The sequence below is a fragment of the Rhinatrema bivittatum genome, chromosome 3 (genome assembly GCF_901001135.1).
Source record: "Rhinatrema bivittatum chromosome 3, aRhiBiv1.1, whole genome shotgun sequence".
Taxonomy (NCBI): Eukaryota; Metazoa; Chordata; class Amphibia; order Gymnophiona; family Rhinatrematidae; genus Rhinatrema; species Rhinatrema bivittatum.
Genome location: NC_042617.1, coordinates 128,128,671 through 128,272,849, shown reverse-complemented (window position 1 = coordinate 128,272,849; position 144,179 = coordinate 128,128,671).

Here is a 144,179-nt window from a genome sequence, read left to right as displayed (position 1 = left end):
TCAAGGTACTCACTCTGCTGGTGAATAAACAGTAGAATGTCATACCTTGGATTCTAAGCTTGATTGGGGTGAAGAAAACCAAACTGCCTGTTGTGATATGGCCTCTTGGGCCAAGGCAGGATTGGCGCTATATACAGGGGGTAAACCCCACTGTTGACAGGCAGCCCGGGGTGGTGTGGAGACCCTACTGGACCTTCACCCCTACCAGTCCTCGTTCCCCACAGGTTGAGCTCTTGGGTGCTGGGGCCAGCTGGACTTAGGAGTGGGTCTCCATGCGAAGGTACCAGGCGGATGTTAGATGAAGGCAGAGTAAGATGGGCCAGAGTTGGGGCAGGCAGCAAACAGAGGAATCCAGGAGACAAGATGAAATCATGGCAGGCAGTGTATAGAGGAATCCAGGAGACAAGCCGAAGGTGGGGCAGGCATCGACTAGAGGAATCCAGGAGACAAGCCGAGATCAGGGAAAGCAGCGAGCAGAGGAATCCAAGGGACAAACCAGGGTCAAGCCAGAAGAGCAGTCCGGGGAACAGAAGGGGAACTGGAGCAGGAGCTGGATCAGGAACTGGAGTGGCATATTCCCAGATTCTCTTAAAAAAACATCCATTTTACCAATACCCAAAGTAAAAAATAAAGACCCTTTGGAAATTTCAAATTACCGTCCAATAGCCACACTTCCAAATATAGCTAAAATCACTGAATCTATAGTTTTGCACCAACTATCAGAATATATCGAAGATAATCATATTCTACATGCCAACCAACATGGATTTAGAAAGGGTCAAAGTACAGAAACTCTTCTTTTGTCAACATTTGACACAATCATTAGAGGCTTTGATACAAACAAAGATTATCTAATGATTTTTCTTGACATTTCAGCGGCATTTGATACGCTAAATCATGAGATTTTAATATCAACTCTCAAACAAATAGAAATCAATAATACAGCATTAAATTGGTTTGTTACATTCATATATAATAGACCGCAAAGAATAATTATTGGTAACCATAACTCTGATTGGTTCTGCACTAAGTCTGGAGTCCCACAAGGATCCGCGCTCTCGGCACTTCTGTTCAATATCTACCTTCTTCCTCTTTGTCATCTATTAGCAGGTCTAAATATATCTTTTAAAATCTATGCAGATGACATACAAATTCATTGTACCATACACTAATTCCTGGTCACAAACTTTCTCACTTCTACAATTGTATCTATCAACAATAAAGAAATGGATGTCACATCAATTCCAGATTCTACATTTCAACCCCCAAATAATTTCATTTTCGAAGATACATCAATACAGATAAAAACACATGCAAAAAACTTAGGTAATATAATTGATTCAAAACTTTCAATGACAAATAACATATCAGCTACTGTTAAAAAATCATATTTCAAATTTCACATGCTAAAGAACCTGAAACCTATTTTATTTCCATCAGACTTTCAATCTGTAGTTCAAGCTCTGATATTATCAAGCTTAGACTACTGTAATGCACTATATCTAGGACTTCCTCATTCCTCCATTCGACTGCTTCAATTGATCCAAAACTCTACTGCACGTCTATTATACAATCTGACACGAAGAGATCACATATCACCATCTTTACAACAACTTCACTGGCTTCCAATACTAGAGATGTGAATCGTGTGCCCGATCGTCTTAACCATTTTTACGATGGCGACGGCCATCTTTAAAGATGGCACCGGCCAGCCAATGCTCCTACCATGTGACAGGGGCCAGCCAATGGCACGAATACCCTGTCACATGGTAAGGGCAAAGTGCCATCGGCGCCATCTTTATGAGTGGCAGCCGACGGCCTGAGAACGGGAGATCGCTCCCGGGACCACCACTAGAGCATCAGGTAATTTAAAAATGTTTTGGGGGGATCGGGAGGGTGGGAGAAGTTAAGGGGTCATCTTTAATGGGTCGGGTGGGGTTTTTTTTAATCGGGCCATCGGCGCTATTTTTGAGTGGCAGTCAAAATGGCGCCGATGGCCCAAGAGCGAGAGATCGGTCCCCGCGCCCCCACTGGACCACCAGGTACTCGTAAAACGTTTTTGGGGCGTTGGGGGGGGTGGAGGAATGTAAGAGGTCAATTTTAAAGGGTTGGGCCTCACTAAAAAAAAATTAACGATGTGAATCGGAACCGATTCCAATTCACATCTCCAGCAATCTTTTTTTCTCCCTCCAACTGAACCCGATCGTTAAGACGATCGGGCACACGATTCACATCTCTACTATACACCATCTTCTCTATACTAATACATTATAAGTCCTGTGGTCCATAATCAAAAAACATTTAGAAGGGAAACTGTAAAGTGATCTCTCTAAACAACTAATGTGTCATATTCAGCCACTTATCTGACTACATTATAGCAACCTACATAAATATCTGGCTATAATTTATAGAGATGTGAATCGGAACTGGAATCGGTTCGGATTCCAGTTCCGATTCACATGTGGTTTTTTTTTCATGGGGCCTGATCGCGGTTTTGTTTATCAGCTGCGCCTGAGCCAATAAACAAAAAACCCACCCCCGACCCTTTAAAACTAATCCCTTTGCTTCCCCCACCCTCCCAACCCCCCAAAAACATTTTACAGGTACCTGGTGGTCCAGTGGGAGTCCCGGGAGCGATCTCCCGCTCTCGGGCTGTCAGCTGCCACTAATAAAAATGGCACCAATGGCCTTTGCCCTTACCATGTGACAGGGTATCCATTCCATTGGCCGGCCCCTGTCACATGGAGGGAGCACTAGATGGCCGGTGCCAAATTTAAAAATGGCGCGGGCCATCCAGTGCTCCTACCATGTGACAGGGGCCGGCCAATGGCACGGATACCCTGTCACATGGTAAGGTCAAAGGGCCATCAGCGCCATTTGGCTTAGTGGCAGCCGACGGCCCAGGAGCGGGAGATTGCTCCCGGGACCCCCACTGGACCACCAGGTACCTGTAAAATGTTTTTGGGGGGGTCAGGAGGGTGGGGGAAGCAAAAGGATTAGTTTTAAAGGATCGGGGTGGGTTTAGGGGTTATTTTTGTGTGCCGTTTTTCCTGCCCTCCCCCAAAACGATAAGAGAACCTCCACGATCAATATGGTGGGGTTTTCCTATCGTTTCGGGTAGCCCCCGATTTCTGATGATTTTGAAAATATCGACAATATTTTCAATCGTCTGAAGCCCGATTCACATCCCTAATAATTTACACTTCTCCCCCAAGCACTTGATGCTTTCCACACAGTTCCTTTTGTGGGCTTTTTGGTTAAAGTATTGGGTGAGTGGGTGGGTAGATGGGAGAGTGTCAGGTGCCAGGGAGCAAGTGGTAGTTTAGGGGTCATTAGAAGATGTCTACTTTTTTGGGGGAGAGGCAGGGATGGAGGGAAGAGTGAGGGCAAATACCGGCATGGGCCATCTACTTTCTGGTTCACATGATAAAGGGGTTGGGGGAGGGATCAGGTCAAGTGGGATGATGAAACCTGGGGTAGGGGTGTGACAGAAGGTCTTCCAGGACCCCATTTGATGTTATGTTATGATTACAGCAAAGAACCTAGGAAGTGGAAGTGGCAACCCAATTTCTACAGTACAGCTCTAATATTAGAGCTGATGCCATCACAACAATGTGATAGTAAGAAAAAGCCCCAACAGTCCATGTTGAAAGAGTGCTCTCAAAGGGACAGCAAAGGGCCACAACAACAAAGTTGACATAGCAGACAGCAAGATCAGGACTGGAGAGTGCAGCAGGCCCAGGAGATTAGGTATCCAAATCACTGTGAGAGGAGTAAAAATGCAGCAAAAGTGGGAAGAACACCCCAGGCCCAGCAGTAGCCTATAGAGACATGAACAATTGATTTCATCTTCAGTGGCAACCAGACAACAAAAGATGGCATCAGCATCCTAAGGCACCATGAAGGATGAACGTAGCAGAAAAGGTGGCAAGAAAAACCTCAAGATAGGCATTTATAAAAGGGACAAAGAGAGACTTCAAAGCAACATGAGATGTGCAAAGCAGTCCTCCAGACTAGCAAGAACAACTCAAGGTGTAAGGTCTGGTGTACAACAGAAAGGCACAGGAGGAAATAGAACTCGAAGGTGTAAGGTCTGTGCATAGATGCAAGACTGAGTGGCACAAAAACAACCCCCCCCCCCTCCAATGATGAAGCATTGAGGGTTATAGTAGCAAGGCAGACTAGCAATGGAGATGCCAGTCATTCTGTTGAGCACCATTATTATAAGCTTGCTATAGGAACATAAAAGAATTAATCTTGTTGTAAAGTGATCATCATATAGCACTGCCGGCTGCTAATAGCTTTTTTGGAATAAGCCCTGAAAAACGCTAGGGCTTTATAATCATTTTCCATTGTGTTAGGATTTAAAGATTTGTCAATGCGAAGCTATTGTGCACTTATCTGAATGGCTGGTTTAAGTCCACACTATGGTCGAACTTCTTATTAATCCATGATGGCGACTATCTGGATGAAGTCCACAATAAGGTCGGGCCGGGCTTTTTGATAAAATTTGTTGTTCTGTCATTCTGTTGAAGCATATTTCCAATTGACAGATTCAGTACAAGAAAATGACCTCATTTTTTGAAATAAGCTTTTATTTACTTCCACTACTTAAACATGACCTAGCTACTGGGTGAAATTTTTATTTTCTTATGAAATTGGCTTTTTGAAGTAGATATTATCACATACAGGATATCTCAATGGTTTCTCTAATGAATGTGATGTGGTTTTACTGGAAAGTGGTGAGGGTTGCTTTATTTAGAAACCTATCCAAATAATCTTTAGCTGACCTCAAGCTATTTCATTTCCTATTTTCTGGTTTTGCATGAAATCTCTCTCACTCTAACTGATAAAACATTTAGAATATCAAAATGGTTTATCTTGAACAAGTTTTCTGTTATGCCTATATACCTTTCTTCTGAATGAGGGATATTTTGGACAAATCACCCCAGTAAAATCAACCATCAAATAAGGTGGGAGAATCAAGCTAACATTGTGGAGAAGATGGAAAAAGGGAAGAACTGTAGAACAGATGCCGTACCCAGGTAATAAAACCTGCATATTTTTTAAAATTCTTTCAGATTTTTCTTCTTGGTCAAAACACATCAGTATAACAAAACAAGAAAAAAGCAAGTGTGGGAAGAACACCCAAAGGTTCCAAAATAGGCCACTAGCAACAGAGACATGAACCCTTGATGGCAACTCTAGTAGCAACTTGGCACCAAAAGTAACATCAACATCCTAAGGCACCATGAAGGGGGAACAAAGTAGAAAAGGTTGCAGAAAAACCCAAGGCAGACACTAATAAAGGGGCCAAGCAGCACAACAAGTGTCTTCAAGACTCCAAACAACATGAGAGGTGCAAAGCAGCCTCCAAGACTGGCAAGAAAAACACAAGGTGTAAGGTCTGATCTATGACAGCAAAGCACTGCGGCAAATTGTAATGTCTGGGCATGGAAGCAAAGCTGAGTGACACAAAGACAATCAAGATGATGGTCTGAATTTTTATTTTCATATAAAATGGGCTTGCCAAATGAAAATGATATCATTTCATTTCATTTCATTTATAAAATTTATTAATCGCTTAACACTGTATAGATAGGCTTGTGTTTTTTAGAAAATGTTTTCTATATTCTATAGCTTAACTCTCAGTGTTCCATTACCTGATTTTCTGGTTTTGAATGAGCTCTCTTTGCCTGACTTATCATTTTAACATACTCAAAATTTGCAAAAGATTGCTCTAATGAGTATGGATAGTTTTATAGTAAGTTGTGAGGGTTTTCTTTTTTTGGAAAAAAAATGTCCATATTCTGTATCTAAACTCAGGCTTTTCCATTCAATGATTTTCTGGTTTTGCATGAGTTCTTACTGCTTGACTGACTCTTTTAACACACTCAGTAATCTATATTTTATGTTCTTTCTGTATTTCTTCCTTAAGACAGGGCTTTTATGGACAAACCTCCCCAGTATAATCAACAAACAAACAAGGTGGAAGAATCAGGCTTGAATCATTGCAGAGGGGTTAGAACAAAAGAAAGAACTATAAAATAGGTTGAAGGAAAATATATTTTGTTTCAAAATGTTTCACTTTTTTTCTGAGGAAAAGTAAATGCCCTAGTAGAAAAAAGGAGAAAAAACAGCAGACAATATGGAGGCTTCAAAACTCCCATGCTCATACATATTAGGCAGGCCACAGCACATATGCAGAACAATAGACCAAGACCTTTGTGGTGGTAGAAGGGGCATGGTAGCCAGGTAGATTGGTAAAGTCAGACCTCTGTGGTGGTATAAGGGACATGGCAAGTAGGCATGTTGCAGCAACTTATGAGTCCCCTGTGGTGACATAAGAGGTATGGCATATAGGTATGTGCTAGCATGTCCCCTATAGTAGATTTAGGGGCATGGCAGCTAGACACCAGGCAGCAAGCCCCTATGCTGGTACTAGGAGTATGGCAGGTATATGTCAGGCAGCAAGTCCTCTATGGTGGTACTAGAGTATGACAGTTAGGCTCAAACAGCAAGTCAACTATTCTAGTAATAGATGTATGGCAGCTGCATATCAACCAATTCTCCTATGATGGTACTAGGGGTATAGAAGCTAGGCATATGCAAATAAATCCCCTATGTGGAAATTAGGAGCATGGCAGGTAGGCAGCTGCCAGCAAGTTCCGTTTGGTGGAATTAGGCACATAGCAGGTAGGCATATGCCAACAAATTCTCCATGGTAGTATTCAGGGTATGGCAGCTAGATATGAGACAGAAAGTCCCCTATGCTGCTACTAGGGTTATGGCAGGTAGGTATCAACAACACATCTCCGGCAGTGGTAATAGGGGCATGGCAGCTGGGCATCAAGCAACAGACAGACATGACAAAGGACTAAAGGAATTCACATATTGCACAGCATATCTCAGACATACTTAGTCTTAATGATTAGTGTCCCTGGATCCATAGAGTAGTGATAGGTTGGTTTAGAAAAATACTTCACTGTGATACACTGTCTCCTTGAAAATGTATCCTGCCAAGGTCTAACAAGGCACACATGAATCACTGGGCTGGTGACTGTATTGCACCTGTTCTTCTCCATAGCCCATAATAGCCATTGAAATGAATGGGGGGAAACAAATTAAATGAATACATTTAATTCATGGGGTCCCTCTCAATTAATTTCAGGGACCTCCTAAAGAAACAAATGAGGTCCAATTCATTTTGAAATGCCCATTTGTTTTAAACAAATGCACATCCATTTTGAAAATAATGCATCCTATTTTCAAATAGAGCACATTGGGCCTCATTTTCTAAAGTATCGCAGGCCTGCGATACTTTAGGAAATTAGGGGCGGGGGGCCGAAATGGGGGGCGGGCCTGCACTAGCCGTCAGCGATCGCACCGTCGCGGTGCGATCGCTGCTGGTTTTGCACCCAATAGCGCCACCATAGGAGGTGTAGCTATTGGGAGCGAAACAGGACGTGAAAAGGGCCTTACCTTTTTGTCGTCCACGGCGGCTTTGCAGAGTCAGCCCCGGTGATGCCCCGACTTCTCCTCTTCCAGGGCCAACTCCGCCCCCATTTTGGTATCGCACGCGAAAAGGGACATTTTGCATGCGAAACGTCCCTTACCGCATGCAATATGTTTGGAAAATAAGGCCCATTATTTGCTAATAGTGCACCCTATTTGCTAATAGGGTATTCTATTTCTTGAAAATAAAAATTTGACAATTTAAATTTTTTATGAATTTCTTGGTTTATTTAAAATGAAACAAAAATGGGCTCATTCATTATATTTTACACTTTCATTTTGAACAAATGCACATCTCAATTCTGTTCCGCAGGTCAACTGTACCTGGGGATGTCAAGGAGAGAGAGTTCATATTTCCTGGCTAAATTCATAAGAATCAGTCAAGAGCAACACCTGCTGGTTGTCTCAATAGCAACATTGTGCAGCATGAAAAAGAAGGCTAAGAAAAGTGGTAGCACAGGAATGAGAAAATGGGGGAGGGAGAACTTATGTTTAATTGTAAATAAAATTTCATGTTAAACAGATAATTGAACTGGAAGCTGAAAAGGGGAAGGAGGATAATTTCTAAGAAAAATAAAGCTGAAAGGCTTAAAGAACTGAAATAATTCTCTTTTGCACATACTTAGAGCCCAAATCTCTTGCAAACTGAACTACCTATATAAAATTTTGACAGCTATTATAATTTTAAATTGCTCAGCTCTGAGTATGCCCAGAACCTTCCAAATTCAAGACCATATAAAAATTTGAAGCACTTGAATAATTCTAAATTGCAATGCACAGTGTAGAGTGAATTAAAATTATTGGACAGCTTCAATTTTTTAAAAGGTCTTCAGTTTGGAAATGAGTCAAGCATTATTCTAATGACAAAGTTTAACACACTATATTTCTTTAAAATTTAACATTTAAAAATGACAATTACTCCTAATTTCCTTTCTTCCTAAATTGGATCCATAGCAAATATGGGGTGGCTGGTTCTTATGTTATGCCTTTTCTTATATGTAGCTATTTGATGTATCTCCTCTGAATTTCCTGCCCCCTTCCTATTGGGGGTCTTCTTGAGAAGGGAAGTTTTCTTGTATAGCTGTAATGCTTAAGATTTATATTTTCATGTTAGTGCTTCTCTAGGTTTCTGTGAAAAGTGTATTCTTGGTAATTAATTGAAAATTTCATTAAATAGAAAGATAAAAAAAAGAAAATTACATCATATAAACTATAAAAAAATAAAATAAAAGGATGGCTATCAAAGCCTAAACTGTATCAGAATAACAAACCATAAATCTGACATTCTTTTATACTGCATGTTTTCAGGGACAGTGTCAATTTTTCCACAGTTTCTTGGATTTTAAATATTGTGATAAGTTACAGTAATGTTATAAATTCTGCCTGAAGGCACATGTCTATATTAGGGTGGCATTTTTGATTGTGACAATTGATCAATATTTTCCTGCTTCTCCAATTGAAATAAATCTATAGTTGTGATGAAGAAGGTACAGAGAAGGGCAACCAAAATGATAAAGGGGGATGGAACAGCTCCCCTATGAGGATAGGCTGAAGAGGTTAGGGCTGATCAGCTTGGAGAAGAGACGGTTGAGGGGGGATATGATAGAGGTCTTTAAGATCATGAGAGGTCTTAAACGAGTAGATGTGAATCAGTTATTTATTCTTTTGAATAATAGAAGGACTAGAGGGCATTCCATGATGTTAACAAGTAGCACATTTAAGACTAATTGGAGAAAATGTGTTTTCACTCAATGCACAATAAAGCTCTGGAATTTGTTGCCAGAGGATGTGGTTAGTGTAGTTAGTGTAGCTGGGTTCAAAAAAGGTTTGGATAAGTTCTTGGAGGAGAAGTCCATTAACTGCTATTAATCAAGTTTACTTAGGGAATAGCCACTGCTATTAATTGCATCAGTAGCATGGGATCTTCTTAGTGTTTGGGTAATTGCCAGGTTCTTGTGGCCTGGTTTTGGCCTCTGTTGGAAACAGGATGCTGGGCTTGATGGACCCTTGGTCTGACCCAGCATGGCAATTTCTTATGTTCTTATGTTCTTAAGTGATGTAGTTTTAGAAATGTAGTCATCTAGTTAGGAAAGAAGTAAAATATGTGAAACGCAGTGATCAGCTTAGAGATTTGTATTTCAATGATTGTCCAAAAATGAGGCCGTTTAGTGGACGAGTTATCTGGCTAAAGTTAGCTGAATAACTTATCCTGGATAATCAGTGGAATAAACATCCCACTGAATATCCCCGATTAAAGTTATATAACTAATCTTAGCCAGGTAACTGTTGTGCCCATCGGTCCCAGGCGGCTGAGACCTCTCATGCTCACCTCTTTTTCCCTGCACAATCAATCATTGGGAGAATGATGGCCTCTGTGAACCAACATCGACCTCCCCAGTGACCCCGGAATGGTGTGGGCACTGCTGACCACCATCATACTTCCAGAATCATCCAGGCACGCGCAGGGCCTCTTTTGTATACATCATGGCGGGAACCTCGGGGGCATCCCCTCCCGATGACATCAACCTGCTTGTGTACTTAAACTGACCGGTATTTATATCTTTCTTAAAAAATGGCACGGGCCATCCATTGCTCCTACCATGTGACAGGGGCCGACCAATGGCACCGATAGCCCACATGGTAAGGGCAAAGGGCCATCAGCACCATTTTGATTAGTGGCAGCCAACAGCATCAGAGAAGGGGAGATCACTCCCGGGACCCCGCTGGACCACCAGGGACTTTTGGTAAGTCTTGAGGGGGGTGGGGGGTCGGGCAACTCTTGGGGGGGTCAGGAGGTTTGGTGGTTGCAATTAATTAAATTTGAAGGGTTGGGGTGGGTTTAGTTTTTTTTTTTAATGTGCCCTTTCTTCCCCTCCCCCCTGAAATATGATAAGAAAACCATATGAAATTTCATGGGTTTTCTTATCGTTTTGTCACCCTCCCGAAACGCGACAAAATAGGAGATATCGTCTCTATTTCCTATTTCGTCGCAAACGAATGCACATCCCTACTTTCTTGTGCTGTCAGGAATGTGACTGCGTGTGCATTAGGAAAATGGGCACTCAATACAAGCACCCATTTTCAGCTTGCTTCTTATTGCATCGGCCCTCTGAAAGAATGGACTCCATCTTAACAAGGGTGGAATTCAGCTGTTGGTGCTAACATTTTTAAAAGGAGATAGACCAGCTTTCAAACCAGAATGTGGGGGAAAGCCAACAATCATTCAACAACAAATTCATGCTCAAACATGCATACATGTAAAAAATATGTGCCGTACAAGTACGTAATTATCAATAAGTAGTGGCAATTATTCGGATAAGTTCCAATTTATCCAGCTAAGTAGCTGCTAAATTGCTACTTATTCAAATTAGTCAGAAAAGCACTACTTGTCCCTGTAATTAGTGCTTTTCAGACATATCATGATAAGAAAGATAGCTGGATAAGTCTGAAAAGTGATACTTAGCTGGATAATTGTTAAAACACTATTTATTTTTATATTCCACTTTTTGGCACTTCACATTCAGGTACTGTAGGTATTTCCCTAACCCCAGAAGGCTTACAAACCTAAGGGCTAGATTCATAACTATGGCATGCGATAGGAAGAGGGGTATGTTTTATGGTAATAGCCTATTTATTGCAATGTAAGTTATCTTAGCGCTTCACGTAAGTATTACCACAGAGTGTACTTTGTGGTAATACCACAATTATTGCAGTTCCTACTTACAAACACTGAGTGAGAGAGAGAGAGAGAGAGAGAGAGAGAGAGAGAGAGAGAGAGAAAGACTAGCCATAGCCCCCTTCTAGTATTTAGGTATTTATATCTGTATAGGAGGCCCACCTAGTAACTTGAGGTGAGGTTTAGGTAGTAGTGTAGGGTTTAGGGGCCACTTTGACATGCAGAGTGAGCCGTACGAACAGAACAGTGCACTATTATGAAGATTTGACATCCTTCGGAATGAGGAAACTCACACAAAGATGAACTCTCTACCGGGGTAACATCAAGCTAGGATCTTTGTGTGAGGAAACTCACTCTGAAGGAGGTAAGAGGAGGGATGATGTATGTGTATATTTTATATTTGAAGTGTTTTGTGTAATCTGTATTTGTGTTTTGTTTCTTGTCTTTGTCTTCTTATATTTTATGTGGGTAGAATATTTGGTATCTGTGGGATGTTAGATAAATATATTTATATTTTATATTTCAATGAAAATTAAACTTAGTAGAAAAATAAGTTACTTTATAATTTTTTGAGGAATTAAAATAGCATATACTCACATATATACTGTAACTTTTTAAAATTCACTGTTACATGTAGAAAGTTAAATTCTGCTACTTGATGCCCAGCTGCATTTAGAAAAGCATTTAAAATATAATGCTAGATTATTGAGCACTCTAGGCCAGAAGGAGCTAGAGGACTTTAAGCACATTCCTTAATGAGACTCTAAGAAAATAAGAACATAAGAACATAAGCTAAGCCATACTGGATCAGACCAAGGGTCCATCAAGCCCAGTATCCTATTTCCAACAGTGGCCAATTCAAGTCACAAGAATCTGGCAAGTACCCAAACATTAGATAAATCACAAGCTACTACAGTATTGCTTATTAATTACCATTATAGCATTTTATGGATTTTTCCTCTAGGAACATATCCAAACCTTTTTTAAACCCAGTTATACTAACTGATGTACCCACATCCTCTGGCAATGAATTCCAGAGCTTAACTATGCACTGAGTGAAAAAGAATTTTCTTCGATTTGTTTTAAATCTCTGCATCAATGAATTACCATAGCTTTGCAGTCACTTAAACATATATTTTATTTATATGGGAACAAACCGAATAACCTACTGGAAAAAGTAGTGAAATGTCAAACTTCATCCCACTTTATTTTTATCTGACCTGGATTCCATGGGGGTGATTAGGGCTTATCCTAAAGACATATGTCAAATTTTTTTAGTTTATTACCAGAAACTGTATATGGTGGAGGAAGTAGATATTGATAAGATGAGTCATTTTATATTTTGTATTTATTTTATTTATTTATTTATGTAGATGTTTTATATACTGTTGTTCCAAGTGAGAATCACTAGATCACAATGGTTTACAGGTTAAACATTCATAATTATACTATGTGTTACAAAGGTAGACATACAAGAATGAATATATCTAATGTAAATCTTCCAGTGGTGGGTAAAGTGGATTGGATAGGTTAAATTCACCCATCTCAGTTCAGAAGTTTTAATGCTATTAAGTTTTTACCTGCTTTCAAATCCCCAGGCCCAGATGGCTTGGATGCTCTATTCTACAAATCACTGGCAGAAAAAATACCTGATACTCTTTGTAATAGAGATGGGCATTCAGGAGAAACCAAATAGGAAATGAGAAGAAATTTCCAATTTCATTTTGGGTCATTTTCAAAATGAAAAGATTTAAATAATGACAACATTTTATAGGAATCTCATTAAGTTTTGAAAATTTAAAAAAAAATGTAAAAGCATCCATCGGGCCAAGGCCTAGTGCCAAGTCCGGGGCCTCACCGAGGGAATAGGCTGATACCCAAAGCAGGCCTGCCGCCAAATCCAAGCATAACATTGGCACCTTGGCCTAGGTCTAGGCTCGAGGCCAGGGCCTCACCCAGACATAGGATGCAGTCCGATGCAGGTGGGATTTGTATATGGCAGGAGACCATTGGTAAACATTTGTAAACTGCATACAAACTTGGAGGTTTGTCTTTGGGGTGATTTGAAGTATCCATTCCTGGTTGGATATAATGCTAAAAATGTCTTTGGTAGGGTTTCCTAGCCCTTTTTAAAGGAAATGTTATAGATATTTGGATTTGGATTATATTCCACCCCTGTGCTAGGGCATATCTTAATGGTTATCTGAGAGGTTTGTCCTTTACAGGGGTAGTATACTATTCCCTTGTTATTGATTCTAACAGTGAAGCCCCTGTCTCAAAATTAAATAATTCAGATTTGGTACCTGGAATTCCTGTAGAGAATATGTGTTTAAAGTTCCTTCATTTTTCAGATGATATCCTGTTATTAATTTCAAATGCTCGAGATGCTTTTCCTGTGACTTTATAGTTTTTCTCAGATTACTATAGTTTTTCAGGTTTTAAATTGAATGTTGATAAGACTGAAGCTCTGGATATTCAAAATATTTTGCACACTAATTGACTCAATTTTCCTGTGACATGGACTGTGGATAACATTAAGTATTTAGGTGTACAGATCCACAGGAATCTACTCTTTTGGCATGGTAGGAGCAATGGACAACCGGTGCCATCTTGTGCTCCTGGTGTAAGGAACAAAGTTTTGGATTTATTGGGGGCTGGGGCCATGTAGGAAACAGTAAAAAGCTCTTTCTCAAAGATGGCTTACATCTGTCTGTGACAAATCTAAATATATCAATGCCACATACACAGTGTAAAATAATCAAAAAAATCAAAAAGGGGGGGGGGGCGCTATTGTGCAGCGTCTAAGATGGCTGCCTAAACCCTTAGCTCCTCCGGACCACGATTAATGATCTGAATATACTCACTCATTGACGCCCTGGCTTCGCTCCGGATCGGCGGAACACATTTCTAAAGATGTCTGCTACAAAATCCAATAAGATAGAGGTGGCCTTTGCTGCGGCTGCTGGGTCTAAACAAGCGAAACAAGATCCACCGACCCCGGAAAAGGCTGCGGCTGCAAAAAACATGGCGTCGGCAGACCTGGTTCTGGTAGAATTAAAGCAACTTAAAGATTTAATTCAGCATAACATAGAAGCCACAACGGCGATCTGCTCAGAACTTCAATCAATCGCTCAACAGACGGCCGGTTTCCAGCGGCGGCTAGAAGATGTTGAATCCCAGACTTCTTCCCTTTTACTCACTACTGCGGCCCTCCCTAAACAAGCTGAAGTAATGGCACAACTACAAAAAGACATCGAGGACCTTTCGAATCGCAATCGAAGGAATAGCATACGCATTTTAGGCATACCAGAAGGGGCCGAGGGCTCTGACACGATCTCCTTCTTGACACAGATGATTCCCAACTGCCTGCAGGTAAAATTTGCTTCTTCTTTTGAAATTGAAAGGGCTCACCGCATACCTTCTCGGCCTCAGCGGAACTCTAAATATCCTAGGCCTCTTATCCTAAAAATACTACGATACCCTCAGGTTGTGGAGATCCTTACAGTGGCGAAATCTCGTGCCCCGATACAATATCAAGGGAATAATATCATGTTCGTCCCGGATTTTGCCAAGGCCACAGCAGAAAAATGTAAAGCCTTTTTAGCGCTTCGCCCTAAATTGCGATCGATAGGTGCGCAGTTTGGTCTGATGTACCCAGCCCAGATGAAAGTTACGCACAGAAACCATACACAAATATTCCAGCAACTGGAGCGATTGGTTGAATTTCTTCACACTTTAGAGGATTCAGAGGGTATGACTACGTGATTGTTTTATCTCCACTCCATTCTTCTCATTGACTTGCGACCTTTTTTTGGAAACCAGATGGAGTGGACTCAGACATCCTCCCCTTGTTCCTCTTATTCAGAAGAGGGGTATTTTCACAGTGCTATGGACTCCATAGCCTTCCTTCGTGTCTGGAGTGACTTATGGTGATGGCACCTTAGTCCTGACAGGAGGCTCATTTTGAAATCTCATTGCCTTGGATGGCACTCTCTGCTGTTCTCGCCCGACCCATCTCACTGGGAAATGGGTCCTTTTTCTTTTTCTCTTTTTTCATGGCTATTTTTGCTAACAGGCTTATCCGCTATTTTGCCTATTGGTCTTATCCAGTGGAGGCACAATCATATTGGTATTGTTTAGTTGATCTCCATAACCATTCATTCGACCTTTTTAGTCAATTATCATGGCGTCTACTGACAGGTTTCTTCAATTTACCTCCCTGAATGTTGGAAGGTTTTCACATCCTATCAAAAGGAAAAAGATCCTAACGTACTTACAGTCCTTACATACGGACATTGCTTATATACAAGAAACCCACCTTGATACGCATGAATCTGCTAAGTTAAAACAACAGTGGGTGGGTCATGTAGTTTTTGCCCCGGCTTCTCAGAATAAATGTGGGGTTGCCATACTACTGCATAAGAAACTGAATGCTCAGATCCTATATCAAGCCTTTGATCCTGATGGACGGTGAATTTTACTTCAGGTGAAAATTGCACAATCTACGTTCACTCTACTTAATTTATATGCTCCGAATTCTGATGATCCTCTTTTTTTTCAGTCAATTTTTTCCACTTTATTAGCCCTTAATCCTACTTCGTGTGTGATTGGAGATTTTAATCAACCTCTGGACCCTTTTTTGGATAAAAAAACAATGGCTCGTCCCACAATTTCTAAATCAAGTATACAGTTAAGACATTTGATGGACTCTTTCGGACTTGTTGATCCATGGAGGCTACTTCATCCCACAACTAAGGACTACACATTTTTTTCCTTTCCACACTCCTCATATTCCAGGATTGATTTTTTTTTAGTTTCCAAATCTCTTCTTCCTCAAACTCATTCTGCTATTATCTGCCCAATACTCGTTTCGGATCATGCAGCGGTACAGCTTCAAATTGAATTGACTACAACTCAGGTGACTGACCGTCAATGGCGCTTCAATTCTACATTACTAGCAGATACTTCTTTTCAAGACACTGTTACACGGAAAATCACGGAATTTTTCCAACTTAATGAACCCTCTGGAGTCTCATAACTGACTCTGTGGGAGGCTTTCAGGGCTACCATTAGAGGAGAGATTATCAGTTACTCCATCCATGCAAAAAAGGTTAATGCTGCCACTCTTCAGAACTTACAAGAAACTGTCGCCACTCTGGAACGGGCACATATTTCCTCTCCCTCACCTTCCTCGCTTACAGATTTATTGAAAGCGAGGTACCAATACAATTTGCAACTGAGCTCACAAGTAAAGTTGGGAATGTTCCGTTCCAAAGCCAACTATTATGCTGACAACAATAAATGTGGTAAACTCCTGGCCAGCTATCTAAAAAAGAGGGAAGAAAAGAAACGTATTGCAACTATCCTGTCACCTGCTAAGCAAACTCTAACTCAGGAGGAAGATATCCTGCGTACATTCAGTGACTTCTATGGTCAGTTATATCAATCGGAAACAACAGCTTCTTTGTCGGACATTGATCATTTTCTGTCTACTATTCCACATCCGTCTCTAACCCCGGAACAAGCGTCTACTTTGGATGCGCCTCTCACTGTGTCTGAAATTGAGTCGGCTATTGGTTCTCTGCAATGCGGTAAGGCACCTGGACCGGATGGGTTCACCACGGATTTCTATCAAGCCTTTAAGAAAGACATTTTGCCTCATCTTCATAAATATTTCTCGTCACTTTTAGATCTCACTGGTACATCCCATAACTTCTCGGACGCTTGCATAGTGGTGCTTCCAAAGCCAGGTAGGGATGAACGAGAGGTCACGAACTACAGGCCAATTTCATTGTTAAATACTGATTACAAGATTTTTACTAAAATCTTAGCCACCAGAGTTTCCCATATCCTTAATTGTCTTATCAATCCGGTCCAAACTGGCTTCATTAAAAACCATTTAATTGCTAATAACACCAGGCTTTTTTTACATATACAGTCCCAGGCATCTACCTTGACGACGCCTGTGGTAGCCATATCATTGGATGCCGAGAAGGCATTCGATCGAGTTGAATGGCCCTTTCTTTTTTCCTCCCTTCAGTGGTTTGGTTTTGGTTCGGTTTTCATCTCTTGGATCAAGTTCTTATGTCATATTTTTAGCTCCGTGCAACCCTAGTGAAAACTGCAACACATTTTCTGTCCCATTATTCCTTAAAGACAATTTGTTTTACATGTAGAATTCAAATATCATTTAATTGAGCATAGCTTTCAGAGTCCCGACTTATCTGATGATGTTAAATCCACCCGACGTAGCTACGTCGGGTGGATTTAACACGTCGGGTGGATAAGTTGGGTGGATTTAACACGTCGGGTGGATAAGTCGGGTGGATTTAACACGTCGGGTGGATAAGTCGGGACTCTGAAAGCTATGCTCAATTAAATGATATTTGAATTCTACATGTAAAACAAATTGTCTTTAAGGAATAATGGGACAGAAAATGTGTTGCAGTTTTCACTAGGGTTGCACGGAGCTAAAAATAATATAACAGGTGGAGGAGGATTGGTTGATGATTATACATGGAAATTCATCAGACCATGTGTTGGGCTGAAACATTTATATATGAAACCCTTCCTCTACTTGTCTAAAAATTTTGCGGTTTTAGCAAATTAGGCAGCTTGCAGGTGTTTCACCACACATTGCAGCTGACCTTTCTAAAAATATTTTTTTCAGTTGTCATTTAACACAAAGACTTGGTTGTGAGCAGAGAACTGTTATTAATAATTTAATAATTTGCAAAATTTTAAAATTCACTGGGGTGTTACTCATTTATATATTAAAATTACCCAATGACATCCAGTGCAAAATGAACTCAACTGGATACAGATTTTTCTTTGTTGTTTTCAAATACCACGGCATCACCGTTGATATTCTGTCAACTATGATCTCTGATCCTTCGCTTGTTGAGAACTAACTCTATTTTTATAACTGTGTATCAGATCTCACAAGTTGTCCATGTCCCAACATGTACATGTTTCGGACGCGAGTGCGTCCTTCCTCAGGGGATATTCCGGCGAGTGATGTTTGGACCCGCTGTTGAAAACAAAATCAAAATTTTAAATATATAAATATTACTTTCCTTGAGTTGCTTTCCTTAAATGTCTGAAGAGGCTTCTCAGTTGCTTTAGTCGCTTGCCTTCTTGACGCGGTGCCCCGCTCCGATTTCCTGGTATGTCTACTGCATGGTTGGGAGACTTTGCTGATAGCAGTCCTCACTGATGGCAGTCAGGATGTCAACTGAACATGGGCTGTGCAGGCTCTTGTTTTATGCACATTAGGATACAATTCACTGGGGTTTGTGGATCTGGAGCCAGGGCAGCCCCAGGATGACTGGATGTGTGGAATGTTTTAACACATAGAAGGACATCTCCTCTTCGTGGAGAGTGCCCACAGTAAGATGGATAGCCACTGTTCGATTGGTGATGAGCCCTGGAAGATGTTCTCCTTGAATGGAGGCAATGCAAAGGCTCAAATCTAATGGCTGGAGAGGAATGTTCAGAAGTTTGACAATGTCATCCATGATGAAGCTGCCACTTGCTCCTATATCGACAAGAGCAGTGGTGGCGAAGGAGTGGGCCTCAATGCCCAGAGAGACTGGAAGCAGGAGTTGGGGGCCAGTTACAGTAGCACCTAAGCTCGGGACCCCCGCTGGGCTCAGGCGTTGAAGTTTTCCGGACGGACCGTACAGGACTGCCGAAGATGTCTGGAAGCACAACAGTAAAGGCAAAGACCCTCCTTCCTCTGAAGAATATGTTCAGTCGGAGACAATCGCCCACAGTTCACCTCCATGGGTTCCACCACGGGAGGAGGTGGTGGTGATGGAGTCTTGACTGGAGGACTCTGGACATCTGGACATGTGTGGGACGTGGTGTAGGAGAGCGGGAAGCCTTTACTTCTAGGCGCCATTGCCGGAGTCGATGGTAGATCTTCCTGATGAGGGAATTCAGGTCCTCTAGAGATGTGGGAGTCTCACGGACGGAGAGTTCATCTTTGAGAGCAATGGAGAGTCCATCTAGGAAGATGGCTTGCAGACAATCTTCTTGCCACCCTAGCTCAGTAGCCAGGGTCCTGAATTCCACCTTATACTCAGAGACAGCCCATGGCCCTTGACAGAGGTGGAGTAGATTATGGCTGGCTACAGCTTTGTGGCCTGGTTCTCTGAAGGTCTGCTTGAAGAGAGCAACAAACTCAGAAAACTTGGAATGCATTGGATCAGAGCGTTCCCACAATGGAGAGGCCCATGCAATAGCCTTCCCTTCTAGGCGGGAAAAGATGAAGATCACTTTAGTGGTTTCCTTCAGGAACAAGGAAGGTTGCAGTGCAAATTGCATGAAGCACTGGTTGAGGATGTCACGACAGGAGCGTGGGTCCCTGTTGCATCAAGGAGGTGCAGGGAGCGCCAACGATGCTTTGGTTAGGATAGAGGCCGCTAGGTCCACGAGATTGTATCTTGCAGCTGGGAATGAAGCTCTTCCACGAAAGAGACTAGCGATTCCAAAGCCCAGCGATGTTCTTGGACTGAGGCGGCCAAACCTGGTAGGGCTCTGAAGGCGGGAGACTCCGCTGAGTCCATGGCCTTGGCAACCTGTTGCACTTGAGGTGGACCCTTGTGCTGGAGCAGTATAGAATGGCTCCCTGGTAGGGACCAGGAAGCACCTGCCCCCAGGGGGTGGAGAACAGGAGGAGACAGAAGCTAGGATGAGCTTCACCACTGGGTGGAGCCCGTAGGAACCCGTGTCACTTGGACTTAGGTACGCCTCGCAGGGTCTCCCGGAGAGGTAGTAGAGAGGTGTGCCCACGAGCAGCAAGGGAGCATGGTCGGTCACTAGGCTGTAGGTCTGGAGAACCAAGGAAGGCCAGTACAGCATAGGCAATGACAAGGCAAGGGACAAAGCCAGAATCAGTAGACGTGGTCAATGTCAGCCGGGGTCAGGTTTCAGAGATCAGACGAGGTCACAAGGCAGGCAAAGGTCAAGATCCAGGCAGTGAGCAGAATGGTCAAGGAGCAGGCCGAGGTCAGTACCAGAGAGACAGTCGAAGGGTAATACCTGGGGAGACAGGACAGACAGACGCTGGAACAAAAGGACGCTGAAACAGTAGGACACTGGAACAAGGCTGGAACAGTAGGATGCTGGAACAAGACTGGAACAAGACTGTGAACACAGAGGCAAACATGTACACTTACAGTGCCAACCCGATTGCCAAGGCAAGGAAGTACAGGCAGGAACTTCCTTATATTGTACGTTCAATGAGGGTGTGCTGCGGAGCTAGGACCCGCCCCTGGCCCTACAAGAGGCTGGGCGTTCCGTGCACTCGCTCGTAGGGGTATGGCCATCGTCACTGAGGACGCCGAACTCTGGCGTGAGGCCTAGTGTGCAGTGGAAGGCCCAGTGATCGCCACCGCAGGACGCTGAGGCCTGGAGGAGCTTGCGGCTGCCACTGGGGAAGCCGTCCCATTACTTGCAGAGGAGCTAGTGAGGTGAGCAGGCCCGTGCATGGGCTGGGCGCGGACAGGGCACGCAACAAGAGAAGCTGGGAAAGTAATCAGCAATGCAAAATTTCAAATTGAAGAAAAAATAGTAAATACAGTAAAATGGGGGGACAAGACCTTTTTTTAGATATGTTAGTGATAGAAGGAAATGCAGAAATGGTTTTGTGAGACACAGTGATGAAGGGGAGGAATATGTAAAGGCTGATGAATAGAAATTGCTTAACAAATATTTCTGTTCGATGTTAAGAACATAAGAACATAAGAAATTGCCATGCTGGGTCAGACCAAGGGACCATCCAGCCCAGCATTCTGTTTCCAACAGAGGCCAAAACCAGGCCACAAGAACCTGGCAATTACCCAAACACTAAGAAGATCTCATGCTACTGATGCAATTAATAGCAGTGGCTATTCCCTAAGTAAAATTGATTAATAGCCATTAATGGACTTCTCCTCCAAGAACGTATCCAAACCTTTTTTGAAACCAGCTACACTAACTGCACTAACCACATCCTCTGGCAACAAATTCCAGAGCTTTATTGTGCGTTGAGTGAAAAAGAATTTTCTCCGATTAGTCTTAAATGTGCTACTTGCTAACTTCATGGAATGCCCCCTAGTCCTTCTATTATTCGAAAGTGAAAATAACCGAGTCACATCTACTCGTTCAAGACCTTTCATGATCTTAAAGACCTCTATCATATCCCCCCTCAGCCGTCTCTTCTCCAAGCTGTACAGCCCTAACCTCTTCAGCCTTTCCTCATAGGGAAGCTGTTCCATCCCCTTTATCATTTTGGTTGCCCTTCTCTGTACCTTCTCCATCGCAACTATATCTTTTTTGAGATGCTGCGACCAGAATTGTACACAGTATTCAAGGTGTGGTCTCACCATGGAGCGATATAGAGGCATTATGACATTTTCCGTTCTATTAACCATTCCCTTCCTAATAATTCCTAACATTCTATTTGCTTTTTTGACTGCTGCAGCACATTGAGCTGACGATTTTAAAGTATTATCCACTATGATGCCTAGATCTTTTTCCTGGGTGGTAGCTCCTAATATGGAACCTAACATCGTATAACTACAGCAACGGTTATTTTTCCCTATATGCAACACTTTGCACTTGTCCACATTAAATTTCATCTGCCATTTGGATGCCCAATCTTCAAGTCTTGCAAGGTCCTCCTGCAATGTATCACAGTCTGCTTGTGATTTAACTACTCTGAATAATTTTGTATCATCTGCAAATTTGATAACCTCACTCGTCGTATTCCTTTCCAGATCATTTATATATATATTGAAAAGCACCGGTCCAAGTACAGATCCCTGAGGTACTCCACTGTTTACCCTTTTCCACTGAGAAAATTGACCATTTAATCCTACTCTCTGTTTCCTGTCTTTTAACCAGCTTGTAATCCACGAAAGGACATCGCCTCCTATCCCATGACTTTTTAGTTTTCGTAGAAGCCTCTCATGAGGGATTTGTCAAACACCTTCTGAAAATCCAAATACACTACATCTACCGGTTCCCCTTTATCCACATGTTTATTAACCCCTTCAAAAAAATGAAGCAGATTTGTTAGGCAAGACTTCCCTTGGGTAAATCCATGTTGACTATGTTCCATTAAATCATGTCTTTCTATATGCTTTACAATTTTGTTCTTGAGAATAGTTTCCACTATTTTTCCGGCATTGAAGTCAGGCTCACTGGTCTATAGTTACCCGAATCGCCCCTTGAGCCTTTTTTAAATATTGGGGTTACATTGGCCACCCTCCAGTCTTCAGGTACAATGGATGATTTTAATGATAGGTTACAAATTTTAACTAATAGATCAGAAATTTCATTTTTGAGTTCCTTCAGAACCCTAGGATGCATACCATCCGGTCCAGGTGACTTGCTACTCTTTAGTTTGTCAATATGGCCTACTACATCTTCCAGGTTCACAGTGATTTGGTTCAGTTCGTCTGACTCATCACCCCTGAAAACCATCTCTGGAACTGGTATCTCCCCAACATCCTCATTAGTAAACACGGAGGCAAAGAATTCATTTAGTCTTTCTGCAATGGCCTTATCTTCCCTAAGAACCCCTTTAACCCCTCTGTCATCTAATGGTCCAACCAACTCCCTCACAGTTTTCTTGCTTTGGATATATTTTAAAAAGTTTTTATTATGAGTTTTTGCCTCTATGGCCAATTTCATTTCAAATTCTCTCTTCGCCTGTCTTACTGTTTACTGTGGAAGGGCCAGAATCACGACCATATAAAATAAACACCAATAAGATTGGAATTGAGATAAACCTCAATAGATTTTCAGAAAAGTGTGCTTGTAAGGAGCTATCTAAACTTAAAGGGGTAGACTTTAAAAGGAGCGCGCATGGCCTATATGTGCGTGCGCTACCTGGCGCGTGCACATGTATGCCCAATTTTATAACTTGCGCGCAAGGGGGTGCACAATTGTGCACCTTGCACATGCCAAGCTGCGCTATCTTCCCCTGTTCCCTCCCAGGCCACTCCAAAATCAGAGTGGCCTGGAAGGGAACTTCCCTTCCACCTAACCTTTCCCCCCCTAGCCCTACTTTAACCCCTCCCCCCCAAAAAAATGTTTATCTTACCTTTTGCATCTGCCTCCGGGCAGGCACAAGTTGCACGTGTCGGCGGCCTCTGACCCCGCCCCCCCGGACTGCCCCACTCCACCCACGCCCCGCCCATACCTGCCCCTTTCTGCAAGCCCCAGGACTTACACCCATCCCGGGGCTTTACGCGCGTTGTTGGGCCTTTTTAAAATAGGTCTGGTGCGAGTAGACCCGGTTACATGCGTAACCCTTTTAAAATCTGGCCCAAAGTATATCAGGCGTTGGGACCAGATAGGATACATTTGAGGGTACTAAGGGAACTTAGAGAAGTTCTGATAGCTCCAGTGAAAGACCTTTTAAGTGCTTTTTTAGTATTGGGAGTAGTTCGAGAGGACTGGAGATGGGTGGATGTGATTCTTAGTCATAAAAATTAAAGTAAGAATGAAGCTGAGAACTACAGACTAGTTTGTCTTAGCTCTGTGGTGAGCAAAATGGATTGAATGCTAAAATAGAGGATAGTGACGTTTCTATAATCTAATGTTTTGCAAGATCTGAGGTAGCATGATTTTACTAGAGGTCAGACAAATGTGACCTATTATTTTTGATCTGTTTTGAGCTTGACTTGAGGGCTCCTCTTCCTCATCTTATGCTTCCCTCATCCTCACCACTGCTACCTTTATCTGAACCAGGTCTCTCTGAAGAAAGAATAAGCCTTCCCTCTTCCTCTCCCATTGTTATATTTGCCTCTTGATGCTAAGGCCATGATGGAATTTACCGAAGCATATCACTTGTGGGTGAGAGCTTTTAGTATGAGGATCTTCACCCTAGTGTGGGCATGCACACCTAGAAGACAAGTCAATCACTTTTGTCACAAACAGGATACAGTGAATGGACTGATAATACTTGTTGTGTGATAAGGCACCTTAAGAAAATAAGTCATCATACTTAGTGCAAGGGTCACACACACACACTGCAACACTGATTCCTATACAGGTACATCAGGAAGCAGCCTCTGAATCAACTGCAGTGCAGAAACACTCCAGACACTGCATGAGACAGACAATTTCTCTGTCTATATCTTTCCTGAAGCCACTGGCACAGAGATAGCTGCAGGCCTAATCTTGCCCTGATTATAACACACTGTAACCCTCTCGCAGAGATCACAGCCCTGCTACTGGTTGGAAAAGTCTAGAAAGAGAAAATTTCAGAAAATCTGGGAACCTGTAGCTCATTATAACATGGTGGTGTAATTGTAACTTTGTGTGTTATGTCATTAGATAAAAAATGCTGTCAATAAGGTAACAATAACCTCTAGGAGTGTATATATTCATTTTCTAATGAAATGAAAAAATGCAATGAAAAACTTAGTTTTGGTTTGTTAGAAAATGAAACAAATGCCAAGGCCAATACTGACACCGACGCTACCAACTCCCTCCCCCTCTCCAAGCATGCTGAAATAAAAAAAAAATAAATTGCCCCCCTCCCAAATGTAGCTTACCCCATCCATGCAGTTTCAGTAGTCAAAATGAGCCAGGAGTGATTCCCATTTTCAAAATTGTACCACCCGATCCTGTGCCGACATCATTTTATTATATAGCTCTTTATGCTATATAGCCATACAACAAAACGGCTTCCGGGCTGGTTTGCGCCATTTTCAAATTGGGACCTGGAGGGTCGGGAGTGATTGGGGATTGTTTCTATTCCATGTGGATTACCAGAATCTCACAGATGAGGTCAAATACATCTGGGGTGGGGGAGATTGAGGCTGAAGTCTTTTTTTTTTTAATTTAAGCACACAGGGCCTCATTTTCCAAGCAGTTTACCGCGTGCAAATTAGTATTCAGGGGGTGGATCAAATTTGTGTTATGGACTGCGCTACGGGCCAGTAAAGGGTTATTGCGAGAGAGAGAGAGAGAGAGAGAGAGAGAGAGAGAGAGAGAGAGAGAGAGAGAGAACCTTACTATAGTGCCTATGCCCTAGACAGGTATTTTAATCCCTATGGGAGGGCCACCTACTAACTCGGGGTGGGGATTAGGTATGAGCGTCGGGGGTTGGGGGCCACTTTCGCATTCCATATGAGACCTACGGAAAGAACAGTGGTCTCTAGTGAAGATTTGCTGGCCGTCGGAGTGAGGAAACTCACTCCAAGAGGAGATTTGGGCTATGTTCTCTCCACCTAGCTTGTTGTTGCCCAGGTTGAGTATCCAGCAAGCTAGGTGGAGAGAACGTTGCCCAAATCTCCTCTTGGAGTGAGTTTCCTCACTCCGAAGGCCAGCAAATCTTCACTAGAGACCACTGTTCTTTCCGTAGGTCTCATATGGAATGCGAAAGTGGCCCCCAACCCCCGACGCTCATACCTAATCCCCACCCCGAGTTAGTAGGTGGCCCTCCCATAGGGATTAAAATACCTGTCTAGGGCATAGGCACTATAGTAAGGTTCTCTCTCTCTCTCTCTCTCTCTCTCTCTCTCTCTCTCTCTCTCTCTCTCTCTCTCTCTCTCTCTCTCTCTCTCTCTCTCTCTCTCTCTCTCTCATGTGATGTTTCCCCACTGCACAAAAGAAGCCTCATTTGCATTGGTAATGCAATATTGGAAAATGAGGCCCTATGTGGAGGGGGTTGGTGGTGGCAGCAATATTGGGGGGTGGAGTTTAGTTTCTTCACTGGGGAAAGGGGACCCCAGCGTTTTTTTTAAATTTTATTTGTTCTGTTTCTTTGATGTTTATTTCATTTGAAAAAAAATGAAACAAAACAAAATAAACATCAAACAAAATGCAACCAAAATAAAACAAAAATGATTTTTGTCCATACACATCCTTAGTATCCTCTCAGAAAAAATATTATATTCATTAAATTAGAAATTGTATTTAAAAATACTTGTGAATTGAATACAATAATATAAATACAAAATGAATATTTTGCTAAGGAAAAAAAAAAGGGGTTGCCACATGCATCCTAAGATGTCGCCATTTAATAATATAACAAAAATATCACATGTACATGAATACAGAACAATATAGAGAGGTTAATAGAAATTGATGGCATTCAAGGTTTCATTTACACTGAACCAGAATATTTTGGTGATTGAAATAGACAAAGATATATAGGGTTATCTTGTTGAAGGAGCTTTGCTAATTACTGGCACTTTTCATTTCTCCATAGCTTTATCTAAGTCAAGAAGGCTAACTAGCTCCTTTTCCCTAGTGAGCATTGTTTGTTCAGTGTAGTTTGTGCTGAGAGAGCTTTTTCCATAACTACCCCTCATCATTAATGAGTTTATAAATAAATGACTCCTAATATTTTCCTCAGCATTTCAAATAAGGGCCTTTGGACTACATAGGATTGTGCTTAGTTTTAATACAAATAGATACATTTCATCTCAACATACTTAAAAGGAGCAGGTGAAAGAGGAAAAAAAAAAAAGGCATAAGAGCCAGGGTTTCAAACACTGAACATATCATAAAGTAAAATTGCTCTTTCAAGGCATGTGTAGTATTTAGCAAGCTCATTTCTACCAGGTGACCATAATTATTATTTTGGCAAGTTTTAATACCTGCTATTAGACAGATTAATTTAATATTACAGTGGTTTTGATGCCCTTTCTTGAATCCCATTGATTTAGGCCACCAGTATGTGAAAAGTGGGCCAATACAGAATGATAAAGGGGCAAATTCAGCTGCTATTTGATACGCTTACAAGGCTGCACTGTCAGGATGCAGAGGAAATGGAGAATTGTTCACAGGATTGGAATGCAAAGGTGGTGTTGTGTACCTTTTAATTACCCCAAAATCAACAAAATCAAAGCTTTCTACATGTAACAGTTGCTGTGTACTGGAAATGTGCCTTGCTCAAGGACAGCCTACACCAGAAAGCCCAAAACATTGGTGAATCTGAGCTTCAAAATGAATTGCAAATGGCAACCTGAAAAACCTGGAGCCTACAATAGAGATGTGAATCGTGTCCTCGATCGTCTTAACGATCGATTTCGGCTGGGAGGGGGAGGGAATCGTATTGTTGCCGTTTGGGGGGGTAAAATATCGTGAAAAATCGTGAAAAATCGTAAAAAAATCGAAAAAAAACGTAAAATCGCAAAACCGGCACATTAAAACCCCCTAAAACCCACCCCGACCCTTTAAATTAAATCCCCCACCCTCCCGAACCCCCCCCCCAAATGACTTAAATAACCTGCGGGTCCAGCGGCGGTCCGGAACGGCAGCGGTCCGGAACGGGCTCCTGCTACTGAATCTTGTTGTCTTCGGCCGGCGCCATTTTCCAAAATGGCGCCGAAAAATGGCGGCGGCCATAGACGAACACGATTGGACGGCAGGAGGTCCTTCCGGACCCCCGCTGGACTTTTGGCAAGTCTTGTGGGGGTCAGGAGGCCCCCCCAAGCTGGCCAAAAGTTCCTGGAGGTCCAGCGGGGATCAGGGAGCGATTTCCCGCCGCGAATCGTTTTCGTACGGAAAATGGCGCCGGCAGGAGATCGACTGCAGGAGGTCGTTCAGCGAGGCGCCGGAACCCTCGCTGAACGACCTCCTGCAGTCGATCTCCTGCCGGCGCCATTTTCCGTACGAAAACGATTCGCGGCGGGAAAATCGCTCCCTGACCCCCGCTGGACCTCCAGGAACTTTTGGCCAGCTTGGGGGGGGCCTCCTGACCCCCACAAGACTTGCCAAAAGTCCAGCGGGGGTCCGGAAGGACCTCCTGCCGTCCAATCGTGTTCGTCTATGGCCGCCGCCATTTTTCGGCGCCATTTTGGAAAATGGCGCCGGCCGAAGACAACAAGATTCAGTAGCAGGAGCCCGTTCCGGACCGCTGCCGTTCTGGACCGCCGCTGGACCCGCAGGTTATTTAAGTCATTTTGGGGGGGGGGTTCGGGAGGGTGGGGGATTTAATTTAAAGGGTCGGGGGTGGGTTTTAGGGGGTTTTAGTGTGCCGGCTCACGATTCTAACGATTTATAACGATAAATCATTAGAATCTCTATTGTATTGTGTTCCATAACGGTTTAAGACGATATTAAAATTATCGGACGATAATTTTAATCGTCCTAAAACGATTCACATCCCTAGCCTACAACAGAATGCAATCAACGGTATCCACTGCGGGGCCATTGAAGAAGCGTGTGCCCGCATGCTCACTGTCCCAACAGCAGTCCTGCTAATTTAGCACTGACATTTATTTTATTTATTTTTATTTATTTAATTTTATATACCGGCAACCGTTTGCACATCGTGCCGGTTTACAGATAACTTAAAACAAGGATATATATAGGCAAAGCCTTTACAAGGAACATTGTGTAACCTAGAACATAGTAACAGATCAATAACTAAATAAATAGGGGAGGGAGGGGGAGGGGGTGGTCGAGACAAAGGGGGGGGGCAGGGGGGTGAAGACGGAAACGTGAGGAGAAAATATGTACAGGGAAACAATGAACAAGTGGTATGTACATAGGTTGTGTGCAATATTTGAAAATGCGCAAGGGCAACAGTGAAAGGGGTAAGAAGATATGTACGGTGCTAATAAGAGATAGATTATTGTGTGCATGATAAGTGAGGGGTTTGTGGTTGTCTTGAGGGGATGGGTGTAGGTCCTGTGGTAGGGGTGTTAGTACTAGTACTAGATGGAGGTTGGGTTAAGGTGTTTATAGGTGGTGAAGGTGATTGGGGGTATGCTTGGAGGAAGAGCCAGGTTTTGAGTTTCTTTTTAAAGGTGGGTGTGGAGGTTTCGGTGCGAAGGTCAAGTGGCATGGAGTTCCACAGGGAAGGGCCTGCGAGGGAAAGGGCCCTATTGGTGGTGGAGATGAGTCTTGTGGATTTTATAGATGGGGGGATAAGAGTTCCACGAAGGGAGGAGCGTGTAGGTCTTGTGGAGGTACGAGGGAGGAAGGGTGGGCTTAACCAGTTGTAGTGTTCATTAGTAATACTTTTGTGGATGAGGGTAAGGGTCGTATAGGATGCGTGAATGGATGGGCAGCCAATGGAGATTGATGAGGGTGGGGGTAATGTGGTCTTTCTTCTTGACATTAGAGAGGATGCGTGCAGTAGCGTTTTGAAGGAGTTGGAGAGGTCTGAGGTGGGTGGCAGGGAGTCCAAGTAGGAGTGCGTTACAGTAATCGATTTTTGAAAAAATTAGTGATTGGAGTACTGTGCGGAAGTCATGGAAGTAGAGGAGGGGTTTGAGTTTTTTGAGGGTTTGGAGTTTGAAATAGCAACTGCTAACGATAGATTTGATATATGGTTTGAAGGTTAGTTGGTTGTCAAGTATAACACCCAAGTTTCTTGTGTCGGAGATAAAGTTAGGAGTCTGAAGCGTGGAGGGACAGGGTATGGGTGCATGTTTGGAGGAGATGAGGAGGAGTTCAGTTTTCTGAGGGTTGAGGGCTAAGTGCATGTCGGTGAGAAGTTGGTTAATGGAAGTGAGAATGGTGTCCCATCTATGTAGAGCAGTGAGTACAGTATCTGTGAAAGGAATGAGTATTTGCACATCATCTGCATAGATGAAGTGTGTAATACCAAGGTTAGAAAGGAGGTTTGTGAGGGGAAGCATGTAAATGTTGAATAGCGTGGAAGAGAGGGAGGATCCTTGGGGGACGCCACAGTCGAGATTAACAGGGGGGGATGTGAAATTATCAATGAGGACTGTGTAGGTGCGGTTTTGGAGGAAGGACTTTATCCAGGAGAGGGCAGTACCTGAGATTCCTATACTGGTGAGAGTGTTGATAAGGATGTTATGATTTACAGTATCGAAGGCGGCGGAAATATCTAGCATGGCAATGACATCTGAAAAAAAAGAGCAGACACTGTGTGTAGAGCAGGTAGTGGCAGGACCGCTGCAGGGATGGTAAGCACATACATACAAGCTTCTTTAGGGTCGTTGTAGAGGGTACTATATGCCACAATCTTCCGCAAGTAGCTGGAGGGAAATGACTGAGGCTGAAAGCATCTAAGTGGGATGATTGATGCTGAGGGGAAATCAATAGGGGGATGCTTGAGTATGGGGGAAGCACCGAGAGTGGATGATTGAACCAGGAATGGTACTGAGCAGGGATGATTGAGGTTGAGGTTATCAATGAAGTGGAATTGTCAAGGCTGAGTTAGGTACTGAAGAGGAATGAGTGAGGCTGAGGGAAGATATTGAGTGATAGTGATTTAGACTGGGGGAGCACTGAAAGTGGTTGAGGCTAGAGGGGCACTGAGGGAGTCAGGTGAACATGAGAGATTGAGTAGGAGAAGCAGAATGAGGGACAGAGTAGGAGAAGCAGAGATAGGGAAAAGTAGATAAGAACTGGAAAGGGAAGCTGTAAATCTGAAAATTATAGATAGGAAGGTAGTGGACTTAGATGTAATTGAAAGTCAGAGAGTAGTAGAGATGGAGAATATTGGGAAGGATAAGCCAAAATTAACTCAGACAGATGTAGTCCTTCTTCCCTTGTTATTACCTCTACAGATTCAGGCTAACATTTTTAAAATGGAGCTCATAATCTATAATTCAGTTCCTATATTCCTAACAATTGTCATCTAATTAAAACAATTTTTAAAAAGGTATTTTTTTGGTCAAAGTACCATTAATCTGGGTAATTTCTTATTGTAGGATATGATCAAGGCTAGTAATATAGTTCATTTTAATACAAATGATTTGACAAGTTTCTGGAGGACATATCTATTAACAACTATTGGCCAGTAGGGATGTGCAGAGGAAAACCTTTTGTTTTAGTTCATTCATTTGTTTCATAGGACACATCCATTTGTTTCAAATGAAAAAAAAAAAAGTTCATTTGTTTATCATTATAGTCAAAGCAATGCAGTCTATTTTGGGCTCCAAAGTTGGAATTTTTTAATCATATCTAAAGAAACTGATGGATAGACATCATCAGAAGGATGAAGGCAAGCTAACGCATCAAGACTATGTCAATGTAGCACCAAAAGTGGCATGAAGAGCCCAAGGATCTGCAAAGGGACAAAACAGTACCGGCAGTGGCAGGAGGTCTGCAAGGCATCATCAGAATCCCCAATCTCAGAATTAGAATTCTTCTTCACAATAAAACTAAAAGTACACATCCTATGGAAGATAGCATATGCTTTTAGACAGGCTGAGGAGAAACATTTTGTAGCAGAGAAATCTGGTTGCCATAATCTATTTTAACACAACTAGATTGCTTTGAAAATATGACTCTTTTAGCTTTCACCACTTACTTTGGAAGGGCATGCCACAATGTCTCACCCTTTCCATGAAAAAAATATTTCCTAATGTTGTTCCTAACTCTGTCCCCTCAGAGCATCATATCATGACCCCCTTATTCTAGAACTTTCCTTTCTTTGAAAAAGGCTTACTTCCTTATATCATTAATACCTTTTCAAAAAACAAAAGCACTCGTCCACACAAATTGAAATATTCAGAGGCACAAAACTGAATACAGCATGGGAATTTTAATTTGTTGGAGGACCATCATAACACCGGAGTGGTTACTTAGTTGGACACTTTTCTCCGCAGAATGGTCATGTGTAATCATAGGTCCAAGGGCATTTTTTCAAAATTGCTTATTGACATTTGTGCATTATCAACAAGAAACACGATTCTCAAAATCATCACATACACCTTAATGGCATTGTAAAAGGTCACAGTTTATTGAATTTCCTGACCCCAGACAACATACAACAAATATTAACTTTAACATTCCAAACAATCCCCACCCCTATTATTCATTTTCTTTAAACCCCCCCACCGTGTCCTCTACCACCCAGCAAGGGCAAGCGTTGGCCTTGAGCATCAGCCCCCCCCCCCCCCAAGCTCTTTGGCCCTCTCGAGCAGCAGCCCCCCCCAACTGCCCGAGTAACCCCTCCCCCCACTCCAATTAACCTTACATCTTCCCCCATTACAGCATGGGTTAGAGTTTCTGCCAACACTGTGACAACCAAATGCCCCTCAATTAACCACAATAGGGATGTGAATCATTTTTTGACGATTTAAAACAATCGTCAGATATATTTTAAATTGTCAAAAATCGTTAGAGCCGCGATACAATAACAATTCCCCCGATTTATCGTCAAAAAATCGTAAATCAGGGGAGGGGGAGGGCGGGAAAAGCGGTACCCTAAAACCTACCCTGACCCTTTAAAATAAATCCCCCACCCTCCCGAAGCCCCCCAAAATGTTTTAAATTACCTGGGGTCCAGTGGGGGGTTCCCGGCGCAATCTCCTACTCTCGGGCCACGGCTGCATTAAAAGAAATGGCGCCGGTGGCCCTTTGCCCTTACCATATGACAGGGCAAAGGTAGCGCCGGTGCCATTTTGGTTCCTGTCACCCGACGTCACGAGTGCATGAGATCGCTCCCGGACCCCCGCTGGACCCCCAGGGACTTTTGGCCAGCTTGGGGGGGCCTCCTGACCCCCACAAGACTTGCCAAAGGTCCAGTGGGGGTCCGGGAGCAACCTCCTGCACGCGGGCCATATTGCCAATATTCGAAATGGCGCCGGCGCTACTTTTGCCCTCACTATGTCGACATAGTGAGGGCAAAATGGCGCCATACTTTAGGCAGAGGTGTAACAGCTGAGCTCTACCTCCGTGGCAGAGAAGTACAGCAAAACACTGTAAAATTGAAAGAGCAATCTTTAGGAACACATATGTGAGTGACTGCGTGTATGAAAGTGAGATTTCAAATTGTATGACATAGTGAGGGCAAAGGTAGCGCCGGCGCCATTTTGAATATTGGCAATACGGCCCGAGTGCAGGAGGTCGCTCCCGGACCCCCGCTGGACTTTTGGCAAGTCTTGTGGGGGTCAGGAGGCCCCCCCCCAAGCTGGCCAAAAGTCCCTGGGGGTCCAGCGGGGGTCCGGGAGCGATCTCCTGCACTCGTGACGTCGGGTGACAGGAACCAAAATGGCTCCGGCGCTACCTTTGCCCTGTCATATGGTAAGGGCAAAGGGCCACCGGCACCATTTCTATTAACGCAGCCGTGGTACGAGAGCGGGAGATCGCGCCGGGACCCCCCCTCTGGACCCCAGGTAATTTAAAACATTTTGGGGGGGTTCGGGAGGGTGGGGGATTTGTTTTAAAGGGATGGGGTGGGTTTTAGGGTTGTTTTGGTGTGCCGGTTTTCCCGCCGATTTACGATTTGACGATTTTTTAACAAAAAAAACCATGACGATCAGATTTCCCTCCCCCCCAGCCAAAATCGATCGTTAAGACGATCGATCACACGATTCACATCCCTAGTAGATACCATGTTGCAAAGGACAGTTGTAGAGAAGCCTCCTTTTCTGTTAGAACCTATGGGCCAGATTTTAAAAGCTCTATGCACGTAAATCCAAAGGATTTACGCGTGTAGGGGGGGTTAAGCACGCAGGGCCTATTTTAAAAAGGCCCGGCGACACACATAAAGCCTGGGGATGCATAAAGGGGTGTGGCGGGGGTGTGGCGGGGCATGGTGGGGCATGGCAGGGTGGTCCATGGGCGGGGAGGGGGTGAGCCAGAGGCCTCCGACACAGCATCCATTGCCGCTGTGTCGAAGGATCACGTGCCGGCAGGCATGCAACTTGCACCTGCCCATAGGCAAGCGCAAAAGGTTAGATAATTTTGGGGGGCGGGGGGGGGGGAATTAGAGTAGGGTTAGGGGAGGGAAAGGTTAGGGGAAGGGGTGGGAAGGTTAGGTTAGGGGGGAGTGAACGGGGGAAGGCAGCACGGCTCGGCACACATAAGATGCACAATTGTGCATCCCCTTGCGCGCCGACCCCTGATTTTAAAACTTTTGCGCGCCTGCACACGCAAGTTATAAAAGCAGACATACATGTGTGCATGCCGGGTAGCACACGCACATGTACGCCGCGCGTGCTCCTTTTAAAATCTACCCCTATATTGTAACATTGTAAATGATGGCAGAAAAAGAACCAATGCTCCATCCAATCTACCAAGCAAATCTGTCTTTTATTTTAGGATAACGACTGCCACTCCATACATGTTATGCCCATTTCTGTTAAGAGTAGCAACTGCCACTCTGTAAATATTACCTCTGTACCTTCTGTTAAGGGTGGTAACTGCTGCTCCGTGCAGGTTACTTCCTACGCCTTCTGTTAAGCTGCCATTCTATAAAGGTTACCCTAGTTATTATCACAGGTTACCCCTTTTCTTCATTTCCCTCCTTTAACCACTAGGGATCTATTGTCTTTATCCCTTGACCTTTTGAATTCCATGACCATTTTTGTCTTCACTATCTCTTCCAGGAAGGTATTCTATGCATCCACTCTCTTTCAATTAAGAGATATTTCCTGATCTTGTTCTTATGCTTACCCTCTTGGGGCTTCATATTATGTCCCTTAGTTATCAGCAAAAGGCTGGATTCTCATGCATCATTAATATCCTTCAGGTATGAAAATGTTTGCATCATATCTCCACTGACATTCCTCTCCTCAACGGTACACATATTTAGGTCCTTCACTCTCACAAGTCTTATGATATAGACCCCCACATCATTTTGGTGACCTTTCTCTTGATCACTTTCATCCTTTTAATCAGACCTTGCTGTCTCATAGTGGGTAATAGTGCAGACCAGAAGCACATTCAAGATGAACAATAGATATTTGGAAACCGCTTAGAAATGTTGTCAAGCGACTAACAATTTTTCTAAATAAATAGATCAAAATACCTCACACTTGAGGACCAAGCAGGAGTAAAATGCTGAAATTAAAATGAGATTTAGCATAAAATACTGTATGGTGGTAGAAGAAGGAATGAAGCCCTTTTTCTTGCAGTCTCTTGCCTCGGCCACTGACACGAACCTTTCAGACAGGCTGACTCGCAGGCAGTGCAAAGAAGGAAGGGAAGGGGGAAAGCCCAGTACAGCCCAGTTCTAATCACTGGTACCCAGACTGATGCCCACAGTACATACAACTGAAGAATAAGGTGGCCTTGCTACCTGCAATACCAAATAGCATAACACTGCCTCCATCTCTCCTGTAAATAGAATGCACTCTTATACTTTATGCAATACTGCACATCACACCCATGTGCAGATGCAGTTTTTGTCTTTTCACAAACACCATGCCCTTGGATGAGCTGCAGATGACCAGGCCCCTCCTGCTGATGCAGCTGCAATGCCAGCTGCAGGTGGTTATCACCTACCACCAACACCAACACCACCTGCAACGGCATACCAGCTATTTTCCCCCCCCCCCCCCCCCCCCCCCCATCAATCTCCTCCAACTGGTGGCCTTGGGTCTCAGGGACATCAGCTTCCCCTTCCTTTCCCCACCCCTGTAAGGCCTCCTTCCCACTTTCCATTAGGAACTCAGGATGCAAGTTGTGAGGGTGCTTGGCCATTGCCGAACATCTCACAGGGCAGCTTTCACTGGCTGTAAAGCCAGGATCTGAACCTGGAGTCCAGAGGCCCAATCTCATGGCTATCAGTGCCACAGAATAAACAATGGGATAAGAGTTTGGTGAGGTGCGAGCTGACTTCTGGAGGCTGGGAGCAGCGGTGGAACATCTAGTTCCACATAGCCACTCTTGAGATGGTGGGCATGTGAAGACCACCATTGCCCCCAGACCCCTAAGCCTATCAGGACCTTTTATGTTTTGTAAATAGTGACGTGCCTTGTTTGCCCTTTCGCTGCCACCTTTTTAAATAATTTGTTACATTTGATGTGTGTCTTCTTTTGCATGCTATGTGCAATGCCACCACAGAATCAAGCTCCTTTCAGGGAAGATTCTTGTACTCACATACCCAAACACTGGCTTGCCTTTAGCTAGGCTTGTAGCTCTTTCCTTTAACCTTTATTCTGTATTCAACAACTCTTATAGATGCCTGAGTTAAAATCCAGTATATTTGAGTCAATGTTCTATACCTAGCTCCCCTGAATGTCTTTTCTGTAATGGCAATAAAAGCAATACACCAGATATCAATCGATCAATTCCAGCAATTGTGCTCCTAAAAATTTTGTAAAGAGATACGGTGACTTCATATAGCATACAGGTAGATTTTAAAAACTCTACATGTGGCCAAGCCAGGAGATATGCACATAAATCAGATGCACGCAGGCCACATGGATGTTAAAAGGCCCATGGCCTATGGCCTTGCGCATATGTCCCAGTATGAGCATTAAAAATGTTTTGGGAAAAAGGGGTGGGGTATGGGCATGGTCTGGGTGGAGCATGGGTGGGCTGGGACTGCACCATCCAATCCACACAAGCGCATGCCGGGATCCCACAACTGCATAACTTACATGCAATAAAAAAAATAGGGTAGTCAGCGGGGTTTTAGGGGTCAAGGCTAATAGGGTAAAATTGAAGCCAGTTAGGTAGGGGGTTTAGGAAGCCCACTCCTTTACTGGGGCAGACTGGGAGGGAACTGGGAAATAGCTCTAATGCATCACTACACGAACCTACTAAAATTACCTCCCTTACATGCTCCACACGGTACTCATGCACTCATGCGCATGTCAGTATATAAAATTATGCACCGATTTATGTGTGGGTAGCTGATTTTATAATGTGCACTTAAACATGCATAAATTATAAAATTGGCGCATCTGTGTGCATGTGTGCATCAGTTTGAAAGTTTCCATGATAAGGCACATAGGCACTTATAATGCTACCAATGCTCTTCATTGGTCACTGGTTCTTGTTTTTGGTTCTATAAAGTGTCCTATGCTCTGTGCAATATCACTGTGTTTAAACCATCCTCTATATAAATTCTCATCATTTCCAAACAGTTTTATAAAAACATCAGGTTCAAATTTATCTTAAAGGAGCTAGATGTTTTAAAACCCAACATGATCATGATTCACCATTTGGCTTCATCAGAGAAAGCTCCATATTGAAACGGAAACCAAATGAAAAATTCAGCAGACCACTAGTCGCTCTGAAAAGTTTGCATTAGTGATCCCTCTTCTTCATTGGTTCCTATAAGAAGTTTTGTGTCCCTTGGAACGAGGCTGGCCTTGGATTTTGGCCAGGTTATGAAGAATGCAGCAAGCTAAAAAGATGTCACAGATCTTTCTTGGTTTGTAGATAAGGCATCCCCCTAATCTGTCCAGGCAGCAGAAATGTAATTTGAGTAGACCGAAAGTTCTCCCAATGAATACCCTGGTCTGACTGCTACCATTTGTGGGTGTTCCAAGGGAATTTTTGGGTGTTCCAAGGGAATCTTGAGCCAAGATTTGATTGGATATCCTCTATCACCAGTTGGGGGAAGGCAAAGAAGAGGAATTTGAGATATTCCAAGTTGGTTGAGAATGGGGCTATTCCATGGTAGAGGATGAAGCAGGTCTCTTGTGACAAAGTGGTTAGGCCACTTAGAGATGGAGGGAGATAAATGGAAGAAGTTAGTTGCAGTGTAATTGTAGTGAGAGCAGCATATATACCTAGATGCCAACCCCTTAGCGATGTGATCATCCTGGAAGTGGTCATGAATTTCTAATTGTCAGGCATCATGACAGACACAGAAACCTGGCCACTATAGCCATGATGATTTCCTTGGCATTGCAGACTGCCTGCATGTTGAAGAAGCCCTTATGGTTGTAGAAGGTGGCTTTGTTGCCTGCAGATGTCCTTATAGGCATGGAAATGCAATGATAGCCCTCAAAACAGAGGAGAAACATTCTATATGGCAGAAATCAGTTATTATTTGCTATTGTTGCTATCTCAGGTAAAGATATATTTACTGATGTGTTTTTTTTCTGAGAAATGCAGTAAGAATCTGATATATACATATGGAGCTGGCTGATTGACTTATTCCAACCATGAACCCTAGAGGTATCTGGAAGGAGCCAGTGGCAAAAAAAGGCCACGGTTATAGTGACAGTGTACTAGAAATATGTGACCTTTCTGAGTGGAAGGATGCAGGTCCTATTCCAGCTGCTGGCATAAGTATAGTATGGTTCAGGTCTTTGCTGAACCTGAACCTGCACAAGACTTGTTCCTCGGTCAAATCCAAAAACTATGATCTTGTCCCTCTGTTCTTGATCCCTTCTCCATAAGTTTATAATACTCATTTTTAACTTCACTTCACCATCACTCTCCCACCCCCTAGTCATCCTGTCAGCCCTTTCCCACCCCTCCAGTCATCCCCAGTTACACTCAGTTTCTCCCATCAGCCCCATTCAACTTCAGTGACACTTTCCCACCAGCCAGTCAGCCCCAAACTCACCAGAGATACAAACACACAAACAGAAATGCAGTGACATCCATTGTATGGTTCTCTCAAGAATGGAAGCAAAGCTTGGATCAAACCAAAGGATATACCTGCAAAAAAACAAACAAACCTCACATTGCATGCCAAACAAACTTATGGGCAAGGATAATGATTTCCCAGTTAGCCCCTCACACACACACACACACACACTTTCCCTCTACTCCTAACAAGCTATCTTTCCCACTCACCACAAGAAGTCAGTACATCAAACGCCAGATCGAAAAAGGTAATGAAAGTTTGAATTTGGCAAGTTAAATAGCAAGTGTAAAAGTGCTCATGCATTCTTGATGACATACACACTGAAGGTTAATTTTAAGAGGCATGTGAACATGGACACAAAGATTCTATAACATGGCATGCATGCGTCAGCGCATGTATGTTATAAAATACGTATCTCGCATGTGCGCCAGATTTTAATATCTGGCTTCTTTCCAGTTCCCTCCTTGTCTGCTCCAATAAAGGAGCAGATTGGGAGGGAACTTCCTTACCCCCCTACCTAACCTTCCTCTCTTGTCCCCTCTCCATCCCTACCCCTAAATCTAGCTTACCTAGCCCCAATTGTTTTGTTCTTGTACATACTGCTCCTCCGGAGAAGTATGTTCCACGCTCCTGCCGGCTGCCGGCGCGCACTTTCCCAGACGGAAACTAATGGCCATTGTCCCAGCTGTCCCCTGCCCTTCTCTACTCTGCCCCTGGCCGCCCCTTTAAGTTGTCCCAGTACTTCAGCGTGTATCGACGGTTATTCGTGTGGCCGGGCCTTTTACAAAATGTGTGCGGCAGGACCCGGGCACGCGCGTAACCTCTGGTATTTACACGCGCTGGCCTTTTAAAATCAGGGCTTCAGGCTCTTTACAAAATAGTAAAGTGTGAGTGAACATCCAATTCACACCCAAATATGCCCACTTTGTATGCACATAATTTTCCACTTAAACACGCGAGTTGACGCATACTCTGCTTGTTTTTAAAATTGCTTGTGTGAGTGCATGCTAAATATATACACTTACAAGGCATTTTTTCAGTGAAAGTCCTTTGAAAATTTACTCAACAATACATAACTGCAATTTTTAGTATTAAAAATTAATTCTCAAGAAATCAACTACTCTTTAAACCTTCTTTAGATTGCTAACTCATTCTGTCTTAGGCAAATCCGCTTTGTTACAGAACTTAATGTCATCCGTAAAAAGGCAAACTTTTCCTCCTAACCCCTCTATAAAATCATTTACACAGATATTGGACAAATCCTTGAGGCACTTCACTTATCATTTTCCTTTGTACAGAGTGAATACCATTTACCAGCATATTCTTTCTAGTGCAACTAGTTTCTAATCCATTTCACCACATTAGGTCCTATCCCTAGACCACTAAGTTTATTGGTGAGTCTCCTGTCTTTGCTAAAATCCAAGTATACCATATCCAGTATTCATGTTGATCTAATTTTATGGTCAACAAAGAAATTGATCAATTTCATCTGACATTATCTCTCTGCTGCCACCCACTGGATTAAGGATGCTCCAGTAACCCATTGGATTAAGGATGCTTTCTTTCAGAAGTCTCCATTAATTTTCAAACTTCAAGGAGAACTTTCTCTAGTGTTTGCATAAAGGGAAAGATGAATAAAGTATTTTTTAATTGTATTGTGATAAAGTCAAAGTAGATCATTTGTTGATGTTATAAATTTTGAGTGATAGCTGGTAAGAGAGGTCATAGATCTGAAGAAAGAGGACTCTTACCGATTACAGAGAGTAAGGGATGCTCTTAGACCTATTGTAGAGTTTATTGTAGTTTGTATTCATTTTTGTACTTTTCTAGCCTGTTATCCATATTAGGGCTCTAGTGATAGAGCAGAATATAGTGCATGCATAAATAAATAAATAAACAAATAAATAAATAGATAAATTTATGTTAGCATTCCTGTATTTTGTCAAGTATAGAAACATTTTTCATAGTACAAAAAAAGCTCCCACAAGAAGTTACATAAACCTTGTCATGTCTGTGGGCTTCTTGAAATGAATAAAAAAGAAATAGGCATATACATATTTAGGTAGTTTTATTGGCGTGCCTGTGTGAGGAAAGGAGGGTATTAATAGAACACCTATGGTGAATATTTTTTTCAAGCTATGAAGAACATATATTTTGGTGTTAACTATCTGGTGACTTCTCTTTTAGGGAAATCTGCTCTTCAGCAAAACCTGAGTATTTGCCATTTGAAAGGTCAAACTTAAGCCCATTGTACTGTGTTTTTCATCTATGCATGATAAGAATTGTTCCTTCTCTGTTGTATGAAATTAGGAGATATGCGACAAAATTAAGCATGGAGGTATTTGGACAGTGCAATCTCACATCAAAACTGGTAGGACAAACTAATAACATAAGAACATAAGAACATAAGAAAATGCCATACTGGACAGACCAAGGGTCCATCAAGCCCAGCATCCTGTTTCCAACAGTGGCCAATCCAGGACATAAGAACCTGGCAAGTACCCAAAAACTAAGTCTATTCCATGTTACCATTGCTAATGGCAGTGGCTATTCTCTAAGGGGCGGATTTTAAAACCCCCGCTCGCCGGCGCGCCTATTTTGCATAGGCCGCCGGCGCGCGTAAAGCCCCGGGACGCGCATAAGTCCCGGGGCTTTCGAAACGGGGAGGGAGGGGGCGTGCCCGGGGCGTTCCCGAAACGTCGCGGCGTGCCCGGGGGCGTGCCCGGGGGCGTGGCACCGGCCCGGGGGCATGGTCGAGGCCTGCAGACCACGCCCCCGGGACCGGAGGACGGAGCGGGGCTGCCGGCGACGCACGCAAAGTTAAGGGGGGGTTTAGATAGGGCCGGGGGGGGGTTAGGTAGGGGAAGGGAGGGGAAGGTGGGGGGAGGCGAAGAAAAGTTCTCTCCGAGGCCACCTCCTTGCGCGCGCCGACCCCGGATTTTATAAGATACGCGCGGCTACGCACGTATCTTATAAAATCTGGTGTACTTTTGTTCACGCCGGTGGCGCGAACAAAAGTACCCACGCGCGTTGTGTTTGAAAATCCGCCCCTAAGTGAACTTAATAGCAGGTAATGGACTTCTCCTCCAAGAACTTATCCAATCCTTTTTTAAACACCGCTATACTAACTGCACTAACCACATCCTCTGGCAACAAATTCCAGAGTTTAATTGTGCGTTGAGTAAAAAAGAACTTTCTCCGATTAGTTTTAAATGTGCCCCATGCTAACTTCATGAAGTCCTGCTTTTACCGTATTGCACCTATACAGTTGCAGTCCATGCTTTTATATTGTTTAAATAGCGTGCAAGCCTTGCTCTGTTTTCAGATGTGGAATACCGGTAACTCATTGAACTTTCTCTCTCCCTTGTCATCATTTTGAGGAAATTCATTCCATTAATGATGGTAAGCACATATGGAAAGGGGCAGAGGGATGCTATTTATCAGGCCCTAATTGATGATGTCACCACGAAATACAGTTATAAAGCAAAAAAAAAAAAAATTGCTTTATTTAATTCAGAAAAAAATGTGAATTTTCTAGTGACCTGCCTTAAACACATTTTTATAAATTTGAGAAGTGTTAAACTCAAGACTTTAACTAAACAAACACACAAAGCAATTGCTCTAAAAGGAAAATACCCTTGGATCCCTGCAATTCTACAATTGCAGAAAAGTATTGCTAAAAGAAAGAGTTGAATCAGCACACATTTTAATCTTGTGAGCAGTAATGCCAATTGTTAACATGTCAAGAATAGCTACTGTCCATCCATATGCATTAATAATACAATAATCTTTAAAACATACAAAAACATCTGTGTGGAAGTACATCATATATTCACTCACCTTAAGCTTGGATTAGAAAAGGCTGAACATTCTGAGTTTCAAATACAGAAATATGAACTGGAAAACATTTTTTTAAAGCTAGACCCAATGAGGTTGATTAGCAGTCATCTCCCCTCCTCTCACAATGCCTATAGCTGCTGAGCTTAGTTGGCAATCTTAGGAAGCACAGTTTGACTGCCTATTAGGCCTTCCTATTGGGCACTGGCAGTAGATGACTAAACATAGCCACCTAGCAGTGAAAATCAGCACTAGGTGGCTAAGTTTTACACTCCTCAGGAACATCTCTGGGGCCATCAACTTTTAGGAAGATAGGTGACTAAATTTAGCTACTGAGAAGGGAAAGAATTCCCACCCACTACCTCATGGGATCTAGTCGCCTGATTGCCTAGTTAGCTAGATCGCGCTGAATATTGGTTCCCAAGGTATTTTCCTTAGAGCAACTACAGAAATATGAAGACTTAAGTGGATGAGTACAAACCTGTACTTTATATTAGTTTCATTAAACTTAGCAAACTACTTACTCTGTCACTCCTACTTGACAGGACAGGAACATCATTGTTTTATTGTTTTCAATATTTATGGGCAACCACTCTCATTTACTGACATCTTAAAAGTTATCTAGAATATTTTACTGGCAAGCAAAATTGCTGAACTATATTTTACCACAAATAACACCACTTAGGGTCTGATTTACTAAGCTTTTTCCCCATGGACACGGAATAGGAGAAAAGCCTTAGTAAATCAGTCCCTTCGTTTTTAAATCAGATGGAAATACATGTAACCCGTTTAATCTCAAGTACCACTTTCTTTAGGAGGTTGGAAAAAATCAAAATTGCTTTCAATATTTGCTGGATATCAAAAATGTGCTAATGCTGAATTCTAAGCAGCAGAAAATACATTAGTGCGGTGCATAGTAAGTACATGATCCTTAATGCACTAATCTCTGCAATATGTGTAATGAGAACTTTCAGTAACACTTTATTTTAAGTGTCCTTTGAGAAATGCTAATTTACAGTGAGACACCTATGGAAGCACATGTAACATTCACATGAATACCAAATGGAATTCATTTTGATCAATGCTATTACAATGAATATGAAATTAATTCATAACAGTAGGCCATTTAAAGTATTACCAAATTTGCTTTTAATGTTGCATATAGCACAGAGATTACAGTACATTAATATCAACTGGATATATTTGGCACAGGTTCTTTATTCATACTGAGTTATGCAAGCACAGGATCATTATTCAAAAGCATGGTATAGGCAGAATATCCTTAGTTGGACAGACGTCTAGGTAAATCTGAAGTTCAAGTAGAGTCTTTAGTATAACAGGTAGGGGAAGTAGGTGGACTAGATGGGTCTTGATATTTTAATCTGCCATCATAATTTTTCTAGGATTCTATGCTACTTTCATATTCAAATAAATCCACATTGAAAAACTATGTATAGACAAAATTAAATATTTAATACTGCCTGCTAATGTTTATATTGCATATGTTGCTCTACTACTTATGTTCAAAATAACTTTTATTTGTAATCATTTGAGCAATTTACCATGTACAAGAGCTTGAAATAATGAAAAGACCTACCGTATCCTCAAATAAACTGAACAAAATGACTTATTACAGAAGCAGTTCCTTTTAATCTCTTTTCCTTTCTATAGGTTTCTTCACATTACACTAAATAATAGATTCTGGCCATATGGATATAAATAGAAAGAAAGATGAATTAGCACAAATTTAAAACTTGTGAATTGTAATTCCATCATCAACTTTTCGATTCATTAAAGTCTTTTCATTCAGCTATCATAGGCAACTGCCTTTAAGTCAGAGAAATAACTTCCAGGTAAGATCTAAGGACTATTTTAAAGGCAGATTTTATTCTAAGGTGGACAATATGTTACATATAGTCATCTTTTAATATGTTGCGTACATTTGCTGTGAATGTATTAGCTATGACTGTACAATCTAAAAGCCCCAGCAGAGATAGACAAGTTTTACAATTTACATTAAGAAGAAAATGGTAATAATGGCAGAATACCTGGAAATTTATACATCTTCCTAAACATCAGGATTGATTCTGAAAGGGTGAGAAGTATTATTTAAGAAAAAGGGATTCAAAGCTAGAGAAGACTGTACAGGACACCAAACAGCTACTACAATAGTCGAACTAGATGTGAGCAGCACTGCACACAAGCACTTAAGACACCGTCCCTTCTCTGTGGAATTTACTATCTCTAGTCAGGCAAGAAGAATATGAGGTTTCAGGAAATGAATTTCTTACAGTAACATCATTAAAATTTGCTCGACGACATAATAGTCCCTGCCTTGGGTCGACCACCAGGCCATTTTGAAAACCCGGACAAGTGGGACAGAAGAATGTGGGAATGTCTCCTGCCCATGGAAAACTCACAGATGGGATAAGATGTGGTGTGAGGGATTTGGGAAGAAAGGGCCTTGAGGGTCCACCTTTTGTTTTTCATTTTGCTTTTTTGTTTCTTTTTTAAATTTATATTTTATTTATTCCATTTTGGATAAACAGAACATAATGAAATGAACAAGAAAAAAGAAAAAACCCTGAAAAACAAAACAAAATAAAAAAAATATTTGTTGCACATCCTTAGTATTTCCATGCTTTTATTTATTTATGTTTATTTCATTACATTTTTTACATGCTTTACCAAAAGCATCCCAGAGTGAGTTACAACTAACCCGTCTCAACCAACTATATGAAAAGGGCAGCATACAAAAATGTAACATCAGTGCAACTATTACAAGCTAAATTGAAAATACTTCCCATCTAATAGGTCCCTACAATTCATAGAACATAACAAAAATCCTCAAATCTGATGCTGGCAGACCTAAATATGGTATATCTTTCACCTAGTGATCATATCTTCAAAAACTGCCCCCTCCAAACATTCCGTATAACCCAATCGAAAAATTAATAGGTAAATATACTTGAGAAAAATCATATCCTTAGTTTTGTTTTCAGAACGTCAAGTAATATAACTCAAGGCACAATGAATTCAATGGACATAGCATTTTAGAGAAATGCCCCAAAGTAACTGAAAACTTTCTGCCAGGTGGAAACCAACTTAACCTCAATAAGGCCAGGTGTGGATAACAATGTATGAGGTAATGAACAAAGAATCCTGGAAAGTCTGCAATTAATCAATTGTTCAGCCAAGTACTCAGGTTCCCCTGGTGTAAAGCCTTAAACAGAATGCATAAGGTTTTAAAAACATTCTTGCTTTCAACAGGTAACTTAATACAGCCTAAAAAGTATTGGGTAATATGGTCACTTATTATTTTGCCTTGCTCAGTCTGAATGCAATATTTTGTATTAACTGCAGTTGCTTATTGTTCTTATTAAGTAATCCCCAATATTAAACATTACAATAGTCTATTCTGTTGGTCACTGTTGAATGAAAATCTCGGCAAGATTTTTTTTCCTGCAGAAATGGTCATATATATCAGATAATGTTCAAACTAGCAAATGTTCCACGCACCACTGAATCAATTTGCTTCTGCACAGTCAGAGAGTCTCAAGGGATAAATGTTTCATTGTCCATCATGGGGGCCTTGTCTGTGTGTCTGCAAATTTCTTTTCATGTGGCATCTATCTCTATCTGGCATAGTAGTATGACATTTGCTTTTCTCTTGTCTTGTTTATGTGAGTCATTTTAACTATTTTAACACAGTGTATGCTCTCTTCTGTTCCTTCTGTTGTACCAGCGAGTGTGTGTTGTGGTTTTATTTCCTTTCTGTGTTTTGAGCAGAGATGATGCACAGAAGACTTTCCCCCCCAATAAAGAAAAAACATATCTGCTACTATTTTGTCTTCTGACTTACAGCTTCATATTCAGGACCTGTTCCAAACACATCCATCTTGAGTAAATACCGCTTGAGGAGCATCCTGTTTGTCACATCATGGTTCAGGGACCAAACGAGAATGGGGGTGATTCCAGGTAACAACTTAGGCCTAGATTTATCAAAATGCACTAAATATCACATGTGATAGGAAAAGGGGAGTGTTTTATGATAATAGGCAGTTTATTGCAATCAGGGTGAGAAAGAGAGAGAAAGAGCCACAATACCTGCACACTAGATAGGTATTTATATATCTCTAGGGGAGGCCCACCTAGTAACGCGAGGTGAGGTTTAGGTATTAGTGTAGCGGTTAGGGGCGACTTTGACATGCAAAATGAGACCTATGAACAGAACAGTGTTCCCTTGTGAAGATTTGATGACCTTCAGAAGGAGGAAACTCACCCAAAGATGAGATTTGTGCAATGTTCTCTCAACCTAGCTTGATGTTACCCAGGTAGAGAGTCCATCAAGCTAGGTTGAGAGAACATTGCACAAATCTCATCTTTGGGTGAGTTTCCTCACTCCGTAGGTCATCAAATCTTCACAAGAGAGCACTGTTCTGTTTGTACGTCTCACTTTGAATGTCAAAGTGGCCCTTAACCCCTACACTAATACCTAAACCTCACCTTGAGTTATTAGGTGGGCCTCCCATAGAGATATAAATACCTATCTATGACTATCTAGTCATAGCTAGTCTCTCGCCCTCCCTCCCCCCCACCCCACCCATGATGGTAGGAGGGCCTTGAGAGCTAGGCTGGCTCTTCAGGAACTTAAAACAGCATGTGCAACAAAGCCCTAATACACAAATGAAAAAGGTATAGTTAAAATTCACATTAAAGCCATGCAATACAGCTTCACAAAACTGTGAGCCCAGCCCACTTGGCCAAAAGTCCTCCCTTTTTTCTGATTTGCATTGCACCATGCGTTAAGGCATTTTCATATGCAAAAATGCCATATAGCACTTTGATAAATGACCTCCTTAGTCTGTTTGCCAAGGCATTGTCCTTTCTTGCCAGGTATATGGTTCTTAAGGTTACTCCAGCAAGGGAGAAACAATCCTGTTACTCCTTGCTTTCTCCCATCTACCCCTTTCCAGGGTCTTGTGAGATCAAGGACAAGAGTGAGTGGGTTCTTTTATAATGGTCTATCCACCTGGAGGATGGCATCAACATAATGTCTCTTTGGTGCCTTCCTCCAGTGCAGCAGGCACCATTATGGTGTATGGCTGTACAAACAGAAGGCTGTACACAAAAAGTGCTCTGGCTTCACCAGAGGAATGTTCCAAAGTGACATCACTGTCCTCCAGGCAGATGGCACCATTTTTAAAGAACTGAGACCAAGGTGGGAGCAAGTGGGAATCACTCCTGCCTGTTATCATGCAGCATCCAGGAACAGAGTAAGTGGGGCTGGGATGGAAGCTTCCAGGCCCCAGATCATTTAAATGGGGAAGGGGCCTGGGTAGGTCCCAGCTGGGCTGAATTAGATTTATGGGCTGGGAGTGAGGTCAGAGGGGCCTGGAGAGGCTCTGGATGGGTCCATGGAGGTCTAGCCAGGTAGATCCTGGTCCTGGGCTCACATTTTTCATGGTGGGAAGAGGTTTCCAAGGCCATGGGAGGCTTTTATTTTAAAATGCTATGAATGCAAAAATACCTGAAAATTTGAAGGTATTTTCATAGGAGACCATTTTTGGTTTGTTTCATTTGGAAATAAAAATTGCTTCATTTATTTCATTTTTTTGTATTTATTTCAAACAAATGCACATCTCTACTATTTATCCCACTGTCCTGTCACCAGCCATGGCAAGCAGCAGGTATATAGAGGAAGAGGTAAAGTGAACTCATTCCACTTTTCTCAAAAAGGATTTTTGTATACCTATTATATCTAAAAAGGAAAACTGAACAGAGAGAACTGGTGCATCAGAGTTGCCAGCCTTCATAATGAAGACGGCAGTTACGGTAACAATTATGATGATCTTGTATTTAACTGTATTCTATCCACAGCTACTAATATTCATCTTCCCTCATGCCTTTTCCAATATTCAGATGCTAGACTAGGACTAGACAATGTGAAAATCAAGTAAAACTTGGTGACGCATATAAGCATGCAAATGTAGACTAGTGCTATACTCCTTAGATAAGTTTGCTCCTATTACCAGTCATGCTTCTTTCAGGTCTCCAGAAACACAGAAAATTATTGTAACTCTAATTTAACGAGGATTATAGGGTTATAATTATATGGAATGCAGGGCATACTATGAATTGCAATGCAGCCTGCAGAAAAGTGCAACATGATTGAAGCACAAGTGCTGGAACAGTGCATTGACTTATTCAAACAAAAAAATTATAACAAGAGCTTCCATGTTTACTATCTATTTGTCCATTAATACTTCTGTGTGCTTATGCTTATACTTCAAGATATTGAACAGTAATGCATCTCTCTTTCCTACTTGAATTCCTGTTTACTTTAAAAGGAAAAGGCAGAATGTGGCCAAATGATTGTCCAGAAACACTACTTGAATTAAAGGTGTTTTATATGTATGTAAAGTCTTTTCTCCCAATTGTTTATTTACTAATTGCCAGAAACAGAGTACTGCATGGTCCAGATAGGGTTTTGCAGCATTATGTGTTCATTTTCTCCATAATACTGCAGAGATACCTCTGCTCCTTGAGCCTTTTGGTGGTTAATAAACTGACAGTAGGAAATAGGGGAACCATACACATTTATGACTCCTTTATTTTTCCTGAAGAGTTTATGATCTGCAATTAAAAAAAATTTTCTAGAGAATAAAATAGAGGGGAAAAACCTTTCTAAGTCAAATCCAATAGTAATAGAAAACAATGCTTCTCGTAAGATATTATTGCAGCCATTTTGCAAATCAGTAGCTTTTTATAGTATCGTATTTGAAATTGATAAAACCCAAGACTGCAGCATAAAATGTCATTTCCATGATTTGCTCTGTACTATCAACAGCTGTCCAAGGTTGCTTCTTTAATATGTACCATGATCACTCAGTATGCCTAACATAAATGGTAATTTAATTTTATTTTAACCTTTTTTAAGTCTCTTATTACATGTTAAATTATAAAATGGAAGTATGGAAAAACAATAGAACACAATAAATAAGAGTCTGATTAAACATAATTCCTATATATCAAACTATATCAAATTTCCTTTTATTCTCATTTACTCTGACTTTTGAAGTGAGTGTGACTGCTTGCTGTATGCATCCAGAGTGGATGGGTGAAAGGGCATGAGTACCGTACTTTGTTTAATACATAGTCTGCGAAAGAGACCTTCGTTTCTGTGCAGCCTTTCCCCTAGACTGACCACATAAGAAACTTGCACATGATGGAGAAGAGTAATAAAATTACAGAATCAAGCAGCAGTTGGTTAAACATCAAAGGTCATGGAGTACCAGAAAAGAGAAAATTCTATTTATTTACTGTATCTATTATATTTATCTATTTAGAGTATTTATTTCTACGTTATTTATTTATTTATTTATTTTTAATTTTTATATACCGACTTTCTTACATCAAATGCAAATCATACCGGTTTACATAAAACAGAAAAAGCAGGAAATATATTTCCATATCACTATAGCTTTCTCTTTTTATATATTGTATGTTAAGACTTTTTCCTTTGGAGTTAAGTTATTGCAATGCCTGCTTTTCTTAGAGATATACAGTACAATTGTCTTTATTAGGGATGTGCAAACAATAAAACCTTCATGTCTGGTTGTTCCATATGCTTCAAAGTACAAAAAATTGTTCATTGTGGCTTTGTTTCCAGTGTATTTTTCAGTTGGTTTGATACATTTCTGCAGTTTATGCATGCAAATTCCATTTTTACATGCATCAAATTCAATCTTAAACATGTAAAAAATTTACATGCATAAACTACCAAAACAAATCAACATGAATGCATAACTCTGGTTTCTATAGAAGAAGAAAAAAGCATATGGCAACCTTATATTTAAGCAAAATTGTATGGCCAAGCTTTCTTATTAGGGAACCTGGTATATACCAACAATTTATTAATTTTCAAGCAGGAAAAAAATGTTATTCTACACGATTTAGTTATATGCACTTGTGTACTATGCATATTTCAAAGTACAATAAAGCATTAGCAATGATTAGAAAGACAAGATGAATTTTTCTCATAAGACAGGTAACCCCAAAAGCGTGCTATCGTGAAATACTAAATAAAATGCTACTCATCTATAATAAATCTTATTATACATTTTAGCAATTTTACTACTAACAGTGTGAAGGTTTCAAGCAATGTTGGAAAATAGAAATCTTAAATTGAATCATTGTTGCATGAATATATGCAAAATATTCATTTCTTGCACTGTGAGGGTTGAGTGCTTTTAAATTGGAGAAATCACTCATGACTTCACCTTTTCATGCAAGATAAAGTTGTATGCGGTAACATCATTACAATGTCATGAAAGGAGTGGAAATCACACAAACAGTCCTGCCTAAAGCTAATATATGAAAAGTGCTTCAATATTTTTCAATATTGTTCAATATTTAAAGGTGCAGTATTTAGCACTAGGTATAACTGGGTAGATTTTCAAAATATTCTAGCTAACTTTGGAAGTTAATTGGTTAGTCTCAACTGTTAGAAAATTTACCTCATATAGCAGCTAAAAAGTACAAATGTACTTCAATACACATGTGCTTCCTACTGCATAAATACTAGTAGGCATCCCCAGGGCTGGATTTGCCAGTAAATGCACATATTTTTCCTATGTAAGTTGTTGCATAGAAATAGTAAGTGCAATCATACCTGTATAGTTTGATTGAAAATCAGCCTAAAGTTACACAGATATAAACTGCCCACATGTGTCAACAATAAGTGGCTTACTCAAAATGTATCAGAAAATATCATGTCTTCAAATGGCAATGAAGCTTTTCTTGAGCACTTAAACTAAAAAAAATCAATGATGAAATCTCGTTAATATTTAGAAGGAATCAGGCTTTAGGGGCTAGCTTATTTTAATCACCAATTCCTGCAGATAGCACTTAATATAGAAATAAAAGGGCTAAAGTTTTATGAAATATGAGAGGGTTTTTTAACAATTGCGCTAAAAAGAAATTTAGTTGATATAATTATCAGAATAACTGGGCAAATGTTACAGCATGCCACAGTAGGAATAGAAGAAGAGCCTAAAGGTTAGAACAGTAGGCTACAAGCCAGGGTTCAAATCCCTCTGCCACACTTATGACATTGGGAAAGTCACTTTATCCTCCATTGCCACAGGGACAAATATACCCCTAGGTTCATCAAGCTGTGATGTTTTCTCACAGGAGGGGTCCCACTATCACAGGGGTGTGTCAGTGTGATAGTGGGGGCCCCTCCCCCAAAAACAAAGCATGGCTCAATGTCATGTTCTTTTGTGTCACGACCAAACACCATAACACAAAAGAATGCAGCGAGCATCCATTTAACACAATGGTGGCTCCAATCTCACAGGACTGCCATCTTCTTAAAGAGACACTGGCCCTCAAAAAAATAAATCGTGGGCAAACAGGGAAGTTGAGCGGGGGTCATTGCTGACCCTGTTTCAAACTGGGGCTGCTGGTGAGGCAGCCTAACTCTACAAAATTTAAAAAAAGTTTAAAGTTTGCGCAAGGTGGTGGTCCCTCCCAGATGTCAAAGCCCCCCCTCTACCCTCTGCCTGCCACATAGTCAAAGGCCCCCCTCCCTCTACCTGGCTCCCCAACTCCCCCAATAGAGCAGTTCCACCTCCCCCACCCCTTGGCCACCCAACAGTCAAATACCCTGTCACGTGACCTAAGTCTGATTCCTGGACCTTACCCCAGTCACATGCCTGAGGCAAGGTGAGGTTGGCATTTTGGAAAATGGCATTGACCAGGACAGGTATGAGGATGTACTTGTCCCCGATGTGGGATCAATAAGGTAAGGGGGTCTCTGGAGGGGGTGCATGGGTGGGGTCTTGTCCATCTGGAGCAGATAGTGGGGAGACTGCTTCATCAGCAGGGCAAAGGGCTGATGGAGGCTTTGAATATGTGGCAGGCGGAGTGCTTTAACATCGGTGGTGCTGCTGCTGCTGTCGTGCGCATACTTTAAATTTTTTTTTATTTTTGGGGAGTCGGGGCCACCACGACCGGTGGCCCCAGGTTGAAATGTTTGGCTGCAAGTTTTCTTCTTTTTTTTCCCTGCCGCTTTAAATGTGTGGCTGGATCCTCGGGACTCACATTAGGGACCCAAGCTTCCCACCATACATCTAATTCTGACCAGGGAAGAGTTGTTATTTAATCACAGCTGACCACATTCCTGGTCAGCCATGATAAAATATTTATATCGAATTTATTTATTTATTTAAAATCTTTTCTATACCGTCGTTAAGTTAGTTGCCGTCACAACGGTTCACAATAAGGCACATAATTTAAAACTTAAATGAGTTGAGTTATATTAAACAGGTGCCATCAAATACTATAACATAGTTTCATATTAAATAGTATTCAGTGGCTGTGATAAGTCATGTCTACTTTAAGTATATCAGCTGTAAGATAAATTAACACTTAAGTCTGGCCCTCTGTTGTTGCAATCTAATAGAGGTAAAGTAAAATAAAAATATACACACACACACACCATTCGAGTAAGCTGATGTGTGTGTGTGTGGGAGTTCTTCGGACTGCATCATACAATTCCCTGGATTCTACTCTTCATTCCCTTTGTGGTATGCTTGCTTAAATAGCCATGTTTTTAAACTTTTTTTGAATGCTTTGAAGTCTCTTTGTGTTCTGATTTCTAAAGGCATTCGGGCGGATTTTAAATGCCCTGCTCACGTAAATCCGGCTTCCAATAAGGACAAAACACCCTTGATTTGTTTTTTCCCATATAATTTTATATTTAGGACAGGCTTGCGACCGGGGCCACCACAGTACCCCCCTCTTGCGCCCCCTCTTGGAAGGACCAGGATTACCGGGACGACTGAGATGGAATTGATGAAGCAGGGATTTGTCCAAAATGTGATGAGCAGGCTCCCAGGTGTTGTCCTCAGGGCCACAGCCCTCCCAGGCCAGCAGGTACTCCCATCTTCACTGGTGGAAACGGACATTGAGAACCTCACCAATTTGATAGATGGGATCGGAGTGCATGGCCATGTCTGCAGGCTCTGGAACCTTAGGGTGATATCTTGAGAGAATGAAAGGTTTTAACAGAGAGGCGTGGAACACATTATGAATGTGCATGGAAGAAGGAAGGCGTAATCGATAGGATACCAATCCCACTCTCTCTGCCACACGGAAAGGTCCACAAAACCATGGAGCCAATCTTTGGAATGGGACTCGAAGATGTATGTTTTTGGTGCTGAGCCAAACCCGGTCACCAGGAAGGAAGACCGGTGCAGGTTGGCGGTGATGGTCCGCCCATTTCTTGGCTGTAATTGCTGCTTTAGTGAGCTTGTCCTGGATGGAGAGCCAAAGATCGTGCATTTGTTGAGCTGACAGTTGAACCGCTGGTAAGATACTGGGTGTTGGCAGAGGCAGTGGTGGTTTGAGTTGTTTACCAAACACTGTCAGAAACGGGGATTTGCCCGTCACCGAATGGGTGTGATTGTTGTAAGAGAACTCAGCAAAAGGTAGTAGACTCACCCAGTTGTTCTGCCTTTCATTGGCAAATGTGCGGAGAAAAGTCTTTAAAGAGCGATTAGTGCACTCTGTCTGTCCATTACTTTGTGGATAGAAGGCTGAAGACAGACTAAGCTGCACATCAAATTGTTTACACAACGTTCTCCAGTAGCGGGCCGTAAACTGGGGCCCTTGATCAGACACTATATCCTGTGGGAGACCGTGGATACGGAAGATATGTAAGGTGAAGAGCTGAGCGAGTTCTGGTGCAGATGGCAGCTTGGGAAGTGGAACAAAATGAGCCATCTTGGAGAAGCGATCCACAGTTACCCAGATGACGGTGTTCCCTTCAGACGCAGGCAAATCTACCACAAAATCTGTGGCGATGTGTGTCCAGGGCTCAGTAGGTATGGGTAATGGTTGTAGCAGCCCCCATGGTTTCCCAACCCGCGGTTTTTGTCTTGGGCATATGGGACATGAGCTAACATAGGTGCGAATGTCCTGTCTTATAGTGGGCCACCAGTAAAAATGGTTGAGCAAGTCAAGTGTTCTTTCGCGGCCAGCATGGCTGCCTGTAAAGGATTCGTGAGCCCAAAATAGAGCTCTCCTTCATGTGCAGCGTGGCACCATTGTTCTTCCTATAGAGCTTACTGAAGTACTGGACAAGATTACCCTTGCAGGATCTAGGATGTACTGGGGACGCTCCCCCTCCTCTTCCTGATCTGTAGTACGAGATAACGCATCAGCTCGCACATTCTTGAATACGGGTTTGTAGCGAAGCACGAAGTTGAACCGGTTGAAAAACAATGACCAGCGTGCTTGCCTGGGGTTTAAGCATTGCGCTTAGCAGAGGAACTCCAAGTTCTTATGGTCCGTGAAGACTGTAATGGGATGCGCAGCCCCCTCCAACCATTGTCTCCACTCTTCAAATGCTAGCTTGATCACTAAAAGTTCTTTATCCCCTATGCTGTAATTGCTCTCAGCGGGAGAGAACTTTTTAGAGAAGTACGAGCACGGTAGTAGTTTCCCTGAAGTAGTGCTCTGGCTCAGCACAGGTCCCACAGCTATGTTGGATGCATCCACCTCCACTATGAACGGGCGGAGGGGGGTCTGGATGACATAGACAAATGTCTTGCACAAAGTCTTCCATGAGGTTCTCGAACGCCTGGCAGGCCGTCTCCAGCCATTCCACAGCGTCAGCTCCCTTTCTAGTAAGAGCAGTGAGGGGCACCACTTTGGAAGAGTAGTGTGGAATGAAATGTCTATAGAAGTTTGCAAAACCCAAAAAACGCTGCAAAGCCTTCAACCCTCTTGGACACGGCCAGTCCTTAATAGCTGCTACTTTCCCGGGATTCATCTGGAACCCTGTTGCAGAAACTATGTACCCCAGAAAAAGAAGAGACTCCTGCTTGAACATACATTTCTCTAACTTGGCATTCAAATGATTGTCTCTGAGGATTTGAAGAACTTGCCTTACATGTCGTGAATCCAAGACCTGAGAATAGATTAGCACATCATCCAAGTACACAATAACAGAAGAGTGAAAGAGATCACGAAGTACTTCGTTCATTAAGTGCTGGAAAACTGCTGGGGCGTTGCACAAGCTGAATGGCATAATGAGATACTCATAGTGCTCGTCCCTTGTGTTAAAGGCAGTCTTCCACTCATCACCAGGATGAATCCGAACCAAGTTGTAGGCACCCCGCAAATCTAGCTTAGTGAATATCTTGGCCCCATGTAACCGGTCCAGGAGTTTAGGGATCAATGGAAGGGGATAGCGATCACATTTGGTAATGGTGTTAAGACCTCTATAGTTGATGCAGGGTCTTAGGGAGTCATCCTTTTTCCCTACAAAGAAAAAGCCTGCCCCTGCCGGTGACCTTGAGGGTAGAATGAATCCTTTAGCAAGGTTTTCAGCTATGAACTCCGACATAGCTCGGGTCTCAGGCAGGGATAAAGGATATACCGTCCCACGAGGTGGCGTGGCTCCTGGTACCAGTTCTATAGCTCAATCAAAGGGACGATGTTGCAGCAGCATCTCCGCCTTCTTTTTAGAAAAGACGTCTGCAAAGTCCGCATAGACCGCCGGGGGTGCAATGGAAGCGTGCAGAAGAGGAATGCTGGGTGCACGAGGAATGTTGAAGCAGTTGTTGAAGCAAAAGGGGCTCCACTCCGCAATCTGCAGAGTGTCCCAACGCATAACTGGGGAATGTTGCTGCAACCATGGTAGCCCAAGTACCATTGGGTGGATGGCTTTCTCTAGTATCAAGAAGGAAATCCTTTCGGAATGCAGAATCCCGGTGTGGAGAGTGAGGGGCACTGTAGAGGCGGAAATACTCCCTGGAAGGAGTGTTCCTTGGATGGAGGTAATTCGTAGAGGAGTCTTACGAGGAAAAACGGGGATCCGTAATTGTTGTACGAAGTCACTCAAAATAAAATTCCCACCTGCTCCGGAGTCAATAAAGGCGAGGGTCTAAAAGACTCTGCCAGGATACTCCAGAGTGATAGGCATAGTACATTGAGGAGCAGAAGTAACACAACCTAGGAGTAGCTCCTCGGGACCTCCTAGGCTCTGGTGTTTTCCGGACACTCATTACACTGGGCCAGGAAGTGACCCTTCACCCCGCAGTAGAGACAAAGACCCAAAGAACGACGGCATCGTCGCTCTTCTGCCGACAATGGAGTACACCCCAACTGCATGGGCTCTTCAGAGGACACTTCAGAGTGCGACGGTCCTTGACTGGGTGCCGGAGTCATAGGTCTAGAGAATGCGGGTGCAAGAGGCACTGTGCGTCGAAATGGGCGGTTCTCCTTAGCCTGCTGTTGCAAGCGACGATCAATTCTTCCAGCTAAATTGATTAATTCGTTGAGGTCATCAGGAGTATCACGGGCCGCCAGCCCTTCCAGGAAGAGACCACGAAGGCTGTCCTCTTGCCACCCAACTTCGAGAGCAAGTGTACGGAATTTGATGGTGTAGTCCACCAAGGATCGAGACCCCTGTCTCAATTGTAGCAGCTCTGAAGTGGCGGTAGCTAGTCGTGCAGGTTCATCAAAGGCCTGCTTAAAGCTGGTCACGAACTGTGGCAAACTCTTTAGCAGAGGATCATTCTGCTCCCACATGGGAGAGGCCCAGGACAACGCCTTCCCATCAAGCAAAGACAAGATGTAGGTCACCTTCATGGAATCAGTTGGGAACTGATTAGGCAATAACGATAACCTGATGTAACATTGGTTCAGGAAACCACGACAGGCCTTGGCCTCCCCGGAATAGCGAGAAGGTGCAGGCAGCTGAGTCGGCCTATTGATGCTTACCACCGGCGTGGGTAACGGAACCTGAGGAACTTCCAGAGGCACTGCGTCCAACCGATTGGCCAATCGTTCCACGGTAGCCGCCAGTACGTCTAGGCAATATTGCTGTTGTTGTAACCGTTGGGCCATACCGGGAATGGCCTGGAGGCCTGAGGGGTCCGCCGGGTCCATGGCCTTGCAAACTGTTACTGACGTAGCAGTAGATCCTTGGGCCAGCATAGCGGAGTGAGATGATAGAAGAGAATAGCACTCCGCGGTGACGAAGTAGGCTGGGAGGCGGTGCCAAGCCAAATGTAGAGCTGAAGTCTTCACCCTGGAAGCCTGAGGACCCCCCGAGATGAGCTCGTGAGGTTCCAGACCACTAGGACTTAGGAGATCACAGGAGCCAAGCGATGACTTCACCCTGGAAGCCTGAGGACCCCCGGAGAGGAGCTCGTGAGGTCCTAGACCACTGGGACTTAGGAGGTGCAGAAGAAGATGGAACTGTCTGAGGTCGAGGCAGGCGGCAAGAACGGGATCCAGAAGCAAGCCGTGGTCAAGAGCCAGTGAAGTCAAACAAGGGTTATCAGGAACAGTGGAAGCTGGAAGCAGGGAAAGGCGGAACAGGACCAGGATACCAGGAGCTGGAGCTGGAGTAGGAATGCCAGGAGCTGGAGCAGGAACGCCAGGAGCTGGAGCAGGAACGCAACTAGTATTCACATGGAGGAACCTCGTTGCAAGGCGATAAGTGGAAGCAGATGCCGACTTTAAATACTAGCCAGCGTCTGACGTCATTCTGTGGGCTTCCTCGCGTGCGTGCCCAGAGGGGGAGGAGCCAGGTTCTGGGGCTCGATGGCGTCTCCCTCATGGAGACATCGCCGCGAGAAGGCCCGAGAAGGCCCAACGAGCCGCGCGCCCCGCAGCCAACTACCCGGGAGGCCAGGGCAGGCCCGGATGCCCTGAGAGCCCCGACGTTGCCGCCACAGAGCCAGAGGTAAGGACCCGGTCGCAACAGGAGGGTTGTAGCAAACAGAGCCGGGCAGTTTGAAAGCCAGCAGGCGCTTGTGATGGGGAGGGCTACCCACCAGTGCTGATCACCTTGTAACAGCTAACATCTAAGGTAAAAAGACAAAAAAATTGAAAAAAACTGCCTTTGAAACTGAGAAGAGATTTCTGTGGGGAAAGCCATGATTCTGAGACCCGCCCCCTCCCCTGACATCATCACAAACAGAGCCGGGCAGTTTGAAAGGCGCCAAGCCAGCAGACGCTTGTGATGGGGAGGGCTACCCACCAGTGCTGATCATCTTGTAACAGCTAACATCCAAGGTAAAAAGACAAAAAAATTGAAAAAACTGTCTTTGAAACTGAGAAGAGATTTCTGTGGGGAAAACCATGATTCTGAGACCCGCCCCCTCCCCTGACATCATCGCAAACAGAGCCGGGCAGTTTGAAAGGCACCAAGCAAGCACCCCTTCGTGCAACCCTTTGTGTTATTTCTTTAATATGCTCCTTGTTATACCTTTTGCTTAATTGTTAAGAACTTTGATTTTGATGGTTTTATTTTTGTAATCTCTTAGCCTCAGGTACAAAAATTTTAGATTGTAAGCCCTTTTAGGGGATAGTGAATTACCTATTGTACCTTATTGTAAACCGATGTGATATCTCTTTTTGAAATGAACATCGGTATATAAAAATCGTAAATAAATAAATAAAATAAATGTGAGAGGTGAGAAAGCAATTAAATTGATTTAAAATTTTAAATTATTTTCTTTGGGGTTTTTATTTTCCATTGACGTTAATAGGGCAAACTAGGTCTGTTATTAGAAGAAAAATGGTCCAAGTCAACATTCTAAAGCCTTTTCCATAACAACTCCATGGTTACTCAAGCTTCACCTGTTACACTAGAAGGTAGATTTAAAAAAAAAAAACTACGCGCTCACATGGACAAGCAATTTTATAACAGGAGTGCGTATGTTATAAAATCCAGGCCAGAGCATGCAGGGGAGCGGAGATTTACCCTGTTTATGTGCGGCAACAAGATCGGGCCTCCCCCAGTTCCCTTCCAGTCTGCTCCAATTAAGGATCGGACTGGAAGGGAACTTTACTACCCCCCAACCCCGTGTTCCAGAAGTCCCTCGTCCAGGCTTCCTGATGTCTCGCATCCTTATTTCTCGCTTCCTGTTGTTCCACTCTTCCTGATGTCTCCGAGTTTCCGCCCTTCTTCATCACTCCAAGTTCTCCTGGGTCCGCCAGACCCTGTGGCCCTCCAGATGACACTTGCTCCGTCATTGTAGTCTCCTCACAGTTGGATCCGTCTTTGGCGTTCCCGAGTCTTCTTGACCTTCCAGCTCCTATGGCTCTTTGGATGACACTCGCTCCATGATCAGAGTCTCCTCGCAGCTGGATCTGTTTCTTGGGTTCCCGAGTCTTCTTGACCTGCCAGTCCCTGTGGTTCTCCAGATGACACCGGCTCTGTCATTGGAGTCTCACCTTGGCTGGATTCCCTTCCTGTGCTCGTCCCGCTATCCACGTGGTCCGTGACCAGCCTCCTCAGGTTGTGTAGGGTGCGCAGTGGGACAGGGTGGTCCGCAACCAGCCCCACGGGCGGGCTATGTAGGGCGCCCTGAGAGACAGTGCCAATGTCTACCTTCCCAGCTTCTCACCTCGTCTGTAATGTCTTCACATCAGCCCTCGTCTGTGATGTCTTCGCCTCAGTCCTAGTCCAAAGTCTTCTGTGTTCCAAGGACTCCATCTGCCCTCGTCCTCTGTCTGACCTGCTACCCATTGCTGTTCCCAGCGTCAGGTCCAAAAAGGCTGGAACGGTCGGAGGACTGTTGGAAACTGGATGCCAGGCTTGATGGACCCTTGGTCTGACCCAGTATGGCATGTTCTTATGTTCTTATGTTCTCTAACATTGCGTTGTTGGTTGTCCGGGGTGTGCAGGTCCGGTTGAGGGTTGGACCTTGTTCTCTAGTCCTTGCTTCAGCCTTGTCCTGCTCTCGTTACCCATGCTCGCACCAGCTCACCTCCCACAGTGTGGCTTGGGGCTCCTCCCAGGGTCATGCCATGGCCCAAGGGCTCACTTCACCAGCTTCAGAAATTACCATGCCCCTATGCCTATAACCATAGCCGAAGGCCTCCCAGACCTCGGTCCTTAACAATTGCCGGATGGCGCGCTCGTGACAGAATCCGAAGGCTATGAGCTCTGTGAGCTATCCCCGATGGGCTCCAGTTTTCTTTGGACTTTTGCCTGGAATTTTTTCTTCAGCCTCTGGATCTTCTTCAGCTTGCTTCCACCCAGAGAAACTTTTGCTCCAAACTTTTTGGACAATTAATGCCCGCCTTAGTCAAGATTTTGTGATTGATAATTCTCTGTTACACTCATCTGGTCCACACAACCCGCAGTAGAAGCCTGTATCCAGACCATCTCAGCGTTCACTCATCCTGGAACTCCTTCGTTTGCCAGGAGATGCCTGCCATAGTTCCAGTGTTCATCTCCATTCTTCTCACTCCATTGTGGTTCAGCTCCCCGGGTTTCTTACGACCTGCAAGAGGCGCCTGTGCCCAGGTTCCACATTCAACAACCAGCATCCTCAGCTTCTAGAATCTTCAAGCTTCAGGGAATACGTGCCTTCGAAGTGTACACTACATCGCTCCAGATCCGGGCCTACTCGACCAGCAGGAGGCACCTGCACCCGAGACCTGTCTTCACTTCTTCTCTGTCCATTCTTTCCGTGTTTGCTCTAGCCTGGTGCTGGCTTGGAGTCATCTCAGCCTGATGCTTCTCCCTACAGTTACGCCTAGGCTCGTTACGACCCACAGGAGGCACCTGCACCCTAGACGCATCTTCGTCTCTTTGCAGAGGTCACATTCCTGTGGACCTCCTTGAATCCATGGTTGGATCCAACTTCCGTTCATACAGATGAAGTCTACTCAGGATCACCATCGCGAGCTATCTTGCATCTATGAGCTCGCCACCATGAGTTCTTCAAACATGCAACATTTCAAGTCTTCAATCAGGATAGGAATTCCTGATTTCATGTCATCTATTCTGCCACCAGTGTCTCACTTCTGCAATTCTGCTCACCAGTGCCTACATTTGACCATCTGTCTGTGAGGGTTCCTCACACCCATTGGAATCCACTGCTATCTTCAGGTCTAGACTCATGAAGCTCCTTCCATCTCAACATGGCTTCTTGACTCCGTCCTAAAGGAGTATTTTCCTTTGACTAATAGTTTCTTGCATAGTTCCACAGTGACTCCTATCGTCTGGTATGCTCCTTGTTCCAGCTTAAGGGGACTACACCCTCACATCATCGGAGCAATTATCATCAGCAAACAGTCCCTTGCTTAAGTACTATAGTGACACCTACTGACCATCACCCTAAGCCTCTTAGTTTCCGCTTCCTACTCAGCTCCAGACTTCCGCCTTCCGCAGACCCCCACCTAAGCCCAAGTGGCTCGGATCCTCAACGGCTCCTCCCGGGGGGTTCTTGGGTCTCCAAAGGTGAAGATTGTGGGTCTCTCCGGTTCCAACTTCCTGCTCGACTAATGTCCTTTGAAACCTCCATTGCACTCTAGTTCCCGGATGTCTACTCCTATGCCCAAGCGGCTCGGTTCCTCAAGGGCTCCTCCCGGGGGGATCTCGAGCTTCCGATGGTGAAGATCTTGTGAATATCCCAGTTACAACCTTTGCTGAGAGTCTTCTTTCAGTATTGAATTCACCATCTTCTTTAGACAAGTTGCCTCTAGAATTACCCTCCAGCATCTGAACTCTGTGCCTCAGACTTCCTTTCGAGCCCTCCTGACACCACGGCTCTTCAAGCCAATTAGTAAGTTGTCTACAGATTCTCCTGAGTTCCATTGTTACAGCTACAGAATCCAGTTCAAACTTCACTTCATGTTACCACGGTGAACCAAGAACTAGCCTTCACTACAAGTTAATTCTCGGCAATGCCTTCTGTTCTTCTTGGATGTCTTGCCTTGAACTCTGCCTCTTTGGTCACTAGAACGTGAGATGCAAGCCTGCTGTCCTGCAATCTCGTGCCTTGCTGTTTTATGTTTTCAGAGTCTTGTCTATGTCTTGCCTGGATCTTCAATATTCTTGTCTCCAGTTGCAGTATTGCCATCGCTACAGATCCTTGCCAAGAATCTTTCAATGTCTGTTCTTGGACCCTTGCTCTCCCCCTGTCAGTTTGGACTGATACTTTGTCTCCTCCAGCTGTTGATACGAGGCTTGAGGAGGGGGTCTTTAAGGAGGGGGTACTGTTATGATTCCTGCCCGTGGAGCTACTCTCTGCAAGCAGGCCTCTCCACCCACCTGGTTTGCCGGCATGGTCGGGCACCGCCGACCCCGTTTCCTGTGGCCCAGAGGCCACAGCGGTTCCTGCCCTGCTCGGCAGGACCGGTCCCGCCAAGTAGGGATGTGCAGAGCAAAATTTTATGTTCATATTTTTTATGTCCGAAAGGGGGTCCCACTTGCGGCCAATATGGACATAAAAAAAATCCAATGAGTTGGGTATATGTACATATGTGCAAAAAAAAAATTTAAACCCCCTCACCCTCCTTAATCCCCCCCCCAGCTTACCACAACTCCCTGGTGATCGAGCGAGGAGTGAGGATGTCATTTCTGCAATCCTTGGCGAGAAGCATGTGACGTCGGTGGCACGTCGAGTGACGCGGCGTCACGTGATTCCCGGCTCGTTCGCGCCGGACGGCTCGTTCGGCCCAAAAAGAACTTTTGGCCAGCTTGGGGGGGGCCTCCTGACCCCCTCAAGCTGGCCAAAAGTTCTTTTTGGGCCGAACGAGCCGTCCGGCGCGAACTTGCCGGGAATCACGTGACGTTGCGTCTGAGTGACGCGGCGCCACGTGATTCCCGGCTCGTTCGCGCCGGACGGCTCGTTCGGCCCAAAAAGAACTTTTGGCCAGCTTGGGGGGGCCTCCTGACCCCCTCAAGCTGGCCAAAAGTTCTTTTTGGGCCGAACGAGCCGTCCGGCGCGAACGAGCCGGGAATCACGTGACGCCGGCGTCACTCGACGTGCCGCCGATGTCACATGCTTCTCGCCAAGGATTGCAGAAATGGCGTCCTCACTCCTCGCTCCATCACCAGGGAGTTGTGGTAAGTCGGGGGGGGGATTAAGGAGGGTGAGGGGGTTTATATTTTTATTTTGGCTCAACAATCGCGATTTCCAACATATCGAACATATCTATGTTCGATATGTGGGAAATCCGATCGTTTATGTCGAATCAATTTTTTAAGTAAAAAAAAAATATGAGTTGCGTTTTACTAATGCGGTCAATCCGAATGCACACCCCTACCGCCAAGCAGCCGCCTCTGCCGATGCCCACGCGGCAGGGTCGCCACAAGCGCCATCTTGCTGCGGCCCTGAGCCGCTGCCAAGACCCGCGACCAGGAGGCCATACTTGTCTGCCTCCTCTTCACGGCCTGGAGCCACCCCGGGTCGGCCTCCGTGGCAGGGAGCCAGGACGTCATCTTCGAGGACCTCATCGTGCGGCCTGGAGGCCGCCCCGAAGCCCTCCTGCCTGATTCTGCATCTCCGCGCTGAGGTGCAGGAGAGCACCACTGTCCATGGTGCTGCCTCTCTCTTCAGCTCCAGCCTTCTTAGGTGCCGGCGCACGCCTCTTCAAACCATTTAAAGGGCCAGCAACAGGAAGTGCTGCTGGCTCCTCCTGATAATGACTTCCTGCTTCAGCCCTATAAAAGGGATTCCTCTTCAGTCTCTCATTGCCTTCGGATTGAGTCTCACAGTCGTCTGTGCTCCTTCATCGATCCAGGTCATCCGTGGTCTTCTCTGCTTTGACGGCTTGTCTCCATGTCCCAGATGTTCTTCATCCAGATGTCTTCGTGTTCCCGGTGCCTGATGTTTTGGCTTCATGTTGTCTTGTTCCTGATCCTGATGTCTCCGTGTTGTCTTGTTCCTGATCCAGATGTCTCCGTGTTCCAGAGATCCCTCGTCCAGGCTTCCCAATGTCTCGCTTCCTAATGTCTCACTTCCTGTTGTTCCACTCTTCCTGATGTCTCCGAGGTTCCACCCTCCTTCGTCACTCCAAGTTCTCCTGGGTTTGCCAGATCCTGTGGCCCTCCAGATGACACTTGCTCCATCATTGGAGTCTCCTCACAGTTGGATCCGTTTTTGACGTTCCTGAGTCTTCTTGATCTTCCAGCTCCTATGTCTCTTCAGATGACACTCGCTCCATCATCAGAGTTTCCTCACAGCTGGATCTGTTTCTTGTGTTCCCGAGTCTTCTTGGCCTGCCAGTCCCTGTGGTTCTCCAGATGACACCGGCTCCGTCATTGGAGTCTCACCTCAGCTGGATTCCCTTCCTGCACTGGTCCCGCTCTCCGCATGGTCCGTGACCAGCCTCCTCAGGTTGTATAGGGCACGCAGTGGGACAGGGTGATCCGTGACCAGCCCCATGGGTGGGCTGTGTAGGGCACCCTGAGAGACTTTGCCAATGTCTACCTTCCCAGCTTCTCACCTCGTCTGTGATGTCTTCACATCAGCCCTCGTCTGTGATGTCTTCGCCTCAGTCCTAGTCCAAAGTCTTCTGTGTTCCAAGGACTCCATCTGCCCTCATCCTCTGTCCGGCCTGCCGCCCATTGCTGTACCCAGCAGCAGGTCCGAAAGGGCTGGAACGGTCGGAGGACTGTTCATCAATCAACATTGTGTTGTTGGTTGTCCGGGGCATGCAGGTCCGGTTGAGGGTCGGACCTTGTTCCTAGTCCTTCCTTCAGCCTTGTCCTGCTCTTGTTACCCATGCTTGCACCAGCTCACCTCCTGTGGTGTGGCTTTGGGCTTCTCCCTGGGTCATGCCGTGGCCCAAGGGCTCACTTCACCAGCTTCAGAGACAACCGCACCCCTCTGCCTATAACCATAGCCGAAGGCCTCCCAGCCCTCGGTCCTTAACAACTGCCGTAGGGCACGCTCTTGACACTGCGCCTCAGATTGTATTTTTAAACAATGTCCATGCCTGTTGAACACTTTTAACCTTTGCAGCTGCACCTTTCATTTTTTTTCTATTTTCCTCATTTTATCAAAGTTTCCCTTTTGAAAGTTTAGTGTTAGAGCTGCAGATTTACTTATTGTCCCCCTTCCAGTTATTAGTTTAAATTTGATCATGTTATGATCACTGTTGCCAAGTAGCCCCACCACTGTTACCTCTCTCACCAAATCCTGCGTTCCACTAAGAATTAAATCTAAAATATCTCCCTCTCTTGTTGGTTCCTGAACCAATTGCTCCATGAAGCAGTCATTTATTACATCCTGGAACTTTGTATCTAGCAAGTCCTGATGTTACAATTACCCAGTCAATATTGGGGTAATTGAAATCTCCCATTAAATGCAAACATAGTCCATGTGCCTATATATAAAAAATCACCAAAGCTAATGATTTCTGAATTATCCCAAACAACTGAAAAGCAGATTGTTAAAACAAGCAAAAAACACACTTTGAAATGTCTGTATGCCAATGCCAGACGTCTAAGAATTAAGATGGGAGAGTTAGAGTGTATAGCAGCAAATGATGAAATTGACATAATTGACATCACAGAAATTTGGTGGAAGGAGGATAACCAATGGGTCACTGCTATATCAGGGTATAAATTATATCGCAATGATAGGGAGGATCAACTTGGTGGGGGTGTGGCACTTTATGTCCGGGAGAGTATAGAGTCCAACAGGATAAAGATCATACAAGAGACTAAATGCTCAGTAGAATCTATATGGGTAGAAATCCCATGTGTGTTGGGTAAGAGTATAATGATAGCAGTACACTACCGTCCACCTGGACAAAATGGTCAGACAGATGATGAAATGCTTAGAGAAATCAGGGAAGCTAACCAATTTGGCAGTGCAAATATAATGGAACCTTTCTGTTGGGATGCCCTAACTCTCCTGTTTCATTAGTATCCTTCAAGGATATATTTCTGTGATCCATGCACTGCTGAGCGACTGTCAGCTTTCCCCCTTGTTCTAGTTTAAAAGCTGCTCTGTCTCTTTTTTGAAAGTTAGTGCCAGCAGCTTGGTTCCACTCTGGTTAAGGTACAGCCCATCCTTTCGGAAAAGTCTCCCCTTTCCCCAAACGTTTCCCCAGTTCCTTATAAAGCTGAATCCCTCTTCCCTGCACCATCGTCTCATCCATGCATTGAAACTCTGGAGCTCTGCCTGCCTCTGGGGACCTGCACGTGGAACAGGAAGCATTTCAGAGAATGCCACCCTAGAGGGTCTGGATTTCAGCTTCCTACCTAAAATCCTAAATTTGGCTTCCAGAACCTCTCTCCCACATTTCCTATGTCGTTGGTGCCCACATGTACCACAACAGCTGGCTCCTCCCCAGCACTGTCTATAATCCTATCTAGGTGATGTGTGAGGTCCGCTACCTTTGCACCAGGCAGGCAAGTTACCAGGCGATCCTCACGCCCACCAGCCACCCTGCTATCTACATTTCTAATAATCGAATCACCAACTATGATGGCCAGCCTAACCCTTCCCTCCTGGGCAGTAACCCTGGGAGACTTGTCCTCAGTGCGAGAGGACCATGTCGCATGTGAAAAGGGCCTTTTCGCATGCAATATAATGCAAATTAGGGGGAGGGGAGGAGTCGGGGCGGGGGGGAGGGAGGTGTCGGCGGTGTCTTCCCTGCTGGTGATAACGTTACCAACGTTATCGTCGGCAGTAGCACACCGAATAGCTCCACCTTTCATGTGGGCGCTATTTGGCGCGAAAGCCGGCAGTGAAGACACTTGGGTGATGCGAAGGCTGCGGGCTTTCACAGGCCCGCACCCCCCGCCCCCCATTTTCGCTGGATTCATCATTCTGCAATGAATGATTAATCCAGGCCTATGTGACCATGCAAAAAAAAATAGTCATGTAAACCACTTAAGAAGGTATAAACTAAGGTACTAGTTGTACAGGGTGGGGATAACCTTTCTACTAAATGTAGCCCTGGAGAGGGCTTTCTAACTGGGGTCTAACACATGCAGCAGATGCTTAAACCCCCAGATTCTACACTACTTGCAGGGAGGGGCTGCTCATTCAGGGCAATCATTTCCTCCATGCTCCTCAATACTACCTTAGATGATGTCTGTCTCTCGTCCCAGCACAGTGCTGAGGATCACCACCCCATTTTCTCAATAACTAGTTGCTGCTGTGAGATCAGCTTGGGAAAAAGTCTTCCCCTTTCCTCTGGCTTTTAGCTAGAAGACGGGGTACCCAGGCTAGTAATGCCACCCTGCCATGATATCAGTGCGTAACAGGTGCTGCTTCAGATGCCTCACTTGTTCTTCTTGACTGATATTCTTGCTACTGTGAATACTCAGAATAAAATGTTGTTCTTCCCTCACTTTAATGAAGAATTTTGATGTCCCTGTTCTTGCTAGGGATGTGAATCGTTTTAGGACGATTAAAATTATCGTCCGATAATTTTAATATCGTCTTAAACCGTTATGGAACACAATACAATAGAGATTCTAACGATTTATCGTTATAAATCGTTAGAATCGTGAGCCGGCACACTAAAACCCCCTAAAACCCACCCCCGACCCTTTAAATTAAATCCCCCACCCTCCCGAACCCCCCCCAAATGACTTAAATAACCTGCGGGTCCAGCGGCGGTCCGGAACGGCAGCGGTCCGGAACGAGCTCCTGCTCCTGAATCTTGTTGTCTTCAGCCGGCGCCATTTTCCAAAATGGCGCCGAAAAATGGCGGCGGCCATAGACGAACACGATTGGACGGCAGGAGGTCCTTCCGGACCCCCGCTGGACTTTTGGCAAGTCTCGTGGGGGTCAGGAGGCCCCCCACAAGCTGGCCAAAAGTTCCTGGAGGTCCAGCGGGGGTCAGGGAGCGATTTCCCGCCGCGAATCGTTTTCGTACGGAAAATGGCGCCGGCCATACGCGTATGGCCGGCTCCATTTTCCGTACGGAAAATGGCGCCGGCAGGAGATCGACTGCAGGAGGTTGTTCAGCGAGGCGCCGGAAGAACCTCCTGCTGTCCAATCGTGTTCGTCTATGGCCGCCGCCATTTTTCGGCGCCATTTTGGAAAATGGCGCCGGCTGAAGACAACAAGATTCAGGAGCAGGAGCCCGTTCCGGACCGCTGCCGTTCCGGACCGCCGCTGGACCCGCAGGTTATTTAAGTCATTTGGGGGGGGTTCGGGAGGGTGGGGGATTTAATTTAAAGGGTCGGGGGTGGGTTTTAGGGGGTTTTAATGTGCCGGTTTTGCGATTTTTCGATTTTTCGATTTTTCACGATTTTTCACGATATTTTACCCCCCCAAACGGCAACAATACGATTCCCTCCCCCTCCCAGCCGAAATCGATCGTTAAGACGATCGAGGACACGATTCACATCCCTAGTTCTTGCTGCCCTGCTCTCACTCTGTGCCCTGCTCTCACTCTGTGCTCTGAGGTTTTCATGCCACTGTTGCTGGTGACATGTGCCTTGAGGTCCTCGTACCACTTTTGTCATTACCATAGCCACTCGTGTGAAGCATTGGGCTTTCCTGCCACTATGGGGGTCTTCTTTGCCCCTCTCATGATGCCTTAGGGTGTCACTGCCACTGTTTCTGCTGCTTTACCTTCTCTATCATGATTCAGATATTTATACCACTGTTGGTGCTGCTTTGAACTTTCAAGGCACCTTGGGCTGTTCATGCCACTATTTTGGTGGCCTCTTCTCCTTTCCTGCCTCTATTTTGCCCCTCTCATGGTGCTTTGGGGTGTTTCTGCCACTCGGTACTGGTTTTCCTTTCTTATAGTGCTTTGGGATGTTAATGCCACTGTTGTGGATATACTTTCTGCCTCTTTTGGAGCCTTGGTGTATTCTTTCCATTCTTGATGTAGCTTTGCTCCTCTCACAGTTGTTTTGGGTGTAGAGATCTCTGTTTGGGCTTTTGGCTACTCATTAGAGATGTGAATCGGAACCGTAATCGGTTCGGATTCTGGTTCCGATTCACATGTGGGTTTTTTTGCATCAGGCCCAATTGCGGTTTTGTTTATCGGCTGCGCCCGAGCCGATAAACAAAAAACCCACCCCGACCCTTTAAAACTAACCCCTTAGCTTCCCCCGACCCCCCCCAAAAAAACTTTTTACAGGTACCTGATGATCCAGTGGGGGTCCCGGGAGCGATCTCCCACTCCCGGGCCGTCGGCTGCCACTAATCAAAATGGCGCCGATGGCCCTTTGCCCTTACCATGTGATAGGGTATCCGTGCCATTGGGCTGACCCTGTCACATGGTAGGAGCACTGGATGGCCAGTGCCATCTTGTGCTCCTAACATGTGACAGGGGCTGACCAATGGCACCGGTAGCCCCTGTGACATAGTAAGGGCAAAGGCTATCGGCGCCATTTTGAATACTGGCAGCCGACGGTCCGAGTGCAGGAGGTCACTCCCGGACCACCGCTGGACTTTTGTCAAGTCTTGTGGGGGTCAGGAGGATCCCCCAAGACTTGCCAAAAGCCCCTGGTGGACCAGCGGGGGTCCGGGAGCGATCTCCTGTACTTGGGCCATCGGCTGCCAGTAATCAAAATGGCCAATGGCATGGATATCCTGTCACATGATAAGGGCAAAGGGCCATCGGCGCCATTTTGAATAGTGGCAGCCGATGGCCAGGGAGCGGGAGGACAGCCCGGAGCAGGGGATCCCTCCTGGGAGTGGGAGATCGCTCCCGGGACCCCCACTGGACCACCAGGTACCTGTAAAAAGTTTTAGGGGGCGTCGGGAGGGTGGGGGAAGCTAAGGGGTTAGTTTTAAAGGGTCGGGGTGGGTTTAGGGGTTATTTTTGTGTGCCGTTTTTCCCGCCCTCCCCCAAAACGATAAGGGAACCCCCTCGATCAATATCGTGGGGTTTCCTATCATTTTGGGGGAGCCCCCGATTTCTGACGATTTTGAAAATGTCAACGATATTTTCAATCGTCCGAAGCCCGATTCACATCCCTACTACTCATACCATATTTTGTGGTACTTTACCTCACTGTTGGTGTCTTGTGCTCCTCCTTGTGCTGCTGATGCCTTCCTGCAAGTTTCACTACAAATGGATAGAAAACCAAAAATGTTGAACCCAAAATACTATGCATTGTTTCTTAATTGTCTTTAATTTTTTATGAATGACACAAACAAAAATTAAACAAACAATAAAATGAACGATGCTTTCCCATGCTCATCCCTACTTTTTATTCACTGCCTTCCCTTCATGGCAAACTCCTTTCTGGTCTTGTTGCGCTCGGAGGTGGACCCTTGTCCTGATGCAGTGGAGGGACACCTCCTGATAAGGATCAGAAGGCAACTGCCCCCAGGAGGCTGAGCACTAGAGGAGACAGAGGCTTGAAGAGCTTCACCACTGAAAGCCCGAGGTCCCCCCGGGAGGAGCCCGTAGGGACCCGGGCCACTTGGACTTAGGTGGGCCTCGCAGGGTCTCCTGAGAGAATGAAAGTCCGGTGTGCCCACGGACACAGGGGGAGTGCGATCTGGTTCAAATTGGAACAAGGAGATGCAGGACAGAGTTAGTGATGACAAGGCGAGGAACAGAACCAGAATCTGGAGACAAGGTCAGGCAGGCAAAGGTCAAGATCCAGAGGTCAGTCCGAGGAATGGTCAGTAAAGCAGGGGTCAGGTCCCAGAGGTCAGATGAGGTCAAAGGCAGGCTGAGGTCTTGAGGCAGGCAGCAGGCAGGCAGGTCAGGAGCAAGCTGGGGTCAGTACCAGTAAGACAGTCCGAGGGTACTACCTGGGTAGACAGACAGACGAACACAGAAACCAGCAAGATGCAGGAACTAGGATGCTGGAAAAGGAGGACACTGGATCAGGCAGAGGTCGGGACCAGGCAGCAGTCAAGCGTGGTCATGGACTAGCAGAAGTCATGGTCAGGCGGTGGTCAAGTGTAGTCAAAGAACAAGCAGAGGTCGAGATCAGGCAGCGCTCCATAGAAAGGTTTTCAGAGTCAGACACAATTAGCAGGGAGCCCAGACAACTACGGAGGAAGCCAGTTGCAAAGGCAAGCTCTGGTAGTCACTAGGGAAAGCCCCAGCTGGAACGGGGCTCAGTGGTGGGTGAACCGCACGAGGCCTGGAGGTGGGCGGCAACGGAGTCCCTGCCATGCCATGCCACGGGAGAGGGACCTCTGTACCGTGAGGAAGCGGTGAGGAGAGCCAGCCACGGGTTCCATGGCCGGCCTTCGTAACAAGTCTCTTATTAAGTGAAAAGAGTTCCAAGTTTTCAAATAACTGCTATACTTGAATTTCTATGTTACTGTCCTGAAAATTACTTAAGTTTTACAAATATTTAAGAACTGATGTGACAGGAATTTATTCTTTAAAAATGCATTGATGTTCCTGTGTTGATTGTCTTTCTTTGAAAAAAAAACCCATGAACATATCTAAACAACTCTACATTAACAGTGAGGCACTAATAAAATTTAAGATTAAACTTAATCTTTGGATAAGAAAGAGAGCTTTTTTCCTGCTAGCACATTATACTAGTTCAGCATTTCCAAATACATTGTTTGAAAATTCTATTGATTTTTAGTTAAGCAACCAAAATATTTCTATTTTTTTAAAATAGAAATGAAAGTCAAAATTAGGTTTCTGTTTGTTTATATAGACATTCTGAAAAGTATCACACACTTTCATATCATAAAACTATTTCCCATTGATTTGTTAATACTGGAATACCAGAATATGGAATGGACCACTGCCAGTGATGAATTAACTGATGAGCCAAGAAGACAGTAATCTTTGTCACTGGATGCTGTAGCTGTCTTGAGTCCTATCATTTTCTGCATTTCATGACAAACAGATATAACTAGATTGTAAAACAACACAAAGTAAACTAAGAAAGTCATTAACACCAAAAATCAGGAGATAGTATTGTAATTTAGATCTACAAATCATGATACCACTAGTACAATGCTATGTCGAGACATACAGTCCAGGTTATTGGGCAATTTTTCTGTTAGACATAAATGGGATAATTTAGTAATATTGTGCATAAGTTAGCTGTTAAATATGCAGATAAGTTACACCAGTTTTCAGGGTATAATTTTCAAAGGGACTTCTGAAGATTCAGGAATGCTTTAATGCTTTTTCTGCAGCAATAATACTTTAGAAAATGATACTTTATAAAATTACACACACACACACACACACATATACACACTCTGTATGTATAAACTTGTACTTGAATTCTGGAGGTGGAGCCTGAATAGGGTTGGGACTCGCATGCATACATTTTGACTTTAAAAAGCGAGTGTGCAAATTCACTCATCAATTGTGTGGAATTGTGTGTATGTAGTAGGGATGTGAATCGTTTTCCATATCGTCTTAACGATAGAAATCGTGTGGCAGGGCAAGAAAATCGTCTTAGGCACGATTTTTTAGTTAAAAAATCGTTAAAAATCGTTTTTTTCCGATTAGTGCGCACTAACTCGAGTTAGTGCGCACTAACGGGAGTTAGTGCGCACTAACTGGGAGTTAGTGCGCACTAACTGAAAATGATACAATTTGACACTTTTCAGGTCAGTTAAGGTCAGTTTAGGAATGAATATGTATTCCTATTGGCTGCCCTCTTATTTATTCATGTTACCAAGTTTCCTACTGACAGTATATGGGGGATGGGAAATGGAAACAGTTGGTAGCTTGACAAAACAAGTAATGTGATCAGTCAATGTGACTAGAACTTGTGCCCTAACCCTGATACCAGGGGTATTGTGATCTTCCTGCACACAGTGCCCTATCCCTATTAATACCAGGAGTGTTGTGATCTTCCTGCACACAGTGCCCTATCCCTAATACCAGGGGTGTTGTGATCTTCCTGCACACAGTGCCCTATTCCTGATACTGGGGGTGTTGTGATCTTCCTGCACACAGTGCCCTATTCCTGATACCGGGGGTGTTGTGATCTTCTTGCACACATCCCGATATCAGGGATAGGGCACTGCGTGCAGGAAGATCACAACACTCCTGGTATTAATAGGGATAGGGCACTGCATGCAGGAAGATCACAACACTCCTGGTATTAATAGGGATAGGGCACTGCATGCAGGAAGATCACAACACCCCTGGTATAAGGGATAGGGCACTGTGTGCAGGAAGATCACAATACCCCGGAGGAGTGAGGGTCAGGCAGCTCCCCCCTGTCTGTGAAGCCAGCCTCTCACTAGTAATGCAGGGAGGGAGCTGTCTCAGACTTCACCATCCTCCCCCCCCCCCCTTACCCACACACCATTCACTAGCTGGGACATGGGGGAAGTCAGGAGTGAGGGTCAGGCAGCTCCCCCCTGTCTGTGAAGCCAGCCTCTCACTAGTAATGCAGGGAGGGAGCTGTCTCAGACTTCACCATCCACCCCCCCCCCTCACCCACACACCATTCACTAGCTGGGACATGGGGGAAGTCAGGAGTGAGGGACAGGCAGCTCCCCCCTGTCTGTGAAGCCAGCCTCTCACTAGTAATGCAGGGAGGGAGCTGTCTCAGACTTCACCATCCTCCCCCCCCCCCTCACCCACACACCATTCACTAGCTGGGACATGGGGGAAGTCAGGAGGGAGGGTCAGGCAGCTCCCCCCTGTCTGTGAAGCCAGCCTCTCACTAGTAATGCAGGGAGGGAGCTGTCTCAGACTTCACCATCCTCCCCCCCCCCCCCTCACCCACACACCATTCACTATCTGGGACATGGGGGAAGTCAGGAGTGAGGGTCAGGCAGCTCCCCCCTGTCTGCGAAGCCAGCCTCTCACTAGTAATGCAGGGAGGGAGCTGTCTCAGACTTCACCATCCTCCCCCCCCCCTCACCCACACACCATTCACTAGCTGGGACATGGGGGAAGTCAGGAGTGAGGGTCAGGCAGCTCCCCCCTGTCTGTGAAGCCAGCCTCTCACTAGTAATGCAGGGAGGGAGCTGTCTCAGACTTCACCATCCTCCCCCCCCCCCCCTCACCCACACACCATTCACTAGCTGGGACATGGGGGAAGTCAGGAGTGAGGGTCAGGCAGCTCCCCCCTGTCTGTGAAGCCAGCCTCTCACTAGTAATGCAGGGAGGGAGCTGTCTCAGACTTCACCATCCTCCCCCCCCCCCCTCACCCACACACCATTCACTAGCTGGGACATGGGGGAAGTCAGGAGTGAGGGTCAGGCAGCTCCCCCCTGCCTGTGAAGCCAGCCTCTCACTAGTAATGCAGGGAGGGAGCTGTCTCAGACTTCACCATCCACCCCCCCCCCCCCCTCACCCACACACCATTCACTAGCTGGGACATGGGGGAAGTCAGGAGTGAGGGTCAGGCAGCTCCCCCCTGTCTGTGAAGCCAGCCTCTCACTAGTAATGCAGGGAGGGAGCTGTCTCAGACTTCACCATCCTCCCCCCCCCCCTCACCCACACACCATTCACTAGCTGGGACATGGGGGAAGTCAGGAGTGAGGGTCAGGCAGCTCCCCCCTGTCTGTGAAGCCAGCCTCTCACTAGTAATGCAGGGAGGGAGCTGTCTCAGACTTCACCATCCTCCCCCCCCCCTCACCCACACACCATTCACTAGCTGGGACATGGGGGAAGTCAGGAGTGAGGGTCAGGCAGCTCCCCCCTGTCTGTGAAGCCAGCCTCTCACTAGTAATGCAGGGAGGGAGCTGTCTCAGACTTCACCATCCTCCCCCCCCCCCCCCTCACCCACACACCATTCACTAGCTGGGACATGGGGGAAGTCAGGAGTGAGGGTCAGGCAGCTCCCCCCTGTCTGTGAAGCCAGCCTCTCACTAGTAATGCAGGGAGGGAGCTGTCTCAGACTTCACCATCCTCCCCCCCCCCCCCTCACCCACACACCATTCACTAGCTGGGACATGGGGGAAGTCAGGAGTGAGGGTCAGGCAGCTCCCCCCTGTCTGTGAAGTCAGCCTCTTACTAGTAATGCAGGGAGGGAGCTGTCTCAGACTGGTATCAGGGTTAGGGCACTGTGTGCAGGAAGATCACAACACTCCTGGTATTAATAGGGATAGGGCACTGTAAGAGATGACTGTAGTAGATTGAATAAAGATCTGATGTTTCTGCTCTCCTCACACCAAACAAAAACAACACACAAGCAGAGAAGCCCTTCTTACAAAGCTGAGCTAGTGAGTTAAGTAGGAGGAAAAGTAAACATACTGGTGCCAGTGTGGCTACTTAAAAAATACACTTACCAACAATCAATTACATATATTTGAACTGTGTACAGTTCCAGCCAGGACCACCTTTCTAAAATGCACAGTGATTGGCAAATTCAACATGCACTAGCATTTCAGGTGCCTGCTAACAAAAATAATAAACAAACAAGTTCTAGTCACGTGAGTGCTGATCATTACATTACTTTTTTTGTCAAGCTTCCAACTGTTTCCATTTCACATCCCCCCAACCATATTGGTAACATCAATAGATAAGAGCACAGCCAGCCAATAGGAATACATACATACATATTCATTCCTACGTGACCTTTACTGACCTGGGAAGTGTGAACACTTTGTTTCATTTTCTGTTGGTGTTCGTTAGTTTCCAGTTCCATTTCCCATCCCCCCAACCATCACCTCAGTGGTAACCTTGGTAACATCAATAGATAAGAGGGCAGCCAGCCAATAGGAACACATATTCATTCCTAACTGACCTTCAGTGACCTGGAAAGTGTTTATTTGTATCATTTTCAGTTAGTGCGCACTAAATCGAGTTAGTGCGCACTAACGGGGAGTTAGTGCGCACTAACTCGATTTAGTGCGCACTAACACGATTTAACGATTTTTAACGATAAATCGTTAGAATTTCTATTGTATCGTGTTCTATAACGATTTAAGACGATATAAACATTATCGGACGATAATTTTAATCGTTGAAAAACGATTCACATCCCTAGTATGTAGTTTTACTGGGATAATTTTTAAAGCGGATATATATGTATATAAGTCAGCTTATATATGTGTATAAGTCAGCTTTGAAAATTGGTGTAGCTAATGCACATATTTGTGAGCCAACTTATGTGCATTGTTACAAAATTACTCTCTCATAGAAGACTTACATGGGCAAGCCCACTTTGAAAATTATCCCAGTATAACTATGAGCACACAGTTACACTTGCTATTTGGTAACCATAATTTTGCCAAAAAAATGTCTGTGCATATTTTTTAAAACCAAAAACTATGGGCCACATTTTAAAAGGGTTACGCATGCCAGGCCTATTTTGAAAAGCCCAGTGTTGTGCGTAAAGCCCCGGGACGCGTGTAAGTCCCGGGGCTTGCAAAAAGGGGCAGGGCGTGGGCAGGGTGGTCCGGGGGCAGGGGCGGGATCTGGCTCCCGGCACAGTGGCCATATTTGCCGCTGTGCCGGGGATTGCGCATTGGCAATCGGCCAGCACACGCAACTTACTTCAGCCCCAGGGCTGAAGTAAGTTTTGCAACAAGACCCCAAAAAAGAAAAAGTTAGGCGTGGAAAGGGCGGGGGAGGTAGGGGAAGGGAAGGTGGGGTGGGAAGTAGGGAACGGGGGAAGGCAGCTCAGCTCGGCGCGCGCCGACCCCCAATTTTATAACATGCACGCGCCTGCGCGCGCATGTTATAAAATCAGGAGTACATGTGCGCACGCCAGGTAGCGCGTTTTCAAATCTACCCCTATGTATATAAGTCACAACCCCATCTCCTAGAATGCTTCTCACCTATGTGTGTGAATAAGTACATGCATACAATGAGCATGGGAGCAATTTTACATGCATCTCAGTCACACAGTTTTTAAAAGGATCATTCCTGTGGCTAAAGAACTACTTTACCTGCAAAAGCTTCCTTTTGAAAATTACCCTCAGAATAAATAAAACCTTTTGTGATATCTGGATCTAAGTGTGAAGTCTAAATGTAGGACTCAGCTATTATCCTTAACAGATTTTCTCTTCTAGACTGTTGCAAGATAAATATTCACAGTTCACGGCCAGTCCAGCGATTAATCTAAATTGTGCTAAGGAAACCATCATTTTCCTTCTTTACAGGTATAAAAGCAAAGTTAACTGTGGTGGTGACTTCATGATAATAAGTTTCTCTTATGATTGGCTTTTCTTCTGATTATCTTTGCTCCAGGCCTTGAATTTCTTGTGACCTTCTCTCATTTTTACAGTTAAGCCAGCTTTATGACGAGGTCAAAGAGCAACGCCTCCCTCAACAGTTTTTTCATCTGAGTTCCTCGGCATTAAGAATTTTATCTACTTATTCAATGAAAGTCTTATTCCCCTTAAAGCCTTTTAGGTTAATTTTATCATGAATTTCATAATATGAAAAGCAAACAAAATGTGAATGTCTTACTATAAGCTACAAGTCATCAAAATAAACAATTACAACTTGAATAATCATTTCTAAAAAGAGAGAATGAGGATTGTGCCTAATTATAAGGAAGATAACAACAGGAAAGAGTCAAACAGGGGAAATCAAAATCATGGTGTCAATATATTCATACAAAAGAGAAATTTCTAAGTCGTAAAGCAAGTATTATTAAAAGAATAAAATCAAACTCTTGCCTTAAAGAAAAGTATTTCAGGGATTGAAGGAGAAGAAAAACAATGTGCTCAGTATTAAACTAGCTGGTGTTATGTGCACGGCTGGTGTTATGTGCACGGCCTCCGTACACATAACACCAAGACCTGACTCCTTTGGTGTCTGTGCCTCTGGCTGCAGTGAATCATGCCTCTGCCAGTGCCACTTGATGGCTTCACTTTTCCACCCTGCTCAGGACTGAGGAGGCTGCTATGCAGCTCACTGGCAGAACTCATGCTGCCCATGGAGTCATGAACAGTGAAGGAACTGACTCAGAACAGACCGATGAGTGCATTGGCATTACTGTGGACACACTGGCATGTCCGGAGTCAACCATTCAATCTATGTTTATTGTCTCCATGCATTCTGTCGCTCCTTGGTGTACTCCGGTGGGACAGCACCTCCTTGTACACTGACGTGACTCATGCATGTGCAGTCAGCAAACACCAAGGCAAATATTGCCTACATACAAACTGCCTTTTTTTATATAGTGGTGGATAATGCTCCTTACATGGAAGTAGAAAAGGTAATAGAAGTTGTCTCATCCCATTCCTGACAGTTCTTAAGTAAAATGATATTCAGGATCAAAAAGATGTCATTATCTTACATTGAGCTGGATACTGCCATGAGAACTGACCGCCATTATTTACCATATCCTGATGCATTCTAGCTTATGTGACCAAGAGACATCCAGAAAAATCCTATACATGTCCAGGAATTGTTTAAGTTTAGCCATAGAGAAGGTGATTTTCAAAGACATTTCCACTGTAAAATAGTGCTTTGTCCATTGACATAGCTTATGATAAAATTACCTGTCCAGTATGAACGTATATCCTGTAGGGTTATAAGTTTACATGCACACTCAGCTGAGGCATTCCAAGGGACAGAGTTGGGGAGCAGTTTGCACTTAATGGCACTTATGTTTTACTTTCAAAAGCCTGTACTTAAATTTTCCTGGAAAAACTTTGTGCACAAATTAGCTCGTGCAATTGTGTCTGGGTATTTTGGTGGGATAATTTTAAAAAGGAATACTCTGCACTAGGGGTAGGAACCAAGGATAATTTTGTTTCATGTTTCATTTGGGGGGGGGGGGGGGCTTTTTTCTTTAAAGTTTCATACACTGTTTATTTTGTATCTTTAGTTTAAAAACCCCAAAATAAACAGAAAAAAAGGATAAAAAAAAAAGAAATGGGGTCTCCAGTTTCCCCCCCCCCCCAATCCATCCCTCACACCTGTAAAAATGCCGGGGACAGGATCCTTCCTAGCCCCCACTTAACTGGTCCTGGGGGGATCTGCAGATAAGGCCTAGGGCCCAGCCCAAGCTGTGACCTTAGCCTAGGCCCTATGCAGGACCATTCTTGGAAGCCTGAACCCAATGCCTTGGCTTCAGCCTAGGCCAGGGCAAAGGCCCAGGTCCTGATGCCGTGGCCTGGCCTGAAGACATTGGGCCTGGGTCTGGGCCAAGGCCCCAGCATCGAGATCAAGCTTACAGGCTGAGTCGGTGTATCAGGCCTGGGTCTGGAGCCATGAATAGACCAAGGCCCAGGCTTTAGGACCTAGCCTCCTGGCCGAGCACCAGCATCAGGCCTGCTGCTGTACTGAGGCCCCAGAACCTGGATCCTGCCTTTAAGCCAGGACATGGCATCAGGCCTGGGTCTTATCCCTGGCTTACGCTGAGACCCAGGCATTAGGACCCAGCCTCCTGGTCAGATTGCATCATCAGGTCTGGCTTTAGGACGAGGCTTCAGCTTTGGGACTGGGTCAGGACATAGAGTCGGATTTGATAAGAATGGGAGGGTTGTCAGGGAAATTTCCCAGGCCTGGACATTTGCTCAGGTCATGGCCTAGGCCTCAGGATTGGGCCAGGGCCTAAGTTGAGATCCCAGCATTACACTCAGGCATAGCCTTTGGCCCCTTCTTCAGGTCAAAGCCCATGCGTAGGTGAGGTCCATGCTTTGGGCCTAGGCCAAGGTGCCAGAGTCACACTCATGTGTGGGCCAGGACACTTCTATGGGTCTCGGCCTACTACCTAGGCGAAGCCCCAGTTTTTAAAGGTTTTTGAAATGAAACGAGATTCTGAAACAAAATAGGAAATTTCATCTCATTTCCTATTTCATTTCTCCCAAATGTCCATCCCTTTTATATACACACTTTTCCTTTAGAAAACTGGTATAAAGTATGCAAATAATTACCTTAAGATCTACGTGGGCAGTTACAAAGTTACCCTTAAAAGAGGCAATTTCAATAGGGTATCTAGCAACAAGATTTTCATGTACTTTTGAACCTATATGAGTTTTCATGTCTTCTCAAAGAGAAATTACCCTATTATCTCTTTGAAAAATTCATTAAAACCTACATGTGGTTCAAAATGATCTGTGTATTTTGTAGCACCTATTTCTGAGATTGACTCATATTTGAAAATTTTATATAAACGCATATTTTTCTGGACTCCAACTTCACCGTACTTCCAGAAATGCCTATTTCTGAAGCAGCTACTTAGGCACATTATGTGACTTAAGAGCCTTTTATGCACACTAACATTAACATAAAAGGCTCTTAAGTCACATAATGTGCCTAAGTAGCTGCTTATAATTTAATGTGATGGAGTAGGTCCTCCATCACATTAAATTATAAGCACCAAAATTAGCACTTGCACAAACATAAATGAGGAAGCATTATATACAATTGTCACTTTACAGGGCCCATGAGAAATAACAAGGTATGTTGTAGGGGTGTGCATTTGTTTGCAATGTATTGGCAATCCGCAACGTATATGCCATATTCATTATATTTGTGGGGGGGGGGTCACGAAACGTATGGCGAACCCATACGAATACAAGATATCACTAACGAATAATCCCTCACCCTCCTGACACCCCCCCCAAGACTTGCCAAAAGTCCCTGATGGTCCAGCGAGGGTCCTGGAGTGATCTCCTGCACTCGGGCTGTCGGCTGCCAGTATTCAAAATGGCACCGATAGCCCCTGCGATAGTAAGAGCAAAGGCTATCAGCACCATTTTGAATTCCGGCAGCTGACAGCCGAGTGCAGGAGATCACTCCAGGACCCCAGCTGGACCACCAGGGACTTTTGGTAAGTCTTGGGGAGGCCAGGAGTCCCTCCCCTGGACCATGTGATAGGGGCCGACCAATGGCACAGGTAGCCCCTGTGACATAGTAAGGGCAAAGGCTATCGGCGCCATTTTGAATACTGGCAGCCGACAGCCCAAGTGAAGGAGATCGCTCCAGGACCCCCGCTGGACCATCAGGGACTTTTGGCAAGTCTTGGGGGGGGGGGGGCAGGAGGATGGGGGGGGTTGTAGTAAATTCAATTTAAAGGGTTGTACATATGTAACTAATGAACGGCTCGGGGTCCCCCGAGAACGGATGCAATGGATTTGGGTCCCGATGAATACGAATTCCGAATGGGACGAATCCATCCCTGCTGCACATCCCTTGTATGTTGTCAATACCTGCTGTTTCTCATAGACTTAGTAAAGTTAGAAAATTTAAAACTTGCTTTGGATTAGGTATTACATTTTTAATGAACCTGCCGCTGGCTGAAATCCCCCATGTTAACTGGCTAAAAATGAAAGGGATCATTAGCAAGAGGGATTTACCTTTCACTCTAGTATTGCACGAACAAGGAGTCTCTGAGCCCTGATTTCCCCAGTGACCGGAAACAAGAATGAGGGACCTTCATGCCCTGATTCCAATCCCTCCCAGCATCAAGAGCAAGGGGCTTCCAAATTCTGATTCCCTTCCCTCTCCCCACCCCCATCACTATGGACTTAAGACCAGGGACATATATGCCCAAAGATCTTCCATGGTTACACCTCAAGTTCCTGTTACCCAGTTCCAGTGCATCCAATGTAATTAAAATCAAGGAAGGAGGAAGCTGGGATCCCTCCCATTTCAAACCTTATAGCCAAGGGGATCTTCTGGATGGAGTAAGATGGCATGGGTGGCTCTCAAGCCATGGAGGTTCCTTTCTTGTTGCCTTGGGGTAGTGGGGATTGAGGCTTAAAGGCCTCTTTTTCTTGTTGCTAAGAATTTCTTTCTTTCTTTATTTAACGTGTTTTGTATACCGTCATTTGGTTTCGCCATCAGAATGGTTTACAGTGCTCGTGAAATAATCATGGTTACAAAAATCACGCAGACAAAAATTCATCTGGATGGAAAGTTTTGGGGTTTGATTGTTAGTTGAGTACATATACAATAATTATTACATATTAACAGTCTACTATCACAGCGGTGTTCATATATGGGGTAATGTTGATATAAATAAAAAAGAAACCGTTGATAGATATAGGCTAGGGGTTGTAAGTGACGTCAGTTGCACATTGTCTTAGGTGTTCAAATGATGGGAGTTATTTAATTGATTGAGGGTCAGAGCATTTTTCTTGGTGTTGTGTTGCTTGGTTGATTGGTGGTCTTGTTGAATGAGTGAGTTTGAGTAGGCTCTGGTGAAAAGCCAGGTTTTCAGGTCTTTTTTGAAAATGTTGGTGCTTGGTTGATTTCTAATTTCCATTGGTATTGCGTGCCATATCGTGGGGCTGGCGATGGGTATGGCTATCTCACGAGTTGTATTTAGTTTTGTGGTTCTGGCGTGAGGGATTTTGAGGAGGCCTTTGTTCGTTGAGCGTAGGTTCCAATTTGGAGCGTAGATTACGATGAATTTGCTTAGCCAGTTGTTTGGATGTCCTTGGATTATTTTATGCAGGATTGTAAGTACTTTGTATTCTTTACAATATTTTATTGGGAGCCAGTGTAAAGAGATGAGGGTTGGTGTAATGTGCTCATGTTTTTTTGATCCAGTCAGAATTCTGGCGGCAGTGTTCTGTAGGATCTGTAGACGGTGGATGGTGGTAAGTGGTAGGCCAAGGAGTAGCACGTTGCAGTAGTCTAGGTTGGAGAAGATGAGTAGTTGCAAACCTGTTCTGAAGTCATCCTGTGCAAGGAAGAGTTTGAGATGTCTGAGCGTTATTAGTTTGTGGTATCCTTCCTTTATTTTGTTGGTTATGTGGGTTTTGAATGAAAGTTCTTTGTCTATGGTGATTCCTAGATTTCGCATATGAGTTACAGGTGCGATTAAGGTATTTGGGTTTTCTGTTTTGAGTGGTAAAATAGGGGTGGTGGTGTTTTTTTTGTCGAGGATGATTAACTCAGTTTTTTCTATGCTTATTATGAGTTTCAGGTCAGTTAGATGCTGTTTGATTTCTGAGAGATAGATAGTTGTTTTCTGGTATGTATCTTCCAACGTATTCTGTATAGGGCCCAGTATTTGTATATCGTCAGCGTACAGAAAATGGGACAAACCAAGGCATTCTAGTGCATGACAGATAGGTAGTAAGTAGATGTTGAAGAGTATAGCTGATAGGGCAGATCCTTGTGGCACTCCTGTGTTGAGGTTTACTTTATTCGAGAGACTGTTGTTGAATATTACTTGGAAATTTCTATGTGATAGGTAGGAGGAAAACCATTTTAGTGTGGTATATATGACTCCTATTTCAGCTAATCTGTCAAGTAAAATTGAATGGTTTATTGTGTCGAAAGCGGCTGATAGATCTAGGAGTATTGACCTCTGAGTACTGTGTCATTAAGTGAGAGAAGTAGGGATTCTGTGCTTAAGTTTTTCTTGAATCCAAATTGAAAGGGGTGAAGTATATTGTTTGTGTCAAGGTATTCAGAGAGTTGTGAGTAGATGATTTTCTCACTGATTTTCACAATGAAAGGTAAGTTTGATATGGGTCACTAGCTTTGAATGTTTTCAGGGTCTAGGTTGTTCTTTTTTATTAATGATTTAATGATTGCTGATGTTAGGCATTCAGGATATTTTCCTTCAGTGAGGGAAAGGTTAACTATGTCTGTTATTGTTTTGGTAATTCTGTTTTCAATTAGTTTAATTGTCTGAATGGGGATACTATCAATGGGATGGTTTGCTGGATTCATTTTTTTAATTATATTTTGTATTTCCAGCGAGGAGGCAGGGTTGAAGTTAGACCAAGTTGATGTTATTTTCGGTAGCAGTTTCGAGGTTTGGGTGTGAGTGATGGGGTTGTTGCTGGAGGTGTTTATTAGCTTTTTTATTTTTTGGGGGAAACATTCGGCAAAATCATTGCTTTTGTTTGTACTGGAAGGTATTCTTACTTCATTTGTTGGTTTTGTGAGGTTTTATACGATTGTGAATAGCATTCTGGGGTTATGCTGGTATTGATTGATTTTGCTCGAGTAGAAGTCCTTTTTGCATTATGGATCAGTTTTTTATATTTTGCTAGATGGGTTCTGTAAGCATTGAGTAGTGGATCAGTTTTGTTCTTGCTCCAGGATCTGTCTTTTTTTTCTGAGCTCATGTTTGGCGGATCTTATGGTATCGTACCACCAATTTAGGTGTTTCGGGTTTTTTATTGCCTTTGTGATGGTAGGGTTTATTCTATCTGTTAGTGCTTTGGTAATGTTGATCCATGAGTTTGTGGCTTTCGGAGTTTGTGTAATCAATGTTCGTGATTTCTTCTTGGAGATTTAGTTGCAGTGCTTCAATATCAAAAGGTGGGTGGTATGTGATGGTTCTAATTTTGTTTTCTATTTTGTTGGGTTTTGTGCTGAAGGTAAGGGAGGTTTGGATGAGGTAGTGGTCTGACCAGGGGATTTCGGTTATTTTTGTTTGTTGAGTATCCCAGGTGTTGGTGTTGATAAAGACCAAATCAAGGGTATGTCCTGCTTTGTGAGTTGGATCCTTGACGATATGTTTTACTCCCATTGTTGCTAGTGCATCCGTTATAGGTTTGCATGTGGTGTGAGGGGATGGGTGTCCATATGCAAATTGAAATCTCCCAGGATGATGACTGGTTTATTGAGTTTTAAGTTGGTAATGAAGAATTATATTACTGGGGAGCAGTTTCATTCTAATGAGCCAGGGGGACAGTGTACTAGGCATATTTGTATTTAGGAGAGTTGAATAGTGTGATTTCGAAAGGGGAACATATCTTGGAAATGATTTGTTCCATCTACAGGTTTTTCTTTATGATTAACATGAGGCCTCCGCCTCTTTTTTTTGGTCTAGGGATTGAGAAAGTTTTATAAGTTGGGTCTTCAATTTAGTTAATTACAATGTTGTCAGTGTTCTTAATCCAGGTTTCTGTGATTGCTAGGAAGTCTGATTTGGTATCAGTGAGTAAGTCTGTGAGAATGGGCATTTTTTTTACAATGGATTGAGCGTTAAATAGTATGAATGATAGGAGTGTGCATCTGGTATAGGTTTTCAGATTCTTGTATGTAATGTTTGAGCGATTGTACTCACGTTTATTCTTCAGTTTTTGTGATTCTTCCTGAGCTGTGTTTGCTAGTCGAGGGATAGATGGATCCATTTTGCTTTGTCCATTGGATGTGCTGTGGTGGATTGTCATGCTTGTTTGTTGTACGGTAAGTGGTCCATAGTAGGATGCCGTTTCTTAGGTGTCTCACATGGGGTCACATGTACCATGTATTTAGCTTTCTTCGGTGCCAGTGTTCACAAAATTCTTCAAGAGGATCGTTCCTTAGGATGTCGTAAAAAGGGCATGAGAGGGGCACACAAAGGGGAATGCCCTTTGGTCACGCTCCTTTGTGTGCTTGACGCCCAGCGCATGGCGCCGCTGCAGAGAGCCCGAGTTTAAAGGGCTCTTCGATCGTGGCAAGATAACGTCAGCATTCATCAGGCCTCCTATTGACTTGGTGACGGAGTGTGGGGGCATGGCCGTTCAGTGTTGACACGGCCTCTTCCGGCCCTTGGAGGGTCCCCTGCCCCGGAGATGGACGCCGACCGCAGGAGCCGGCAAAGAGTTAGCACTAGGACTCTGAGACTACTTTTTCTAGCTACCAAGGGGTTCCTCCATGCTAATTGTCCCTTTCATTTTGGGTCAGTTAGCATGGGAGATTTTGGTCCGTAGCTATCATGCATAGAGCCTCTTTTTAAAAAGTGTTTACATTCCTTTTTGCATATATGTAGAGTGCAAGATATAACATAATGAGTGTGAAAGAAAATGAGGATGTAAACTTCTTCTGGAAAGGAAAAAGAGGATTATATTAGGATGCAAGAGATAGTGTGATTTTGTGTAAGTGGGTCACAAAACTATCCCTTACTAATAGGCCTCTGAGTGTGAGATCAGGTTGAGTAGGGGTGGTAAAGGTGGTTGGCACTGCCCAGTAGAAGGTATCTGTAGTTGAACAAAACTCCTTGTGTTCTTGTGGGTTCAGGGTTTTCAGAGTTTGTCTGTCCTGCCTCCTGTCCTATGAAGGTGGCTGAAGCCCAAAGTTGGTTACCAGGCCTTCAATATTAGGGAGATACTTATCTTGTTGTTCAAGAGTGCATTCCTAAGGATCCACAGAAGAGGTATTCAAGAAGAAGTAGGTTAAACTCATACTCCTGTTAGGTCTGATAGAGAATTCTTCAGCAATGGAGAATGAGGACTCATCTTTGTGTGGAGACAGAGGAAATACTGCTGCCTTACATGATTTGCTGGTGGAGGAAAGCATCAGTCAGAGGTTTGTCTCTCTTTTCCTAAAGAGAAGCATCCAGCTCGAATCTTCAGGATTCCAGTATCTGTGTACAGATTTGCAGGTGCTACGAGGGAAACTGCTCAAGAAGGATTTTCCTGCCTAAGAGTACCTAGTAGGGATGTGAATCGTTTTTCAACGATTAAAATTATCGTCCGATAATGTTAATATCGTCTTAAATCGTTATAGAACACGATACAATAGAAATTTTAACGATTTATCGTTAAAAATCGTTAAATCGTGTTAGTGCGCACTAACGGGCGTTAGTGCGCACTAACTCCTCGTTAGTGCGCACTAACTCGATTTAGTGCGCACTAACTGAAAATGATACAAATAAACACTTTCCAGGTCACTGAAGGTCAGTTAGGAATGAATATGTGTTCCTATTGGCTGGCTGCCCTCTTATCTATTGATGTTACCAAGGTTACCACTGAGGTGATGGTTGGGGGGATGGGAAATGGAACTGGAAACTAACGAACACCAACAGAAAATGAAACAAAGTGTTCACACTTCCCAGGTCAGTAAAGGTCACTTAGGAATGAATATGTATGTATGTATTCCTATTGGCTGGCTGTGCTCTTATCTATTGATGTTACCAAGGCTAACACTGAGGTAATGGTTGGGGGGATGTGAAATGGAAACAGTTGGAAGCTTGACAAAAAAAGTAATGTAATGATCAGCACTCACGTGACTAGAACTTGTTTGTTTATTATTTTTGTTAGCAGGCACCTGAAATGCTAGTGCATGTTGAATTTGCCAATCACTGTGCATTTTAGAAAGGTGGTCCTGGCTGGAACTGTACACACTAGTTCAAATATATGTAATTGATTGTTGGTAAGGGTATTTTTTAAGTAGCCACACTGGCACAAGTATGTTTACTTTTCCTCCTACTTAACTCACTAGCTCAGCTTTGTAAGAAGGGCTTCTCTGCTTGTGTGTTGTTTTTGTTTGGTGTGAGGAGAGCAGAAACATCAGATCTTTATTCAATCTACTACAGTCATCTCTTACAGTGCCCTATCCCTATTAATACCAGGAGTGTTGTGATCTTCCTGCACACAGTGCCCTAACCCTGATACCAGTCTGAGACAGCTCCCTCCCTGCATTACTAGTGAGAGGCTGGCTTCACAGACAGGGGGGAGCTGCCTGACCCTCACTCCTGACTTCCCCCATGTCCCAGCTAGTGAATGGTGTGTGGGTGAGTGGGGGGGGGGGGGAGGATGGTGAAGTCTGAGACAGCTCCCTCCCTGCATTACTAGTGAGAGGCTGGCTTCACAGACAGGGGGGAGCTGCCTGACCCTCACTCCTGACTTCCCCCATGTCCCAACTAGTGAATGGTGTATGGGTGAGGGGGGGGGAGGATGGTGAAGTCTGAGACAGCTCCCTCCCTGCATTACTAGTGAGAGGCTGGCTTCACAGACAGGGGGGAGCTGCCTGACCCTCACTCCTGAATTCCCCCATGTCCCAGCTAGTGAATGGTGTGTGGGTGAGGGGGGGGGGGGAGGATGGTGAAGTCTGAGACAGCTCCCTCCCTGCATTACTAGTGAGAGGCTGGCTTCACAGACAGGGGGGAGCTGCCTGACCCTCACTCCTGACTTCCCCCATGTCCCAGCTAGTGAATGGTGTGTGGGTGAGGGGGGGGGGAGGAGGATGGTGAAGTCTGAGACAGCTCCCTCCCTGCATTACTAGTGAGAGGCTGGCTTCACAGACAGGGGGGAGCTGCCTGACCCTTCCTCCTGACTTCCCCCATGTCCCAGCTAGTGAATGGTGTGTGGGTGAGGGGGGGGGGAGGATGGTGAAGTCTGAGACAGCTCCCTCCCTGCATTACTAGTGAGAGGCTGGCTTCACAGACAGGGGGGAGCTGCCTGACCCTCACTCCTGACTTCCCCCATGTCCCAGCTAGTGAATGGTATGTAGGTGAGGGGGGGGGGGGAGGAGGATGGTGAAGTCTGAGACAGCTCCCTCCCTGCATTACTAGTGAGAGGCTGGCTTCACAGACAGGGGGGAGCTGCCTGACCCTCACTCCTGACTTCCCCCATGTCCCAGCTAGTGAATGGTGTGTGGGTGAGGGGGGGGGGAGGATGGTGAAGTCTGAGACAGCTCCCTCCCTGCATTACTAGTGAGAGGCTGGCTTCACAGACAGGGGGGAGCTGCCTGACCCTCACTCCTGACTTCCCCCATGTCCCAGCTAGTGAATGGTGTGTGGGTGAGGGGGGGGGGGGAGGATGGTGAAGTCTGAGACAGCTCCCTCCCTGCATTACTAGTGAGAGGCTGGCTTCACAGACAGGGGGGAGCTGCCTGACCCTAACTCCTGACTTCCCCCATGTCCCAGCTAGTGAATGGTGTGTGGGTGAGGGGGGGGGGAGGATGGTGAAGTCTGAGACAGCTCCCTCCCTGCATTACTAGTGAGAGGCTGGCTTCACAGACAGGGGGGAGCTGCCTGACCCTCACTCCTGACTTCCCCCATGTCCCAGCTAGTAAATGGTGTGTGGGTGAGGGGGGGGGGGGAGGATGGTGAAGTCTGAGACAGCTCCCTCCCTGCATTACTAGTGAGAGGCTGGCTTCACAGACAGGGGGGAGCTGCCTGACCCTCACTCCTGACTTCCCCCATGTCCCAGCTAGTGAATGGTGTGTGGGTGAGGGGGGGGGGGGGAGGATGGTGAAGTCTGAGACAGCTCCCTCCCTGCATTACTAGTGAGAGGCTGGCTTCACAGACAGGGGGGAGCTGCCTGACCCTCACTCCTGACTTCCCCCATGTCCCAGCTAGTGAATGGTGTGTGGGTGAGGGGGGGGGGGGGAGGATGGTGAAGTCTGAGACAGCTCCCTCCCTGCATTACTAGTGAGAGGCTGGCTTCACAGACAGGGGGGAGCTGCCTGACCCTCACTCCTGACTTCCCCCATGTCCCAGCTAGTGAATGGTGTGTGGGTGAGGGGGGGGGGGGGAGGATGGGGAAGTCTGAGACAGCTCCCTCCCTGCATTACTAGTGAGAGGCTGGCTTCACAGACAGGGGGGAGCTGCCTGACCCTCACTCCTGACTTCCCCCATGTCCCAGCTAGTGAATGGTGTGTGGGGGGGGGGGGGGGAGGATGGTGAAGTCTGAGACAGCTCCCTCCCTGCATTACTAGTGAGAGGCTGGCTTCACAGACAGAGGGGAGCTGCCTGACCCTCACTCCTGACTTCCCCCATGTCCCAGCTAGTGAATGGTGTGTGGGTGAGGGGGGGGGGGAGGATGGTGAAGTCTGAGACAGCTCCCTCCCTGCATTACTAGTGAGAGGCTGGCTTCACAGACAGGGGGGAGCTGCCTGACCCTCACTCCTGACTTCCCCCATGTCCCAGCTAGTGAATGGTGTGTGGGTGAGGGGGGGGGGAGGATGGTGAAGTCTGAGACAGCTCCCTCCCTGCATTACTAGTGAGAGGCTGGCTTCACAGACAGGGGGGAGCTGCCTGACCCTCACTCCTGACTTCCCCCATGTCCCAGCTAGTGAATGGTGTGTGGGTGAGGGGGGGGGGGGGGGAGGATGGTGAAGTCTGAGACAGCTCCCTCCCTGCATTACTAGTGAGAGGCTGGCTTCACAGACAGGGGGGAGCTTCCTGACCCTCACTCCTGACTTCCCCCATGTCCCAGCTAGTGAATGGTGTGTGGGTGAGGGGGGGGGGGGAGGATGGTGAAGTCTGAGACAGCTCCCTCCCTGCATTACTAGTGAGAGGCTGGCTTCACAGACAGGGGGGAGCTGCCTGACCCTCACTCCTGAGTTCCCCCATGTCCCAGCTAGTGAATGGTGTGTGGGTGAGGGGGGGGGGGGAGGATGGTGAAGTCTGAGACAGCTCCCTCCCTGCATTACTAGTGAGAGGCTGGCTTCACAGACAGGGGGGAGCTGCCTGACCCTCACTCCTGACTTCCCCCATGTCCCAGCTAGTGAATGGTGTGTGGGTGAGGGGGGGGGGAGGATGGTGAAGTCTGAGACAGCTCCCTCCCTGCATTACTAGTGAGAGGCTGGCTTCACAGACAGGGGGGAGCTGCCTGACCCTCACTCCTGACTTCCCCCATGTCCCAGCTAGTGAATGGTGTGTGGGTGAGGGGGGGGGGGAGGATGGTGAAGTCTGAGACAGCTCCCTCCCTGCATTACTAGTGAGAGGCTGGCTTCACAGACAGGGGGGAGCTGCCTGACCCTCACTCCTGACTTCCCCCATGTCCCAGCTAGTGAATGGTGTGTGGGTGAGGGGGAGGGGGAGGATGGTGAAGTCTGAGACAGCTCCCTCCCTGCATTACTAGTGAGAGGCTGGCTTCACAGACAGGGGGGAGCTGCCTGACCCTCACTCAAGCAGAGAAGCCCTTCTTACAAAGCTGAGCTAGTGAGTTAAGTAGGAGGAAAAGTAAACATACTTGTGCCAGTGTGGCTACTTAAAAAATACACTTACCAACAATCAATTACATATATTTGAACTGTGTACAGTTCCAGCCAGGACCACCTTTCTAAAATGCACAGTGATTGGCAAATTCAACATGCACGTGTCTGCTAACAAAAATAATAAACAAAGAAGTTCTAGTCACGTGAGTGCTGATCATCACATGTCAAGCTTCCAACTGTTTCCATTTCACATCCCCCCAACCATTACCTCAGTGGTAACCTTGGTAACATCAATAGATAAGAGCACAGCCAGCCAATAGGAATACATATTCATTCCTAAGTGACCTTTACTGACCTGGGAAGTGTGAACACTTTGTTTCATTTTCTGCTGGTGTTCATGAGTTTCCAGTTCCATTTCCCATCCTCCCAACCATCACCTCAGTGGTAACCTTGTTAACATCAATAGATAAGAGGGCTGGCAGCCAATAGGAACACATATTCATTCCTAACTGACCTTCAGTGACCTGGAAAGTGTCTATTTGTATCATTTTGAGTTAGTGCGCACTAACTCGAGTTAGTGCGCACTAACGGGGAGTTAGTGCGCACTAACTCGAGTTAGTGCGCACTAATCGGAAAAAAACGATTTTTAACGATTTTTCAACGAAATAATCGTGCCAAACACGATTTTCTTCTCCTGCCACACGATTTCTATCGTTAAGACGATATGGAAAACGATTCACATCTCTAGTACCTAGGGTGTTCAGGGGTACAGTTGACTGGGACAGTGATTTTTTGATACTTTATTTTTCAGTATGAAATAAGCACTCACCAGAAATGTACCTGCTGTAGTTTTCACCTACAGTGAAGTTTATCAGTAAAGGATTTACAGTGGTTTTTTGTCTTTTTCCAACTGGACTGTTGCTGAGGATCTTCATAGAACCCTTAAAGGCTTTTCTATTTTAACTGCTATGAGGTCAATTTTTGAAAAGGATCTAGCCAGCAATGTAAGGAGTGAAATAGTGGTTGGAGAGCTTTGAGGCCGAGAGAGACTGGTTGGTTAGGCTTGGGCAGAAGTGAGCAGGGGGAAACTTATAAAGAGCTGCTGGGGGTGGATTTGATGCATCTGTTTTCTGTCTTTGCATGTTTAAGACTTTTATATTTCGTCTTAAGAATATATTAGTACAATAACGCAGAACAAAATTAAATACATTCGTTGCTGGGGGGGGGGGGGGGGGTGGGGTTTGGCTGTTTGACACATCAGTTTCTTCCTCCTCTTTTTGAGTTCAAGCTCAATTGGAACCAGGGCTGCAATTTGGTGCCATGAGCTTTCATCAAATGAAAGCTTATGGTACCAAATCTTTGTGTTAGGATAAAAAAAAATCAATATGGGGTAGATCAGGGCTTTCTGACTTTTTTTTTCTTGTGGGGGAAAACCTTTTCAACATCCAAAACATCTCTACAAGTCTCGACCCCACCACCTCTCCTCTCTACTATCTTTCTCTCCCCACAGTCCCTCCAATCAGCCTCTCCCCACAAATCTCTCTCTCACCAACAGCTTTTCCCCATTCACTCCCCTCAAATTAGCAACCCACAAGTATCCCCTGTTTTATATCTCACTGTATCTTTATTTAGCCTAATTACCTCAGTAATCGTCTTCAGTCGGGGGCCAGGCTCCAGGACTCCTTCAGCTACCCTGCAATCATGAGCCTAAATTCTGGTCACAGTCTGTCACCATTTCATGATGGCTGTGAATTTCTCCTCTAAGGGGCTGCAACCCCAGCTGACCCAGGGTGTGGAAGACCTGAGTTCGAATTCAAGCCTAGGACACTCCACATGGCAGTGCACGGCGCTGGTCCAACTGAGTTTTTAAAGTTAAATGAATAGTGCAAACCAGTGCTTGACGGGCTTCTATTTCATTATGTGTAAAAGAAACATTTAAATAATTGTTTTTATAATGTACTTACAGTAGAAAACAAGGTTTAGGTTTATGTCATTGCTTAGCTTTCTCATTTTGGCTGATATATATTGCTACCATACACAGTTATCTTTATTACTCTGTCACTTGAAAATAATCTTTGCTCACAACTAATCCAAGCTATCTTAACTGTTATGCCATATACTTGTAATACATTAAACCATCATTCACAATTGAAAAGACCAATTTCACAAATTAAATTAGTGTTCCTTTGTTACATTTAATATGCTTCTCTAGCAGATCAGCAGTCTGAAATATCCCAGGCCACACGATGATCTTGTGCTAATCAGTCTCTGCCTGTCACATCAACAAAATGCACTGATTAACCCAGAGTATTGAGCATGTGCAGATGGCTAATTATAATATTGGCAGGGATGCATATCACTAGCTGTCACAAGTCCTTCACATCTACTCTTTTGACCAATTGTACCTGAGACAATTGTCTACTGTACTTGAAGTAAAAGCTTTAATGCAATCTCTCACAGGGATCAATTTTGGAAACTTGATCATGGTTGGGAACTGAAAAGAGAAAATGGATCATTTATATCACACACAATATTGCAATTTGTATCTGCTATGCAGGATTTGGTGGGCACTGAGTATACACTACCTCTCTGATTGCAAAGGCAGTGCATATTGAATTAATTTGTATTTGTCTCCATAGAATTAAAAGGGTTTAAATAAAAGCATATTTATTATTTTACTTTAGCCAGATCAATTAAAAACAATGTATATATGCTTTCTTTATAGCAGGTCATCTCTAAAATTATTATTTTCATAATAAGGGCATTAATAAATCATTTTAGCCTTGATTTGCTCATATTTAAGATTTAGAAAAATGTATATTCTTTGTTTGTTTGTTTGTTTTTACTTCAGTGAGTCTTTTCATTTTCATTTAGTTTAATTTTAAAATGTATAGACTGCTTTCCATGAATAAGCACCTCATACTAATTTGCAACATTAGAATTAGACTTGATCTACAACAAAATGCTGCTGGCCTTGCGCTTGCTGGTACCATTTTGAAAAAATAGCAGCAGTGGGGCAGGAGCAACTGGGGATCACTCCTACCCACTAAAGACCCACGGGGGGGGGGGGGCGGGGGTGAGGGTGAGGGAATCCAGGGGCTACAAGAAATGTGGACCACAGCATGGGGGGAGGGGCAGGAATAAAGCTCATGGGGTTCATTCAGGGTTTTTTTTGTTTGTTTGTTTGTTTGTTTTTAATTGGCAGCAGAAAGGAAACACAATGAATATTTTTTCATTGTTCTTTTTGTTTCAAAAGCAAAATAGGAAATGTACATCCCTAATTAGAATACAATAAAATGCCTTCAACATTTACTGTGATTCAACAGCAATATTTGACGTTGGTACTTGCCAGGTACTTGTAACCAGGATAGGCCTCTGTTGGAAACAGGATGTAGGGCTTGATGGGCCCTCGGTCTGGCCCAGTATTGCAGCTTCTTATGATCCTATCTTCTTAATATTATGCGGCTCTTAAATCATTTACCTTGTAAGTTTATGTTGACATTTGTAGTATTTGTGAAACATCCCCAATAGCCTTTAATGGAAAAGGTTTTTTCATGTATTTTTAGATCAGTTACAAAAACAAACAGCAGCACTGCAAGCCCATTCCACATTGCCAGTGTACTCAGACCTAGATACTCACAAGAGGCAGGATGGTACTTCCAAATTCATACCTAGCCAATTCATGGCCGCTCAGATGAGAATATTTGCAAACCCTTTAGTTCCAAATTGCCATTGCACCTCAGATGTAGCTGCCTGTCCAATGGGAATTTCACTGAGTCTATCAACTCCATTTAAGCGACTGAGACTTTTATTAGTCACATTCCTTGCCTTTTGCATTATGAATTGTAAACCTCCTGCTGTACTTAAACTTTTTCTTAACCAGGTGCCTGCAACTTGTGCTATGCCACTTGCTTCTGCTTTAAAATACATACATATATATTTTTTTTAAATTATTAAAATATGCTTAAATGTTTTGCTTGTTAATGTGAAAACCAGTGGAAAAATAAAGAATCATTTTACTGTAATAGAATTCTTTTCTTGTATAATTTCCTGGTGTGATGACTGTCTAAAAAATGAAGTGAAATTATATGATGTCAAAAATCATGTTTCAAAATGATTGACATTATGTGAATGTTTTGCATAGTGAAATGAGCTGGAAAATTTTAATTGCATGACGGAAGGACATAATATTTATCAGAACCATGTAACCACTCATGATTGCAGTAAGGCAGACAAGATTTAAAAATTTTACTTAAGGGTAACTTTTTTTTTTAATAAACATGTACAATCATAAATGAATGCTTAAAGTGTCCTTTGTTGCATAATGTACATTTTATACTATAACTTATTATGAGGCTCTCAGACTTATGTAGCAAAATGTACTATTCTGATAAATTCAATATAAGAGTAGAAAAATGGAGAATATTAGAATGGAGAATATTATAGTAAAATTAACATAATTTACTTTAACCCTAGCTATCATATACTTTATGTCAGGTGCTCCTGTTAAGAGATGGATGACTTGCATTAATTTTGGATCACACACAAAATTAGAGCCTCATCAATAGCTCAGAGATTGATTTGGATCTCCAATGATCTGGAAATGGAGAGGCTGCTAGAAACCAGTCTGAATTTTACTTAAAGTTCCAGAAAGCACTTTGTTGAAAAGAAGCAGTCAGCTGCATTCTTAGATCTCACTTGGATCTTTGGAAATACATGTTGAAACCGTATGTTCAATCCAAAGCAATCCAAGAAACTCTCTTTAGAGAAATTTAGAATCCAAGTCAGGTCAGGGCCATACCATGCTGATAGGTGACCTTGAGAGGAATAATGGAAGTCATCAACTGGCATCATATATACTACACAGTGATACAAATGGGTGCATACAAGAAATATATCTAAACGCTCATCTGAAATGGTTCTCATGTTGGCAGTATGCAAATGACTTAGGGGAGAATTTTCAAAGCTATTTACTCACATGAAACCCAGTTTTATGCTTGCTAATGGCCTTTTGAAAATTGCCTGGGGGATTGTGCACATAAAAGTATGCTCAATGCAGAAAATCTAAAAATTCCTATGGATAAAATACCTGTTTTAAGTAAAAGTATTTTTCTACCTTTTCAAAAGAAACAAGGTGTAACGTTGATTCCTACTAATTCTTCAGAGTTAGAAAACTTTCCTAGAGGTTTCATCAGAGGAGGTTCTTGAAAGGGCAACCCTTTTGATGACGTTTCTTTCTTTTCAGGATCTTAATTTAGTAATGAGCCACTACTTTCAAAACTTTAACACTTCCTTCTACAGTGGATAAGTTTGTGTGTATCATGATTTTGCTAAAGCTACACAAAATTGCCGTAAGGCTTTCTTAAATATGAGAAAAGAAATATTGGATAGTGGTGCATCATTCCTTTTATGATATCCTTGCAGATGTGTGGTAAAAAAAAAGGGAAATAACACCTTTATTTTCTTTAATCCAGATCAGCTGAGTAATTTCCTAAAGAACCATCAGAATTAAATAACACCCAATAATCTAGGTAGTTATTAAACTTAAGGGAGTTGAGTACCACTATTTATTTTATATATTGAAATTGTGTAAAGAATCTCCATATTACAAGAAATTCCCTTGTTAAATGATTGTATATCCAAAATTGAGATGGATGAGCTGGTTAGCTTCATGTTTGTTTTCTTTACTTTTCCTTGTTAAAATTAAGTTTTGCTTGGTAATGATCTCATATTTTGCTGTACAAATATATTCTTGCTTTGTATTTGATATGAAAAATAAATAAATAAAAGTATGTGCAAAAGTGATTTTGCATGTATTTATGTGCACTTCAAAGAGGTGTCTGGGGGCAAAGTTGGAATGGGGAAGCCATTTACACATGTGCTTTTGATTTTCAAAAGTATGGATGTAAATCTGCACACACCCAGGAATTTTCAAAAGAGAGAGAGCGCGAGCGAGAGTGAGAGTGAGAGCGAGAGAGAGAGAGAAAGACTATAATATCATAGCCCATAGGAAGGTATTTGTATCCCTATGGTAGGCCCACCTAGTAACTCGAGGTGGGGATTAGGTAAGAGTGTAGGGGGTTAGGGGTCACTTTGACATTCTACGTGACACCTACGAACAGAACAGTGGTCTCTTGTGAAGATTTGCTGGCCTTCGGAGTGAGGCAACTCACTCCAAGATGAGATTTGGGCAATGTTCTCTCAACCTAGCTTGATGGACTCTCTACCTGGGTAACATCAAGCTAGGTTGAGAGAACATTGCCCAAATCTCAGCTTGGAGTGAGTTGCCTCACTCCGAAGGCCTGCAAATCTTCACAAGAGACCACTGTTCTGTTCGAAGGTGTCACGTAGAATGTCAAAGTGGTCCCTAACCCCCTACACTCTTACCTAATCCCCACCTCGAGTTACTAGGTGGGCCTACCATAGGGATACAAATACCTACCTATGGGCCTTAATATTATGGCCAGGCTTGCTCTCTCTCTCTCTCTCTCTCTCTCTCTCTCTCTCTCACATCATTAAAAGCAGTTGCCCCTTTTGCTATCACATGCAGTACTTACCGCATTTTGATAAATCCCCCCTATGTGTTTCAATGGATCTCATAACAAACAGATGCTGATACAGCTTCTACATGATACAAAGTGAAACACAACATCTTTCTGCAATTTTTAAAATGGGAAGCTACTATTTATTTGCTGATTTTAACAGATTGAAAATAATATAAAATTAAATATGGTATGTGCAAAAGTTTGGACACCCATTCATACAATACTTTGCAATACCTTCTTTGACAAATAACGACTTCCAGCTAAAAGTCATTCTATTCTGGCTCTTGTGATTTTTAGCCACTCCTGATTACAGAACTTTTCTAGCTCTGACATAGTCTTACATCTCCTTGCATACACTGCCCATTAGGAGTGTGCATCAATTAAACGTTTTGTTTCATATTATTTCAATTTGTTCCCCCACTCCTTTTTCTTTGTTTTGTTTTTTAAAATTTCTTTTGTTTAGTGTGCACTAGAATTGTAATAGTAAGCACTAACACAAATAGTGTATACTAAGTCCAATAATTGTACATTAAATCAAAATAGTACACACTAAACAAAAAATATATATGAAATTGCTTGAATGTTTTAATAGTTTTGGATGGGCTGGTTAGCGCCACAGTCTCTAGCTGGCCCATATGAAATGGGTGCCAGGACTAGCCTAGTGCGGCCAGCTACTGGCTATGTTGGGGGTACATGTTAGACTTCATGGGACGTGGGGGAGGGGGTTTAAGGGTTGGGAGGTGAGGCAGTTGTCCATTGGTTCCCTGTATTTTTGAATGTAGTGCTGGTTATGTAGCTGATGCTAATTGGTTCTGTTCTGCAGAGAATCAAGGGAACTAAGCAGCAAAAGCATTACTTGGGACCAGTGGTAGCCGTTCCTGATTTGTTGCTGGAAGCTCCAATTCTTTAGCAGTTATGGTGTGGGGGCAGAAGCAATCCTCAGCATGGGGAGCAGGAAGGCAGTGGATGTCGGCATTGTGGAATGAGGATGCTGTGGTTGTGATCAGTGTGGCATCTCCACAGTAGACTGGGGTGGTGGATGCACGTTCTGGCACAATGTTGATGTTTAGTGCTGAGAAGCAGCCTGGATCAGAGATGATTGTGGTGCTTGAGCAGGTGGAACAGCCATCTTTGCCATATCCTATGAGTGCCTCTGGGACACTGTGTCATGGCTCGGGGTGGTCTCTAGTGCAGGAACAAGGCTAGGGGATGTGTCTGGCCATTGAGATGCGGCAGTAAGAAGGGAGCATATGCAGTGTTCTACACCTAGGTCTTTCACTTCAGCATCAGGAGTAGGGGCCGGTTGAGATGGTTGCAGCAGAGCCCAAGGGACACTGGTGGCTGGGCAGGGCAGGCCTAGTGGAGGCAGTACTTTAGCAGCTGTAGTGGTGGTTGAGCCTCCTATGGGTAGTTCTGCTCCTGGTTCAGGGCTGTGGGAAAACATAGATGTGGGGGGGGGGGGGGGGGGGGGGCTCAGGAGAGGACTTATAGTGGGTATTATATGAATTATGGTTTGGGACTTGGGGGAGTGAATGCCATGGGGACTGGTCATTCGGTTCTGGTGGTGCCTGTCATAACAAGGGGGGGGGGCATTTGGTGTGGGTGGCCCTCCCATGGGTCCTCTGGGACATGAGGTAATCCAGGATATGGGGGCTTGGGTTGGTATGGGTCAGCTGCTATTAGGTGCGGGTAAGTGGATCCCATATTCATGTTTAGGGGATCTGAGAGGTTTATGGGGGTGTGCTGGGGGGGGAAGGCTGCTTTTTCAGGAAGCTTAAGAATGGTGGCTGAGGGGCTGAGGCCTGGTTCTGAGTGGATGGGTGGGGTTATGGAAGTCCTGGTGATCGGTTCTAACATCTACCTTCTTGGATGGCAGAGGAATGGTTTTTCCCATATGGGCACCTTGATGGGGCTTATTATCCAGGTTTGGGGCAAAGCTCAGTACATCCGTTGGGTGGTTCACTTTCTGGTGTGGGACCTTGTGGTGTGTATGGTGCTGGTGCAGTGTTTTCCTTGCAGGATCAGTTTTGGCAGCAGGAGGATTCACCAATCAGGATGGTCCAGGCACATCTCATCAGGAGAAATGGAGAGGTGATCCAGCAAAAGTATTGGGCCATTCCCAGTGGACTGATGAGAGAGATCAGAGGGAGTTGCAGTGGGTTCAGCTCCAGTGTTGCAGAGAGGCAATGCTCAGGTTCCATGGTCAGTACAGGTGAGTCTGCTGATGGATCTGCGGGTTCAGTAGTGCAGGCTGGTGCCGGGGACATGATAGAATTGCAGGCTGGGTTTCAGGGGAGGGCAGTGGGTCAGGCATTTCACTTGGTGCAGGTGGCAAGAGCTGATACTGCATCAGTGATTATGGTAGGATCAAGTGAAGGACCAAGATACAGGGGAGGGACCAAGATAATAAGAAAAGGGTCAAGTTGGATAGCAAGAGAAGATGAGGCAAGTCCAGATGGAGGCAGAAGCATGAATCTTTCAGCTCATCTTGGTCTGGTTCTTTTTCATCTTCATCTTCTGCTTCTTCCTTGGAGGATAGACCACAGACATCAGCAAGCAGTGCTGACAAAGGGGAGGCTAGGGGGGGGGGGGGGGGGGGGGGGGGGGGGGGGCCTGACTGGTTGCTTTATCGGAGTTATGGGAAGATGTGTCGAGCTCTTTTAGGAGTAAGATTAAGAGAAGGTAAATTGACATTTTTCGATTGTTGGAGGACAGGAGAGGACATAGGAAAGAGGGTTATTTATTTATTTTTTACTTATGCAAATCTCCAAATGTAAATCAAGACAATACACTTGAATAGAAATTAAGTGGTGAATTATACATAATACATACATTTATAAAAAATTAAAGACAAAAAAAAGGAAAAACAAGAAAGAAATCATCACAATCCAAGTACTCAAATAGGGGATAACAATATCTCTACTTCAAGAAATGTATAAATAGAAAATCAAAACATGAGGAAAAGCTGGTTTTATCAAAGGTCTATATAATGAATGAAATATGTACTGACATGAAATAGGCTTAGGAGAGGAAAAATATTTATTTATTTATTTTAAAGGCTTTATATAATCAGAGAAATCAAATACATTTGAACTATGAGGTTTATATTAATACATATAACATCCAATAATTCCACAAACATAATAAAATAACAACATTAAAATGTTAAAATAAAAGTAAAAACATTAAAAGATGGCGCCCATGGCCCGCGCCATTTTTAAAGATGGTGCCGGCCATCCAGTGCTCCTACCATGTGACAGGGGCTGGCCAATGGCACGGATAACCTGTCACATGGTAAGGGCAAAGGGCCATCGGCGCCATTTTTATTAGTGGCAGCCAACGGCCCGAGAGTGGGAGATCGCTCCCGGCGCCCCCACTGGACCACCAGGTAATTTTAAAACATTTTTGGGGGGGTCAGGAGGGTGGGGGAGGCTAAGGGGTCAGTTTTAAAGGGTCGGGGTGGGTTTTTTTTATCAGGCTATCGGCGCCTTTTTTATTAGTGGCAGCCTATGGCCCAAGAGCGGGAGATCGCTCCTGGTGCCCCCACTGGACCACCAGGTAATTTTAAAACATTTTTGAGTGGGTCGAGAGGGTGGGGGAGGTTAAGGGGTCAGTTTAAAGGGTCGGGGTGGTTTTTATCGGGCCATCGGCGCCATTTTTATTAGTGGCAGCCGATGTCCCGAGAGCGGGCGATCGGTCCCGGGGCTTCCACTGGACCACCAGGTGATTTTAAAATGTTTTGGGGAGGTTTGGGAGGGTGGGGGAAGGTAAAGGATTAGTTTTAAAGGTCGGTTTGGGTTTAGGGGTTGTTTTGTTATGCCGATTTTCCCGCCCCCCCAAATAATTCCTGTTAGTGGACACAAACCCGATTAACGATTTTTCACAATAAATCGGGGGAATTTCTATTGTATCGCACTCTTTAACATTTTTGACGATTTAAAAAAATATCGGACGATATTTTAAATCATCAAAAAACGATTCACATCCCTATTATATAGTAATAGAATTGGCAGTGCAGATGGTGGTTGTGGCCACAGGTCTTTGCCAAGGTGTATATAGAGTGGGCTTTTTGTTTGCTGCCTGTACATCCTGCTAGTTTTCCTTTTTGGGGTGTATGCCAATTGGTTGCTCAGTTGCTTGTGCTTATTTTGAGTTGTTTAGTTCTTATGCGCGTTGGGTGAAAGCTGACTGGTCGATTTGAAAAACCTTGCACATGCCAAAACTGGGCGATATGTGTGTGTCTCAGACCTGCACATGCCGCATGGATTTTAAAAGCCCCGCGGCAACGCATGTATCTCCCATTATACACACACAAATATTTTTGCCAGAAAGGGGATGGGAATGGTCTGGGCAGGGCTTTAGTGGGACATAGGCGGGCTGGGTCTGTAGCATGAATCCAGTGTGTAAGTATTTACACACACAAGTGCATGCGGGGTCCCCTACCACTTAACTTTACTTCAGTTATGGACGGCGTGTAAGTAATAAAATAAAAAAGCAGAGGCTAGTTAGTTTGTCTACTTTTGACCCCTAAAAACTCATTAACAGGGGGGTAGGAAGGCCAGTTGGTTATCAGGGCAAACAGGAAACAAACTAGGAAAATGGGCTTTAGCATCAGAGCGCGTATCTACTGAAATCCCCCCACTTACGTGGTCCAGGCAGCATTTGTGCACACATGCACACATTCAAATAAATGGGTGTAAATGTTCACACATTCATGTTATTTTATAACATGCATACATATATGCGTATATGTTATAAAATGACCGCATCTATTGGTGTGCACCGGCAAACGCATGCACATGTGCATCCACAAGCAGCTCTTAAAATGTATCTCTTGGGTTGCTGTGGTATCTAACATTGTTCACTATCTGGATGATTTTGTATTTGTTGGTCTGGCTGCATCTGTGCTTGTGCCTTGCTATTGCATAGTTTTTTACAGGTGGCTTCATCTTTTGGCATTCCCATAGCTCAAGAAAAGAGAGAGGGGTCATGTACTAAGCTGATTTTCCTGAATATCAATCTGGATTCAATTTATATGATATCAAGGTTGCCTTGGGATAAGGTGGAGAAGATAAGGGAGTTGGTGGATGAGGTTTTGTGCAGCAAGAAGTTAACATTTCACCACATGCATTCATTGGCGGAGAGCTTGTATTTTGCATGCAGTTTTAGACTGATGGGCAAATTGTTTCTCTATCACTGTCAGTGGCAATGTCTAGGGTGAGGAGGAAGAATCATCACATTCAAATAATGCAGCAGATTAAGGAGGATTTGTTGCTATGGCATTCTTTCCTTAGGTGCACAAGGGGAGCTAGTGTCCAATTTTGATTTATAGCTATTTTCTTATGCTGCCGAGGGAATAGGATCTTGGTGTGCCTCTGTGTGCCCTGCTGATTGGGTTGCCACTGGTACCAAGATGAACATCACCTTTTTGGAATTGTTCCTAATCATTGTGGCTTTAGTTATTTGGGGTGGTCAATTGCTCAACAGAATGGTAATTGTTTTGGTGCGACAACTTGGGAGTGATACAGGCAGTTAATAAATATCAAAGAACATATTGGTATCTGATTTGTTGCATGAGTTTGTCTTGCTTTGTATGCAGCTGAACATTACTGCTTGAGCAAGACATGTTCCCAGTGTTGATAATGCCATTGCTGATTCTCTTTCTCAGTGCAAGTAGGCCCAGTTCAGATGTTAGCCCCAGAAGCTAACCAGTGTGGCAAAACAGTGCCCAATTTTCTATGGAAATTTGGTGTCCTGGATCATGGAACATGTTGCGAGCATCCTTAGCTCCATCCACTTGCACCTGTTAACTCAGTGGAACCAAAAAGGTTGTGAGCTTGCTCTTTGTAAGGGTTGGGTTTGGGATCCAGGTCCCGATGTTCTGTTAATGCAGTTCATTGATGAGGTTAAAAGGACTGGTGTTTCTAAGGTGGCAGTTTCTAGACAGATTGCAGGTTTTTCCTTTTAAATGCAAGCAAATGGTTGGGGGTTTCCTGCCAGTTGGTGAGTGATTTGTCAGTTGTTGTTTGGGTGGGCAAAGACCAGTCAGGATTCATCTGATCAGCGGCTTCCAATTACATATAAGTTCTAGTTGACCTTATGGGAAACTGTGCCTGGGATGTGCACCTCTGGCTATAAAGTATATTTATTCTGTTTAGCTTTTTTGTTAATATTTTTCAGGGCATTTTGATTTGAAGAGTTGGTTGTGAGGGCGGGTAGCAAGGCTGAGGATACAGGTTTACTTTTGTAGCATGTTTTTCTCCAGCAGGGTCGTATTACATTGCCAATTCATTGGTCTAAAATGGATTCGGGGGGAAAGCAGTTACATTATGGGAGGAGCTAGGCAAACTGAATGAAAAGACCATGGGTCTTGATGAGATACACCCCACGATACTGAAAGAACTCAGAGATATGCTGGTGGGTCTGCTGAAGGACCTATTCAATAGATCCCTAGAAACAAGACTGGTGCCACGAGATTGGAGAAGAGTGGTGGTGATCCTGCTTCATAAGTGTGGTAGCAGAGAGGAGGCCAGAAACTATAGACTGGTTAGCCTACCTTTTGGTGGTGGGAAAATGAATAGAGACTCTGCAGAAGGAAAGGATAGTGAACTATTTACAATCTGGTAGGTTGCTGGACCTGAAGCAGCATGGTTTCACCAGGGAAAGGTCCTGTCAGACAAATCTGATTGATGTTCTTTTGGGTGGCTAAAGAATTGGATCAAGGAAGAGCACTTAATGTGATCTTCTTTGGATTTCAGCAATGCTGAAATCCAAAGTAGATCCAAAATCCAAAGTAAAAATGAGAAGCTTGGGAGTGAGTGCCAAGGTGTTGGTATAGATTACAAACTGGTTGACTGATAGAAGACAGAATATAATGATAAATGGAACCTACTTTAAAGAGAAAACCATGTTAAGTGGAGTGCCATAGGATTCGGTTTTGCACCAGTTCTGTTCAATATCTTTGTGAGCGACATTGCAAAAGGGATAAAAGTTAAAAAGTATCTATTTGTGGATGATACTAAGAGCTGCCATAGAGTGGACATACCTGAATGAATAGAGAGAATTAAAAGGGATTTAAGAACGCTGGATTTGGCAGTTGGGATTCAATGCCAAGAACTGCAGAGTCATACATCTGGGGCACAGTAATTCAAAAGAGCTGTATGTGATGGGGGGTGAAAAATTGATATGCATGGACCAAAAGAGGAACCTTGGTGTGATAGTGTCTGGAGATCTGAAAACGGCAATACAATGTGACAAGGTGATAGCTAAAGCCAGAAGAATGTTGAGCTGCATAGAAAGAGGAATAACTAGTAAGAAAAAGGAGGTAATAATGACCTTGTACAGGTCCTTGGTGAGGCCTCACTTGGAGTACTGTGTTCAGTTTTGGAATCCATATCTCAAGGGGGACAAAGTAAGGATAGACGCAGTTCAGAGAAGAGTGACCAAAATGGTGTGGTGTCTGCATGAGAAGACCTATGAGGAGAGGCTGAAGGATCTGAATATTTTTACCCTGGAAAAGAGGAGGTGCAGGGGGACTATGGCACAGATCTTTAGATACCTGAAAAGTTTTAGTGATGCACATTTTACAAACCTTTTCCATTGGAAAGAAATCAGTATAACTAGGGGTCACAAAATGAAACTCCAGGGAGGATGACTCAGAAACAATATCAGAAAATATATCTTCACAGACAGGATGGTGGATACCTGGAATGCCCTTACAGAGGAGGTAGTGAAGAATGAAAACTGTGAAAGAATTCAAATAAGCATAGGATTAAACACTGTGGATGCCTAAAGGCTAGAGGATGGAAATGAAGAAAATAATGCATGAGGGTAACTTACTTGTGCAACGATTGCTACTCTTAACCAGTAAGCCTTTATACTCTTGATGAAACTCCATCAAGGCTCTCTGCTTCAATGGGAGGGGGGAAAAGGAAATTGGATTCGAACAGCAACCAATGAGAGTCCCAACTTTTTATGGTCTGGGGAAACATATAAATAATAATTATTAAGTATGAGGATCACTTGCCAATGCAGCAGTTACTACCCTTAACCAATAAGCCTGATACTTTGATGCAACTCCAGCATTGCTCTCTGCTTCAGTGGAAAGGCATTATGGAGAATTGGATTTAAACAGTAACCAATGAGGGCTCTGATTTTTATGGTCTGGGAAACTGATAATCATGAGGGTAACTTACACGGTAAATCAGATATTACCATACGCTTGCTGAGTAGACTGGGTGGACCATTTGGTCTTTTTCTGCCATCATTTCTATATTTCTATGTTAGTGTTGAGGGCTGTTAGTGGCCTTTGCACTTGTCTGGTGTTCAATGCTTGGACTTTTGTGAGTATTACAGATGTGATTTGGCCGAACCTTTCGGTTCAGCCTTCGTTATCGGCCCGTCGTGGAAAATTTCATTTTCTCGGTGGTTCGGGATAATTTTATTTCTTCTGTCCCCCCGAAACAATGCCTGAAACCCACCACAATCCTTCAGATTAAAAAAACAAAACAAAACAAAAAAAAAAAACAAACCCAACCCAACCCTTCAAATTTAATTAATTGCAACCCCCCCAAGACTTGCCTGACCCCCCCCCCCCCAAGACTTACCGAAAGTACCTGGTGGTCCAGCGGAGTCCTGGGAGCGATCTCCCCCTCTTGGGCTGTCGGCTGCCACTAATAAAAATGGCGCCGATGGTCCTTTGCCCTTACCGTGTGACAGGGCTATTGGTGCCATTAGCCGGGCTTTGTCACATGGTAGGAGCAATGGACAGTCGGTGCCATCTTAAAAAATGGCACGGGACATCCATTGCTCCTATCATGTGACGGGGCCAACCAATGGCATCGATAGCCCCTGTCACATATAAAGGGCAAAGGGCCATTGGTGCCATTTTGATTAGTGGCAGCCGACAGCCCGAGAGGGGGAGATCGCTCCTGGGAAAATTTGCATCCACTGGCTCCATAACATGCAAATTTTCTCTCATGCATATTCATTGTGGATATCCTGAAAACCCGACTGGCTGGGGGGGTCCCCAGGACAGGGTTGAGAACCACTGTCCTAAGGGAAATCTGACAATTCAGTCCTATTCCCTGTTTCCTGTCTTTTTTTTTTTTTAATTCTTTATTTATGAATTTAAGTTTACAAACAAAACTATTCATATTTGTATTCAATTTACATTGAATTCTTAGGAATCAGGAACACATAGTGAGTATTATTCACAATTTTATCATAACTGTTATACAACTTAAATCATTATACCTTGTCTCCTGATTCCATGTTACTAAAGAGAGTGGGGAGCCTATAGAGCATATTTTAAACATAATATTCAATTCTATTACAAAAAAAAAGACAGAATTAAAATCAGGATCATTTAATCATTTCCAACATTTGGATCCGGAGTTTCAGCCCCCCTCTCTGGTTTCTGTACTCTTCTAGAAATCTCTCTAAATCAGATGGATCATAATATATGTATTTTGTACCTTCCACATATATAATGCATTTACTGGGAAATCTTATAAACACACGTAAACCATATGTTCTGGCAACATTTGCTAAACTAATAAACTTTTTCCTCTTTAATTGAGTTTCTTTCATCACGTCTGGATAAGCCCATACTTTCTGACCCAAATAAAGAGAGGATCTATTTTGCATAAATAATTTTAACTCTTTATCCCTTTCCGAAGAATGGGCAAATTTGACCATTAATGTTCCTCTTTTCTCAATTTGGGCAGAGTATGAGGTTTCTAATAACTCTGTTAGATTTAAAATTGACTCTTGTGGGGGTATTTCTATATTTATATTTGAATTTCTCTCCTTCAAAAAGTAAGCATTCATGGTTATAGGAAGATTATCAGATGTAATTGATAAAGTTTCTCTAAAATAGTGCTTAATTTGTTCCTTTGGAGATGTCATTCTACATTGAGGAAAATTGACAAATCTTAAGTTACAATATCGTACTACATTTTCCAAATTTTCTATTTTTTTAACTAAAATATTTTCTCCCTTTATTATCGATGACTGAACTTCTTTTATTGTGTTTATTTCTTCTGTTACTTTCACAAGAGATACTTCGTTACTTGTCACCAGAGGACTTATATTTAACAACGTGGACTGCATATCTTTTATGTTGGTATTTAAACTCACTATATTATTCTGTAAGGATACTATCGCTGACCATAACATCTCTAAGGAAACATGCTTTGAACTCCCAGTATTAGCATTTGAAGTAGAGGGTAAGTCTATCACATTTAAGAGATCTTGTCCAGAGTCCACCCCTGAGAGGGGAACTGGCATACTTCTTCCAGTTACCAAAACTCGACCACTAGTGATCTCATTCTTTTGCAACACCTTCTGAGTTGGAGGATCTCGTCCTTCCGTTTCTTCCGGCCTTGCTAACACTTCACCATCGTCCTCCTCAAACGGGTTAAGCCCATCAGACGCCATCCGTACTATGGGTAAACTTGGACCTCTGGTGGTTGCAATAGGCGTTGATGGTGCGGGTGTGGTTGGGGCCCCAGGACTTAGACTGACCTCTCCCGACAAAAGAGATATATGCTCCATATCATCTATTGTAATGGGACTCTCTGGGGTCTTATTTCTTTTAATCAGTTTGCAAAACAGTTTTGGGCAGTTCTATCAGGGTTCATTTGTCTTCCAAATCTTGCCTTGACTTCAACAATTGCATGCAACTTCCACTTCTTAACTGTGCTACTGACAGTTGAAATTGCTAGCTGGAAGTGTTTGGATATTTTTTTTTTTATGGTCTTCCCCTATTTTGTAAGAGTGAATTGTCTTCGGCTGGGATTTTCTATTGTCGCACAGCTTTGTGAATCCCGCGGTAACGGGGGGGCCAGAGGGGGGTGAAGTGGGGGACGGGCCTGCAAAAGCCAACAGTGATTGCATCACTGTGGTGTTATTGGTGCCGGCTTTCACACCCAACAGCGCCACCATGAAAGGTGGTGCTATTGGGCGCTCTACTGGCGGCGATAACGGGTCTTACCTTATTGCTGCCAGTGAAGTTACCACCGCGTCCACCCCGACGATTCCTCTTCTGGTCCAAACTCCGCCCCAAATACACCCCTATCATGCTATCACACGCATGCGATATGGATAGAAAATGACTCCCCTTCATGTTCAAATGCTCAGACAATTGCTTTAAGGAACCCATGGTTGTTGAAAGTAGTCTAGAGCAACAATCACAACCTGAGAGGTTAGAAGAGTCAGAATATTTGTTCAACTGTGGAATTGTTTTCACCTGACAAAGTGCAGGCCTAATGAGTCAATCAACCTTTTGTGCCTTATTAAGAATTTTTTTAAAATAAAAGTATTGGTGTCCAGACTTTTGTATACACCATGTTCACTTTTTAATTATATTCAATCTGTTAAAATCTGCAAAGAAATCATAATTTTGCATTAAAAAATTGCAGAAAGCTATCATGTTTAATTTTGTACCATGTAGAGATTGCGTCAGCTTCTGTTTAATTTGAGATTCATTGAAACATAGTGTTTAACCGCAATGCCTAAACATTTGCAAAAAACTGTATGTCTGCATTTTATGTATCAGGCAGGGATAGCTGACTATAATACTATCAACACTTTCCAAATTCATCAGAATTGGAAGTCACTAAGGGCAGTCTGCCCATTTCTACTTGTTCCTTTCATTCATTACACTGTGATAAGGATGGTAATAAGTATATCTGAGCAAGCAAATACAGAGAGCATAAGAACATCGCAAAGTAATTATGAGTTCATGACATCATCTCAATAATGAAGAAGAGGGAGAGAAAGACCCAAGAGAAACTCAAGATTTCCCTTTTGGGAAAAGCATAATGAATGCTTACCATCTATACTCTTTTGTTTGGAAGTTACAACCAATAATGTGCTTTTACGTCTATAAATAAAGACTAAAGCTGAATAAATCCAGCCAGCCTTTAAGCCTGCAGCTTTGACTCTTGATTTACATCTGTGGTAAAGATTTATGAGATACTTAGGAAGAATTGGTTGAAACTGCAAGATTTTGGGAGAAATTATTCAAAACGGTGATTATTTTTGGATAGTGATTATGCATGCACACCTGATTAGAGTGTCACCTGTGCCTGCTAGTCCAACATGATAAAGCATGGCAATTTTCTATATTTCACTTTGTTTGCACAAAAATAAATTCATGTAAGCACAGTCAAACTATTTTTATGTGCCTTCTCAAGCACATCATTTAAATGATTTATCTAAATATCTTCATGTTTGTGTGGCGAAGGGCAAAAGGCTGTGAAAATTCTAAAGGAAAACAAAAGCAATTCTCTAGCTTCTGGTATAACTAAACTTCTAGGATATCTAGAGCCTAATTCAATAAAAAAATATTCATAGACACAAAATGGGCCTTTCGGGTCTATAGACCCAGATGTGTTAAATTAGGCCAAATATCTTACAGTTTTGCCGTTACTATATCCCATTGTAAATATATGCCAAGTTTTTATGGTATGTTCTAACATTATTTGTGAAAATATCCTAAATTAAATTTATGTAACTGTTATCATGGTAATACTCAATGGTGACCTTTTCACATAGTACTCCTTCTAACAGGGGTTAGGTTTGTTTCGGAAGGCAGCCCGGCAATTTTTTTTTCTTCTGAACCCTTGGGGAAAGAAAGCCTCAGGGACATAAACTTCTATAGGAAGGGCAAGAGATTACTACAGATTAGGGCTGAACAGCTGGGAGAGGGAAAGAGAAATGAGCAAATAAAGATTTTTTTTTAAAGCATTTATTTTTATCATGTGACTTTTAGAAAGCTTAAGCTACTTTGTCTTTTTAAAATGTTTAATGTCGTAGGTGTAATAACTGACACTGGTTGTGTGATAGTGCTTTGATATTTGTTCTATGTCCTGAAGCAGTGTTTCCCAATCTTTTCCCACCTACATTAACAGAAAGTATGTGTGGTACTCCAGACTCCAGGAAACAGCTAGTATGGCCATGGAGAAGGCTCATATGGCCAAAAGAAGAGTTAAGGAAGCATTGAAATCCCCCATTATTCTCTTACAAATTTTGAAACAAAGGGAGGGGGGGGGGGCTGGAGACATCCATGAACCCATCATAGTGGAGCAGCTCCCTTTATACACAAGTGCAGGAGAAGAGAGAAATCAGTGGTGTGTAAGCTGCCAGATGAGTTGTTTGCCTTGGCCGCATATGGCTGCTAGAACTTCTCCACTGCTGCTTCCAACACTTAGATTGAATTACATCCAGTGATCAGCGCATAGTCTTTCCTTTCAGACTAGAGATAAGACAGAGGATGCTGAGGAGAAAGTGCTGCATGCAATGAGTGTGCTGCACAGAGTGAGTCCCAGCTATGCATGCTCTGCATAAGAATTGCCGTACTGGGTCAGACCAAAGATCCATCAAGCCCAGTATCCTGTTTCTAATTCAGGTTACAAGAAACTGGCAGAATTCCTAATAGTAGATAGATCCCATACTGCTTTCAACCAGGAATAAGCAGAGGCTTTCGCCAAGACAACCTGACTAATAACAGTTTATGGCTTTTCTCTAAGAACTTGTCCAAACTTTTCATAAAATCAGTTACACTAACTGCCTTTACCATATCTACAAGTAATGAATTCCAAACCTTAATTGTGCACCAAATGAAAACATATTTTAAGAACATAAGAACATAAGAAATTGCCATGCTGGGTCAGACCAAGGGTTCATCAAGCCCAGCATCCTGTTTCCAACAGAGGCCAAAACCAGGCCACAAGAACCTGGCAATTACCCAAACACCAAGAAGATCCCATGCTACTGATGCAATTAATAGCAGTGGCTATTCCCTAAGTAAAATTGATTAATAGCCATTAATGGACTTCTCCTCCAAGAACTTATCCAAACCTTTTTTGAACCCAGCTACACTAACTGCACTAACCACATCCTCTGGCAACAAATTCCAGAGCTTTATTGTGCATTGAGTGAAAAAGAATTTTCTCCGATTAGTCTTAAATGTGCTACTTGCTAACTTCATGGAATGCCCCCTAGTCCTATTATTCGAAAGTGAAAATAACCGAGTCACATCTACTCGTTCAAGACCTCTCATGATCTTAAAGACCTCTATCATATCCCCCCTCAGCCGTCTCTTCTCCAAGCTGAACAGCCCTAATCTCTTCAGCCTATCATCATAGGGAAGCTGTTCCATCCCCTTTATCATTTTGGTTGCCCTTCTCTGTACCTTCTCCATCGCAACTATATCTTTTTTGAGATGCAGCGGTGTTTTAAATGTGCTACTTATTAATTTTATTGGGTGTCTCCAAGACCTTGTATTTTATGAAAAAGTAAACAACTGATTAGCATTTACCTTTTCTACTCCACTTATGATTATATAGCCCTTTATTATTTCCCCCCTCAGCCGTCTCTTCTCCAAGCTGTTCTCTGTATCCACCCCTCTGTCTGTGTTCTGTATCCAATCCCCCATTCTGTGCCTGGATCCAGCTTCCAGCCTGTGCTTGCCTTTAGCTTTCAGCCTGTGCCTGATTCCAGCTCCCAACCTATACACAGCTCCCACTCCGTACTGGCACCATGATGTTCTAAAGAAGGCAAGTCCTACTATCTCCCAGAAACCAAGGATTCAGCCTGCGAGAGAGGGGGCTGGTTAGGCAGAAGACCAGCTCCAGTCTGGTCCTGCGGGACTGTCCTGCATCTGCGGGGGTGATCCCTAACTCTAGGTCACTGTCCCGTGGCATAGTGTTCCTGTGCTAAGTGGATTGCAGAGTAAACTAAGCATATAAAATAATGGATGAATAAAGCATATAAAATAATGGATAAATAAAAACATATTAAGAAAAATAACAAACCAAACACAATTGTATTTAAAAAATAAGTGCCAGATTTTCAAAACATTACGCGTGTAACAGGACTTATGCACACCAGGCCCATTTTCAAAAGCTCCAGCACGCATGTAAGTCCTGGGGCTTGCAAAAAGGGGCGGTCCAGGGGCAGTCTCTGGGCGGAGATCTAAATATGCATACATTGGAGGAGAGGAGATACAGGGGAGATACGACCAGACATTCAGATACCTGAAAGGCATTAATGGTGCATAAACTTTAGACCTTTTGCATTGGAAAGGAAAAGGTAGAACTAGGGGGTCACAATATGAAACTCCAACATCAGAAAATATTTCTTCATAGTGGAGGTGATGGATGCCTGGAACGCCCTCTTGGAAGAGGTGCTGAAAATAAGAATAGTATAGGAATTGAAAAGGTCATGGATAAATATTGCAGATCTTAAGAGGCTGGTGAGCCTCACCACACATCTCTGTTATAACAGATGATGCTGACAGTCTCTCAACCAGCAGCTCAAACTAAACATTAAGCTGCATTTCAAAACACTGTGGCAGTATTGGGCTCACATTGAGATTGCCTAAAAAAAACTATTTTATCTGCAATTTAAAAATCTTGACAAAAAGATTGATATTTGTAAAGAAGACCTATGATTTTACTATCTGGATGGCCCACCATTAAGTGTTATACACACTAAATAAATGTGAGGTCAGCATCACTGAAATCATATGATGGTCATACCTTTTTCTTCATACAATCACAAGCGATGTATTGTTTCCATAGGGAGATTACACAGGTGTTATTGTGAGCTGTCATCATTCCAAGCTGGTGCCAGACTTGATGCAAAAGTTACTGTTGTTAAAAATCAATCTGCTATTGCTGGGCTTTCCAGGACTTCCATGCAGGAGGCAAGAAAGCTAAATGCACCTTGGAGGTCTTGCTGCAGCTCTGCCTACCTGCCATGCAGAAGATATACCACCTTGGGGGTCTTACTGCTGCCTTGCCTACCTGCAATGCCCCAGATATACCATCATGGGGGTCTTGCCACCACATGCCTACCTTCCATGTCCCACATTTATCATCTTAGGGGTCAAGCTGCTTCTATGCCTACCTGCCATGCTCCAGATATACCACTTTGGTGGCACTGCTGCCATATGGCCACCTATCTTGCTTCAGATATACAACTTTATGGTATTGCTGCTACTATATTTATCTGCCATGCCCCAGATATACCATCTTGGAGGCTTTGCTGACATTTTGCCTACCTTCTATGCCATAGATGTACCACCTTAGGGGTATTGCTGCTACTATGCCTATCTGCCAAGCCCCAGATGTACCAACGTGGGGGTCTTGCTACTATTTTGCCTATATGCTATTCTCAAGATATACCAACCTGGGGGAATTGCTGCCACTATGCCTTCCTGCCATTCCCGAAATGTAAAACCTTGGATGTGTGCTACTACTATACCTACTGCCATGCCCAAGATGTACACCTTGGGGTTCTTGCTGTCAATATGCTTACTTGCCATGCCCTTAATGCTTTAGCTTGGGTGTCTTGCTTCTACTATGTCTCCTGTCATGCCCCTGATATACCATTTTCGAGGTCTTGCTGCTACTATATCTAGCTGACATGCACCAGATATGTCAACTTAGGGATTTTACTGTTACAATACCTACTGCTATGCCACTGATATGTCACCTAGGAGGTCTTGCTGCTACTATGACTACATGCCATGCCCCAGATATACCTTCTTGGGTGACTTACTTCCATACTTCCTAGTGGCTACACTCCAGATTTACAAACTTGGGGGTTTGGCTGCCACTCTGCCTTGTTTCCATACAATATATTTTCCACCTGGGGCTTTTCCTGTCAATAATGCCTACCTGCCCTGCTCCAGACACTACATCTTAGGGGAGTTTATGCCTTCCTTTTGTTTGATGTTTGGATCTCAGCCTAGTTCTTCCACTCTTTTTCTTTCTTGTTTATAGAGGGGTGTTCTGTGCCCCCCACAAATTGTTTAAAATTGAAAAAAATGCAAGTTTTTCTTCTTGCCCCTGTTTTTTCTAATTTTCTACCTTATTTTATTGTTGTATACTTCTAAGATTCTGGCCTAGTTCGCCCTCCCTGCTTTTCCCTCGTTTATTCTGGGAAGTTTTGTTCCCAAAATAAAGTATTTAAAAAAATGTAAAAATGCAAGCTTCTTCCCCCACCCCATATCTTTTCTGATTCTAACACACAGTAACACAGTAAATGATGGCAGGAAAAGACCAAAGTGGTCCTTCCTGTCTGCCCAGTAAGTTTTAATTTTTATTTTATATAATTGTTCTCAGAATAGTAACCTCTTCTCCATGCAGGTTACCCCAATTAACATGGATTACCCCTTTCCTTCATCTCCATCCTTTAGTCACTAGGGATCCACTGTTTTTATCCCATGCCATAATCCGATCTTCAGAAAAAGATGATTCCAAAATCATTAATATAGAGACATATCATTGGGAGCTTAGTGAGAATCTGAAAGGGAATAAGATGTTGCCAGAAAGATAGAGGATGCTTCTTCCTGTTCTGATTGGAAGAAAAATTACTGGCTCAAATGCACCTCAGAAAAGAAGGAAACATTTCAGCAGAAAATGTAGCTGATAATTCTTCTGCCTATAAGAAAAATGCAAGAAATATCACTCACGCAGGAGAAGACTAAGGGATCCTGTAACTCTGAAATCACAGCAAAGATCTGATACCAAAACAAACAGTATACCTACATAGACTATAGCAAAACCCTCTGTTAAAAGGAAGAAATGCAGTCACAATAGAAATCATGCACAGGAGAGACCATTTACATGTTCTTAATATGGGAAAGATTTCAGAAGAAGGGAGAACTAAGGAAACACCAGAAAATCAACAAATGATGTGTTTAGCTAATGAATATGTGGAAATCTTTTTTAATAAAGCAAATCTCACAAATCACCAGGAAAGATACAGTGGGAAACCATTTTTATGATCTAATTGTGACAAAAATTTCAATTGAAAAGCAAATGTTATTACTAACCCACAAATCCACCTATCAACAATATCAATTTAAATTAGAAAATGTAATAAATGCTTATCTGACAAAATATGATACTGTTGACAGATCATTCTCTTATATTAATTCTGATATAAACTGATATGGATAAACAGTTATTCTATAAGCAGTTGAGATATATGTTTACCTGTGTGGACCAGAGTAATTGGACAGATAGATGGACCATTTGATATTTGTTCCTATGAAATGCAGAATCAGATCCATACATTTTTTGCCTTTGTTTCAGATTGATTTGGTTTTATTTTTAATTCAGATTTCTTTCATTGTTTTGCATATTTGGGAATATTAACAGACTCAAAGTATTCAAAGTATATGAGGCACACATCTTTTAATATTGTAAATATAAGTGTGAATATGTGGACATTCACTTCTTCACTTTGCCAAAAACATCTGAAGCAATTGATTCATAAATTTCTCAACATTGTTCAAGTTGAGTCATACTCTATACCAAACCCCATCTAGCACCAGCTGTAAGTTTAGGAACTATGAATTGAAAATAATGAGATTCTGATATTTATTCCTTAATCACATGACATTAAGTATTTAAAAAAAAAAAAAACCCTACCATTTGGCACAAGATTTATAAAGCAGTAAAAGCTATCATTGACACCAGAAAATGTGAATGGTATTTTCTACACTATGTTTTGTATATTTTCCTGTTGAAATGCTTCCTTGATTGAAGGTATTCATCACATCACTAAACAAGTCATCAAACTATACTTATTATCTATTTGCATTTTTATTTTTCTGTATTTATTATTTGAATAATTTTATTTTAAGCATTTAAATAAATTGTTTTGTTTTTTTTTACATTTTTATATTGCCCTATTTTCTGAAATAAATACAAAATGGTCTGCTGAAAAACAAGATTTTCAAGATCAGACTGCAGGTCAGCTTCAAACTTCTGAATGTCTACAGTCTATTGATTGGAATTATAATTGTGTTATGTTAAAAAAAAGTACTTAAGTGTGTCTCTTCTATCATCGCCATTTCTCTCTCTTCTCTTGCTAGTATCCTGTGAAAATTTTCTTTTCACTTTGGAAAGGGGAGAGCAATAAGAATAGGAGAGCACACTGGTTAATCATTTTCCCCTGGGAAGATATTTAAAAGGAGACCTTCTTTTATGAATGATCAGGATAAATGGCTGGGGCCCCCACAAAAAAAGGCTGTTCAAGGATTTTTATTTTACTGATTTCTACAATATGTTTATCCAAATTAAAATGAGAGTCCAGATTATAAGGGTGTTTTGAGAAGCTTTTTTTTAAATTAAGCCAGACTAGTTTGGTGGCAGTAAAGAAATAGAAAATAGCATAATCAAAGCACAGTGATATTGCATTAAGACTTGCAGAAATAGTCAAAGTGGAGCACAAATCAAATAAATAAATAAATAAATAAATAAATAAATACATACAAAAACCTGTTAAAATGCTTACCCTAAGTATGTAAAAGGTTAATCAGATGTTAAAGGTCAACATTGAGTTTTGAATCTGACTTCTGAATTTGATTTACAAGGAATCATATGACTTAAAAGAATGTAGTATTATTAGCATATATGAAATAAAATTAAAATATTATCAAGTTAGAAAATGTTATACAAATTAACCCAAGTTTTGGAGAGGTGACATATTTAACTGTAACTGTCAAGAGCTCTGAGCTGGAGTTTCCTCTACATTATTTGGTAAGTTTCACTGTTCCTATTATGAAATAACATAATAAAAGACTAAAGATTATTCTCTTACTTGCTATTTGTATTCAGTGTTTACTAGGTTCCTTTACAAGATAAATACCAAGAGTTTTTGCTTTGAATATGACAAAATTAAATTATTCCATGCAAGCTGAGGTATAGATCTACACAATGAAAATGTTGGTTTATCAATTCAAAGAACTTCTGTTTTAGACAAGTTAAGAGGGTATTTTCAGCACCCTCATAATGCAGGGCTAAAGTTTGTATGTACAAAGTACTCATAGTCTTTACCCTGAATTTCCAGAAAGACTTAAGCATAACTCCGCTTTGAAAATTAACATATATATGTGGAATACAGGGTGGCATATGTACACACATTTACTAGGGATGTGCAGAAGGAAAAACATAATTTAATTTTGTTTTTTGTTTCGCCAGGACCGAAATTTGTTTCATTAGTTTAATAGGGGGAAAAACCAATCCGTTTATTAGTTTCATTCGTTTTTCATTTTCCCATTAAAGTCAATGGGGGAAGTATTTGCATCCTATTTTTGGCTGCAGAATTGGAGTTTTCTTATCAATTCTGATGAAACTTCTGGGAAGCAATCATCAGAATGAGAAAAGAGCTCCAAGGTACTTAGACTGTGGCAAAGTGGCACCAAAGTGGCATGAATAGCCTAAAGCACTGTAAAGTGGCAAAGGGGTACAAAGCAGCAGCTAGAGTGGCAAAGAGGTACAAAGCAGCAGCTAGAGTGTAAAAAACACACCACAGCTTCAAAAGAGAGCACCGATAACAGATGCATGAACCCTCGAAGGCAGCACGACAGGCAAAGTGGCAAGACAAGTGGCATTGACATCCTATAGCACAATGAAGGGGGACTAGCACCAACACACTGAGCAACCATGATAGTGGCAAGAACACCACAAGGAGTTAAGTGAGTCTTCTGGTGTATGGCAGCAAGGCAGAGTGGCAGAAAGCTGATAGGGGCAAGACAGGCTGGCAGAGCTGAGATAGTCAGGTCCCTGTGGTTTTGATAGGGGCAAGACAGGCTGGCCCCAGGGAGAGTTTCCTTTCCTTTGTGCAGGAAAGGGCTCCCTAGAATGGATTCACCCTAGAGTGTGGTGGTTCTGTTGGCTTCTAGTGAGCTCTCGCTGGCTTTTAAAATCTGGTGGATATAGCAGATATACAAACGAGAATTTTGAAGGCCGAGGCGGAGGAGGTTTCCATGTGAACAGCGGTTCAACATGGGTCAGCGGGTGTTAAGAGATAGGCTACACCCGGGAAGAATTCCCTTTCCTTAGTGCAGGAAAGGGCTCCCTAGAATGAGTTGGCCCCTAGAGTGGAGCATGAGCTTTCAAAGTGCAGCAAATCGACGTGGAGGAGGTTTCCATGTGAACAGCAGTTCTGGTTCAATATGGGTCGGCGGGCACTAGGAGATAGGCTGGCTAAACCCAGGCAGTGTTCCCTTTCCTTTGCAGAGGAAAGGGCTCCCTAGAATGATTTGGCCCCTAGATTGGAGCACAAGCCTTCAAAGTGTAGTGAGTCAACTTGGGGGAGGTTTCCATATGAACAGTGGTTCTGGTTCAACATGGGTCGGCGGGCACTAAAGAGAGGCTGGCTGCACCCGGGGAAAATTCCCTTTCCTTTGTGCAGGAAAGGGCTCCCTAGAATGGGTTGGCCCCTAGAATGGAGCACAAGCCTTCAAAGTGTGGCGAGTCAACATGGAGGAGGTTTCCATGTGAACAGTGGTTCTGATTCAACATGGGTAGGCGGGCACTAAGAGATAGGCTGGCTACACATGGGGAGAGTTCCCTTTCCTTTGCGCAGGAAAGGGCTCCCTGGAATGGGTTTGCACCAAAAGTGTGGTAGTTCTGTTGGCGTCTAGTGAATACCCAGAAGCTATTAACTGCTTATGCACTTCTGCTGATGACAAAGGAACTTGAAGAGCTCTCAGAAATAAGTACATCTACAATATCAACTTATGTTGACTTTGTACCCTACAGTGCCTCTGTAAACTTTGGGAACACAGAGGATGAAGTAGAGTACAACTGCCACCAGGTTTCTAAAGTACTAGAAACATTAATGTTGGCACCTAAGAAAGATTTAGGGGAAATGGCCCATATTATGAAGGTCATGAAAACTATTGAGCATATGAAATATCTAAGCTCCAAGCTGGACAGTTGAGGTCACGCCCTTGTAAGGATGTAAGGGCTGGACAGACAGGCACAGTGTTTGGGGTCAGGCCCTTGTAGTGACATAAGGGTTGGATGAGCAGGCACAGTGTTTGAGGTCAGGCCCTTGTAGTGACATAAGGGCTGGACATATAGGCATAGCGTTTGGGGTCAGGCCCTTGTAGTGATGTAAGGGCTGGATGGGCAGGCACAGCATTTGAGGTCAGGCCCTTGTAGTGACATAAGGGCTGAACAATGGACAGACAGGCACAGCAGTTGAGGTCAGGTACATGTGCTGATATTATCTGGAGCATATGAGGCAATTGGAGCTGCTGTAAGGATTCAAATTGCTTTTATTAATCTTGCCATTCACAGGGAAAATCTGGAAACCAAAGCAAAGGCATGTTTATTGTCAAAAACACTAGCATTTCCATCAACTCTGGTGCCAGCCTTGAGTGGTGAGGGATCATGAAATGCCCTGTCATTGAAAATACATGTTCACTGGGCACACTGGTTGGTGGACATGACAGATATTGCTGAGCCACTTTGTCTTGGTGTGGCCAGACAGAGGACTTGTGTGCTCAATATGCCAACTGATCTGTCTGCATGTCTGCTATGGGCTCTGTAAGATATCGTGTCACTGATATTTGTGCCGGTGTCTCCTTTTCTTGGGTGGGTTGAGAATCCTTCTTGCTAGCTGCTTTCGCTCTAGCCCATTCCAGAATAGATCCTTTTTTAAGGGCAACATGGCTTTGGCATACTGAAGTGGAGTGGAAGTACTAGCTGTCGCTGACAGAGTACTGCTCCTGTTTGGGCTTGCACTACTCTCTGAATTGCCCGCTGTTTCCTCTGCTTCATGCCTAATCTGTCTCTGCCTATGGCGCTCCTGTTCACAGACTTTTACTAACAGCAGGTCCTTCACAAATGTGAGAAAATCGGACTGTAGGGCGAGTTTGCTTTTCACACAGGGATCACAGACTGTGGCCAGCATGTTTGTGTGGTCTTTTGTTGAAGGTCTTAATCTCTCTTGCACCTGCTTCTGCAAAAAGTCCAGACAATGCCGCACTTCTGCTGTCATTCCCTCTTTCTGTTTAAAGCCCTCCAAATTTTCCTCCAGAAAATGAACTAAAGGGATGTTGTCAGCCAAGGTGGCACTTCTGGAACTCAGCTCCTCCGTGGCATCCTTGAAGGGCTGCAGTATTTTTACCAGCTGACTCATGACTAACCAATCATGATGCCCTAGGGGATTCTTCACACCTATGTCCATTGCCGCAGAAAGTTCATGAAGGGGTGTCTGCTGCTCCACTAACCTCTGCAGCATCATATAGGTGGAATTCCACGGGTGCCAATGTCTTGAATGAGACACTTGTCAGGCATCTCCAAATCAGTCTGCTTTTGTCGGAGATCTTGCCCCGCCTTCACACTTCTGTGGAAGTGTGCTGCTATGTTCCTGCACTTGTGTATTAATGTATGCAGGTATTCATTCTCTTGGTGATTGTGCTCCAACCCCAGAGCTGACTTTACTACCAGGTGCAGAGTGTGTGCAAAACATCGGATGTTCTGAAAGTGCCCGTCAGATATTGCCTTTACCATGTTTGCACCATTGTCTGTGACAAAGAACCCTGCCTGAAGATTCCTGTCTCGCTGGTGTAGCTGCCAGCCCTCCAGCATTTGTCTGATGCATGTTAGAATATTGGCTGAGGCATGGGCCTCGTCCGTCAGGTAGGTGTGCAATAAAGCCCACCTCCACCCTGATACTTGTTCACTAAAGAGCTGCCCCTGCCTCAGCCAGGTCCCCACCAGTGTGCTGTCAGGGAGAGGTAAGAGTGTGCAGCATTCTTGGTGGTCTAGATATCGCAGGTGAAATGCACACTCCTCTCTGCCTTAGCTAGCAGTGCTTGGATGTGACTGCGACACTGGTTGAACAGGCTGGGGATGACCTTTCTGCTAAATGTGGTTCTGAGGGGACTTTGTAATTTGGAACTAAGACCTTCAGCAAATGCTTGAAACCCACTTCTCCACTAACTGCAAGGGCTGGTCATCAAGGGCAATCATTTCCCCAATGCTCCTGGTTACAACCTTTGAGGCTGCCTGCCTCCTTCCCTGGGATAGCGTTACCGAACACCACCCCAGTTCTTCCATGGTGGGTTGCGCTTCTGACACATGGCAGGGGGCTGCTGACCTGCCACCTGACTGCTAGAAGGTGCTGAGGGCATGGAATGACTGCTCCTTTTTAACCACTTTACGCTGCCTGGAAAAAGGGGTTCCCTGACTGGTACTGCCACCATCCCCAGATGGCAGTGCTGTTGGGTGTTGCTTCTGCATATGATGCATCATGCCAAAATTAGTTAGATGTCCCATTTGCTTGCCTCTGCTTATTGCCCTGGCACAATAATTGCACTGAGGAAAATGCGGGTCCTCTGTCACTTTAAAGTGGCTCCAGATCACATATTTCTTTCATAATCCCTTCTCTATAGCCTTCTGGGTGGATGCTGGCACTGGAGTTGAAGTAGTGGGTGCACCCTGAGAAGCAATGCCAGGGGCATCAGTCACACTCTGTTGCCTGCGCTGACTGCTCTTCCTCCTCATCATCATCAGTTTCATCTCTCCCCAGCAGCACTGAAGTAGAGGCTAAGACAGATCTAACTAATTATCCTAAACCTTCTTCAGCTATTACTTCTTCCATTCCTGATGATGAGAATCCCACCAAGATGATTCTTCATCGGAATCAGAAGCAAACAATGTCTGCACTACATTTTCAGCGCTAACTAGAGTCTGCTGTCGCACTGCTGCTTTTGGGTCTCACCCTTTTGTCTTGCGTGACTCAGCCTCCCCTTCCCTCACCTCCAAAACAACAGGGCAGAAACAGGTGGTGGTAGTGCATCATCTTTACATTTCAGTTTTTTCCCGATGGAACTACCTACCCCTCCAGAGCAAGCACAATAGTGGTGCTGCTTCTTGTTTGAAAATACCAACTCACACTATCTCCCACCCACACCACCCAAATCCTGCCTGCAACTTACCCCAGGGGGTAAGATCAGCAGCAAAATGCCACTGCTGGCAGCTTGTCTTTAACAAGACTGAGTTAAATTAAAAAAAAAAAAAAAGTGGAGTAAAATAGCCTGGCTGGCACAGCAGCAAAAACAAACAAATATATTTTTCAATGGAAAATTCTATCAAAGTAGCAAGCACAAGCAGCAATAGCAATTGAATACAGATTTGAGACACTCAGACTAGCTCTGAGTAAAGCAACCTCCCTAGCCAACACCCGAAAAAAAAAGTGCATGCACGCCGCATGCTTAAGGTATAAATAGTATAGCGTCAGCAGGAACAGTATCACAGAGCACTGAGAGAGAGCAGCGACTGGCTGAATTAGAAAAATGCTTAGCTCTGATAGGTTGCATTCTTATCTCCTTGCCAACCTGACTGACCCACTCTATGACAGGGCTGTGAGGTCACATGACTCACAGGAAAGGGCTGGTTTTTGCTGTGGATACTCCCACATGGTCTTCTCTTATTTCAAAAGGCTGCTAAGAAATCACTGTGAACCAAAAGAATGAAACTAATATGATATGTTTCATTCGTGGGGGTTTACCATGCATTTCGCGAACCCACGAATCAAACGAACAGGGACTTATGCATTGTGGATTGCACATTCGTTGAAAATGAATGCACATCCCTAACATTTACACTTACTCTTCAGCAGATGTAAATATGTACATGGAAATTTATGCACATACTTTAGAAAATTAGAAGTGTATGCAAGAAGTATACCTCTGCCCCAACTTGACTCCCTAGAATTCTGATTCCGGTTCCGATTCACATCGTGTTGTTTTTTTCGTCCGGCCTGATCGCGGTTTTGTTTATCGGCTGCGCCCGATCCGATAAACAAAAAACCCACCCCAACCCTTTAAAATTAATCCCTTAGCTTCCCCCACCCTCCCGACCCCCCCCCCAAATACTTTTTACAGGTACCTGGTGGTCCAGTGGGGGTCCTGGGAGCGATCTCCCACTCTTGGTCCGTCGGCTGCCACTAATAAAAATGGCACTGATGGCCTTTGCCCTTACCATGTGACAGGGTATCCGTGCCTGTCACATAGTAGGAGCACTGGATGACCCGCGCCATTTTTAAAGATGGTGCCAGCCATCCAGAGCTCCCTCCATGTGACAGGGGCCGGCCAATGGCACGGATACCCTGTCAAATGGTAAGGGCAAAGGGCCATCGGCGCCATTTTGATTAGTGGCAGCCAACGGCCCGGGAGCAGGAGATCACTCCCGGGACCCCCACTGGACCACCAGGTACCTGTAAAAAGTTTTTGCGGGGGTCGGGAGGGTGGGGGAAGCTAAGGGATTAGTTTTAAAGGGTCAGGGTGAGTTTAGGGGTTATTTTTGTATGCCGTTTTTCTCGCTCTCCCCCAAAACAAAAAGAGAACCCCCATGAACAATTTCATGGGGTTTTCCTATCATTTTGGGGGAGCCCCCAATTTCTGATGATTTTGAAAATATCGTACGATATTTTCAATCGTCCAAAGCCCGATTCACATCCCTACTTAAAACAGCTTTTCATGTGCATAAATCCTTTTTAAAATTCAGCCATAAGCAATTACTTATTAGTACATATCTAGTTTGAGATGGCAGAAAGGAATTCATTAACTTAACCTAAACAGAGACTGAGCATCCAAATGGCAGATGAAATTTAATGTGGAAACTAAAAAGTGATGCTTATAAAAGAAAAGTATTGCAATCTATAGTTACACAATGTTAGGCACTATTTAGTGGGAGTTACCAAACTCTGGAAAAGGATCTGGGTGTCATTGTGGACAATATTTTGATAATCTCAGCTCAGTATGTAATGACAGTCAAAAATGAAAACAGAATGGAAATATTATTAGGAAAGTAATGGAGAATAAAATGAAAAATGTCATAATATCTCTGTACTACTCCATGATGACACCATACCTAGAATACTGCGTGCGCATGTTATAAAATTGGGCGTAGATTCGAAAATCTGGCCCTATGTGTGCAAGCTGCCATTTTGTAAGAAGTATACACATATATTGCCAAACTTGTCTAAACACTTTTACATTAGACTTGCCTTTTTTTCTGCAGTTTTAGGGTGAGAGGTCTGGGTGAACTGGTGTGCATTCAAAGTGATGTGCTAGAAGGTCTAGGTGAACTGATGAAGGTTTGGATGAACTAGTGGAGGTATCATCAAAATGGTGATTCCAAGTATTTGTGCAACTAAGAATTTTTAGAATGGTATTTGAGCATACTTTAAAATATTCCTGGCTCTGTGTTTAATTCTGGATTATTGCAATGCAATTTAGTTTGTATGTAAAATATTTATGTACATTTTTAAAATGGCTACAGAAAGTATTTATGCTTTTGCATTACAAATATATGCATGTATCAAAGCATATGTGCATATTTTTAGGTAGAAATATGCAATATTTTATGAACTATGGGATTCCTACCATACAGTACAATAGTAGCCTAATTATATGCTCAGATTAGATTCAATTTTCAAAGAAGTTAGCATGTAAAAATAGTATAAATCATATCAATTTTCAAAAGTTCATTTACATGCATAAAACCGTTTGATAATTCAGCCTTATTGAGTGGATTTTCAGTTATTACACATATAAAAGTTCATGTGTAAAAGCCAATTTTATGCTTATAAATCCTTGTGAAAATTACCTCCATTGTGAAATTTGGGCTTTAGGATTGTGCCTGAGGCAATGAAAGGTGAAATGACTTGCCCAAGGTCACAAAAAAGCAGGGAAGTAGTCATTATTAATGTTGATGGATCTTTCAGCTTTCTTTAATCTCTTGGGCCATGGGATCATACAAGGTCCAGGTCTGCAGTCTAGGATTCAAGGTGTTCCCATGATTTACTGCTTTCCTTGAAGGGTAATCTTATCCCCTTTGTTATTTAATGTGCGCTATATCTGTGTCTATTATTGGACTTTGTGAGATCTTATGGCTTTAGACTTCCTGGTTATGCATTTTTATTAGACATTTGAATCAGATGCTACAATCACATCAGAGTATAAGAACATAAGAACTACCATTCTGGGCCAGACTGAGGATCCATCAAACCCAGTATTCTGGATCCAACAGTGGCTAATTCAGGACACAAGTACCTGGCAGGATCCCAAAAAGTAAATAGATTCCATGCTACTAACACTCAGGGATAAATAGTGGCTTTCCCCAAGTCTACCTGGTTAATAATGGTTTATGAACGTTTTGTCTGAGAACATGTCCAAATCTTTTACCCAATACCCTAGCAGCCTTTACCACATCCTCCTGCAATGAATTCTAGAGTTTAAATGTGCATTGATTGAAAAATAATGTCTCCAATTTGTTTTGAAGGTATTACTTATAAATGTCATGGAGTGTTCCCGAGTCCTTGTATTTATCAAAAGCACAAACAACTGATTCACATTTACCCTTTCAGCTTCATTCCTGATCTAATAGACCTCTATCATATCAATCTCTTCTCTGAGCTGAACAGTCATAACTTTGTCATAGAGAAATTGTTCCATCCCCTTTATTGTTTTGGTTACCTTTCTCTGTATTTTTCCAGTTCAGCAATGTCATTTTTGAGATCCATCACACAGAACTGCACCTTGTGCGCACCGAGCCCTAGGGGAGCCCCGATGGCTTTCCCCGTTCCCTCCGAGGCCGCTCCGAAATCGGAGCAGCCTCAGAGGGAACTTTCCTTTCATCCCCCCCCCCCACCTTCTCCTCCCTTCCCCTATCTAACCCGCCCCCCAGCCCTACCTAAATCCCCCCTACCTTTATTATTTAAGTTGTGCCTGCCTCTGGGCAGACATAGGTTGTGCGTGCCAGCCGAGTGCCGGCACGCGATTCCCCTAGCGTAGCAGGCCTTCGGAGGCCTCTGGCCCCGCCCTGCCCTGGACTTTCCCCTCCCCAGGACAGTCCTGCGCAAGCCCCGGGACATACACATGTCCCGGGGCTTGCGCGCATTGCCGAGCCTATGCAAAATAGGCTCGGTGCGTGCAGGAGGGGTTTAAAAGGGTTAAATGTGTATATTATGCACGTAACCCTTTAAAAATCTGCACCTTATTTCAGATCCTCACCCAGGAACACCCATACAACCCCTTTTAAATTGTACACATGATGCTGCAAGTAAACATGCACTCTTGAGATTTATAAAATACCATGCTACTTACATGCACATGTGCTATTACTAAGCACAAGAACACCCCCCACATACATATATATTTGAATCCCTCCTTAGATTTTAAGCTTTCTGGGGAGAGAAACACATAGGGATGGATTTTAAAAGCCCAGCATGTGCCAAATCCAGGAGATATACGAGTATTTCTGACTGGCATGCGCCGCATGGATTTTAAAAGGCATCCAATTCCGTAAATATGGACGTTCCAGGACTTTAACAGGGGTCCCCTGCCATGTCAATTTACTGCTGTTATGGAAGACATTTAAGTAACAAAATAAAAAATGCTAAGCTAGTCAGAGGGGTTTTAAGGGTAATTGTTAACAGGGTAAAAAGGAAGCTATTTAACTAGTGAGGTTAGGAAGTCGTATTCCTTACTGTGCAAACTGGGAATGAACTGGGGAAACTGGTAATTGTGTCTGCACACATGTCAAGTAAAATCCCCCCACTTATGTGATAGAGGTGGCATTTGTGAGCACTTATGTGCATCCATATAAAACTGTGCATACTTGAACACGCGTACAGTCTATTTTATACCAAGCATACCTATATGCGCATATGTTATGATATGGCTGCATCCTGTAGCACAAGCCAGCATACATGCATGCATGTGCACACACATGCCAGTATCAAAGTTATACTATACCTGAATGTCATTTGCCTTGAGCTACCAAAAACAAGGCATGAGCTGAATATAAAATATATACAAATAAATAAATATCTAACAGGCACTAGTGCAATTTCCATGTTGAAATCATTATAATTGATAATTATTAGTTTAGAAAAAATCAGCAAATTTTACTAATACAGCCCTCTCAATCAGCTTGGAGAGAAAAGTGAGATTCAAATGTGGTTTATAATTGTTGACACAAAATGGATCTAAAGAAGTTTCTTTAATAACAGTTTAACCAGTGCATGTTTTTTTTTTTAAATATATTTTATTGAATTTTTTCAGCAGTTTTTACACTCCATGAAAAACAAGAAATTAGTGACATAATGTAATACAAGTTATAATATTAATCAAATAATACAAAGAATAAGCTAAGTATTACCCTTCACTAAACCCATAATTGGAGGAGGCGATATATAATCATAATAAGTAAACAAATCCAATAATAGTTAACTTATCAAAAGTGAGGAGTATTCTAATTCTACTTGGCCTCTGTCTCTGATAGTGAAGTTTGGCTTTTGTCTAAAAGAAAGTTTCCAGCTGTAATGGATCAAAAAAAACATATTTCTTTCCTTTGTAATTTAATAGACATAAACAAGGAAATTTCAGGAAAAACGTAGCACCTAATGCTAACACTCTTGGTTTTAAGGTCAAAAAAGTCCTCCTCCTTGCCTGAGTAGATCTAGCCACATCAGGAAAGATTTGGACTCGATGTCTGCAAAATAATATATCTTTAACTGCAAAATATTTTTTAAACAGCTTCTCTTTATCCTGTTCTGCAATACAAGATATTATTAAGGTTGCTCTGTTATTTATTAGGTCTTCCGACTCTCCTAAGAAAGTCGATATACCCGGTGAAGGGGGATCTTCCCTTACCACTTGACCACTAGTATTACTAGAGGCTTTCTTAGATAAATAATACATTTTAGAAAGTTTAGGGATTTCGTCCTCCTCATATAACAGGTTTCCTTTAGAAATTTCTTAAATAATTCCCAGGGTGAGAGAAGCCGTGTTAATGGGAAATTTATAATTCTTAGGTTTTTTACTCTAATTAAATTTTCCATATAATCTAAATCCTTATGGATGGTCAAACTATCCCTAATAAAAGCATTTTCAGAATTTTGAATTAACTGAATTTTATTAGTGACCACCAACAGATCTTTTTCACATTTCTCTAATTTCTTTTCTTGTATTTCAATAGACATCTTATTTTCCTTAATTACAGATAACAAAGAATCATTCATCTTAATAATATTCCCATCCAACTTCATTATCATTCTCCCTAGATCTTCTAGGGTAAAATTCCCCTGAACAACTCCAGGAGAAGAACTACCCACATTACCCGGAAGTTTAAACTCTTCAATTACAGAAGTGATAATACTATGAGTCCGAGGGGCTTCAGCCTGATTGACCAGGCTGATGTCCTCTTGGATCTGTCCTACCGGGTTTCCAGCTGAATCCAAAGGCGATGTTCCAGCTGGCTATAGGGGAGACTTTGTGCCTTTGCCAGGACTTAGGGAGGCATAGGAAACTGCTCCCAAACTGTCCTCTTTTGGCAGTACCACCATCCTAACCACATGGTGGTTCATAGGTCCTGTACTCAAATGTTGAGTCGGGGAAGAGGTCATGATCCATGCCTTCCTTTTTCTCCCCATTAATGAAGAAAATGGAAGAAAAAAAAATAATCACCAACTAATGTAAAGGGGCTTGCCGGCTCCCGGCTTCACCGGTCTAAGCCGGTCCAAGCCGCGTGCCCCTTTGGCATGCGCAGCTTAGGCATGGCGCCAGCAGCTGCGGGGCGCCGCTCCTCCGCCGCTTTTGTAGTCAGAGGGTTTAGAGACATACAGCTGATGTCACTACAAGGTGACCACAGCCTTCCACCTCCGTAGGCTCCCCACTCAGATCTCTCTCACCGGCACAGCGTCCTAAGAAGGAGCGGACCTTCTCCTCTCTCCCTCACGCCTCCTCTCGGTTCTGCGCCACTCCTCCGCCGCTTTTGTAGTCAGAGGGTTTAGAGACGTACCGCTGACGTTACTACAAGGCGACCACAGCCTTCCGCCTCTGTAGGCTCCCCACTCAGATCTCTCTCACCGGCACAGCGTCCTAAGAAGGAGCAGACCTTCTCCTCTCTCCCTCATGCCTCCTCTCCAACCAGTGCATGTTTCAATGGATCAGGAAAGTAGGATTCAGATAAGGAAGTATTGATTATGTGGTGAAGAAATCACCCTAAAACTCCCTAGATGTCTTAGGCCTGGATTTGTCAAAATGCAATAAGTATTGCATGTGATAGCAAAAGGGGTGTGTGTGAGAGGGAGAGAGAGAGAGAGAGCCATAATGTCATCTCTATAGACAGGTATTTATATCCCTATGGGAGGCCCACCTAGTAACTCGAGGTGAGGTTTAGGTATTAGTGTAGAGGGTTAGGGGCCACTTTGACATTCAGCGTGAGACGTACGAACAGAACAGTGGTCTCTTGTGAAGATTTGATGACCTTCGGAAAGAAGAAACTCACCCAAAGATGAGATTGGTGCAATGTTCTCTCCACCTAGCTTGATGTTACCCAGGTAGAGAGTCCATCAAGCTAGGTGGAGAGAACACTGCACCAATCTCATCTTTGGGTGAGTTTCCTCTCTCCGTAGGTCATCAAATCTTCACAAGAGACCACTGTTCTGTTCGTATGTCTCACGTCTCTCTCTCTCCCCCTCCCCCCCCAATGGCTAGACTGGTGCTCCCTGAGCTTGAAACAGGCCTTTCAGGAGACATTGCGAAATGCGCTAACACCTTACCGCCCCGTAACACAAGCTATCGCATGGCTTAACGCTACTGAAAAAGATGTAGCTAAAATTGGCGCTACGTCCGTGCAATAGGACTTCGCAAACTGGTAAACCCAGCCCACTCCCGCCCCTAACTCCTTCTCTTTTTCGGATTTGCATCGCACCATATGATATGGTGCTATCATATGTGTTAATGAGGCTTTTCGCATGTGATAAGCCCTTAACGCATGCGAAAACGCCTTAGCGCATTTTGATAAATGACCCCCTTAATTAGGTAAAAAGGGAAAGGATCAAAAATACAAGTAGATGTCCATTAATTATTCAGCAGTTATTGTCATATATTCTGGCCAGCATCCTTGGAAATAAAATCCTTCAATCTGTAAATGCTCCCCTAGATTTTTAGATTTCACTGAGCCAATTACACCTTGATGACATTTCAAAATGTTTTCCTTAAAGTAATTTGGAAAATCCACACATTTCAACTTTGAGAGCAAGGAGACCAAAAATGGTTAGTCCTGGTTTTTTATTTTTGTGAAAAGTTAATGACATCCACTTGTAGTAGTTTTTATTTTTAACATATGGAATGAGCACTTGGAATCTATGATTGCAGTCCTATACTCTTTAATTTGGGATAGACATCTACTTTTATTTTTGTCTGATTTTGACTTTAGCCAATATCTCTCAATCAGTCAATTTTAAAACTTTATTTCTCCCAGCGCAGGCATAAACTAGGGGTCCAGTTCATTGTAAACCTGAGATATTATGATTCCAGTTTGTTTACCAGTTGCTCCATTGAACAATTCCCAAAGCTTAGTTTCTTGACTTCTTGAAGGAAGAAGTTGAGAAACATTTCTTCTAATTTTAAAAAAATGAGGGCCATAAGCTCCATCAATCAGAAATGGCCAGCATAAAATATTAAACTTAATTACATTGTTTTCTGATCAGCTCACAGGATACATTTTCAGATCTATTGTTTGAATAAACACATCGCCGTCCAAAATATGAAAATAGTTCCAGTGTGTACCTGCACTACGTGTTGCCTGAGTAACAACTTTCATTTAATCCAATGCGTATAAGGCAGTGAACAATGCCTAAGTGATCCACATGGGTGATCTGAATGAATGTTGAAGTCCCCTAGCACCAGGCTGGGGAACTCAACAGTCTGTTTGAAATCAACACAGATAATTCTAGCAGAGTTATATCAATTACTAACATTTAACATTTTATTTTTTTTTTCTTAAGCTCCACACTTTCTATGTGTTGTACAGTGTTTGTAAAACCTGAAATGAATCTTTGAAGATTATAGCCACAGAGATCCTACCTCTTCCCCTTTCCCTTTTAGTGCCTAAAGAGGAAAGGAATAACCTGGGGGTGTAATTAAAAGTAAGTTATTCTCAACACATTCACAGGCCCATTTTTTTTCTGAGGGCATGCAAGCCCTGCCCACGGGACATCACACCATGGTGGGCAACACCGAAACTGGCCTGGACATAGTCCCACAATTTATTGCAAGAGACAAACACCTGTTAAAGCCTAATTTGCATATGATGTTCCTTCAACTGCATACACAGGATGCACTTTTTTAGCATACTTGCCATAACGTCTTCTCAGACCCCTTTAACATGCATAATAACACCTTACTCCTTAGCACACTCTTTTTAGTGTGGTCATGAAAGCATTAATGTTCATATAGTGTTTATCACATAGGCCCCATAATTTAGGTAAAGGATATCTTTAGAATTTGTGATTTGAAAGAAAACTAAAGTAAATAAAAGCAAAATGTTTACTTGTTCATGATACAAATGAAAATTAAGAATCCTCTTTTTATTCTGATTATTTCATTTCTAAGATTTGTATAGATAAGAACATAAGAAATGTCATATTTGGTCAAGCTCAGCAACCTGTTTCTAACGGTGGCCAATCCAAGTCACAAATACCTAGCAGGATACCAAAGAATAGATCCAATTCTTCTTGCTCATAACCAGAGATAATCAATAAGGGTGTGTATTCGTTTGCAACATATTGGCAATCCGCAACGTATATGCCGTATTTGTTGAATTCGTGGGGGTCACGAAACGTATGGTGAACCCCCACGAATACAACGTATCACTAACGAATAAACCCCCACCCTCCTGACCCCCCAAGACTTGCCAAAAGGCCCTGGTGGTCCAGCGGGGGTCCTGGAGCGATCTCCTGCACTCGTGCTGTCGGCTGCCGGTATTCAAAATGGCGCTGATAGACTTTGCCCCTTACTATGTCACAGGGGCTACCGGTGCCATTGGTCAGCCCCTGTCACATGGTAGGAGCAATGGACGGCCGGCGCCATCTTGTGCTCCAACCATGTGACAGGGGCCGACCAATGGCAACGGTAGCCCCTGTGACATAGTAAGGGCAAACGGCTATCGGCGCCATTTTGAATACCGGCAGCCGATTCCTGCCGTAGATAAGGGAGGAGTTTATTCCAAAGGGCAGGCCCAGCTAAAGATAGTGCCCGAGCTTTAGTGGAAGCAAGTTTGGATTGTCTGGGTGAGGGAGTAGTGAAGGTAGCCCTGTGTTGTTGCCTTAACGGTCTGCTTGAATTGTGAAAGCTGAGGTGATCGGAGAACCAGTGCATGTCTTGGTTGTGGAGAGCCTTAAGGATCAGGGTGAGAGTTTTATAGGATATTCTTTCAGCGACAGGTAGCCAATGCAAGTTTTTAAGAACAGGGGTGATGTGGTCGCTTTTTTGAGTGTTTGTTAGTATCCGTGCAGCAGCGTTTTGTAGAAGCTGTAGAGGGAGTAGTGTACTTTTGGGTAAACCTAGCAGTAGGGCATTGCAATAGTCGATTTTGGATAAAATGAATGCTTGCAGGATGGTGCAAAAATCACTGAGATGCAGAAGGGTTTGATTTTTTTGAGGGAGTGCAGTTTGAAATAACAGGCTCTGAGGGTATTATTGATATATTTTTTAAATGAGAGATGGCTGTCAATAGTGATGCCAAGACTGCGCACCTGTTGGCTGAAAACAAGGGCGGAGTTAGGGCTGCAGCAAGGTTGCAGTGGAGGGGGAATGTTTTGTGGAGAGATGTGCAATAGTTCTGTTTTATCTGCACTGAGTGCCAAAAAGTTGCTTGTCAGGAGTGTGTTGATTGCTGATAATGTGGAATTCAAGGTCTCAATAGCTTTTTGAAGAGTGTCTTTTACAGGTATGAGAAGTTGCACATCATCAGTGTAGATGAAGTACGGGAGACCTAGATTGGTTAAAAGATTGCATAAAGGGAGAAGGTAAATTTTAAACAGGGTGGAGGAAAGGGAGGAACCTTGGGGTACACCCTGTGGCAGTGGAATGGTTTTGGAGGTGCAGTTGCCAATTTGAACACTGTATTGCCTATCTTGCAAGTAAGATTGGAATCATTGTAGTGCAGTACCTGCAATGCCAATATCTGAAAGGCGATGCACCATAATTTCATGATTAACAGTGTCAAAGGCGGCTGAAATGTCCAGGAGTATCAGGATATGAGGGTGCCTGAGTCCAGGCTTTTGAGAATGTAGTCAGACATAGTAATAAGCAGGGTTTCAGACTATGGCTTCGCCGAAAGCCATATTGTGAGTGTGAGAGCAAGTTGTGTTCGTCCAGGTAGTCGGATAGCTGCCGATTGATAGCCTTTTCAAGGATTTTCGCAATAAATGGGAGATTAGAAATGGGGCAGAAGTTGGTAAGGTCTGAAGGGCTTAGTGAAGGTTTCTTTAAGATAGGTTTAATGATGGCATGTTTCAGCTTCTGGGGAACAACACCAAAAGTGATGGAGCAGTTAATAATATTCGCAATGGGTTTGGCGATGATGTGAGGGATCGTGAGTAGGGTTTTAGTCGGTATAGTATCAGACGGATGTGTGCAGGGCCTCAATTTTTTTAAGATAGCGTCAATTTTCATAGCGGAAACAGTATTAAAAGCAGGGAGCCTTGTAGTATTGGTAGGTACATAACAGTCAGCAGAGACTTGGCTGTTAGGGAAACGTGCTAGAATGTTGCAGATCTTTGTGTTAAAGAATGCAGCCATGTCGTCACATTTGCTCTGTTCGTCCGTGACCTGGAAGCAGTTGGGACTGGACTTAGTTAAGGAGTTTACCAACTCAAAGAGGGCCCGAGGATTCAATTGAAGGTGATGAATTCTAAGGGCGTAGAAGTCTCTTTTTGCTTTATCAATGGCTGCTCTGTATGCATGGAGGTGAGTTTTGAAGGTGGCACGTAGATTGGAGGTAGGGGTTTTTTGCCATTTTCTCTCCAGTTTCTTAAGGCTGCATTTCATATCTTTTAGCTCTCTAGTATACCAAGGTTGCTTTTTATTTCTGACTGGGTCTATCAAGAGTGATTGTATGGGGCAGAGTTCGTCAGCAATAGTATTGGTGAGAATATTCCAAGAGTTGAGGGCAGTGTTTGCATCTGTAAGGTCAAGTTTATCAAATTCTTCAAATTCTACAATGTTGGGTTCCATATTAGATGCTACAACCCAAGAAAGAGATCTAGGTGTCATAGTAGATAACACATTGAAATCGTCGGTTCAGTGTACTGCGGCAGTCAAAAAAAGCAAACAGAATGTTGGGAATTATTAGAAAGGGAATGGTGAATAAAACGGAAAATGTCATAATGCCTCTGTATCGCTCCATGGTGAGACCGCACCTTGAATACTGTGTACAATTCTGGTCGCCGCATCTCAAAAAAGATATAATTGCGATGGAGAAGGTACAGAGAAGGGCTACCAAAATGATAAGGGGAATGGAACAGCTCCCCTATGAGGAAAGACTAAAGAGGTTAGGACTTTTCAGCTTGGAGAAGAGACGAATGAGGGGGGATATGATAGAGATGTTTAAAATCATGAGAGGTCTAGAACGGGTAGATGTTAATCGGTTATTTACTCTTTCGGATAGTAGAAAGACTAGGGGGCACTCCATGAAGTTAGCATGTGGCACATTTAAAACTAATCGGAGAAAGTTCTTTTTTACTCAACGCACAATTAAACTCTGGAATTTGTTGCCAGAGGATGTGGTTAGTGCAGTTAGTATAGCTGTGTTTAAAAAAAGATTGGATAAGTTCTTGGAAGAGAAGTCCATTACCTGCTATTAAGTTCACTTAGGGACGGATTTTAAATGCCCTGCACGCCGGCGCACCTATTTTGCATAGGCCGCCGGCGCATGCAGAGCCCCGGGACTCGCGTAAGTCCCGGGGTTTTTTAAAAGGGGCGGAAGGGGGCGTGTCGGGGGGGCGTCTCTGAATGACGCTGCGTTTCGGGGGCGTGACGCAGCGTTTTGGGGGCGGCGACGCAGGCGTGGTTTCGGCCCAGGGGCATTCCGGGGGCATGACCGCGGCCTCCGGACCAGCCCCCGGGACCGGAACACGGAGCGGGGCAGCCGACCGACGTGCGCAGATTTACGTCTGCTTTTCGCAGGCGTAAATCATGGAATAAAGGTAAGGGGGGGGTTTAGATAGGGCTGGGGGGTGGGTTAGGTAGGGGAAGGGAGGGGAAGGTGGGGGGATGGTGAAGGAAAGTTCCCTCCGAGGCCGCTCCGAAATCGGAGCGGCCTCGGAGGAAACAGGCAGCACGCGCTGGGCTCAGCGCGCGCAGGTTGCACAAATGTGCACCCCCTTGCGCGCGCCGACCCCGGATTTTATAAGATACGCACGGCTACGCGTGTATCTTATAAAATCCAGCGTACTTTTGTTTGCGCCTGGTGCACAAACAAAAGTACGTGATCGCGCAATTTTTAAAAATCTACCCTTTAGAGAATAGCCACTGCCAATAGCAATGGTAACATGGAATAGACTTAGTTTTTGGGTACTTGCCAGATTCTTATGGCCTGGATTGGCCACTGTTGGAAACAGGATGCTGGGCTTGATGGACCCTTGGTCTGACCCAGAATGGTATTTTCTTATGTTCTTATGTTCTTATTTTAAAAGATTTATGCGCTTAAGTTAAACGCGTAACCCTTAAAAAAAAACCCAGTGCGCGCTGAGCCTATTTTGCATAGGCTCGGCGGCCCGTACAAGCCCCAGGACATGCGTAAGTCCAGGGGCTTTGCTAGAGGGGCATGTTTGGGGGTGGTGTGACATTTGGGGCGTTCTGTGGGTGTTCCGGGGGGCGTAGTGCCGGCCCGGGGGCATTCCGGGGGGTGTGACCGAGGTCTCTGGACCAGCCCCCGGGTTGGGTGATGGCGCGGCAGCGAGCCATCGGCACGTGCGAGTTATGCCTGTTTCAAGCAGGCATAACTTATGCGATAAAGGTAGGGGGGGTTAGATAGGGCCGGGAGGTGGGTAGGTTAGGTAGGGGAAGGAAGGGGAAGGTGCGGAGGGGGGGGGGGGTGGAGGTAATGGGCAGCGCTCGCAGGGCTTGGTGCGTGCAAGTTTCACAAATGTGCATCCCCTTGCGCGCTCCGACCCTGGATTTTATAAGATACGCACGGCTACCCGCGTATCTTATAAAATCTGGTGTACTTTTGTTCGCGCCTGGTGTGCGAACAAAAGTACGAGCGCGCGCTTTTTTTAAAAATGTAACCCTGTGTGAACAATTAGGGGTAGATTTTAAAAGAAGCGCACGTGGTGTACATGTGCACGCACTACACGGCGCGCACACATGTACGCCTGATTTTATAACATGTGCACGCACTTGTTTATAAAATATGTTTATAACATACGCGCGTCCCGGGGTTTGCGCGCGCCACCGAGCCTATGCAAGATAGGCTCGGCGTGCGCAGGGGGAAGCAGGGGTAGGTTTTCGGGGGTTGCACACATATCTTACCTTTGAAAATCTACCCCTTTATTCCTGAAATTTTAGAACCCTTCAGTCTACTTTATAAACTCAGGTAGCCCTGCTTTTCTCTAAATTAGGTACTCTAGACTCTCCATTGCAGAGTTTAACTGTTTTTATTTTTCTTTGTGACTGATGTGTCTTTATGTATTAATATATCTTAATTATATAGGTCATGCATTGTGAACTGATTTGGGTTACAAAATAGAGTGTGGTATATAAAAATCTTAAATAAATAAATAAATAAATAAATAAATGATGAGGAAAGCACATTATAAGGTTAGGGAGCAAGAGCTAAGTTATCATAGTCCAGAATATTTAGATTTTGATGATATTAAATCAATTCCTGGAATTAACATTGTGGGCTATTAGCAAGACTTTTGAGGGTAGACTAATATAATATAAATCTCTGAAAGCATGCACAAACATACATGCAAACCTCTCACCAACTAAGCCCCCAGAAATACCTCCATTTAGTCTGGGTAAATTTATATACCAACAGGATATATGCATGTAAGTTTGCCTACATAAAATGCTCATTTCTATGGGTAAAACGCTTTTACTCACTGCAACATTTTTTAAATTATACTCTTAAAGTCTAAAAATTACTCGTTTTCTAGGGTGTATTTATTATTTTAAAGTATAAATTATTTAACTATACTATCATAAATTTTCACAGTAATAGCAGTTTACATGTTGTTAATATTTTACAAATGTGCATTTCAAGTCAGTATAGCACCTCAACTAACTCTTCAGGAAAAGAAAAAAAAAAGAAATTCATTTTATTTTTCACGTAGCAAAACCACGATTTTAAAGGATCTCTAGTTTATTGGTTTTACTGTCACAAATTATCTGAATGGCTTTGCTATGCTTTGAAATATTGCAACAGGTTTCATTAACCCTCCATAATATTTCAGGATATTAATTAGTTTTCGAGATCTTAAAGCAATGAAAATGTACCCATTCAAGGTCACAGTCAGACTTATTTACCATTGACAAACAACTTGGCAACCTCTACTCAGAGCTGCTTCATGCAACAGACAATATATTGGCATTCACATTAACAAAAGGGATTTTCCTTTGCCATCTAACTACAATGGCCCTGAACAGGAGCATTGTCTGAGTAAAATCATAGCCACATTTTCACTCTCATTAACCACAGTAGGGTATCACATAATTTGCCTGGCTCCTGCTTAGACCACTGTGCACCATTTTGCAAGCAGCAGTTTGATGTGTTTTATGGCAGGTGATATATGGAGTGGGAGTTTCAGGAGTCATAAACAGAAGCCACAGTGTATCACAATGTGGTTTAGGGATCTAATGACTGTGTTGTAAAGCAAAGGATGACAATACTTAACTAGACTCAAGGTAGTGAACTAATAGACCAAATAGGTCAATAAAGCATAAGCAAAGAATTAAAAAGTGGAGGATGCTGTAGGTCTTTGTATAACCTTCAGTAATTAAATCCAATGAATCTGAATAAGATCCTGCAAAATGGAAATACATCTGCATAGCAAATCAAAACTATGAGTCCTTTTTAATTTTCTTGCAATTTTCTTAGATAAACTTGCCCTCCAATAACTCCTATGTCTGGACAAACAGATACTGTAAATATTCATTAATCTTTCTGTGCATATCCCATCCTACTACTTGTTGGTAGTCAACTTACAGCTGGATGACAAAACTCTTAGAGATGAATTTCAGAAGCCTGGCACAAGCATTAATTAGGGGATGTACAAATAAGTCAAGAGGCTTTTAAAAGCCACCTGGATATTTTATTTATTTATTTAAAAGCTTTTATATACCGCTATTTGGGTACATCCATCATAACGGTTTACAATATTTGTAATTATCTAACAGATAACAGACAAAAATACAATAGTCAAAAGCATCAATCTTTCTTTCTTAAAATTAAAAGATACACGCCTATCTCCCACAGCGCACACGTCTGCAAAGATTTCAAAAAGATGCGAGGCATGGGTGTGTTCTGGGCGGGACTTGGGCGTTTTGAGGAATGAACCAGAGATATGTACATAAATACTTATGCGCCCTGCTGCTCACCAAGGTCCCCTGCCATACAAATTTACTTCTACTATGGATGACATGTAAGTTAAAAAAAATTGAGAAAACAAGGCAAATCTGCACGGTTTTAAGGGTGAGGGCTAACTGGGGGGGGTGGTGAAGGCTATTAAACTAGAGGGCTTGGAGGACCTATCTCTTAACCGGGTGAACTGGGGATGAACTGGTAAACATGGGAATGGTGTTGGCATGCTCCCCTTTTAAAATCCTGCAATTTATGTAGTAGGGATGTGCAGAGCAAAATTTTATGTTCATATTTTTTATGTCCGAAAGGGGGTCCCACTTGCGGCCAATATGGACATAAAAAAAATCCAATGAGTTGGGTATATGTACATATGTGCAAAAAAAAAATTTAAACCCCCTCACCCTCCTTAATCCCCCCCCCCAGACTTACCACAACTCCCTGGTGATCGAGCGAGGAGTGAGGACGTCATTTCTGCAATCCTTGGCGAGAAGCATGTGACGTCGGTGGCACGTCGAGTGACGCGGCGTCACGTGATTCCCGGCTCGTTCGCGCCGGACGGCTCGTTCGGCCCAAAAAGAACTTTTGGCCAGCTTGGGGGGGCCTCCTGACCCCCCCAAGCTGGCCAAAAGTTCTTTGGATAAGTTTCTAGAGGAAATTCCTCTAGAAACTTATCCAAACCTTTTTTAAACCCAGTTATACTAATTGCCATTATCAGATCCTCTGGCAATGAATTCCAAAGCTTAACTATGCGCTGAGTGGAAAAGAATTTTCTTTGATTTGTTTTAAATGAGCTACTTGCTAACTTCATGGATTGCCCCCTAGTCCTTCTACTATCTTTCAGGCTGATTCAGTACGGTGTAGAGATGTGAATCGAAACCGGAATCGGTTCTGATTCACATTGTTAATTTTTTTTTCGTGCGGCCCGATCGTGTTTTTGTTTATCGGCTGCGCCCGAGCCGATGAACAAAAACCCACCCCGACCCTTTAAAACTGATCCCTTAGCTTTCCCCACCCTCACGAACCCCACCCCCTAAAACTTTTTACAAGTACCTGGTGGTCCAGTGGAAGTCCCGGGAGTGATCTCCCGCTCTCAGGCCGTCGGCTGCCACTAATAAAAATGGCGCCGATGGCCCTTTGCCCTTACCATGTGACAGGGTATCCGTGCCATTGGCCGGCCCCTGTCACATGGTACTTCCTCCAGAAGGGCATTCCAGGCATATATCACCCTCTCCTTGAAGAAATACTTCCTGACATTGGTTCTTCCTCCCTGGAGTTTTAAATCGTGACCTCTGGTTCTGCTGATTTTTTTTTGGACGGCCAGCACCATCTATTTGATGGGGGGTGAAGGGCTGATGTGCATGGAGCAGGAGAGAGAGACCTTGGGGTGACAGTGTCTAACGATCTGAAGTCGGCAAAACAATGTGACAAGGTGATAGCTAATGCCAGAAGAATGCTGGGCTGCATAGAGAGAGGAATATCGAGTAAGAAAAGAGAAGTGATTATCCCCTTGTACAGGTCCTTGGTGAGGCTTCACCTAGAGTACTGTGCTCAGTTCTGGAGACCGTATCTCCGAAGGGACAGAGACAGGATGGAGGCTAAACAGAGAAGGGTGACCAAAAAGGTGTATGGTCTTCATCGAATGCCTTATGAGGAGAGATTGAAGAATCTAAATATGTATACCCTGGAGGAAAGGAGAAGCAGGGGTGTTATGATAAAGACCTTCAGATACTTGAAAGGTTTTAATGATCCAAAGTCAACGACAAACCTTTTCCATTGCAAAAAAATCAGCAGAACCAGAGGTCACGATTTAAAACTCCAGGGAGGAAGAACCAATGTCAGGAAGTATTTCTTCAAGGAGAGGGTGATATATGCCTGGAATGCCCTTCTGGAGGAAGTGGTGAAGACTAAAACTGTGAAGGACTTCAAAGAGGTGTGGGATAAATACTGTGGATCCATAAAGTCTAGAGGATGTGAATGAAGAGAGGGTGGCTTGCGGGAATGATGGCTACTACCCGGAGATAATACCCTTATTCAATAAACATACATTCAGTTAATGCGACTCCAACATTACTGTATGCTTCAACGGCAAGAGGAAATGTGTAAAAAAGGATTTGTATTTACAAAAAAGCGGGAAGTAGCTTGCTTATTACGGCAGTTACTACCCCGAATCAATTAAGCCTGATACTTCACTTTCAATGCATATCCAGCGCAGCTCTCTGCTTCAACGGCAGGGGGGAATGAAGAAAATTGGATTTATATTCAGAGAACAACCAACAAGGACTGAATTGCACAGGATGGGTAAACAAATAAGTGTGGGAGTAGCTTGCTTATTGCGGCGGTTACTACCCCTAACCAATTAAGCTAGATACTTCACTTAGATGTAGTTCCAGCACTGCTCTTTACATTAATGGCGGGGGTGGAAGGGAAATAGAACCAAAAGGTTACTAAGGGCCAAGAGTAACAGATACATATGAGGAAAAATAAAAAGTGTGAAAGCTTGCTGGACAGACTGGATGGGCCGTTTGGTCTTCTTCTGCCGTCATTTCTATGTTTCTATGTTTCTATAAGACTATGTTTCCTCGCCTGCAACGACAAATGTTCTGCAGTGGACCCACGACTCCCTGACCTCCAGACATCTAGGTCAGGCCAGGACTCTTTCCCTCTTCTACACTACTATTGGTGGCCCACTATTCGTAAGGACACCAAAGCCTAAGTTGAAGCATGTCCTACATGTGCTCGCCATAAGCATCCAGCTAGAAAGCCCTGGGGGCTCTTGCAGCCACTCCCTGTTTCGAGCGAACCTTGGACCCATATTGCCACTGATTTTATAGTGGACCTACCTGTCTCCAGTGGGAAGAACACTATATGGGTCACTGTCAATCGCTTCTCTAAGATGGTGCATTTTGTGGCTCTCCCTGGCCTTCCTACAGTGCCCTAGCTGGCGAAACTGTTCTTTCAATAATTGTTTCATCTCCACGTCCTCCTGAAACATATTCTCTCTGATCATGGTGTTCAATTTACTGCACGTTTCTGGAAAGAGCTTTGCAAGAAGTTGGATATCTCCTTATACTTCACTTAGGCCTTCCACCCTCAGGCCAACAGCCAAACTGAGAGGACCAACAGGACTCTGAAACAATTCCTCCAAGCCTATGTGAATCAGCAGCAGGATGACTGAGCCAACCTTCTTCCCTGGGCAGAGTTTGCATTATACTCTCATGTATCCATGTTCACTGGTTCGTCTCCTTTCCAGTTGGCTAACGGGCACCAACCCTTGCCACCGCTTCCTCTCCCGCTGTCTGTGGCCTCTCTGGCAGCACTGGCAACTGCTCAAGAGCTACACCAACTGTGGTGTGATATACAACAACTGCTCGAACTTACTGCCAGAGATCAAAAAAGGCTTTCGATGCCCACCATCTCTCAGCACCTCAGTTTCAACCTGGAGATAAGGTGTGGCTTAGTACTAAATTCATCTGCTTCAAGCTGCCTTCATTATGCTTCACTCCCAGGTATATTGGTCCCTTTGCTGTCCTATGCCGCTTAGGTCCAGTTACCTACCATCTTCAGTTGCCCTCCTCACTCAAAATTCACAATGCATTTCATGTTTTCCTGCTGAAGCCTCTGATTCTTTCCGGATTTTCTAAGAAGCCATCAGATACGGTACCATTGTCTGCCGAGGCTGATGTCATCTATCAAGTCCGAGATGTCTTGGACATCAGGAAACATGGAAGAAGATGGGAGTACCTCCTGTCATAGGAGGGCTTTGGGCTTGAAGAAAACAGCTGGGAGCCCATGGCCAACATTCTGGATAAGGATCCCTTTTGACAGTTCCATGCCAAGCACCCTCATAAACCCAGTCCCCCGGGGAAGGGCCTTAAGAGGGGGGGTACTGTTATGACCGTCGGTCGCAGATGGCTGGGACCATGTGTACTTACCTACTACACTGCTCTCCTGCCCTCCCCGGGGCTGCTCGCGGCTCAAGCCAGTTTTCACTGCCGCGTTCCCCGGGACTCCTCATGGTGGCCCGGACGCCGCCGCCATCTTCTCCCACTTTGGGCCTTCCTAGGCATGCGTGTGCGCCATCAGGCCCTCTCTTCAAGCCTCCTCAGCAGGAACCTCAGGGGCATCTTCGGTTGATGACATCATCAGACTGGCGTATATAATCTCCACCTTCACTCTTAGCTAGCCGACTTGGCAACAAGTTATGTACGTCTTCGACTACTACTACGTGTTCCTGGATCTACGCTTGCTCTGGACTTTAACCCTGTCTGGTACCCGCTTCTCGGGGGCCAGTGTATGCCCTGGTATCTTGCACCCTGTGCCTACCCCACTCTTCGGGCTGGCTCTGCGTCTCTTGGGTTCCAACCAGTATTGCTTCCTGCTCTTCGGGACTAACTCTGGGACACCTCAACTACTCGTGAGTTCTACTAGGGACTTCCCTGCTCCTTGGGGTTGTGCCTACATTCTGAACAAGGACTGGTCATGTCTCCCACTCCTTGGGACCGTGCTACTTGTGTTACACTGTCTATCGTAGCCTCCCTGCTCTTTGGGTTTGCTCCCTCCAGCTCCATCCGGACCTGCGTGCCTCCCCGCTCTTCGGGGTCATGTCCAAGGACTACATTGGGACTGCCTACACTTCCCCGCTCCTCAGGGCAGTGCTACAACATCACTAGAGGCTCAGTTCAGGCTTCCCTGTCCTGTGGTCTGGTCTACGGCATTTCTTTATCATCCTACGTTGTGCAGCTCCTCCCCTTGGGGTTGCCATCCAGAGCTCCTCCTGATTGCTCAAGGCTCACACCCCATGCTCTGCAGTCTGTCTGGCATTCCTCCACTGCCTCTAGTCTACTCTCACGGGAGTCCTCTCCTGGTACTGCGGGACCACTCCATTGCCTCACCCAGAGCTCTCCGCTGTCTCTGACCTCACCTCTCAATGGTGCAGACCTGTGGGGCTCCTCCCCACAGGAAGTAACAACTTGCATCTCGGGCCAAGGGTCCACATACCCACAAATCATAACAGAGGCATTATGATATCCACCGTTTTATTTTCCATTCCATTCCTGATAATTTGTAACATTATGTTTCCCTTTTTGACTGCCACAGCACACTGAGCCAACAATTTGAATGTATTATCCACTATGATGCCAAGATCTCATTCCTGGGTGGTAACTCCAAGATAGAACCTAACATTGTGTAGCTACAGCAAGAGTTATTTTTCCCAATATGCATCACCTTGCACTTGTTCACATTAAATTTCATCTGCCATTTGCAAGCCCAATCTTCAAGTCTTACAAGGTCCTCTTGCAATTTATCACAATTTTCTTGAGACTTAACTACTCTGCATAATTTTGTGTCATCTGCAAATTTGATCACCTCACTTGTCGTACCCCTTTCGAGATCATTTATAAATATATTTAAAAAAACACCACTCCAAGTACAGATCCCTGAGGCACCCCACTGTGAAAAACAGACTATTTAATCCTACTCTCTCACTGTTTCCTGTCTTTTAACCAGTTTGCAATCCACAAAAGGACATTGCTTCCTATCCCATGACTTTTTAGTTTTCTTTGAAGTCTCTCATGAGGGACTTTGTCAAACGCCTTCTGAAAATCTAAATACACCACATCTACCAGTTCACCTTTGTCCACATGCTTATTCACCCCTTCAAGAAAATGTAGAAGATTTGGGAGGCAAGACTTCCCTTGGGTAAATCCATGCTGGCTGTGCCCCATTAAACCACGTTTCTCTAAATGTCTTGTGATTGTATTCTTTATAACAGTTTCCAAGATTTTTCCCAGCACTGAAGTCAGGCTCACTGGTCTATCTGAGTTATTACATCCTCCAGTTTCTCATTGATTCTATCTAGCCGTTCAGAGTCATCACCATCAAAAAATGTTTCTGGCATGGGTAAGACCTCCACATCCTCCTCAATAAAGACAAATACAAAGAATTCATTGTGCTCTTCTGATATTTCCTTGTCCTCTCTGAACACCTTTTTTAACGCT